General features: G+C 48.1%; 1 protein-coding gene across 3 annotated transcripts; it reads left to right on the top strand.

The window, feature by feature from the left end:
* The first annotated feature begins 26,753 nt into the window (after nucleotides 1-26,753).
* ZNF516 (zinc finger protein 516) lies at nucleotides 26,754-140,160 on the top strand. Of its 3 annotated transcripts, XM_082668002.1 has the most exons (6): nucleotides 26,754-26,845; nucleotides 72,422-74,354; nucleotides 119,153-120,559; nucleotides 126,388-126,492; nucleotides 127,341-127,408; nucleotides 136,034-140,160. In XM_082668002.1, exons 2-6 carry the CDS (start codon nucleotides 72,596-72,598, stop codon nucleotides 136,091-136,093), a joined length of 3,399 nt encoding a protein of 1,132 aa, XP_082524128.1. In that variant the 5' UTR covers nucleotides 26,754-26,845; nucleotides 72,422-72,595; the 3' UTR covers nucleotides 136,094-140,160. The 3 variants fall into 3 exon arrangements, with proteins under 3 accessions (XP_082524128.1, XP_082524129.1, XP_082524130.1); XM_082668003.1 differs by lacking the exons at nucleotides 26,754-26,845; nucleotides 127,341-127,408 and adding an exon at nucleotides 29,969-30,025; XM_082668004.1 differs by lacking the exons at nucleotides 26,754-26,845; nucleotides 126,388-126,492; nucleotides 127,341-127,408 and adding an exon at nucleotides 29,969-30,025.
* Nucleotides 140,161-142,834: the final 2,674 nt, after the last annotated feature.

Genomic DNA, 142,834 nt, shown 5'->3' with positions numbered 1-142,834 from the left:
CGTGGGACTTTCAAGGTTTCAGTTTCTCTCCTTGGACACATTTGTATTTATATTAAACACAATAAATATCTCCCATTCCAACAGCCCCCTTTTGACCTCCTTTGATCTCTGAATCCCAACACCCCTAAACGTGACATATAAATTAGCCCAGCCCCTCCCGCGAGGCGGGGAGCTGAGGGCAGGGTTTCATGGGCTCTGGGCCCTCTCTGTCTCTCCAGCATCGTGTTTTTCCATTGCCATGGAGATGCAGTTCTGTGGATGGAGCACAGCAAGCCCAGAGAAGGGAAAAGTCCCTGCTAGGTAGAATTACTAACTAAACAAACGATCATGGTGCCAGGGTGCCGGGGAGGGGTGCCCAGGTTTTCCTTTCCTCCCCACAATCAGATTACAGGTAAAAGTGCAAACACTAGAGAGGAGAGGACGCAGCTGCTCTTTTAAAGACACAGCAGACACGTTGCTCTGCAGAAGACACCGCAGCTGGTGGTGAAAACGTGGAGGGTTTAAGGCTCCTTTTGTGAAGATATGGCTGTCCCAAAGCCCATGTCGAGGTCTTCCCGGTGCATGAAGAAATAGAGCCCAGCAGTGGGGACTCCAGGAGAAGCCTGCTCGAACAGACGATCCATATTGTCCTGTGTGGGTGATATTGTCCTGTGTGGGTGTCCTGTGTGTGTGAATAATACCCTGCTCTCACCAACACCGCAAGCAGGCACTCGCGCGGGCAGTTTCTTTCCAGAATTAACAAACTAATGAATAGATGGTTCTTTACTATGGTTTCTAAAATCAGAAAACTGCCTGTGCCACCATCTGAGGAGCAGATAAACAGCCTCCTAACATCTGCTTTTCTCAACAGTATTTGTTTCTTTTATTTGCATTTCTTTTTAATGATAGATTGGATTTTGGTGGAAGCATCACTGATCAGTCTCTAAGGGACGTGAAAAAAACTGGAAGACATAAATCTATGATGAGGAAGTAAATGGCCATTTCCATTTAAAGGCATCCGTGATTTTTTTTTTTTTTTTTAGGTTGGCAATCTGCAAAGATTTTCTAAATGCAAAAAATATACAGTAGCATCTAAGGATCAATTATTTATTCTGTTACTTTGGTAAATATAAACTGATCACAGTCTGACATGGGAACTCTGACGGTAGTTGGGAAATTCTCTCTTCCTCATCCAACTTTTGTGACATGTCTCGGTCACTTTTCTTGCAAAATGTAATTGAATTCTGTGTGCACTGTCACTTTTATATCGTGTGTGCACATTGCTGTGCTCTTACCAACTTTTCATTTCTATTTGATTTAAGGTGTGCAAACCCTAAGTTGTCTCCAGCGATCTCAAGTCAGCAAGACACGGGGGCCGAGGTCCTGGTGTCTTATATCAGGCCTTCCAATGCCTTTTAAAAGTGATATTAATTGGCCTGTTAGTCTTAACAATCACTGAGTATTTTTTGGTATTTATTCAATATAATTCTAGATATTGGATTTTTTTTTAAGACAGCAGTTTTTCTCATGCCCAAAGACTGTTTTTTACCCTCATTTTTGACTTTCATTTTAAAGAACTAAAGTGACTTTAACATCCCTTAGAACTTGTTTCCGGGTAACAGAGATCACAGTAAAAAAAACATGCTAAAGTCCACTTAATTTTCCTTTTCTAAATGCAACATAGTTCATTCTTTCACGTTAAGTCTTTCCCCTTTGGTATGAAGACCAGGCTTCTCCTGATAAAATCCTCCTCCCGATGTCAAACCTGGTTCTTTTAAATGGGCTTTTAAAATATCGACTTCCCCGAAATCATTTCAGGGCTTTTGACAGTGCAAAACTGACATGCTTGGAGATCTATTTATAAAAGAAAGGAAGCCTCAGTAGAAACTTCTCTCTGCACGGTCTTGGCGACCTATCATAATATTAGTGCAGGCGCTCATCAGTGGGGATTTTGGGGAGACGAGAGATGCAGAAAGGGTGGTGCAAATTACTGATATTCGACAAATACTCATCTTAAACACCTGTTTCCTAGCAAACAGGAAAGTCCCATCTCTACTCTTGGTGGGGGTTTTTTGGTAAGATATGCATTACAGAAAATAAGAATATAGATTAAGAAAATGGATATGCCATAATCCTTGCCGTTTTCTGTCATCATGGCCCTCGTGAAACAATTATTTTCATTACTGTCAATAATGTAATTTTTAAATGATCTCTATAACATTCATGAGGGTTTCTGATAAGCATTTTATGTACGTATGACGTGGCCTCCTGGATTCGGCCTATCCCACCAGCGTTCCCAGACGCCATATTCTAGGAATTTGCTTGCTTTCAAAACAAATGGGGGGAAAAAACCTCCTGAGTACTGACCAGGAGCTCTTACCTGCTGCCGCGCTGAATGCAATTTCCACTTAGCTCAGAAGCAGCTCTGTGAGCGGAAAGGCCTCCGATTCAGCATGAAAGGCCGTGGACCCCGAAACGCTCAAAAGGCTGCCTCTTTTGCACCCCAGGATCACCCAAACCTCTACTTTCTCCCACTCCCCCCAGACCCATCAGCACAGAGAGAACTCTGGCTGAATGTTCACTAAAAGCAGACTTGTCTTTGTTCAAACACTTCCGAGCGTTTTACTGGTGAAAATCAAGGGTGAGGTCTGAAGGTTCGTGTGTGTGTCTCCGGGTTGATAACCTGGTGTCACTTGGTGAAGGCTTCCACGAAAACTTGGCCTCTGTGGCCGTGTATCTCAAGGCCCCGAGAAGAGACTCCGTGAGGTCAGCTTATAAGTGGCTGATGTTTCTCAAAGGCTATTAAGGAGAAATGGCTTCGGATTCTTAGAAATCGGTGGTACGCTTTGAAATTGGCATTGTTATTGAAGTAACAAAAGAAATCCCCTGGGAGCCTTTTAGAAACAGTTTGTTATGACCAAAATTCCCGGTAGTTTAATTGTACTTTTCCTGTGAGCCTGTACACTGTGATGTAAAGAATGACCCAAACACTGTGCTGGGTGCGAGAGTGTGCGGTGTGTGCATGATACAGTGTGTGTCTCATGTTACTGCCGTCCTGCCACTGCCAGCGGTGTGTGCACCCTGCCTCACGGTGTGCAGTTCAGGGGACCCCCTCGAGTGCCCTTGTTCCGGGACAGAGGTGCCCAATAAAGCCATGGTGCCATTTGAGACAATAAGCAATTAAAAATTAAGCTTTAGGGATCAACTGTGTACGTTATAGCCAAGAAATGGGCCAAAGAAGCCTAAAACCCACCAAAATGGCAGGAAGGAGGTGGTTCGAACGTAGCAAATCGCCTTTGTCCAGTCAAAAAGGGACTTTATTTTGTAGGAGAAAAGTCAGCTGTGAAACTTGTCTTTTGCAATGCAAAGACCTCTTGCAAAAGAAACGTCCCCTCTTGTGGCAGAGACAATAGACACACAGCTCTTTTTAGCCTTAGAGTTTAAAATGCTTTTTCCAGTTACAAAAGTACATGGCAGTGTTTAACCGTATAATTTGGTGTGTATACAAGTAGCCTCTTAATAGGTTGCCACGAGTGAGAACTATTATATAATTGTGAAGAGCTACTGACAGAGAATGTTATTAAGCATTTAAAGAAAGCAGGCAACCACGCTGAGGTTTTCAGGAAAAATCATCTTTTCCAGTTTTACTCAGAACAAAGGGAAGATGATCTCTTTTTCCTGGGATGTGGAGGCCATAGATTTCCCCTCTGCTCTCATTTTAGAGGCTGGGGCCCAACAGCAAGGAGGGATTCAGATTTGGGCCTTGCAGTTCTTAAAGTTAATCATTAACTTCTCTGAAGTCTTGTGGTGTTTCAGTGGAACTACAAATATGCTACTTTTCCAAGTAGCCTTCCTTGTAATTTCCCATTTTACCCCCAAAGTCTAGTTAGAAGCACCGTCCTAATGTGACTCCCATCGAGTGAGGGAAAGACTCAACCTGCCCTTCTAATTTTAATGGAGAATTTGAGTTAAATAAGATGGGTAAAAGGACCACCGAATACTCACTCTTATACTGAATACTTAATTTGCATGTTAAAAGCTGATCATTAATCCTATATTTTAACTCTGCAAATGTCAGGAGGTATTATTTTCTGACGAGTCTGACAGTTCTAGGGATAAACTAGACTGTTCTGTTGCAAAGCCCATGAATGGATGTAAGAGTTTCTGTATCAAAACTAAAGACCATTAACTAATTCATGGAGAATAAGTTTGTTATCACATTAAGACTAAGGGTAGGAATCCTAGAACGAATTGTAACCAGAGTAGAATCATAACTGGAAGACGGTGTTTATTAAAATCCAATTATCAACGTAATACCTATACATCAATACTCCCCTTCACATGCTCTAGTGTTGCAGGGTCTGTCTGCAGCTTCATGTTACTGAAGTGAAATAAAGATTAAGATTTCAAGTGGCCAAAGGACCATTGATTTGTTTTTTTCAATGTTCGAGAAAACCCAGAAACAGAGATCCAGCTAAGGTGCCTGGAACGCAGCTAGCCAAACGATGTTTTCAAGTGATTCTAACATGAAATCAATACGACCGGCAACAGCTTACGTAATTCTGAGAAATCAGCAAATCAAATAAATAAAAAAGCTGTCTTTGGACCAAATTGTAGTTTCTAACAAGGCTGCCTACTGTGGGTTACGGGCCCGCTCATTAAGCTTTTAAAGCTGGGCTTCACTAATGCCACTTGAAGCGGGGGTGGGCCGCTCCCAGGCCAAATACGGAACAATGCTCTCCTTAAGCTTATTAAGTTTACGTTTCATACAAATGGCTGTTTGAAATGATTTGCTCATAGACGTGCACACGGCTTTCAAAATAACAGTCTTCATACCCTGTAACACAAAAAGGAAAGGAAAAGGGCAGTGGAACCAGTGACAAGGAATTAGGCTGCAGATTTTGTTTTGAAATAGAACATTTGGATCTGTTCCTCAAATCTTAAAATGACTTTTAAAAGATAGTAGGTCTTAAATAAAGCTTGTTGACAAACTAATTATTGGCTGAATGCAAATGGTCGGCCTGAACTCAGGGCAGCAAAATGTAGCCAATTCCCTCCACCTCCAACACTGGATTTTACATTCTTTTAAATCTCAACAGAATTTTCTGATCTTTCTAAGAGACACTTGAAAGGAAACAGGTTATTTGTTTAAGCTTAAGTTACATTCGCTGTGTGAAAGCCAGGGACACACGGTTATCCATCACTGAGCTGGCTGCAGAGATGAAGCTTAGGGTGTAACGAGGCTCCAGCATTTTAGCAGCAGAAAATGGGCCCTATCTCCTTACCCCATGGAAGAAGGGGGTGGGAGTGGGAGAGCTCACTCAGAAACTACGGGAAACGCCTAAAAACTCTCCTTCTAAATCCTCTCCTCAAGCCCAAGTTTTCATCTGGGACAAGGCGAAGAGCTGCTTTCGTACCTTGTAAATTAAGAGCACCGTTTCCATGTTGTGTGTTAACAAAATCAATCACATCTCGAACCCCGCCAAAGCGCCCTTTCACTATATTTCGTCCAGTTTATCCTATAAAGACGAGAGTCGAGAAGCTCAATTCTGTAGGTGTTTCTAACTTGTGCTCTCAACCAAAATTATTTTACACTCCTCCACATCAGAAAAGGTATAGCTTTCTAAAATCTGAAATTCAAGATGCCACCCAGGACATTTAAATGGGAAAAACAAACAAACAAAAAAAGACTCAGATGGGGGCTATTCTGATTCTGACTCTAAAAGAGGAAGGAGCTTTTCTCAACAATTCTCTCTAAGTTGAGGGTTCCGTGCACCAGAGGAAACGCTCCCACACCAGCGGCCGTTTTTGGCAGGAAAGCCAGCAGTGGTGGGTGGACCACGTAAGAGGATCTCTCCCCTCCTGTCCGCCCAGAGATTCTGATCAGCATGAAAACCCAGCAGAGCCGTGGCAGAAACAATACGCAGTGTATTTCGTGTCGCTCATTTATTCCACCTCTTTCTCTCTCTCACCGTTGAAGACAAGATTTTAGTGTTTTCCAAAGAAACACAAAGCAGAAGCTAAATAATTAAAGTCTGCTGTTACAGGCCCAAGCGGCAATTATTAACTAGAGAATATTTATGCAGGACCGTCAAAGCTTCTTTTGAAATATTGAAAATGTTCCCAGAGAAAATGGAGTACTTTTTAGCGTTTTCGAAAAACGAAATATATATCAGCTTCCCAAACACTAGGCACATCTGCTCATCTGAAACTCAATACTGCTGTCGTTGTAAGGTTTTGTATAACTCACTTCCTGTCTACATACTTACACAACAGGATATTTAAATAACAAAGACAATGAAGAAGCCAGGCAAAACTACGGCACCCCTGACATCACATGTGCGCTTCTTCCTTTCCTAATCCCAGCTCTACGTGTTCTGAGTTGCAGAAATAATTAGCACGCACAAGGACATCTTTAGACTAGTGATTGCCTATAACTGCACACAGTAGTGGGCAAGGAACCAGTGTTTATCTGGGCCTGTTTACGTTGCAGGGGGCTTTTTGCCTCCCAGAGGAAAAGCCACTTGTGGCCCCATTGCTCACGTGCTTCTGAGGTCCACTATGACTTCCAGATCAGTTTTCCCATCATAATGAACAAGCACATGGAGGCACATGTGGGCAGATGTTTCATGTCCCTCCCAAATCCACCAAGACTCTTGCCGTATTTAACAAATTTTAGACCTTCAACCATATTTTCATTCACTTCTTGAAATACGTGACTTTTTTTTTTTGCAAGTCAGTTGGTCTTTAATTAGGAAAACATTGGTTATTTCGACATGTCTTTTTCCTCTTTTCTACCTGAGGTTAAAATACATGACTTTTGTTTCAAGCTCGCAGAGATATAATGTCATTTCAAATGTACACACTAAAAATACTTCAGTTAAAGGAAACCTTTTCCATGACATTAAAGTGCTCTCTGCCTCGTGTAGATCCCAGTTTCCTGGTTTGGAAATCTAAGCTAAAAGGAATCTTCATTGTTTTACTACTTCCTTCATTGGAACATTACTGAACATATATTATACATTATTTTACACGGCTTTCATCTTGTCATTAGCGCGGGTCTATTGTATGTAATCAAGTTTTGCATATGAAAGTGTAGGATTAAGTATCTTGCTGATTCCTGTGTTCCCTTTTATTGGAAAAGATGCACTAAGGGCCCCCTCTTTCCCTCAGCGTCTGTGTGAATTAAGTCAGCACAAGCACATACATTATGAGAATCAAAGCTGTATGCCAAAGACTATATTCAATCTGAAAACCAAGAACACATTTAAACAAAGAAAACAATTCTGTATAGAAGAATTCCAACTTTAAAAACTCCCAGGGGTTGTAATATCTCCACTCATCACTGGAAAATTACAAATGTCTTGCATCTGTATTTATAGATTTAACAGACTTGTATTTCAATGAAGTTATCACATTTTAACATATGCAATACAACACTTAAAAGATTTTTTTCAAATATAAAATTAAATATGCTTGTGTTATGGAAGAATTGAGACACATATGAGGGTAAAACACTAATCACCCGTCATACAAGACAACCACTGATTCACATTTTGTTACATATTAAAAAACAAATACAATATGTTTTCATAATTATGTTAATATTTACATATGCCATTTTAAATCTGAATCACAGAATTCTAAAGTGGGAGAATTTATTTAGTTCTGACTTCTCATTTTTCAGATGAGCTAAGGCCCAGAGAAGTTAAGTGACTTGACAAAGGTCACACAGGTAATCACGGCAAAGTCAGGGCAAGAAGCCATTCCTTCCATCTCTGTCCTTCAGATGCCAAGCTGTCACTCTTCACACTGGCCCTTCTCTAAATGACCAGAAGCCCAGGGAAGTAGGGCATACTTGAGAAAAAATAACTTGTCATATAACATAATACCTAGGAAGACGCACTGTCTTTCAGGCTATTAAATCCCCTTTTTGTGCAGAACAGACCAAGACCATTGGTAATGACCCCGCCATTTTTTAATAGCAGCTCTCTTGAGATACAATTCACATATCACGTACCTCACTTACTCCATCTGTACATTCAGTGGCTTCTGTAATATACAGAGCAGTGTGCAGTCATCACCTCAATCTAGGACCCCAACCCTTCCATCACCCCACATCCATCAGCAGTCCCTCCCCGTTTTCCCCCAAGTCCCCCACCCCCGGAAACCACTCGTCTACTTTCTGTCTCTATTGATTTGCCTCTTTTGGACATGTAAGAGTGGCATCTTACAATATGTGGCCTTTTGTGCCTGGATTCCTTCTCTCAGCATACTCTTCTCAGGATCATCCAGGCTGTAGCATGTACAACTTCATTCCTTTTTTATGGCTGAATAGTTATTCTTTGTGTGCTTATACCACATACTGGTTTTTTTTTTTTTTTAAATTCTTTTGGCCACACTGCCCAGTATTCGGTATCTTAGTTCCCTGACCAGGGATCAAACTCACGCCCCCTGCAGTGGGAGCGCAGAGTCCTAACCACTGGGCAACCAGGGAATTCCCATATATCACATACTGTTTATCCATTCATCGGGGGTACACATTTGGCTGTTTCCGCTTTTTGGCTGTTATGAGCAATGTCTCTAGGAACATCCATGTATACGTGGTTGTGTGGGCGTGTGTCTTCATTCTTCTTGGTTATATACCTGAGAGTGGAATGTCTGGGTCACATGGTAACTCTGTGCTTAACCTTTTGAGGGACTGCCTGACTGTTTCTGAAGCAACTGCCTCATTTTACATTCCCACCAGCATTGTATACGGATTTCACCACATCCTTACCCACACTTGTCATTATCTATCTTTTGATTCTCACCATCCTCGTGGGAATGACGTGGTATCTTGCTGTGGCTTTGAGTTGCATTTCCCTAATGTCTAATGATGTTGAGCATCTTTTCTTATGTTTATTGGCCATTTGCATATTTTCTTTGGAGAAATATCTAGTCAGATCCTTTGCCCATTTTTAAATTGGGTTATTGGTCTTTGAATTATTGAATTGTCAGTGTTCTTTATATATACCAGATACAGGTCCCTTATCAGTAGGATATAAGATTTGCAAATATTGTCTCCCATCCTGCGAGTTCTTTCCACTTTCTTGATGGTGTCCTTTGTCAGTTTGATTGCGTCTGATTTATCTGCTTTCTTTTTTGCACGTGGTGTCATATCTAAGAAGACTTTGCGCGTATTCAAGTTCACGATGATTTAATATATATTTCCTTCTGAGAGTTTTATAGTTTTAGCACTTACATTTAGGTCTATGATCCATTTTGAGTTAATTTTTGGGTGTGTTGTGAGGAAGAGGTCTAATTCTTTTGAATTAGACCTTTTCATTCTTTTGAATGTGTGTGTCTAATTGTCCTACCACCATTTGTTGAAAAGACCCCGGAATTTTTAATATGAAGCAGGGAAGCATGACTTTTAGATGATTTCAATAAAATGTTTGTGTGTGTGTGTGTGTGTGCGCGCAGGGAGTTTTGTGGTTTTGTTTTTTTGTGTTTTTTTTTTTTTTTTTGGCCATGCTTTGTGGCTTGCAGCATCTTAGTTCCCTGACCAGGAATTGAACCCAGCCCAGGCAGTGAAAACTCCAAGTCTTAACCATTGGACCACCAGGGAATTCCCTCCAATAAAATGTTAAAGGAAGAGAATGTAGATCTGAAGTAGGAACAATACTACAGTTGTCACACACTATTTATATCCCTTTAAAAAATCTGGGGTATTGTAAAAACAATGTAAAAACTTTACACTAACTAACTGATCTCTTAACTGGTCCTAATCTTAGCTTTTCTGCAGCCTATGACTGTGATTCATGAGCTCCCGTAGATAGCCTGACAGAATCCTGGCAGTTTAAGTAGGGTGACCTTGGACTTATTCTCACTTTCCATTTTTGATATCTTTCTTTTCCACATTGTGTCCTTCCAGGAAATGGTCTCATTCTTTCCAGTTCTCAGCCCACAGCCTCAGAAAGGGATAACGGCTCATCAAGATTTGGATGGACACTCTGTAGGTATTTTCTTTTTCTTTCTTTCTTTCTTTTCCTTTAGTTATTTATTTTTGGCTGTGTTCAGTCTTCATTGCTGTCATCGTGCTGCGTGGGCTTCTCATTGCGGTGGCTTCTCTTGTTGTGGAGCATGGGCTCTAGGCGCACGGGCTTCAGTAGTTGCAGCACGCAGGCTCAGTAGTTGAGGCGCACGGGCTTAGTTGCTTCACGGCATGTGGGATCTTCCTGGACCAGGGCTTGAACCAGTGTCCCCTGCAGTGGTAGGCGGATTCTTAACCACCGTGCCACCAGGGAAGTCCTGTAGGTATTTTCACTTCGGTGAATTACTCGGGGGAAATGAACACGCAGAAGGACTAAATGAGCCTTTGGAGCATCATGGTAGATGCTCGAGGGAGAAAACTTGCTTAATTCCTCCCGACAGGAAGTGCAGGTCGTTCCTGACCTGAAGGAGAAACATGATTAGCAATTCTTTTTACTGAAAAAAAGGTGGGTTTTTTGGGATATGCATATAGTTTTTAAATGGTCAGGCTAATCTGGAAAGTTTTTGCTTTGGTTTTCATTATTATTCTGTCACACTAGAACTGATCATTTCCTCAGTGCTGGTGGGAAGCTAGCAGAAGTAACTTGTTCTCTTGTTTCATTTGAAGACTTTTCCCCAGTGGTCTGGCGGAAGGGATTTTTGCAGGTTCTTAAAAGGTTGTCTGTGGGTGTTTATTTCTCTGAAGCCAGGGAAGATTGAACCTAAGTATCCTACGATCTACTGTGGTACATCCGTACAAATGAATTCTGTGCATCTGTCATGTTAGTCACGTGGAATGACATCATGATATGTGGCTGAAGTTAAAAAGTAAGTGTAGAACAATGTACGCTGCAAGATCTCTTTTTTGTAAATATATATGTGTATATACAGGTATATTTGCCCGTTTGTAGTTAAGAGGGTTAATCCCAGGCATTGGAGCTTGGATAAAGGAGGGGGTGGGGAGATAATCTTTTTACTGTATACACCTACATATGTTTGAATATTTCATTTAAAATGAGCATGTATTACTTCTGTAATTTAAAAATTAAAAAATTTTAAATAACCCAACTCCATAAACCATTTAATCTGGTTCTGGTGCCTTTAAAAAAAATATGCAACTTTATTTTCAAATTTTTCTGAGATTATGTTGTTTATTTAAGGATGCTACTTATCCTTTAAGTCAAATTTGGTAACTTATATTCCTTAAAAAATTTTAGAAAGTTTGCTTCTTTTGGATTATTAAAGTTATTGATATACACACATTGATATAATTACTCTTTTTAAATTAAAAAATATTTTCATATCTTTTATTCCTAATGGTTGATTATGTGTATTTTCTTTCTGTCTCTTGATTAGACTTGGCAATGTTTATCTGACTACTGATTTTTTTTTTTTAGTGTTACTGTTCAACTCAATTATTATTATTATTTTTATTTATTTCATTAAGTTGTTTGACTTTTACCGATTTTTTCTCTTCTACTTTTTTTAGGTGGATTTTATTTCATTTTTTTGGACAACTTTCTGAGTTGAAATCTTACTTCATGTAGTTTATAATAAATGTATTCTTATTTAAGACTTTGATATGTAGAGCTGTCTCTTCTTTTTTCCTCTAAGTAGTAATTTCCAATTGGTTTTTCTCTTTAAAATCTTTAAATTTATATTATATTACTTATATATGGTATTTAAAATTTTTGTTTTATTATTAATTACCTTTTTTTTCTAACAGGTGGTTGGCTATTTCTGTATTGTTAATTTCAAGTTGTTTGCATAGTGGCTCAGAAGAATGCCTTTATGATTTCTGCACTTTGGAATTTATCCGTAGTTCCTTGTGGCTTTTTTTTTTTTTTCTTTATAATGACTATTTCCTAACTATTTGCAGAGAGGGTATATTCTCTCTTCATTAGCTAGAGTATTCCATATTTTATTAGCTCAACCTTATTGATTGTGTTATTCTCAACTACTTTTGTTTCTTTAACCTGTGATGTCTGTTAGATGTGTGTTGAGTCCCTTAACAAAGTGGACGATTTATCTATTTTCTTGACATTTTTTAGTGCTTGCTTTATATGAAGCTCTTGTGTTAGGTATTTAAATGTCCATGACTTTAATCTTCTTATAACTTTTACCAGTTTGAACTATCCCTTTTATTTCTTTTCATCATGAATTCTATTTCATCTGTGGCATCTATTATTACATTTAATTTATTTTTATTAATACTTGCCTGATGTCCGTCCTTTTATACTGAACCTTATTGTTTTGTTTATGGTTGTCTCTCATGAATAGCATATAACTAGATTTTAAGACCAATCTTGGAGTCTCACGTCTCATTTATTTTAATTCTTAATACATTTTAACTCATTTTACACTGTGTATTTTCGATTTACCATGATTTCTCCACGTTAGTTAGTTTTTAACAAATTTTCCTCCTTCTGATTTCTTTTCTAGTTGTTACTCATAAATTTTGAACACATATACTGAACCTTTCTTTTTTCCACCCAACACAAACAAAAATCTTATCATGTTTTTCTTTTTTCTTTTTTGGCCGAGCTGCGTGGCTTGCAGGATCTTATTTCCCGGACCAGGGATTGAACCTGGGCCCCCAGCAGCGAGAGCACCGAGTCCTAACCACTGGACCTCCAGGGAAATCCCACTATGCTTTTTTTTTTTCTACCTCCTGTGGTCTTGAGATTTGGGGCAATTATTATTCCAGATAGTTATTTTTATATTTCTTATAATCAACACTTACTTAAATGCAGCAACATGGTTTTTTTTTTTCTTTTCTTCTGATTTCTTCACTCACCCCTGCTTCTTCTGTCCCTTGTCTTCTTTTAAATTTATTTTTTATTTGCAATTTCCTTTAGTCTGCAGTTCAGAAGAAGAATCCAGGCCCTGAGGTTGGCCAAAACTTGCAGAGGGAAAAACATAAAGTTCCAATTCTACTTGTTGAGGGGATTTTCATAAGGGAGGCAGCAGATACAGAATGAGACGTCGTGTCTAGAATTAGCATTGAGACGGGCCTTGGGCCTGAAGGACAGGAGGGCAGCTGCTGGGGTAGGTGCCCTGACAACCAAGACGTGCAGGGCCTCAGCAGAAGCCTGTCGAGAAGAGGTCCAGGAGGCGTTCCTGCTCCCAGCGGGGCAGCCGGCCTGCACAGACCTGGGCTGGTGCTCCCCGACACACGCCAAGCAGCCCCTGTTTATAGGCTGTGGCCAGTCAAGGGGCCCCACCGGCTGGGAACCGAGGGTCATGTCCCAGACGCCTGGGGCCACATTGTGTTTCCCAGCTTCCAGAATCCGTGCCTTCACTTACGACACATTGGCATCCCATCCAACACTCTCACCTCTGTCCTGCCGTCCGATGAACCACAGTGATAGAAAGGCCTCTGCCTTGACCCCAAGACCCTTCCAAGTAGGGGCTGAAGCCGGCTGGTCTCACGGCCAGCCTCTCCCCATGGTAGCATCCGCAAGGTTCCCGAACCTGACGGGGGTGCAGCGGTGTCTCACACCCTTGGCCCTTCTCTCTTCCATCAGATGGCCTCTTCACCTCCAGGACAGAGGGGTACCTGCTGGGGACTCCAGCGGCCTTTCTTTGTCCTTCTCAACCTCCATCCAGGACCCCCGTCTTCTGCCCAGTGTAAGAGGCCTTGGGATTTTGATCTTCAAGTTCAGTGAGACCTTACCTCTTAACTGATTTCTCAGCCACCAAACCTTCCTCCTCACTGCAGTCAGAGCCACCTTTAAAAACAAATCTGGGGGCTTCCCTGATGGTGCAGTGGTTAGGAATCTGCCTGCCAATGCAGGGGACACGGGTTAGAGCCTTGGTCCAGGAAGATCCCACATGCCACGGGGCAACTAAGCCCGTGCGCCACAACTACTGAGCCTGCGCTCTAGAGCCCATGAGCCACAACTACTGAGCCCACATGCCTCAACCACTGAGCCTGCGCTCTAGAGCCGGTGAGCCACAACAAGAGAAGCCACTGCAATGAGAAGCCCGCGCACCGCAAAGAAGAGCAGCCCCCGCTCGCCCCAACTAGAGAAAGTCCGCAGCCAAAAATAAAATAACAAATTAATTAATTTAAAAAACCATATCTGATCGTGTCCTTCTCCTGGTTCAAGTGCTCTGGTGGCCACCACGCGCCTTCAGTGAAGTCCGCCTTCCTTTGCTCGGCCCGGGTAAGTCCTCGGCCACTCTGGGCTCACAGACCAGGGAGGGGCTCGCAAAACGAACAGCCAGTTCAAAATCAGATTCAGGCTGCTTTCAACTAAGAGCAACAGAAATCCCTGGCTCAAGGCTGAAACCAAAAGGCAACTCATTTGTTAAAGTCCAGGATAGGGTGTCTGCTCCAAGCCTGGTGGAATCAGGCTGCCCACTCCTCCAGGGTGGGAGGTGGCCCAAGGCACCCCCGCTCCAGGTGACCGCCTTGAGGGGCAAGGAGGAGAGCTCTCCTCCACCTCTGCGATCCCTTTCATCCACGAGAAGGCCCTTGGCTAGAAGCCCCTCCACCCCCACCCCAGGCAACTCCCCATCACGCCCCTGGCCAGCAGTGGCATCATCTGGACATATGGAAACCAAACCCCAGCCGGGGGAGTAGGGCCACTGTGTCGGCTTAGACCAAACCGTCTTCCCAGGCAGCATTGCCCGAGCGTGGGCTGGACAGCACTCAGGGTAGAGGAAGGGGCTGGAGTGATTGCTGGTGGGGAACCAGCGGAGTCTGCAACAAATATGGGAACCAGCAGGAGGGCGGCGAGGACAGAGCGCGCCGTGGGAACATGTGCGTGGGTGTCTCCCGAGAGCGAAGGCTCCCAGGCTCCATCCCGGTGCAACATCTCTGTCGAAACCCCTGAGCAACTTGCAGCCCGAGAAGTGTCCTCACAGCTGGAGACTCAAGGCCGAACGCAGTTCCTCACCGCGAACGTGAATTCAATACATATGAGTTGAGTGAATGACGCCTCTGTCTCTGCTCATCTTCTGTGTTTAATATGTTATTATCATTGTGATAATGTCAAGGGCCGTGACGGAAATCACAACGGACATTTTAGGCTTTATGACTTGCGTGTGGTTTTACTGATACTGTGTACATTTAAAGTCAGATGTTCCTTGTATTCCTTTAGCCTCTTAAATTTTGTTTAACATCATTCATTTTTTTCTTTTTTTTGAAGACTGTTAAGGTTATCATCATATGTGCAGTTGACTTTGGCGGATAGAGTTGAGTCTATCCAGGAATTATCCCAAATTTGTGGCACCCCACTGACTGCTACATTTTGCGAGAAAATCTTGGCTAGAGAAAGAATCACCATTCTTATTAAAATTTCTCGGCGTCCGTATACCAGGGAGTGTAGAAATTATACAGAATAGAACAAGGGCATTGTTCCAACTTCAACTATCATAACAGGGCAGAGTGACCCTCACACAACAAGGAGGAAAGTCCTTCCTGTAGTACGTGGGACAAGTGGATTTTAAGAGCTGCACCCTTAGACACATAATTCTTAAAAACATCATATGAATTCAAAACAATTCGGCTTCTAAGTGACTGCACCACAAAGGAAACACAACCACTTTGAGTTTTCAAGTTTTAAAGGAGTTAATAATTTTGAGCCATTTCACTTTGCTGTGGTGAGCAGAATTAAACTAAATGACATAAACTACACAAAATGTAGTATGTGTAGCTATTATGATTCCATAGGACAAACCCTTTACTTCCATTTCAGAAGGAATATAATGGTCATCTGTTCTGATCACAGCTGGTGTAGGGACACAGAGACTCACAAAAACAACAGTGCCTCCGTCTCTGGAAGATTAGACATTCCACAATTAACGCACTCTTTTTTTTCACTTGTAAGGAATCAGGTATAATTCTTAGTTCCTGCCTTCATATCTGTGGCGTTCTCTAGCTGTTAATTTTGAGTCAGAAAATAGGTATCTCCACACACAAAAGAGAAAAGTAGTTGTGTGGCTTTTATGACTTCACACTAACGTGTACAAGACCAATACATACGAAACTCCCATCACATTTTGGAAATAAGTGTTCCGTGCAGTGTTCATTGAACAAAATTTGTTTTTTACTTGGTTTCTATATTTTTTCTCAGAGCGTGAGACAACCAAACTTTTTACGGTCCCTTGTATAGGTGTTCAGTATTTATTCCCTTTGGTTAATCAAGACTAAAATGGTACCGAAATGAGTAAGTAGGGTATTTGCACCATTATCGTCCCTGTAATTTTGCACAGCAAGGGAGGGTGAAGTAAGACTGCACGATGATGTGTGATGGGGGACAGAAAGACATCAGTCAACGGAAATAATATCATTATAGCTTCTTCTAGAGCAGAGTTTAATTTTTGGAATCCTTTTGTGTTGTTGGTGATTGAAAGAAAGTTTCATCAAATTTTCAATTGGGGGTACGTGTGAGCACGTCACCGCGTTTGAAAATAAGATTAAAAAAAAGATGAAATTTCCCGGCTTTGAAAGGGTAAGAGTAGTTGAACAGTTATCTACGTAATACTTCACGAATACAGTTTTGGGTTTTTTTTTTTTTTTCCCATTAGGCTTTTTTGTATTTTCTAAAGAAATGTTCTTTACCATGAGAAATATTTGTAAAATCATGTTTTAGTAATGTGTCCTGAAGAACGCAAGCTCTAGGATGGGAGTTTATGATCAGTTTGTCTAAAAGTTACTTCTGTGCTTCAGTCTAGGAAGTCCCAATATAAACTGGATAACCTCAACTGCAAAAAAAGAAAAAAAAAGTGGTGTTGGGGAGAGGTTGGAAAGTGGAATATTGTTTTCCAGCCAATAAGTATGGGGTAATTTATTTGCTAAAAAAAAAAAAAAGACATATAGAAAAATCAGTCCATTTTTAAGGATTGCTTTATTTTTACCCATACCCTACTTTAACTGAGTTATGATAACTCAGAAGGAAACTAGAGAGAGAAAGAGAAAAGCCACCAGCCGCTCCTTCTGTAGGCCCACTTTGCCTGCACGACGGGGAGACCCCGGGTTGAGTGGCAGCCCCTCCTCTTTGAATTTCCTCGCTTTTGTAAATTTGTCAGTCTGTCCATGAACTTTGTTTGAACAGAGTTTGGCACTTAATGGATGATTGTATTGTATTGTAACTCACAGTGTAACACATCTTTTCTGTATTTATTTTAAATAAAGGCTTTCTAGAAGCCGAAGGGCTTAAGCTGTAGGAAATAAAGAAGTAAGTGTGTGTCCAGACCTGCCAGAGTGCTGCATGTTTCTCAAATGCCCTGACGTCCACACCCCAGAAGTTTCAGCAAACCCAGGGCAGCCGGGAGGCCTCGCTTGTCGCGGGAGGTGAGGGCCGGTTAGCTCGTTTTTGCCGGGGAGAAGCCAAGAGCTGACAGGTTCTGGGTCTGTGGCCCCAGGGAATCCGATCTTTCTCTGCCCTGGGGAGTGGGCACGGTGCCTGGCGGGGGAGGAACCTACGTTTCCCATCATACTGGAGAACATCTAGATCAGATATTGAATGGAAACAGTTCTTAAACATCTGCAGTTTGGGGTGTGAATCCCAGATTCGCTTAGGTTTGACCATACCAGTGGCATTTTATGAAAACAAACAAGAGTTTGAAAATCAGTGAGGATGGGGTTAGTAGATGCAAACCATTATCAACACATGCAGAATGGATAAACAACAAGGTCCTACTGCATAGCACAGGGAACTATATCCAATATCCTGGGATAAGCCATAATGGAAAAGGATATAAAAAAGAATATGTCTATGTTTAACTGAGTCACTTTGCTGTACAGCAGAAATTCACACAACTTTGTAAATCAACTATGCTTCAACAACAACAAAAATAAAGTGACTTACACAATTGAAAGAAAAAGAAAATCAATAAGGAAAAATCAAATGGTTCTAGAAATGATCCCCATTTCAAGAGTACGAATACAATTTGGGATAACATTTCTGATGCCTTCAGCTGTTTTAAAACAACATATTAAATGAACATATAATTTTATAATATTGATTACATCCCTATAGGTAAGGGAGAACCTGAATATTCAGAAAGGATCTCACATTTGTCCACATAAATACACTATTAAAACAATGTCAGGTGATTGCACATTTTCACTTTTCTTGTTCCTAATAACTCGAAGTGCAATTCCCATTTTGCAGATAAGGTAATCAATGTAAACTGTTACTAAATTGTAGGTTGATAGTTTCACCTCCAAACTACAGTGAGGAACACTGTCTGGATTTTGTTTGTTTGTTTGTTTGGTAAAAATATCATTGCAAATGCAGTCCGTTACAGACTACAATCGTTTCTTTTGGAGAAATTGTAGGAGAAATTTCACTTAGATACCAGTATTAGGACATAATGTTTTTTGGTGGAAAAATGGACTTCTCATTTTTCAGATAGTGCAAATCTTGTAAAGAATAGTACTTCCCTCTTTGTTTTGGACGCTAGGAAGCTCAGAGGAAGATCCTGCTACCTCTGACAGCATGTGGGATCAACGTGTGCTTATCTTAAGCCTGGTGAGCTGACCTCGACCCTGATTTCATTGTTTTTCTACTCTTGTTTTTCCTAACCCAATTCTCCCACTGCTGACGCTTTCCTTTTGTATTTTATATGTCTCATAAAACCAATTCAAATCCTTTGAGAAACTAAAGATTTTTTCATAGAGGTTCTCTATCCACCAGTGAGCACGTTTTCCCACACAAATATGTAGCACACGTCAGGTGTCCAGAACACAACAGTGCTTCGAGGTGAGTGACGAATGCCGACCGGGGTGACACACATGGTGTGAGTGCAGAGGATGTGATATAACTTATGCACGTGCAAACACCAATACACAGAGCTGGAAGTGGGTACTGGAGCTCATGACAAGTTCCTAAAGCTATTATGAGGAGACACAGATTTGGTTTCGTCCACCTTAGAATCATCTTTAAAGCAGCCGAGGCCATGTGCTCTGGCTGGTGGATGGGTTGGCGTAAGGGTTAGTGACGCGCTGCAGGGCGGCTGCCTTCCCACCCCCTCCCTGGCACTTGCCAGCTCTGCCCGCTGGACGGGGCCATGGACGCTGAACTTGAGCATCTGTAAAATGGGACGATAGTGACGCCTACCTCGTGGGATTATTGGGAGGATTAGATGACATAAAATGTAAGCTCTTATGTAATAAATATTCTTTGTTAAATGAGCGCTTAATCCAGTGCCTGGCTAAGGAGTAGTAAATGTGGAATGAATGAACGAAGGAATGCACAGTTGTGAAAAATTAGGATTTAAAAATATTTTGAACTTTCGTCATCGTCTGCTTTAAATGATGACTGCCTACTTGAAGTATTTTTTAAATTGTTCATTGTACTACATGTTTCAGCGATCTAATGTGACTCCCTCACATTCCCAACTCAGCTTGGCCACCGTGACGCTGGCCACCGTGACGCTGACAAGAAGAACGAAAGCTTTTCGGTGACTCAATTAGTACAATTTAGTGACTCAATTGTAGAGACCCAGCCGTTTGTCTCTTTCAAAAATTCCATCTTGGCCCCCAGGTTAAATTGCATGCCATGGGTTCACTATCTGTTGCGGGCACACCAAAACACCTCCGCGTGCCCTAGAATGGAACGTCTGCTCACTGTACGCCAGTGAGGCCCCAGAGACACACACGCACCCTGGTTCCATCCCGAGAAAGATGGACCCTCTTAACCAAAGGCTTTCCTTGGGGCCAGAAGCCTGGGGTTGCCTTAGTGCCTGGATACATTCGTGAACACATCTCAGGTGCCGGTAGGTCAACTTCACTGTTCCTTTTTACTGATTTTAATTTTTAATTTTCTGATTTTTAATATGCTTCCTCCACTTTGGGGGGATGTAGTTTGGTTATAAGTCATCAATCAGCCGTGAAACTACTAACCAGAGTAGTTAACTCAAGTTCAACGTTAGGTTTGCTCTGTGTAGTTTCAGCTGCACTGGCTTCCATTTGCGAAGAAGATGGGGCGTTTCTCATATTTCTCCTGAAACTTAGAAGGAGGCCAAGACAAGCAAAGACAGCCAGATAAGATCATCATAAGAGAAGATAAATTCTTGAGAATTGTTTTTATTGAGATTGTAGTCACTTGTTAATCAGTTTATTTGGCAAAGTTCTTGCCTGCCTGTATAACTGCTACATCTTTGGTTTTTTTTTTTGTTTGTTTTTTGCGGTACGCGGGCCTCTCACTGTTGTGGCCTCTCCCGTTGCGGAGCAACAGGCTCCGGACGCGCAGGCTCAGCGGCCATGGCTCACGGGCCCAGCCGCTCCGCGGCATGTGGGATCTTCCCGGACTGGGGCACGAACCCGTGTCCCCTGCATCAGCAGGCGGACTCTCAACCACTGCGCCACCAGGGAAGCCCACTGCTACATCTTTTATAAAGAAGGCAAAATCGTACCTAGTTACATGCTACAGCGTGGATGGACCTTTGGGACGTTATGCTCAGTGAAATAAGCCTGACACAAAAAAACAAATATTCTGAGATCCCACTTAGATGAGGTTCCCTCGAGTAGTCGAATTCACAGTCACAGAAAGTAGAACGGTGGTAGTCCGGGGCTGCGGGGTGGAGGAGATGGGGAGTTGTTGATGGGGACAGAGTTCCCCTTTTATAAGATGAAGAGAGTTCTGCAGATGGACAGTGGCGATGGTTGTACAACATTGTGAATGTACTTACCGCCATTGTACCGTACACCTAAAAATAGTTAAAATGGTAAATTTTGTGTTATGTCTCTTTTACTGCAATAAAAAGTCACTAAAAAAATTGTACCCGGGCTTCCCTGGTGGCGCAGTGGTTGAGAGTCCGCCTGCCGTTGCAGGGGACACGGGTTCGTGCCCCGGTCCGGGAAGATCCCACATGCCGCGGAGCGGCTGGGCCCGTGAGCCATGGCCGCTGGGCCTACGGGTCCGGAGCCTGTGCTCCACAACGGGAGAGGCCACAACAGTGAGAGGCCCGCGTACCGCAAAAAAAAAAAAAAAAAAAAAAAATGGTACCCAATCTTATTCAGCCATAAAAAGGAACGAAATTGTGCAATTTGCAGAGATGTGGATGGATCTGGAGACTGTCATACAGAGTGAAGTAGGTCAGAAAGAGGAAAACAAATATCGTATCATATCATTCACATGTGGAATCTAGAAAAATGATACAGATGAATTTATTTGCAAAGCAGGAATAGAGACACAGATGTAGAGAACGGACATATGGATACCAGGAGGATGGGGGGAGAGGGATGAACTGGGAGACTGGGACTGACATATATACACTACTATGTATAAAATAGATAACTAATGAGAACCTACACAGTTCCCTGTGTATAGCACAGGGAACTCCACTCAGTGCTCTGTGGTCATCTAAATGGGAAGGAAATCCCAAAAAGAGGGGATATATGTGTACGTAGAGCTGATTCACTTTACCGTACAGTAGAAACTAACACAACATTGTAAAGCAACTATACTGCGATAAAAATTAATAAAAAAAATTGTACCCAGCCTTCCTCATCAACGAAATGTCTTGACTCCATAATTATGACGACTCACCCGTATCCTGACCACTTCTTTTCTTATTGTTCTGATTCTAATATCATCAAACCACCTAAATGCCAAATTCTGCTTTCCTTCAAACTGTCTTCTGTGATGTGTCAAATGAGATCTCACGCGAAGGTTTCTGAGCATTTATTCCCTCCTCTGTTTCATTACAAGTATATCTGCCTACCCACAGTGAAAGAGATGTTGCCGGTTCCCTTATTTTATTTTCAGTTCTCTTAGAAAAGTTTGCATCAACACGCACATGTAATCAGTTATGCATGGGGAAACATAATGAGATTTGGGGGCAGAAAAAGTCATTGGTTTTGCTGTTGTAAGAAGTATGGTGTTAGTAACAACCTATCTGTTAAGTAATTAACATACTGTGGGATCCTGTGATAAGAAAAACACTCCCTCCCTTCCCGAACATGGGAAATCTTTCCAAAGAAGAATCCTTCCTGAATTTGTCTTTCCTTAAATGAATTCTGCTCTGCGGCCTACTTCCTTTTATTCTTCCAGCCATTAGGAACCGCATCTGTGGAATTCCGTATCAGCTGTCCCGCAGCCAGCTGCTGCAGAGACTCTTTCACTTAAGTTGATATTAAGAACAGATTTGAGGGCCCTCTACCTGCTGTGAGGTTCTGACGTAGTTACCCCAAACTGCAAATGGTGAGAAAACGTGCCTGCAAATCCCTGGGACTGTTAGTCCCATGATGCTTTTGCCTCAATTCTGAATCGGCACGAACGCTCTGACCGAAAGTTATTAAAGATATCTTTGTCATTAACCAAAATCGGTGCACAAGAGTAAAAGAGAAGCCGTGCTGCGTTGAGAACAGGAGTAGGGGTCATCATGGAATTTTCCTCTGAGCAGAAAACCAGGACAGATTGTTAAAACGGCTGATTCCCTGGGAAGGTTAGAGTTTCTGCCGTGGGGAAAAATGAGGAAACCATTCTCTGTGTCGCGCATATGGGTCCATTTTGCACAGATCTGGAAGAGACGCTTTGCTGATTATTAAACTATTGAAAAATTCAGGTATGGCTTTTAAGGTGTATTCAGACTCGGACGCCACGGAGAGGTGAAGAAATCGTCACGGAAGTCTTTCAAACAACACGCAGGTTTCCACCATGACTGACTAAGCCTAAAGCCCAGACAGATTGACCCAAATTGTCAAATTTACACAAAAGACGGCACCAGAGAAAGCTGCTCGGTGAGAAGCTAGGAGAATCTGGACATGGATCACATTAGAGGTAATGGGGTGTGTGTGTGTGTGTGTGTGTGTGTGTGTTTAGAAGAAACGTATAGTGTCTATTTCACTACTACAGTATTCATCACCTTCCATAAGAATTAAAATTTAAGAAACAACTGAGATAGTTTCCTACACCACGATTAAAAATATTCTGTTGGTTAACTTCAGATTCAAGCAGCCTGAAACCATTTTGTAAAGACTATTTAAAATATAATCACAACTTTGCCTCTCATCAGGGCAGGGGGTCACCATATGTTAAATTCCATACTGAATCGCTCACGCTGATGGGCTGTTTTCCCTTCCTCCGTAATCTAAATACAGCGGATTCTCTGAGTCTCCAGGCTCTAAGGAAGGGAAAGAGTTTAGGAAAGAACGGCAAGTTAGGACTGCGGTAACGTTTTTGAAACCATCAGTGACTAAATAAATAGCCAATTTCCATTTATACGTGAGATTGCCACCTACTCCAGACAGTATAAATGCAGCAGCAGCTGTGATGCTCTTAAAACAGCCTTTACCTAGGGATACTGGTTGACAATTTAAATCAAATGTATCCCCAATCCACTCTGAAATCTCTAAATTTAAGTTAGTACAGAGAGCTAAATATTTTATACCTGGACTTAGGTATATGATGTCATTCTCCTTTCTCAGATATAATTTAGAAAATCCTAAGAAATTCACACAAAGACTTAACATTAAATATTTACTAATAAGTAGTGCACTTAAAATTTTGAGCATGCATATTTAATAAATATTTTTAGTTTGTCTTAGATTTCACACTATAGTTTAGAGAGTTTCACTTCCAGCTTTCAGACGGACAAGGCCTTTTAGGAGGTTCTTGTTTTTTTTGGTATCTGTTTTTCACTTCTAACTATTCTTTAATGGAATCTCTTAGGAATCTTTCTGATCTAAATGCCCAATAATCACACACCATTGCCTGACTTATGCAGACAAGCCATTCAACACTGTTTCATTAAAATGCCATTTTCCTTAGCTTGAAGGGACAGAGTCCCAAATCCTGAACAGATAATTCATTAGACCATAACAAGGGAAAATAAGTATTTTTTTCTCCAACTATTTCATTAACCAGAATTCTTTTCTGTTATAAAATTATAAATACCCAATGTATATCCAACCATTAATCCATCAGTCTTGCTGATTTCTCTCCACCCAAATATTGTAATTTACCTAAACATTTCAAAATAGGAGGACTTCTTTTGGGGGATTTCAGGGATGTATATTTTGTGCAGAAGCAGTGTCCTTAAACTCTAATGGGGACTTTAAATGTCTGAAGATATTAAACAGTTGAAATTTTGACCATGCTGAATATATTGTAGGAGTAGTACGAGAACTCATATATTTTGTTTTGATACCATTTTTAAAATAGTGTGTTGACAAACGAACAGTAATGTAAACACATCCGGCTCACGAAGGGTGCTCTCACCAGTAACAAAACCGAGCTGGTCCTCAAGCTGCCATTCCCCAGGATGTAACTCTTACGGCCTCTCAAGTTACATTCTCAGATTCTGCATGCATTGTAGAGAAACAGGGAAGAAAAGCACACTATTATTGTAGAACCCGCGTGGCCCTGAGTGAAATCACATGTGGGTGATAAGCAGGCTGGAGAAAGAAGGCAAGTCATGAAGCTCACAGTTTTATGTGGAGGAGTGTGGAAGCTTTGCTCACCGATTGTTGGTCTAACTTGTCAATTTTCCACACATGGAAGTTATTAGTGCAATCCTGTAGTCTTAAATAGACCTAAGAACTTTTACCATGGACTCAAATCCATTCCAAAATACTACAAAAAGTATTAAAGTTTCAGTAGGCAAATTTTAATCTCTTTGGGGGCGCATACCTATATATGTGATAGTGCGTCTCTATATGACATTTATATCCATGTAATCAGTTGCAACAGGGGCGTACTTTTATTTGTGCATTTTTACTCTGCATTGTAAAGAATTGTGGGCACTTCAATACTTTTCTGTGAATCGGGCTTAAATTTGATTGTTCAAGAATACATCGCACTCAGGCATTCAGGCTGAAACCAGCAACAATCGTCAACGACCTTTACCATGCCTGCTCTCCGAGTTAGTGCAGATCATTAATCATATTTTATGACCAGGAATCCTTCTCGCAGAGGTTCTCGGCCGTCTTGCTCCCTCCCTGTCTCTCTACCCCCCACTCCCTTGCTTCGTGGAAACGCACGCACATGCACACACACGCACACACATCACACACCCTGCACTCACGTTGCACACATGCAGAATGGCCCACTGGCTGAGAGTCCAGCTTTGCAGGCACAACTCCCTTCCTGGGTGCTGGTCCGTAGTGGTTTCTGTTGTAAATGCCCTGAGCTGGAGCGGGCCCCCGAGCTGCTGCAGCAGCCGTGAATATTAGCGAACGTTAGGCTCCGAGAGAAATGCCACCGCGGAAGGTAAGGCCTGGATCGTAGCGCGGCCTCCACAGCAGAGCCACGGCCGTGTCTTGGGTGGAATCCATCTCCACTGCAGATCGTCACGAGGTGAGCAGAACACGGCCAGGAGCCTGGTGGGAGAGGGCAGCATTACTCCGCGCAGGCCACCGCTCCCTGGGTCTACGTCAGCCCCGGCTCGAGCGTGCGGGGGGGGGGGGGCTCCCGCTCCCACAGCCTCGCCCCTTCACCTCTCCTCCTTCCCCTCCATCTGCCCCCTCCCGCCCCTTCTCCTCTGCAGTCACCCACTCCCCGTGAAAGATTTCTGGAGTCAAATTGGGATTTCCATTCTCAGACTCGACTTAGTGCAACTAACTACGGCCCACGGAGAGTAGTAATTGGGGTGAGAAAGTGGAGTTTGAAAAACAAAAATTAAAGTGGAACTTTTCAAGGATAAAAATAAAAAACAACAGGGATTTTTAAATTGCCAGACAGCAGAATCTTGTTCTGAAGTCTTTCCAGTGGGACCCCATCTTGATTCCGGACTTCATCTGCAGATACCCTGTGTCTGAATACCCCCGGCACCTTTATCAGGAAGTTAGGTGAAACGCACACCCTAAGCGGCTTGTAAACCACGCGCGGCTGGGACCACCGGAAGGATACCCGCCTGTGAATCTGGATTCCAGGCTTAGGGCTCAGGTGCCCGAGCCGGCTGAACATGCATTCCCGGCACGCTTGCACGTATGGATGCGTGCCTGTGTGTGTATCCGTGTGTGCGCGTAAACAGCTTCCCGTAACTGGATCTGCGGCAGCGCTAGTCCTTGGGAATAAGGGGCGACAACTAGCCGCTGGGATCGGGATTCAGTGCTATTAGGGGAAGAATTATCAGTGTCTGAGTCATCGCGAGCCTCCAGACTTTCCCCGCAGTGTGGCAGAACTTTGTGCTGATGAGACAATAGTGGAGCGTGTGCGTTTCCTACAGGGCAGACCATTCCGGGGCTGGGGGAAGCCTCGGGCCTGCGCCGGGCCGCTGGGGCCCGGTCCCCTCCCCGCGCCGCGCAACCCCCGGAGCCCGGCCGGCGCCGGGGTCCCCGCGGGGCGGGCGCGTCCAGGGCGCGCGCGGGCGGCGCGGGGAGGGGGCCGGGCGCGTGGTGGGCCCCGCGCGCCCTCGCGCGTCCCCCGCGCCCGGGCGCAGCTGGCGCGGTCGGTCTAGTGCAGCGCTCGGCTCCGCGCCTCGGGCGCTCGGCTTCACCTTCAGAGGCGCGGGGCGTGCGCGTCCTCCTCCCCGGGCCGCCCGCCTCCCCGCCAAGGTAGGGGCCGGGGTGTAGGCGCGGCGGGGCCCGCGGGAGGGCGGGGGTCGCTGGGACCAGGCCTCGACGTGTGGGGGACCCGGCATGCGCCGCGGGGGTCGGGGCTCCGGGAAAGGACTCCGGGGCGCGGGGAGGGCGGTTCGCTTTCCCGGTGGCTAGTTGCTCCGCTCCGCAATTCCGGGAGAGGGAAGATGCAACTTCGGGCGGCCCAGCGAGCGCCCGGGAGGTGGCTTTTACCGCAGTGGAGGGGCGGGGTGGGAGCGCGGAGGAGGCTCCGGCTTTGTACACTTCGTCAAAGGCGACGCGGGAGGAGGGGAGCTCGGATGCGCTCTCCATCCATTAGGAGACAAAGAGCAAATTGCCTTACTTTAAAGTAAACCGCTCCGGCTAATGAAGGTGGGTGCTGGGGCCTCGGGGCCCGAGGAGCCGCTTCAGTTATTAAGGGTTTGGTGGATGGGGTCGATGCCAGTGGGCACCGAGCGCTGCTGCCTCGGGGACGTGCTTGCGGGGAGGGGCGTTGTTTCCCCCCTTCCCTGGCTGCGTGCCCATCAGCTGGGAGCGCATAAGTGACCCTAACATTAAAGGAGTGAGAGCCCGGAAGGGAAGTTAGGGCCGGAGTGGGGTTGGGGACGAGGGTTCTCGCAGTGACTGAGGCGGGGTGGGGAGACGGGGTCTGCGTGGCAGGGGCTCCTCGGAGATGCACCCAGCCTGGCGTGGCTGGGGGCGGAGGAGGTATTGATCGCGCTGTATACCCGCGTATATACTAGAAAAGAATACTTGGGGTGTGTGTTTGGGGGGGTGGTGGTGGTGGAGAAGCGCCTCGTCTGCCATTTCCAGGGGGAGCTAACCTACTGGAGTGTTAAGATCAGTATTTAGATCGAACCGCCTCGTCGAGTTTTAAAGAAACTTTGTATGAATAAGTTTGTTAAAAGACAGCCGAGTTGGGCATTTAAAACAGTGGTTCATGAAGGAAGGTTGGTGTGCGGTGACAATCAGCCGTGGTGGGCTGGGGAGCCGGTGGAGCTTTGCTATTAGGGACCCGAGAGACCGAGCCTTGGATCCGAAAAATGTGGGTCTGTAAGTCAGCCTCGCTTATTATCAGCGTTAATAAGCTCCCCGCAGCAGACCGGGATGTGACCAGGGGCTTCTGGGGTTGTGTGTCTGTGTTTTACTCATTCCGCTGGGCTTACTGATAAAGAATTACTTGGTCTCCGGGTGTGCAAAGATCAACTTGCTCAGCCCTCTTTTAAAATATATTCATTCTGTGCCTTGTTTAATCCAGATGCACAGAAAGCCATTTGCTGCTTCATTGTTGGTTTACATTTTTTGAAAAGGCGACTGGTGTAACCTGTGGAATTTGAAATGCAAATAAAAGCCTGTGGGAGTCGAGGCAGAACAAATCAGCGTTTATAAAGTGGAAAAGATTTAATGTCTTTGAGATCATTGCGGAGGAAAAAAACTGGAGAGGGGGAGTGATTTTTCAGGGAGTGAATTGTGACGTCAGGTCTTTTTGGAAAAGATGTTATTTTTAAGGTCTGAAACCCGGGTATGTAAAGTGCTTACAGGAAAAACAGATTACAAGATTAACATCTGTTAACATGATCGTTTATCTCCAGCCAAAAATAGGTCAGTTCTTTCTTAAGGAAACACGATTGCTGGCGCATGCTTAAATAATAAAATTAAAATAATGAGTTCATAAATTAGGACCAGCGTTTGTTCTAATCTGACCTGTGAAGAACATTTTTTAATTTCGAGATCAATGAAAGGTCAGAGTCCCTTTTGGGTGTTGAGAACAGCTTCACCCTGCGTCCATCCCCTCCCGGATGACCCCCTCCTTTTCACCGCGCTCTCCCTGTCCTCCCCCACCCCGATTGCTAATTTCCCCTTTCATCCATTGAGGAAGTACAAAACATATTTAAACGGATATTGTCTGACGCCCCCCCTCGTTAACGAAGGCAAACTCTCTCTCGGCGCAGATGGCTAACTTTCAGACCTCTGCTGTTGTTTTACCAATAAATGAAACGGTAGGGAAGGGGAAAAAAAGGAAACAGCCTTGCGAAGTCTCCCTGCCCCCTGGGTGTGAGTGACGGCTCTCCCGGCCAATCCGCAGCGGCTTTCTCCATCCCGGAGGTAATTTGGGGTGTGAGTGTGTACGCGCGCGCGCGTGCATGCGCCCATGTGTCTGCACACTGTTAAATCCGACCAGCCCCACGCGTCCTCAGGCTCCTGATTTGCACAGTTGAGAGCTGTAGACGTGGACACACTTTTTTCTGAGTCTTTGAAGCTAGGTGGGCACGCGGCAGTCCAAATGGAGACCCTCCATCCTCCGAGTGTCCCCCCGTAAAGAATGGGCGTAAGAAGTGCTTTCGGATTCCAGTCGAAACCTGCAGACGGGGAAGAAAAGGAGTGATGCGATTGTGCTTCTCAGAGACTGGGGAATCGAAATGTGTGGTTCCTTCCGTCACGTTCCCACGCGGCAGGCGCGCCCTGCGCTCTTGGGGTCGGAGGGAGGGAGCCCACTCGCCGGGCGCTAAGCGTAGCCAGGTCGAGGATTGTTGAAACTGGTGTTAACTGTAAAAGTGAAGGGCAGCGTGGACCTTTCAACTTCACATTTTATTTTCTCACTGGCAGTTGATCCTTAGTCCATGGCAAAGGCTAGAATGTGACCTGCTTATGGTCAGAGTTCTGCTGCCCACCCGACTTATGAATGCGAAGGGCTGGCCGTGGCTCCCGCGCACAATGGGCACATTCACGGGCGGAGCGCGTCACGGGCCGCCACACGTTTCCTACGGGTTTAACCCGGCACCAACTTCCCTAGGAATACTGGTAGTGTTGTGTGTGGACACATGCTACTAGCCATGTAGCATCTCTGTTCCGTATTGGAGTGGCTGTGCTGCTTCGCTCTGGGATGGATGGTAATGCTGTAGGGAACGGGTTAAGGACCCACATGTGTCCCCTGCTTCCCCGAGACCCCTGGGAGGCACCCTGCTACCCGACCTGGTCCACGCACGGTGTGTCCGGCTGCAGAGCCGCGCGGAGGTCTGCCGGAGGGTCCACGGGCGACCCCGGGCGACCTTCGTCCTCTCCATCAAGATCCTAACTCGGTTACAAGGTGGTGTCCAGAGCCCCGCGCCTCCCGCCCGGGCCATTTCCGCCCCCTAAATCCGAGTACGACTCGATTCTCTTCCCCCCGCCCCCCAATCTCTGTGAGCTCGCGGATTGAGGAATGGGCAGAAGGGGGAGGCGTCGCTAGATTAAATCATTCCTATTTCTGTTTCTCCCGCTGGTGCGGCGCTGGGCCTGGGGCGCCTGGGGAGGCGGGGGCCCGGCAGGGGCGGGGGCATTTACCTGCCCGCCCCGGGGGCGGCGGCCTCTCGCGGCCCGGCTAACTGGGGGAGGGCCGTGGGCGGGGCGGGCGGGGCGGGGAGGTGGGGGAGGGCCCGGCCCGCCCCCTCCCCCCGGCGCCCGCCCCCCGCCCCCGTCATGTGGAGCGGACGTCACACGCCTGCACTGTAACCCAAGAAGTGAAAGAGACGGGGACCCACGGCCCAACTTCGCACCGTAACAAAGGCGGGGGTCCGTGCGGGCCGGAGAGGGTCTAACTGGGGAGGGATCGGGCCGGCGGGAGGGGGCGGGGATGAGGTTGGGGGTGGGGAGTGCAGGGCCCGGGGCTGCCTTGGGGCGGGAGACTGGGGGGCCCGGCCGGGGGGTGAGGGCCTGGTCTGGGGCGGGGTCGGCGCGGGGCGGGGGAGTTCGGGCCGGGCCGGGCCGGGGCGGGGGGCGGGCTGCGCTGGGCCCCGGCTGGGGCGGGGGTGTGCGCGGCGGCGCGGACCGCGCTCCGGGGGCCGAGGCGCGGCGGAGGCCAGGTAATTGGTTTCTATTTTAAACTTCACTTTGTCCTGGCGGAGGTGGGGCGGTGGGAGAGGCGTGGCCCCCGGGCGATTACATAAGTGTTCATACCTGACCTGGTGCCGGGCCGCGGGCAGCGCGCGGATTTGTGCGCGAGGGGCTGGTGGGCACCGGGCCCGGGCGTCCCCGTGTGGGGCGTCCGCGCGTGGAGTTGCTGCGTCCTGCTCGTGGGACCTGGTGCGCGTCGGCCGTGGGGACCCCGCATGCCCTCTGGGCTGCGGCTGGAAGCCCTGGGGTGTCCGTGGTTGGGGGCCAGGCCTGCCGGCGGGGTCCACCGCGTAACAAAGGGCAGGGCTGCGGGACCCTGGGCCGCGCACCGCGCCGACCTAACGGCAGGTCGCAAAAGTCTTCATTAAACGTGCAACAGACCTGCATCTCCCCCATGAACCTGCCCGTAGGTCTCCAGCCTTGATTAAAGATGACTTAAACATTGAGGTGCTCCCACCCCGTGGCGGTGTGATAAATACCATTAAAGGTCTGACCGGAGGAGAAGCAAGGCTGGTTATTCCCCCAACAGGATCTTCGCCAGATTATCTTTCGTGCCTTCCTGTTAGTATGATCGGAGTATTTTGGTTTAGGAATGTAAGTGCTACTTTAAGGAACTAGGCATGCATGCTATTCGGTAGGATCTTTCTTCTGCCGCGCAAAAAAAAAGAGCTCGTTTTATCATTTGTTTGTTCCTCCTTCATTTTCTCTTGCATTCTTTGATTGTGGCGTCAAAATAGCTGTGTTATTTATATTGACACAGACTGGCCGGAATTAACTATCCCACATACCACTGCCGCGCAGTTTCCCCGCCTGTGTGCGAAATTGGAGGGTGCGGAGCTGGCCGGCCGTGCCTGGGTCTGGGAGTTCGGGTCTTGGAGAAGGACAGACAGTTTCACGAGAGCAATTCCCATGCCGTCTTGAATGGACCCTGGGAGACCCTGAGCTCTGAGCGAGACTCCAGTATTTTGGTAATGGAATTAGAATTTTGATGTGTTAAGATACAAGTATATTATGTCTGGTATTTTTCTTAGTTCATTAGTAAGGCTTTATTTTGTTAAATTTGCTAATTTGAATAAAATGAAACGTTTAGAGCACATTAACATTCTAAAAAAATAACAAGCCCCAGGGATGCGCCAGAAAGCTCACTGAGAAGAATGCGAACGTCTGTAAAATGAAACAGAACAGCCAAGGAGCATAGTGGGTAGGCGCAGGATTCAGCAGTGGAAGAAGAGAGAGGAGTTTTGCTTCGTTTCATTTCCGAAAGCTTTTGTTGTCAGCGTAATCTTTCCAAATGGCTTAGTATACTGAAACTTGCTCCATCAAGGACTTTTAACTTTTGGACGTGTAACTGATACTAGTCAGTGATGATTTGAGAATAGTTTTCATCACTGGTCTTAATCCCATTGTTATTTGTAGAGGACCTTGAAAGTTGACTGACTCATTTAGAGACTAAAGTTTCCTTGGGGCTCCGAAGTCCCCACATTTCTAACTTGATGAGACATCTCAGAGACCAACGCAGAGTGAATAGAATGGGAGATGTCTGTGAAAACAGGTCGATGCTGAAATCACCTTGTCTCCACTTCCGTGAATTAAACTTTAACTTCATTTACCTTACTTGCTCCTACGTGGAGATATTTGAGTCTTACAGGTGGAGCGTTCAATGGGGAGATTAAGTTTAGCAACAATTATGTGAAAAAGAAAAGGAGACTTCTTTAAAGAAGAACTCAAAGTGGGGTCAACTCGAACAGATGGTTTTCAGCGTTACTAAACAGGGAAAAATGATAATGTGACCTAGGAATTTAAGTAGAGTTTAGTCATGGATGGTTCTTGAAAAACCAGTGCTCAGTTTATTGGGTTGCTGTGGAGTTTTATTTATTCCTTTTCCAGGATACGTATTGGTCTTATTCATAATTTACCAGAAGGACTCTTATAAAGAATTTTGTGGGAGTGGCTCTAAGTCTGGCTGGAGATTGTGTTTAGAGTTTCAGCTGCATTATACCTTAATGGCATAGAAATAGGAAACTGAAATAGAAGCTGACTCTCTTCAGCGGGAAGGAGCTTGTCCAGACGTGTGTACTTTCCTTTCATAATATATTTGTTTGCAGTGTGCAAGAGACTGCACTCTTTTGGTTTTTATTCCATGTTCGACATTGCTTTCAGTTATATCATTAAAAGTGGTATTTTGCTTATAATGTAGCTGAATAAAGCAACTCTGTTGTGCAGGAAACAAATAACTTTTTCATTGGCGTTTGATGGCCAAATTTAGCTGGAGACAGCTAACCTTTCTCGGTGATAAGGCATAGATTTCAGCTGAAGGCATAGAGCTAATGGTAGAAAGCAGAAGAAAGTGAAATGTATTTGATCAGATATCTGCAGTTATAAATATTTGAACGTAACATTCCTTCTTCAAAAGCAGACATCTTACATGCTGTAAATGTTTATACCTTTTAGCACTTGGATGGACTTATTCTGACACAGTCAATTCTTTCAAAAAATGCATCTCTTTGCTGCCCTAACCCCTCCCCCTCAAAAGCTCTAGAGGCTGTGGGGAAAGTTCCATTAACTCTCTTCTTACTGAACGCCGTCCAGAGGATACTAGTGGGCCTGTGTGCTGCATTGCCCTGGCCCCGCTGCCTGTGTCCCCCTCGCCGTACTTACACCGGCAGAACTGGCACCCAGCACGTGGACCTGCCTTGGCTTGCTTAGCGCTGGGCACCTTTGAGCTTTTCTTCCGGAATTATTAATGTCTAAACAGGAAGAATTCATTGCATCACTGTCTTTAGCTCCCAGACCCTTATGCTCTTGGTAGGAAGCCTCATCTCATTTGGATTTGCTTTTTTCAATGAATAGCGCCGTGTCAGGAGGTGGATTTGTTCTGAAGTCTGATCAGGTGGTGTTTGGAATACATCTCCATGTGTGGTGGTGTAGAGGCAGGCTAGCAGGATGGAGCTCTGAGAAGGCAGATGTGAATGTGGAGTGTGGGTGTGCATCCCTGGGCTGCCATTCTGTCTGCTCTGGAGTTTGGGTACCAGCAATTTTTCGACTCTTGTTCTGCACTGGGCTTGGTGCTAACTGGCGGCATGAGTCACACAGGTGACGGTGGCTCTCTTCTCCTTCCTGTCTTCTCCTTGGGGATGTCACCCCCAACCTTTTCTGTCTGATGACCAGCAGTATGTTGGCAGCAGCCTGTTAGGGTTTGAATGTGCCTTGGGACCACAAGAGTGACAGCATTTTTTAGATTCATGCCTTCGCTGCCATCCTCTCTGGACCCAGGAACAAGTGAATTGTGTGTGTGGGGGGGCGGTGGGGAGGTGGGACATTTCTCTTTGATGGAGGGGTGACCTCTGCCCTGAGGGAGCTGAGATCCCGCCCTACCTCTCTCACCAGAGGGGGGAGTGACTTATGGGAGGGCATATCCTCTTCATCCTCTGACTCTAGCTATGAATACCTTACAGTTTTCAGAAATGTCGACAAATTGTCACGAGCCCATTTTAAGAAAGGGGTCACATCAAATGTTTATTTAAGAAGAATTTCTTAATACAACAAACCTTATGGGAAAAATAAAGAAAAACTTTCACTATAAGTTTAAAATGTCTCATCCAGTTCTTTTAAAAGCATCTTTATTTTAAAATTAATTTTCTTCAAGAGAGGACTGTGAGGGTTATGACTTAAATAGTCATAGGGAGGATACATATATAGGCACTGTAAACGCATTGCTTGTATTTGAAATTTACACTATCTGCTAAGGTATATCAAGTATATTTCAGACGGACTGGTAACAATTAGCAGTTGCAACTGTCTGTTTTGTGTATTCTTTATCCCTTGCGTCTGGCTACACGTGATTTGAACAGCTGAAGCTTTTCTTTCCAAAGCTAGTGCTGGTTGGAATATTTATGTCCGGAATGAAATGTTTTCCAGTAGCATACATCGGAATCGTAACGAAGTATAATTCTTTGGCTTTCAATATTCCTTAAAAGTAGTTTCCCGAAAAAGAGTTGGCATGTAGTCTTCAGTGCCAATGGCACTGAAAGTTACAAAGCGGAAATCATTAGAAACGCAACTATTTTTAGAACCCAAACATGTAAATATGTGTAAAATGATGAGTAAAACACCACACCGGTGAGTCGAAAAGATAAACTTAAAAAGCAGCTCCCTTGGGTTTAGATACGTTTTGCAAATATATTTCAAATATACGTTTTACAAACATATTTTACAAGTGTATTTCAACTATGTGTTCATTCGGTAGATTTTCTTTCTTTTTCTCTGTGTTCTTTTGTTGTTGTTGATGATGCTTTGCTGTCAGGAATGTAATCAAGTCATCGCATTCCAAAAACTGACTTTAAGAGACATGTATTTTATGTGATCGTGAGGTTCAGACACCTCCTCAATGGAGTGTTGAAAGTCGGTTGAGATATTAATGTATTTTATTTTCAAGACTAAAGTAAGCTGGTGTTTTATTCCTTCAAAAGCAGGTAGGCTTCTCTCTCACCGTTTCTGGCACCCGGAGGATCGCTGTTGTCCGCTCAGCCCTCGGGTGCAGCTGTCTTGTTACTTCTTGCTCATTTAGGGTATGGGGAGCTAGGCTAACTTGTGGTGTTAGCTTTCAGGATGTAGTTGAAGGGAGACTCTGAAAAACTGAGGTTCTCTGGTAAAACTCTAGTTTTTTTCTTAGGCTCTAAGAATTAAAGAAAAAGCTTTTTTCGGCATTATTTGGTCTCACTTGAAAAACCCTCCCCTCGTCACCTCCTCCCATGTGAAAAGAAAGGATATTTGTTTAGGAATTTTTGTCCTTTGTCTCAGAAAAGGGCAGCATGCGCCCCTGTTTGCCATATGGCACTGTTTAACCTATGTTGCTCGGGCTGACTTGGGCTGCATGAGGTACTGATTCATTTCAGCATTCCAGAATGTTCTTCGAAAGTGAGGGCAGTGAAGGATGCAACCAGAGATGTGCCGAGAGGCTGTTCCTGTCTCTAGCAGCTTCTCATTCTGTTGATATTTGAGGGCTGTGAGCAAGTGTCACTTTTTTTTCCTGAAATAATTTTTGTGGAAAAGAGTTTGACATTAAATGTTGGCTGACTGTGTTGGTTCAGGAAGACACACAGCCCAAAGTGAGCAGTTAAAACTTCTGCTGGTTGTAAATAGGCAGAAAGTTGGGCTAGTGAGACAGGACTTTCACTGTTTCGTTCCTGATTATTCTGGTGACTTTAACCTAGAGCTAAAAAAAAATGTGTTTTTTTTTTTTTTCCCCTTAAAGAATTAGCTATTCTTTTTTAAATGGATGGATGAACCAATGGACAGATGGGTGATCCTGTTGTATAATTTAAACTTTTGTGGTGCTGTTTGGGATTATCTAGATGTTTTCACCTTGTTTAGTTTACATGTGTTATTTTGAATTTTCAGATAAATGTGGATTTAATCACAAGGGTAGCTCCTCTGCTAGATGCCACGTCTCAGGAAGCTGTGGACGTGGAGAATCACGATTTCTGCCTCCATTTTTAAGGTCCCGTATGGCTGTTGCCCACCAAAGCTCACGTGTGTCCAGACAGTCTCCTGCTGAATCTGTCTCATTCGTTTTAACCATACAGTGTTTCCTGTTTTAAGGAGAGGAGTAAACACATTCATACTCATGCATGTGTGTTGCCTGTAAAGCGTATGTGGGCATATGTGGATGGGAAGGTACCTCTCAGAGAATCTGAGTGGTGTGAATGAAGGCTGCTTTGGGTGACATCATGTATATTGACACCGTCAGTGACCCGGGGCGATTTTTGTGCCAGTTGGAGAAAATCATTCATATTGATAACCATAGCCCCACCAGATGGAGATTCATCATACCGGAGCTTTTTGTGTCTTTAGCATGACCGTTAGCAAAACGGTGATAATTTGTTCCTTTGAGTAACACCACGCGTAATTTAAATTAGTGTTACTGTGATGACCCAGCCACGTGCTCAGATGGCTTCCTTAGTTCAGACGTGGCTTTTTATGTTTTAAAACAAGAGGCAAGGACGATGATCTCATTTCTAAAACCAACTTGAAAAACACAACTATGAGTAAATAACTGAATTCCTGATGTAAGAATGCTTGCCATAGCAATGTAAACTTGGGACAGTTCTGCAGAGTCATGGGATTAGTGGTTTAGTGGTAGGATTAAAATTGGCCTCAGTAAATTACCCTGGTGACAGAAAAGCAGAATCTGTTCAGGGTTTTACAGGAAGATTGGCTTATCAGTTATTTTCTAGGTTGATGAAAGATTATGGGCTGCTTAAAATTTGAACTTTACAAAGGAAGGTTAATTTTCAAGTATCTGTAGGGATTGGTTAAAAAAAGAGGTTACAGCAGTTCGAATTTGGGATTTTTTGTGCGTGTGGGCGTCCATTGACCATCCGTGTTCATTTAGCTACAGACGTTCAGAGGGCAGTTGAGAGTGTGCATTTCAGCCAGCGGTTAAATTAGGTCTTTCCAGTGTCCATGGAAATAGTAGACTATTCTGGAAAGTGCATTAGATCTTTGGGGCCACAAAGGCACCATTTAGACGCTTACTGAGCTGTACCTTCGTGGCCCGAGCAGGTTACGGGGGTGCATCGCTCCAGGGTAGGGTTTTCATGTCTGTCGGGAGTTTTCAATTGATACTACAGGATGACCATGAAGGGAAAAATTCACTTTGCTGGTTATTTACCTTTCTTTGTACGTTTATGTTATTTCTATTTGGACTTGTTTAAAAAGGCTCATACTGAGAGTTATATGTGTGTTATTTGCAGCTGACTTAGAGATGATTTGGGGGTGAATCTGGGCATTTTACAGCTACTGAACGGCAGAAGGACTTAGTGATTCGCTGAGGCCACAGTGATGGAGCTGAGCTCAAACCCAGGTTTCCTGAGTCACAGTCTGGTCTCTTCCTGGTACCCCGTGCTGAGCGCACAGAAGAAAGTGCGGTCGCAGTCTGAGGTCAAGAGGAGCTTGTTGAGAAGGTGCAGGGCTGATCGAGCTCTGCGAATGTAGACCCAGCAAAGTGGTGGGTTATTTAGGACAGGAGGGAGAGGGCTCCACTTCAGTTTCACTTTCTGATGCTTAAATCTGTCTCCAGAGAGAAGAAAAAATGTTGACTAAATTTTTGCAGCTCTCCATGGGGATATCGTGTTAGTGGGAGAACTGGATAAACCATCCTACTTCAAGGCCACCCAGCATCACCGAACTCAGACTGGGAGGAAACGGGGAAGCCCCATCGTCACCCAAGACCTGGCAGCTGTGGGCACCCGTTCCCAGCTCAGCACGGGGCCCAGGTACAGATTTTCTTGGGAAACCCAATGGTAACACCCTACTCTCATCACTTTTTATAAGAGAGTAAATATAGAAAGCAAATCACCAGCAGGGGATAGAAAGTCCTAGAAGAAAAGAGCCAGCAAAGCATGCAGGGAAAGGGGTCCTCGAGGACCAGCGGTGGCTGAGATAGACCCGCAGTCTCTGGTGGGCCTCCTGTCTGAGGCCGCGGCAGAGGTGAAGCGCACGCTGGTGCAGAGCAGGGCACGTGCAGGGCCAGGCTCTCATCGCGATGGAGTGGGTGACTGCCAGGTGGGCTGGGGAGAGCCACAGGGGAGACCAGAGCAGGTGGGCACCTTCCCTTGTGCACATCTTTGGTGCAGGTGGACAAGATGGCAAGGAAGAGGAAGACAGGTGGGGGAGAGGGGCAAGCCGACCTCGGTGAGACCACACTTCCCTTTTCCCTGTTGGCGATGGCAGCTCAGACAGGTGGCCACGGCACCCATGGGACGGGCTGGCGGGGTCTTGCTCTGCTCCTGGATGCTGTATAGGGGATCCGTTCCCTCTGCCTGCTCCGGCAAATTTGGGAGCTGGGCCAGGGTGCAGTGAATTTGTCTTCATCATGCAAGAGCCGCTTAGAAAACCTGTCTCCTTTGCGTTCTCCACGTGGGCAAACATAGCCAACATTCTAGGTTTTCTCTTAAGGGGAAAAATCAGTAAACTGAGACCCAGATTTTGCATTCTGTTTTCCATTCTCTGAAGAAGTTAGTGCTGAGTACTTCTTCATTATCTTCCTGACACTATGCCCTAGGTAGTTTGCTACCTTTCTAGACATTTCTCAAAATACGTAACGGCCCATGTAAACTTGGATTGTAGAGGTTTATTTAATCGGTGTATGGACATCACCCTCCTTCTGTGAGGATATTGGCAGAGGCACGTGGAGAATCTGGTGATTGAAATCCTGTTATTCGTCTGTTGATAGGAAGAGTTTGCTTGTTTATCCCCATTCCATAAAGGGTGTGAGGTACACACTTGAGGTCTACATTAAATATAGAGTAAAACTTAAATAAAAGTCAAGAACAAGGAAATGGGATCATAGGTCCTGACAAGGGGAAAATAGGATTCCATATCCAGATCGTTGTGTTCCCTCCGGTGGGTATACTTGGACCAAAATTTATAATCTGAGCTTCCTGGTCACTAAAACAAGAGTGAAACAGGGCCATTTACATGTCGAATTGACAATACAGGCAAAACTCACCGGTTCTGTGAAAAAGAAGCCTTTTCTAGCCTGGAACCCTAAAGGAGACTGCTCACGTTGATTTGTGTGTTGACCTCGTTCACAGGCCACGTGTTTTCATGTAGACGGTCTTCAGTGATGCTCTTAGGGTGGGTTTGCGGTGGCTTTCCAAAGGTGGTTCCTTGGAGCTGCCCTGGTACAAGGAGCCGAGGGCATCAGAACGCAGTACCCTGCACTGAGAGCTATTTTTTGAATCACCATGACAATATGATCCCAGGTATTGAGCATTAACAGGTTCTCGCTGTATTAGAAATTGAAGTTTTACTACCAAGGACTTATAGACGTGAATCAAATTGGGCGAATGCCTGAAAAACCAGCCCCCCCAAATGAATAGCTCATAAATGCTCTACCAAGGCTCACTGCCTTTCCACAAACATCCCTCTCACACCCACTGTGAGCAAGGCTCGCACATTCTGTGTATATTTTGTTTAGTATTCATAACAGTTAGGAAGTCATTCTGGTCCCCTTCCCCCCACTTCCTTAACCACTGAGACTCTCGCGGGTAAGGAACTGGGGTTATCTGAGCAGAGCATCTTCTGGGCAGTCACCTTGAGTTTGACCTTCCTCATGCTCCTTGAAGCCTAGAGACTTTGAGTCTTGGTCTGCGCCCTCCGGAGTTGTGTCACTGTGGAGATCATGTCGTGGAAGGCCAGTGTTCCTCTTCCCGGCCCCTCCCCCTTTCTAGGCGGCCGGGGTTACTGATGGATCCCCAGGAGGAGCTGGGAGCCAGTGTCAAGGGTGCCCTGAGCTGGGGCCGGCCACCTGAGCGTGTGGGCCCCCGCTCAGCACATGGCCATGTCTGCTGTGAAGGTGAGCGGAGGCTTCGAGTAATCAATCCATCAAGAAAGAGAGTGGGGCTTCCCTGGTGGCGCAGTGGTTGAGAGTCCGCCTGCCAATGCAGGGGACACGGGTTCGTGCCCCGGTCCGGGAAGATCCCACATGCCGCGGAGCAGCTGGGCCCGTGAGCCATGGCCGCTGAGCCTGCGCGTCCGGAGCCTGTGCTCCGCAACGGGAGAGGCCGCAGCAGTGAGAGGCCCGCGTACCGCAAAAATAAAAAATAAAAAAAAAAGGAAGAGGGTGGTCTGGGGATTTGAAGCAGGGAAACTCCTGCATCAGCATCCAGCCGTCCAGCCAGCTAGCGGGGCTTGGCCCACCTCAGCTGCCTTCTCTCCTGGTCGGCTTAGCGAGCCTGCACCAGAGCCCAGAGGGGCCTGAGCTTGGGAAACAGGGGTCTGTATTTGCAAATCTCTAGGGCAGGCGTCGGCAGCCTTTTTCTTCCTCCCTCCTTTCCTCCCTCCCTCCCTTCCTTCCTTTCTTTCTTTTTTAAAATTTTTATTAGAGTCTAGTTGATGTACAATGTTGTGTTCGTTTCAGGTGTATAGCAGAGTGAATCAGTTATACGTATATACATATCTCCACTCTTTTTTCTTTTTTTAGCTTCTTTTCCCGTATAGGCCATTACAGAGTATTGAGCAGAGTTCCCTGTGCTGTACAGCAGGTTCTTATTAGTTATCTATTTTCTACATGGTAGTGTGTATATGTCAGTCCCAATCTCCCAATTTATCCCTCCCCACTGGCAGCCTTTTTTTTTGTAAAGGGCCAGATAATAAATATTTTGGGCTCTGTGGGCCAGAACTTCTTGTTAGAGCTAATTCACTCTGCCTTGTAGCAGTTATAGAAGCAGCCACAGACAGCACGTCAGTGAGGAAACAAGCTTCCTTTGTGGACACCGAAACTTGAATTTCATGTCATTTCATGTGTCGCAAAATACTGTTCTCCCTTTGATTCTTTTCCAGCTACTTAAGAAAGTAAAAACCATCCTCAGCTCACCAGCCACACAAAACAGGTGGCGGGCAGGCTGGCTTTGGCCTTGGGGCCACCGTAGGCTGACCAGCACGTGAAGATAGTGCTGCCTGGTAGATAGAATGCTGCTGTCGTTTGCAATTTTCCAGTTACCCCATGGAAAATGGTTAAAGAAGTGGGTAAAATGAGTAATGTGTTTATTTAACCCAGTAGGTCCAAAATGTTCCTTGAACACGTAGATGACATAAAAGTTACTGCTGAGTTAGTCTTTGCTCTTTATTTCACACTAAGCTTCGGACATCTGGCGTGGATCTTACACTAGGGCTCAGCCCGATGTGGACTCGCCCCTTCAGCCCCCGTGGAGATGCGCGGCTGCGGGGCTGGAGGTGCTGCCTGTGCAGGCGCCCCTGCCGTCAGCCAGGGCCTGCTGCTGAGGTCCACGAGGAACCTCCACTCCTCCAGTTCAGCTGTTTGTAGACAAGGACTCTAAGGGGAGATACGATACTTTGGAAATATCTCAGTCGAATCCGAGCAGCTTAATTAAGGGAGAAAAGTTCTTTTTTACCACTCTCAAGCCAGGAGCCGGGGTCGGGGGGCGCTGGGCGCTGAAGGGAGGCTGGGGCCTGACGCCGCATTGTGTCCGTCCCTTGGCGAGTCCCTGGTAACTTGGCCCAGCACGCTGGGAATCAGGAGCCTTCCTGTCTCCCTGTTCCCTGCTGCCGAGCCCCGCCTCTGCTGTAGCATCCAGAAACTCAGAAGTGTTAATCCCGGCTTGCAGGTGTGTGGGAAGGAATTGTAGTAAGAGGCAGCCTCTGGCTTCCAATCCAACATCCAGTCGTGGTGCCTTTTGGCCAGTTCTGGAGCCGGTATGCCTTTACTTGTTCATCTGTGAAATGGGGTGAGATGCTGGCCTCCTCCGAGGGCCAGTTAAAGGACGATGTGCCTTGTACCCGAAAGAAAGGGAGCGGAAAGCAGACTAAATTACAGATGAAGGTCACTTACCCGAGAATTTCAGAGCACGGAAGGATGGTTCCAGTTTATTCTCTGTCACATCTAGTGGTAATATGTAAACGTATAAACTTTACATCCAGCATAAAAAAGCATTTGGTTCTTCCTACTTTTTGCACATTAAAAAAAAAATCACCTGTTTATGTTACAAAGGAGGTGAGAATTGTGGTCTCATTCAATTAGATCGATGTACCTTATATGGAGCATATTAAACCTTAAACCTGTTTTATCCTCATTTGCCACCTTTTTGCTTTGTTAGCCTCACAATATAAAAAGCAACTTTATAAAATATAGAAACTGTTAACTTCGCTTGGGGGCTTAAAGTGTATCTGGAGTGAAAACCCTGGGCAGAGTTCATTGATTATTTTGTACATCGTTGTTGCAATGACGGTAGGACACCAACAAAATGCTCTTTGTTGGAGGAACAGAATATTTTCCTGAGATTATGCTTTTGCAGGGCCTCTCCCTGCATTCTTCATGGATGAACTCGTGCCGATCTCATTTCTGCTCCCAGGTCCTGGGGATGTGAAATACGGTTGTTGGATGAGAGCTCAGTACACTTTGAGCTCTGTATCAAAGCTCGTGAAAGTGCTGACGTAGGGGGTTTTCACTTAGGAGGGCCGTGTGGATGGAGAGGCCAAACTTCTTTTCCTCAAAATGGATCTGGAACCAGCGTGTTTCATCAGTCTTTTTAAAGTAGGTCATTTCCATGTAATACTATTAATAATAAGAAAAATGAAGATTCTTTCCCCCCAAATGGGTAACAATAATGTTCAGAAAAGGTGTTTCTCAGAGGGAAGAATAAAGTAAGTAACTCAAAGCAAATGATCTCCTTTAAAAGATGCTTCTGGGCTTCCCTGGTGGCGCAGTGGTTGAGAGTCCACCTGCCAATGCAGGAGACACGGGTTCGTGCCCCGGTCTGGAAAGATCCCACATGCCGCGGAGCGGCTGGGCCCGTGAGCCATGGCCGCTGAGCCTGCGTGTCCGGAGCCTGTGCTCCGCACCGGGAGAGGCCACAACAGTGAGAGGCCCGCGTACCGCAAAAAAAAAAAAAAAAAAAAAAAAAAGATGCTTCTTTCAAGGAGCTGAGGGTTAAATACAGTGTCATGAATTTGTGTTCCTTCATGTCAGCAGTATTTTTGACTATGATTTGTATATTATTCATGTGCTGTTAGGTCCTGCCCTGGAGGACTTTACAGTGGGCCATTTTGTGAGTGTTGCAGAGTACGCTTGGGGATGGTTTGCCAGCCAGCTGGAAGGGGATTTCTAGGTATAAAATTGCAAGGGAGTCACATTGTGTTGGGATATTTATTACCTGCCACAGGTAGGCACAAAACCCTGCCGTTTTAGAAGACGGCGCAAAGCTAGTCTGTATCCCCATGTGTCTCAAGACTGCTGTTCCGTGTGGTTATTAAGTTTTGTCACGTTTTGAGGGTGAGACCTGGTGGAATTGCTTCCTCATCCTGGGGCTGGCCCTGTTCTTTGCCATGGTGCTGCGGTTTACCTGCTATTCCTGCCTGTAAATCCAGGTTCAGGTCAGCAAGTTTTTTATTTAGAGTGAAGGTCACGTTCCATATCTTGCCCTATCCATCACTGAAATGCTTCTTTGGATAGTTAAATGGTGTTGAGACAGGCTAGAATTCTGTTTACTCTCTTGCTTGTGGACTCGTAGTATCAGTGTTCAGGAAACTTACCGGACTTTAAAAAAAAAAAGAAGATCGACTAGCGTTCAGGTAGGATAACAAAGTCCAGATCGACATTGTTCAGCTCTGATAAAAAGCACTGTTTCTCTTTTTCTGTTTCACTGGCCCAACAGAACAGTGCTTTGGAGACGTGTGCACGTTTAGGCAAAGGGATGCTTGCACTCCAAGGAGAAGTGAGAACTTCCTAGGGTCACCGTTCTTTAGTGTGTGGGCCTGACATTCTTCGCAGAGTTTTCTAAATTCACATGCATCTCGAGTTGGATTTCGTAAGTCGGCTCTTATCTAGGGAATGATTGAAGGCCCCAGAGCCAGTCACCCCAAGTTGGCTGTACAGCTGGGGCACTCAAGAGCTTAGGCAGTTTCTACCCAGGCACGTGACATTTATGGGTATTCAGCTGCCTGGGGATCCGCTAGTCAGATGGACTTCAGTATGACAATAAATGCAAGTGTTCTGATTAAAGCATCCCTTTCTTAGACAAACCATGGCTGGGTTTGGAGGTTAGTGGAAAACAGACACAGGACTGCAGGCTTACATTGAATCACTCAGGGCAGAATTTCTTTCCTGTTCACTTGCAAGTCACTTTGTTTAATTCACTTTAAGATGTCTGAAGTTGGAACTACGAATATGAGCTCTGTCTTATTTTTTTTTAATAAATTTATTTATTTATTTTTGGCTGTGTTGGGTCTTGGTTGCTGCGTGAGGGCTTTCTCTACCTGCGGCGAGCGGGGGCTACTCTTCGTTGAGGTGCGTGGGCTTCTCATTGAGGTGGTTTCTCTTGTTGCGGAGCACAGGCTCTAGGCACACGGGCTTCAGTAGTTGTGGTTCTCGGGCTCAGTAGCTGTGGCTCGCGGGTTTAGTAGGTGTGGTGCACAGGCTTAGTTGCTCCGTGGCATGTGGGATCTTCCCGGACCAGGGCTCGAACCCGTGTCCCCTGCATTGGCAGGAGGATTCTTCACCACTGCGCCACCAGGGAAGCCCTGTCCTATTTTTAACTGAGAGGAATTGTAGCAGCTGAGCACAAGTGGGGTTCCTTTCCCGTTACCCCTTAACTTTGTTTCTTGTGTACCATCCCATTTGCTGGAAGGGAGTTGATCTGAATGTCATTATTCCAGGGAATTAATATGAAGCTATACATTTAAATTATTGAACCAGAATTAAATGTGGACAGCTGGGACCCGAGGTCCTATACTGTATTTCTCTTGCATAAGGGGGTAAAGACACACAGTACTTCACTTTGAAGACATAGAGATTTTCAGAAATAAATTATGTAGAAGTTCACAAAATGCTACGAAGACACAGCACTTTTCCGTTAGGGGTGGGTGGTGTGGAATTCACGGCAGATAACACGTTAATTGATTTTCAACCACATAGTTGAGTAATTGAGTTATAGCCAAATACTTAGGGTAGCGTTCCACTTGCCTAAGTTAAACTATTCCTTTTCAGATACGTATACAAAATGCAAAGTTCGTAGACTGCAAAGACTCCATCATCTTTGCCGGCAAGATATTTACCATCCAAAGAGGAAATTGCATTTTGAGAAAAAAGAACGTGTGAGAGATTTCACAACATGAATGTAATTTTATTTTATGCAGGCTACGATTTGTTGAATGCCTTCTAGATGCCAGTTGCTGCATTAGGCGTTTAAATCCAATAATAGCTTAATCAATATATATAGATTTTTAATATACAGATATAAACTTTAACTTAAAAATTAAAATCTGACCATGTTATGTGAGTTTTCCTGCAACTTAAAAAAAAATCATTTTCCCAAATTAGTCCTTTTTTAAAAAGTGTTTTATTTTGTAATCTTTATTTATTATTTTTGCCCACGCTGCACGGCATGCGGGACCTTAGTGCCCCGACTAGGGATTGAACGTGTGCCCCCTGCAGTGGAAGCACAGCGTCCTAACCACTGGACCGCCAGGGAAGTCCCTGCAACTTATTTTTTTTTAACATAACCTCACAACTTACTCTTTAAGGGATGGGTGGAGTACAGATGTTTGCACACGCCGTCTGTGGTTTCCAAATGCCCAGTACCCAGTGTGGTCCAGTCTGACCCATCAGAAGGGAATTTGGGGTGAGCATCGGCCAGTGGGAGCGGGCCAGCTCCCGCCAGGTGGATGTCGCCCCGGGGAAGCTGAGCTGTGTTTGTCCCCGTGGGGGACTTTGTGTTGCTACCCATTTCCTAGTGTGCAGTATACCTCTGCGATACACAGTTTTGTGCGCGTGTGAGAATGTTTCTTTGGGCTTAGTTCCCTGAAACGGAATTTTTGGCAGGAAGGGGCATTTTCATGGATGGATGTGGACGCATTTCCCAACAGGATATCAAAATGCCATTTCACAGCCCCGGCAGCAGTCAGGGACCTGTGGCTTTCTCTTTGTCAGCACTTGGTGTTATCAGTCTAAGTCTTGGGCAACTTGATAGGGAAAACACCGCATTGTGTTTTAAAAATTTAAAGCCACATTTAGCGTTTCTTAACGTTTGTTGACTATTATTTCTCTTGTGAACCACCTGTTCACTTACTCGGTCGGTTTTTCCACTGAGTTATTCATGATTTGCTGCTTTGTAGGAACGTTTTGTTTATTAGGACAGTAGCTTTGTGCTTTGTTGTTGCTCCCCAAACATTCAAATCGCCTACATCTGAGTTGTTTCCCAAAAGGTGTGTGACTGAAACTGATTTTTTTTTTTTTTGCATTTGAGTGGGTGAAGGAGTGTGTAACAATTGTTTTGATTTCTTACCTGATTATTGTAATGGTTACTTTTTCTCTTGATTCCTGGATAGATTTGGGGCATTTATATTTTATTAAAAAATTAGTAATTTCTTTCAATATTATCACACTTGTTAATGTTTTGAAGAACATTGTATTCTTTTAATTTTCCTTCCTTTGGTGGTCAGTAGACCTAATTTTCCCCAGCCCCTGCCTTTTTTTCTTTTGACTAGGCCAGCTTGTCATTTTTCTCCTTCATTGGGCTTATCAAAGAGCCAGTTATGGACTTCATTTATCAGTTTTGCTGTTTTTTTCTGATTTGTGGTTACCTTTTAAAATTCAAATTTAAGGATTTTAATTTTTCTTTGTTACTTTTTGATTTGAATATTTCACTGACGTATGTTCTTTATTTTTAAATCCTGCAGCTGGTTATACTTTCAGCTTTCTGTGTGTCCCATAAATTTTGACACAGAGGAGTTTCAGGAGCATTTTGCAATTGCCCCGTGATCTCGTCCTGCCCCAGGAGTTGTTACAGAGAGTTTAAAATTTTCCAAATGGGTGGACTTTCGTTAGCGTTGTTTTTGCTTTCGCTTGTTAGTTTTTGGTATCACAGTACTATGTATGGAGCCTGGGAGATCTGTGCTGTTTCTGATTTAAGGAACTGTTAGAGCCCATCTTTGTGGTAAGCATGCAGCCACCTTACCTCCTATTGTCACTTTAGCAAAGTGGCTGGTGTGGGGTTTGATACTTACATACTAGATTGAACTCTACTTTTTAATTCAAGTCTTCTATTGTTTTTACCTCTTTAATCTGCCAGGTTTAAGAGAGATCTGTTAATTCTCCCAGATCCATTTTCTCTCTTTTGATCTTTCCATGTATTCACTGGGGTGTTTGCTTTGTGTATTTTGTTCTCTGTTATTTGACTTTAAAGGTGTAGGACAATTTTATTCTTTGTGATTTCTTTTTTTTTTTTTACCCTTAATCATTATAGTATGACTTTTGTGCAATTGAATGCCTTTTGTGCAAGTGAATGCCTTTTGAACCATGAATTAAACTTTTCGTGATATTTCTGTCTTCACTGTTGTTTTTGTTTGCATTTTTCTGGTATATTTTGTCTGTGTGTCCAGATTTTCTGAGTTCCTTCATTTTGGGTGTCTTCTGCACAGGGCATATAGTTGGATTTAGTTTTTAACCCTTTCATTGAGTCTTTTAAATAAGTAGATTCATTTATATTTTTTGCTGAAACAGATTTCTTAGGTGTTCTTTCCTAATTTTTTAAAAAAACTTTTACCTTGTTTTACGCTTTCTTTCTTTGTTTTCTGTTTCTAGGTGTATGAATTATGCTTCCTCTCCTTTAATCCTTGAAATCAGAAGGTAGATAGAAAGTCCAATGTTTTCAGTTTTACTAGTGGTTATATTTATAACTTTTGCCTAAACCCCTGTTTCTCAATTATCCACTTCAGTAACAATATAATTCGACTTCCTCTTTGGGAAGGGTGAAGAAATGAGTACTTCTGTTACCTTCCTCCCTTTCTTTATCTCTTCCCCTCTCCCCACACGGTATTGTAATTCCTTTTTTGGATGTTGTTTTAGTCTATTGTTAATTTATTATTTTACATTGTATATGCTGTCTTGCAAGCAATGTAATAATGACACGTTTATATGTGTGTCACAGTTACTTAGACTTGATTCTATTTACACTTATTTCTTTGCTTATTGGGTTTAGTGATCATTACCAGATATTTTTCGTTTTTATTTTTTCGCCTGTGAGTTCTTTGAATGTTCTTTTGTTTGGCCGGATTCCCTTTCCAAGTAGATGGGAAAGGATGGTTCTGGGGAGGACAGGCGTCCTTGCTGGAGTTAGCTTCCTGAGCAGGAGAGGGTGCTGGGGAAGGAGGGAGCCTCGAGGTGCTCGTGTGTGTGTGCGCGCGCGTGCGCACGTGTGTGAGCACGGCAGGTGACGTCTGAGAGGTTGTTAGGGGCTGTGGGTGACCTTGAGGGTGCTAGGCTCTGTCCACAGGGTAGTGGGCGTCCTGAGGGCTCTCACCAGCGGTGAGGTGATGGGTTCTGGGTGACCCCTCAGTGGTCTTCAGCAGGGGGCTCGCCGGCGGGGGGACTGAAGAGGGGGCTGTTTAGGGAAGACGGTGCAGGGCAGTGCAGAGGGAGGGTGGTGCTTGGGGCCAGACCCGTGGCTGTGAGACTGGAGAAGGGGGACCCGAGAGGGGCATTGGAGGGTGTGGTCCTGGAGACGTGGTGACGGATTGGGCCAGTGGGAGATGGAAGGAGGCCCAGTGTAGATGTGGTGAGTGCGGGACCCGGGCTTCCAGGTCTGGCCCTGGTAGAGGCTGCACCCAGACAGTGTGGTCCAGCTTCCTAAGACTGGCAGTGTCTCCTGCGCTGGGCCAGGATCTCTGTCCAGTTACATCATACAATCTGTGAGGGCATCAAATGTTCGGGAAGAGGCCTGACTGCTCCTGCGGGAATGTTTCGACAGCAGTGGCCTGGGCCTCCCGGATCCCAGAGATACTTGTGTTCCCTGCTGCCCCGACAAAAGTGGGCAGGTGACAAAGCACTCAGTCCACACACGGGCACAGTAAGGGCCAGAGAAATAATGCAGAGGCCACACATCCCGGTACAGAGAAGGGGGCTGAGGCCCAGGAAAGCTGCCTGCGAGGGGTTGCTTCTGTCTCATGCCAGGTGGCGGAGGGGATGCAGACCAGCCTTCTCCCCTGTCCCACCAGGATGCTGGTGGCAGAGCACGCCTGCCTTCTGAGTTCAGGAGGTTGAGGGTTTGACGGCTGTCATAACCTCTGAACTGATGATACATTGCGCATGCTTGTAGAATTATTCTTTAAAAGTTCTTAATAGCAATAGTGTTTTTATCTGATTCTAATTTCTTCTGGCCAGCAGGTTGGTGAGGGAGACTGTAGGTCATGTCTTTGATGTGGGTAGAATAAAGCATCTGAAAGTTGTCTTTTAATTAATCAGCTTGCAAGAATACTTTTAAGAAAATTACTTGGGAAGGAGAAAGGAATATAGAAGGAATTTTAAAAATCAGGTTTATTGAACTTTATGGAAACACTGTCAAGGGAAGGGTAAGCCGTTGCAGCGTGTAGGATTTACATAAAATCGCAGAGAAGAAGTTCTTAATGTGAATTAGGTCAGAGCTTCAGTGCTTTCGGCCGAGGATGGTTGTAAAATATTTGTTACCAAAAAATGAAGTGGATTAAAATTCTCAGAATAAACCAGAGAGCACAGAAGAGGATTCGTATGGAATTTCCAGCCCAGGAAGAAGTGGGACATTCCAAAGCTGACTTATAAAAGGGCCCCTTGGATCAGAACACTGCACAGTGTCAGTTAAATGCCGCATCTAAAATAACCTGAACTTGGAATTTCTCAAGCCATTAGTGCAAAAAAGAGTCACTGTGGGAAGCATATTGTGCTGGATAGAAATATACCCTTTATGGGGTCCTTCTTTCCATATTCGAATTAGAATTGTATTCTGAAAACTTCTCATTTGCTCCAGAGCTAAGTTAAAATTGGGGGGGGGGGAAGAAAGGGACTCTTTTCTGTAAGTTTTTGGCCCAGACAACTCAGCAGAGAGCATGAAGTGTAACAGGGAGTTTAAGGCTGTCCCAGATTCAGCCCATGAAAACTGGCTGCCTCGTCTAGAAAAAAAATTTGTAAGCAGTTGGTGGATTCTAGTGATGACCTCAGACATCTAGAGGTCTAATCCTCATTTGAGATAATACTGTTTCCGGAGCAACGTATTTTAAGTAATTTTAACAATGGATTATTGACCTCATAAGGCCTGTAAATATTATTCACTTATGTCTTGTCTTACGATCTTTAAGGGAGTACAATAGTCAAGCATTTTAAGTGATTTTAAGCATTTAAAATCCACATTGTTTTGGCTTTTTACTGTGGTAAAATATATATAAGGTAACATTTGCCATTGTAACGATTTTTAGATGTACAGTTAGTGCCTACGTTGGTTTTTTAAATTAGTGAATATTAGTTGAAAGGAACATAAGACAACACCGTGATGTTTCTAGGTACAGTGTGACTTAACCTTTCAGATTCCAGGGCTTGAGAATAAAAGAAGATAAAAATAGACAGTGAAGTCTCTGTTTAGTCCCAACATTAAAATTATATTTCTTTAAATATTAAAGTTTCTGGCCAGGAGACTAAAGTTACCAAAATCCCTTTTATCTGAAAAGCGAATCTCCTCCCTTGGCCCAACTCAGTAATTTTATTTAATTTCTTTTCACGTTGAAAGAAAGCACTTTGACCCTGAATGCAGTCGTGGAAACCGTTACTAGGTTTTTGGTTATTTCAGTGTGGACGGGAAAATATGTAACCTGAAATCGTGAGTACTTTCTTTTAACTGTCCGCTCTGTACAATACACACATTCATAGACCTGTACTAAAACTTATTTTTAAAGAGCCCTCCAACTAGAAGGAGGTAATGAGTGTAGCTTTCTTAGTAACATAAAAACAGGACAGCAGATCCCTAATAATAATAAGTTTGGGTGTCGTTTTGGGCCGGTGGCCTCACTGTGCTGCACAGTTCACTAATTTTACATTCCGCAGGGAGAAGGTAAAGGCTTTCTCCAGGGCAAGGGAACCTCAGCACAGCCTGACTTGACTCCATCAGCTATTTATTCAGGCAGACGGAGCTAAACCTGTGGAAAGACTATAACTTCATTTAAGAAAAACTATTCAGGAATGAACTTTAAATGCCTCTAAAATCGATATGGGAGGTTGGAGGCGTGAGACCTGGACGTTTTCTTTCAGCGCTGTGTCCCTCCTCGGCGGTGCTATACTCTGATGGTAAAGGATCTTTCGTGGTTGGGGAAGCATAGAAAACGTGAAGCAGTGCTGAATGCAATCTGTGCACCCCAGGCCCTTTGCTGAGGTCGAAACAGGGTAGGTAACAGGGGAGTGTGGATCGACGTTTCCATTTATTCCCCCGAGTGAGAGTTTCTGTCTCACAAATACCTAGTGTGGTGGGTTTTCTTACTAAGTGGACGTGGGCCTGTCCCCAGTCCCAGACGCTGAAGGACGCCGCCAGTCTTAATTCTGCCGTCTCTAATTTCAGATAAATGAACACATTTCTGCGAAAGTGGGAAGCGGAGATCGATGGCCCGTTTCTCGACCTTTCTGGTCCACAAGAGCAAGTCTCAGTGTCGTCACATATGCACCAGGAGACCTCCTCCAGCTGCCTGTCAGCATGTCTGGAAGTGGCGCTGAGGCCTCTATGTGCAGATGGGCACGGGCTGGGCTGCGCGTACGGCCGTCCAGGGTTACTCAAGGTGTCCCCTTGTTCTCAAGCTCAGGTCTGGAAGAGGCTATGGTGCCTCTTGGGGAGAGGCTATCCGGCAGGACAGAGGGAGCTAGAGATGACCTGGCAGTGGCCAGAAGCACTCAGACCGCCCTGCATCTGTTCTTACTTTTCTGTCGTTGCCCTGAGGGTCTGTGATGCATGTGGTTACCTTATCCAGGGAAATGCATTTCTCTGGTAACAGAAAAATCAGGAATTGAAGGTACTTACAGTTTGAACATGTCTGCAGATGCAGGAAGTTACTAAACTTCTGCTTTGAAAACGAGGCTGCCCATCAGATTGCAAAAGACTTTTGAGGCTCAGACTCCAAATTGATTTGACGTGTCGTGTCTTTCTGAAGATCACAGCCAGCCCCGGGGCCAGGACCTGGCTTCACGTCCCCTGGCCAGCACCCTCTCTGAGCCAGTTGTAGCTTGCAGTCCCTGGCGGAGAGGGGTCACTTCTGCCCCCGGTGCTCAGAGGGGTGGGCCTGGGCAGAGAGACTGGTGGGAGATGTTTGCTTTCACCGAAGTTGTTTGTTCTCTGAGGCGAGAGAAGCGGGAGCAGCGGTCCTTCCATTCCTCCCGGCCCCAGGTTCCAGGTGACGCTCCCCGAGACCCAAGGTTGCTTCTCATGGACTCTACATCCCGGACCCCAAGGCCTCACGTCTGAGCCTCGGGCAGGCCCTGAACTGGCCTCTGTTTTAGTTTCTCCTTGGAAATCCAGTCCTCGGGCCCTGCCCCGTCTGCCCAATTGGCGTGTCGCTGCAGGGTCCACGGGCCGGGCTCTGCAGGTTCCCTGGTCCTCCTCCCATGGCCGCAGCACATGGTAGCCTCCTGTGTCCCCGAGAGTCTGACCTCAGGTCCTGCCGGCAGTGAGGGCCTTCATCACCTTTGCCTTGTTTGCCCACTTGCCCCCTGTTCCCCATCATGGTCCCCTCCCCCGGGGGCCGCTTCCCTGCCAGGGCCGCCTTGCCAACTCCGTTCCCCAGATTCGGGGTGCTCACCCCGAATGTCTCCCGCGGCCTCTGGCTCTGCCGCAGCATCTCCTTCTGGGCGTCTGCGGGAGCCCCTCCTCCATCCCTGCCGCCATGGTCTTGATTTCCCTGGAACCGACCGCATGCACGGCCCCGCCTCCGCCCTCCCGTGCGCTGAGCACCTGAGCATGCAGGTCACCGGGCGGGGTTCTCTTTCGGGTCGTCCTCACGCTGCCCGGGGCTCTTAGGGTGAAGCCCGTGTGAGGGGGAGGGTCCACTTGTGGACGGTGGCCGTCGTGCAGGAGACTGGGTGGTCTGGGCTGGGCGGGGGCCAGCTGCGCCCTGGAGCCGCAGGGCAGGAGTGTCCCCCGGGTGATGTCACCGTCCCTGAGTCAGCTGAGAGGCAGCAGGGCCCCGGCGGGGGCGGGGGGGGGGCAGCCACACAAACGTGCACTGTGCCTGTCTTTCAGCAGGACCCTAATAGCAATTAATGTAATCAGTGTCACACATCAAGGATATGGAAGGAGGGCTCCCCTGATGGCGCAGTGGTTGGGAGTCCGCCTGCCGATGAAGGGGACACGGGTTCGTGCCCCGGTCCGGGAGGATCCCACGTGCCGCGGAGCGGCTGGGCCCGTGAGCCATGGCTGCTGAGCCTGCGCGTCCGGAGCCTGTGCTCTGCAACAGGAGAGGCCACAACAGTGAGAGGCCCGCGTACTGCAAAAAACAGCAAACAAACAAACAAACAAAAAGGATATGGAAGGAGCTTGAATTAATATTCGCTCCCAAGGGACCTCGGCAATTTTCAGCAAGGCTTAGACGAGTCACAGGGGACAGGGAAAGTCCGAGAAGCAGCGGTTGGAAGCCCGGGTCTGTTTTGAATCCAAAAAGCCTCTGCGCTTCTAAAGCTTGAATCCAGGGTGCAGTGAGCACAGGAAAGTATAGGCAGAACCGGGTCTCTGCAGCCCTCCCCGCTGCTCAAGCTTGTCATGTGCCTCCAGCTGTGGAAGCCTCTCCCCGCCTGGTCCTCCGTGGGCCTTCGCCCTCCCACCCACACCTGTCTTCTCCGTTTCATCTTCTCTGTTCTGCCGTCTTTATTTCCAAGGTGTCCTCTTCAATATCCCAGTGTGGAGCTCCACCCTCTGCCTCTCCCCAGTGAGAGCGAGACCCCCAGCTTCCCTGCCCGCCCAGCCCTTGCCTGGCCACCTCCGTGCTGTGTGACGTTAGCAATGTGCTTGCCTTCTCTGTGCCCTACTTGCCTTATTTGTAAAGTGGGGAGAATGACCATAATTACAGGGGAGATGGAATATGTGCTGAGCTCATGCCTGGTACCTGGCAAGCCCTCAAAACATGTTAGCTGTTGTTGTCTCTCCACTGAGTGGCAGCCTCCGTGGGGTGGTGTTCAGGTGCCTGCAGGGAGATCTCGGAAAGAAGCCACAGGGGCCCTCATGTTGCTCCGTGGAGGCGGGTCCATCGTGTGGTTGGCTGGACCACACCAGGGGTGCTCGCATCTTCCTTTGTTTGGAGGGACCTGTGTCTTCCGCCTCTCACATGCTGGCCTTCTCTTTACTCTCTCTCTGTTTCAGTTATTTATTTTTTTTGCAGATAGACAACATTTCATTTAAATGAGACAGCCTTTGTAAAAGCATATGCTCTCTACTAAAATGTTTTATTTTGATTTTCATGGGTGATTAAATGGTTTTCTGCACAGCATGCAAGGCAGTGTAATTTTATTTTAAATTTTGGACTAATTCTAGATTTGCAGAAGGTTGCGACAATAGTTCAGAGCGTCCCATCTCCCCTTCAGCCAGCTTCCCCTGACGCAACACCTTAGACAACATCAGTGCTTTTGTCAGGAGGGCAGGACCTGCGGTGGTGTGTCACTAGGGGCTGACTTCCGGGCCCTGTTGGGATTCACAGTTCCGTGAGTGTCCGCCTTCTGCCCCAGCCGGGTTCCCTACCGCATCTGGTGGTCACTTTTCTCCGGTTGTGACGGTTCCTTGGTCCTCCTCCGTTTCTCCTGGCGTTGGCAGTTTCCAGGAGGACCCGTCCGCTGTCTCGTCGTTTGTGCCTCTGATTGGGTTTCTCTGATCTCCTCCTCCCCGTTAGAGCCGGGGAGGCGTTAACATCACAGCACGTCAGGGGTCAGTCTTTCAAAAATCGACTCATGCTTCACGGTCTTCCCGGCTCTGCTTCCTTTGTCTTTTATTGCTTAATGGATCTACAGCTGAGGGTGCAAAGCGCCTGCCGTCAGGGCGCCGGCCCTGAGATTCTCCCCTCTGACCGTGTGTTCAGCCGAATCTGGAACTTTCCTCCCAGGTGCCACGGGGCATCACAGTCTCAGAGCCGTCCTCGATGTGGACTGGCTCCCTTGGCCCAAGGGAGACGGTAAATAGAGTTTTTAAACGGCCTCTTTCTTCTTTGAGTTTCCTTGACTAATGAATTACAGCCAAAGAGTAAAATCTTTTCTGTTTCCTCTCCCTGTTCACCTGCTGTGTCCAGGAACAGGGAGTTGTCTCTGAACACATGTGACTTTGAGATATTCAGTCAAGGAAAAACTGTCAGAAAAAAGTTCATGCTTAGTTTTAAAAACTCAAACGTTGAAGACAAGTCATCCAGCTGGTGTGAGATAATGAAGAGCCTCTGGGCACCTAGAGAGCCTGGTCCTGGCCGGGGCGTCTGGGAGATCCCCTGATGGTGAGGCAGCAGTGAATTCACCACCGGATGTCGTTCGTACACCCCGTGCTGCTTCTCTGCATTGCTGATGCTGCTTAGATGATATCATCCTTTCTCACTGGCCCTGCTGCATCGTCCTGAGGGGCCCAAGATACATCTCAGGTCTTAAAAGATACGTCCACTAAGTAATTTCTTTAAAAGGGGAGAAAGGAAGGGAAACGTCTCAACCTCTTCATGAGTGAAATGACCAGGTCTGGGTGCAGGAGCGGCCTTGCAGGCCCCCCATCACCTACCCTGCTGCAGGGCTCTGCACTCCTGGACCCCCGGGACCCTGGTGCCTCCCAGCAGCCCTTCCTGGACGCCAGCCGCTAGCTCAGGGAGCCGCTAGCTCCCCTGAGCCCGGAGATGCCAACATGTTACGTGATCATGTAAAGAAAGGGAAATTACCAGGAGCTCTTATTTCCAGGGATCCTCGCCTGCCTTTTTTCATTGATAAAATAGTACGTTTAATTTATGGTTAAGAAGATCGACTTGCATGCACTGCTTGTAGCTCATGCAGCAGAAATACCTCATTTTAGACGTTAAAAGGTGTCTGCGAGTGCTGTTTTTAAAGCTCGCTGTCAGCCACCTACTGCAGAGGTCTTTTGAATGCAGTGAGGACAGTAGCACACCCCAGTCAGACTCCCGATCCGATGCTCTGCCTCATCAGCACAGACAAGCAGGATGAGGTATGGAGATGCCCTGAGACCCGAGGTCCAGGACAGGCAGCCCCCCGGGTGCGGTGTTTCTGGTGGGGCTCGACCTGCAGGGAAGCACAGTGTCGCCCAGGAAAGCACGTCCTCGGGTCTTTGTTGGTGATGTGTGACAGCCTGCATCGGCGGACAGTCAAGGTTAGGAAACGAAAGGCCTTGTGCATTTGCAGCAGTTTATTTCTTTCTTAAAACCAATAGCAAACTTTTCTTAAAAAGGTAATTATCGATACTGTAATACCAACCGTTGATCATTTCAGACTCTGAGAGGCCGGGAGAGTCCTGTCTCTTCCCCAGAGCACCAGCGTTAGATGAGGGGGCTTATTACTTCATTTAACACGTTCAGGGCAAGTCAAATTTGGTTCAATTAGAATTCCTTCCTATTTAATCCGTCGGACTTCCGTTTTGCAGACCTGGGATTGAGGGCAGGCTAAGCACCGAGTTGTTGCTTTGACCTTGGTGTGGGACCGCTTTTCCCGGCTTAGCTGGAAACGTGTTAAAAGGAGTTTGATGGTAAATAGAAAAGTAACCGAGCATGAACACCTGATTGCGAAGCCCTTTTATCACCTCCTTTTTATTAGGACCAATTCAAGAGCAAAACTCTTCAAGACGCTTTCCCTGAGAGGCAGCTGTGTAAGCAGATCTGCAGAGCGTATGAGGACTTTCACTTTTATTATCTGGGAAGGCGTTGCTGAAGGACGTTAGTTTGCATATGAGTAAGATTTTTTTTTTGCCCACATTTCCACAGCTTGCTGCTCCTGGGACGGTATTTTTGGGCAGAGCGCTTCCAAGATGCAGAGAGCTGACCTTTCCCTGCTGGGAGGAGCCATCTCAGTGCGGAAAGCAAGAATGCGATCATTTGTAGACTTTGGGGTGTTCCTGTTTCCATCTTTGGTTTTTCGGGTGGTCTTTAACGAGAGGAGCTGTAGGTCTTTCTCTGCACCCTGTGTGCCCCGACATGCGTGGACTCGTGCCTTTGTGGCTTCGGTGTTTCCACCTAAACAGACATTCTAGACACTTAAGTGTGTTGAGCCTGCGGTTCCTGATAAGGAGATGTGCGGTGGTGACACTCTTTTTCCTCTTTCTCCAGTAATCGTGTGGATTGTCCTTTGATGAAAGTCATGAAATGGTTTGATTTGAATTTGTACGAAGGAGTCTCTGGGTTTGAAGAACGGAAACCTCAGGTGACGTTCCTCCCCCAGGAGGATCCCACGCGGTGCCTGGCGTGGCGATGGGCACGTGACTCCGTGTGGCCACGGCAGGCTCACCGGGGAAGCTTGGGTGGCGCTGCTATAAGTTTAGAAGCCCGAAGGAAAATACTAAATGTGATTTTAATATGAAAGATATTACGATGCAAAATAGGAAAGGGAGAGCTCATACGGTTTCTTTCTGGATTTGGGGGAAATCACTGCATTTTCGGTGTCAGAGAAGGAGGGAGCAGACGTGGGATTTGCACGTGGAGCCCTTGGGGGCGGGGCGGGAGGAGGTTCCTTCTGGCGTCTGCGTGCCTGGGGTGAGGGTGTGGGCCCGGAGCGGGGAGCCGGTGAAAGCACCTGAGCCCCTGAGAAAACTGTGGACCCTTGTAACTCAACACAACGCAGATTCTCTTTTTGAAAGTTTCTTTCGGCGTGGCTTTTCCGTAAGTGCTTGTGACATCAGGAATCAGAGCTACAAGGGATAATTCGCTAAATGATCTATGATTGAAGCATCTGGAGAAGGCGGTCCTGCGCACGTGGAGAAGTGCAGGGTGCACACGTGCTGGGTGAAACTGACCCAACATCAGTGGGTATCCTTTCAAACAAATAGCTGTGCTGAACGTCGGGACTTGAAGGTGAGTGAGAGGTTTACCTCCTCAGAAGAGAAGTGAGATTTCCTGTTTGTTTCCTAGCGGAGCCGTGTTTTCAGAGCGTGACGTGGGGAGGAATTATCCTGATTGATTGCAGGACAGGATGAGCTGTTCTTAGGAAAGGAGCCTCCTTGTGTTAAAACAAAAAACATTATTATTCTTCTGCACATCCCTCCTTAAAGAGAGCATCATGGTCTTATTCTCGGTTCTAATTTTGAAGGGTCTCCTGTCACTTACTTAGCTTATTTAGTATAGTTTCCCTTGAGAGACTGAAGAACTAGTTTGAGAAAACGCCCATTAACTGAGAAAGCAGTTAGGGTTTGCTTCTCTAAAATGCGGGCAGGTTCAGTTTAAGGAGAAAAAGCTTAAGTGTTTACAAATCCTGCAGCTCCTTACTGAGACCTTCCCAAGGAGAAAGTTCTAACGTACGAGGAACTTATGCAGATTTTTCTTGGCCCCGCCCCTCCCATGGTGTAATATGCACTTACCTATGAATTCTCAAATATAAGCATCTTTTGTTGCGTGTGTGGCACCTTGCCGGCAGGTCTCCGTAACCTTCCCGTGAGCCCTGCCGGCTTAATTCAGCGGAAGGACAAGTCTAAGGCCCGAGTGTGGTGGCTTTACCTCCCCATGGCCTTTGCAGCCCCTGTAACTGGGCACCCTTAGAGCGGCAAAGCCGCTTTGGAAAAAAATAAAAGACAAAACTCAGAGTAAATGTAAAGCAAACCGAAAGCAGTTTTATGGTGTACATCTGTACGAATCACTTGCTCATATGATTTTAAGTGTAGAGCTGAGAAGCCAGCAGTACTGTAGACTCAGAAGTCACAGCCCACGACTTCCCTGGTGGCACAGTGGTTAAGAATCCACCTGCCAATGCAGGGGACACGGGTTTGAGCCCTGGTCCGGGAAGACCCCACATGCCACGGAACAGCTAAGCCCGTGCGCCACAACTACTGAGCCCTCGCGCCTAGAGCCCGTGCTCTGCAACAAGAGAAGCCACTGCACTGAGAAGCCAACACACCGCAACGAAGAGTAGTCCACGCTCACTGCAACTAGAGAAAAGCCCGCGCAGAGGCAACGAAGACCCAACACGGCCAAATAAATAAAAACTAAACAGAAAAGAAGTCACAGCCCGTATCCACCCCGCAGTGAGTCAGTGAGTGGTGACCGCGTGGGGGTGTGTAACTAGGGTATAACTGGTCCATGGTTCTGAGGGTCCCAGTGAAGATGCTTGCACATCCCGGGGCACCCCTGGCTGACGTCACGATATGCCTCTGTGTGTCTGAGGGCCTCGAGGCCCCGGGCTGGTCCCTCGTTCAGGGGAGCGGTGGTGCCTGGGGCGGCAGCTGAGGAACCTGGCAGTTTACGTGACTCGCCACCAGACATCTAATCGTCCTTCGATTTTGCAGCTGACCAGCTTGCACTCGGCTATTTATGGATAGAAAGAGGCTCGAGCTTTGGGCCTGTAGTTGAACGAGACCCCAAATGTGTTTTGTTCCTCTTGCCTATGAGTCCCATGCGATGGTCCAGACCTGGCTTTGGAGCGCGGTCCCTGAAATGGTACAGCTGCTCGTCGCGGGTCCAGAAGGGTGGAAGGGTGTTTTTTTTTGTTTGTTTTTTTTGTTTTTTTTGCGGTACGTGGGCCTCTCACCGTTGTGGCCTCTCCCGTGGCGGAGCACAGGCTCCGGACGCACAGGCTCAGCGGCCATGGCTCACGGGCCCATCTGCTCCGCGGCATGTGGGATCTTCCTGGACCGGGGCACGAACCCGCGTCCCCTGCATTGGCAGGCGGACTCTCGACCACTGCGCCACCAGAGAAGCCCCTGGCGGAAGGGTTTTGCTAGATGGAGGCTGGCGAGGCTGGCTCAGAGCGGGAGTTAAGGGAGTCGTGCTGTTGGCTGTGAGCCCGCTCCGGAGGGGAGGGGAGCCAGAGCATCTTCCTCCAGGAACGAGGGCCTGTGACTGGCATCTCAGGTCACTGGGACCTGCGTCCTCCTCGAGTGAGGCAGGAGCGGACTTCAGTGACCCGCGTGCCCGGTCTCTGGTCGGGAGACGGGAGGTCAGGGCGGCCTCTGATCATCAGCCGTATTTGTCTGGTGACATAACAGAAGCTCCTTCAGACGACTGAGCTGGAAACGCGTACTTCAGAGCAATTGCATTTTGTTTCGTTTCATGTGAATTCTGTGGGCAGGCCATGCATGTCCCGTCGTTTTCTCCCCCAGGTCTGTGCTCACGGGACACCTGTGTATAGTCACGTGGCCCTGTTGTGCGACAGACTTGTGTTGACCTGTGTCCTGGGTAAACGACACGAAGTTTATGGGTAACTGTCTCTTTCACCAAACAGGTGTTGGCAGGGTTTGTCCCTAACCTGGATGTCACAGCCCCTGAGAACACGAGAGCCGCCGCCCTGGCTTTTGGGTCACCTGCCTTCACCCCGCCACCTGTGCCCACGCGGCCCCTCACCTTGTCTGTTGCCGCGATGCCTGCAGGGCTGCTCACAGCACCTGGTGGAACGGGGCAAGAAGGGCTTCTGGGGTTGGATGTGTAGCAGCCCGTGGAGGTGGGGGAGTGAAGGGAGGGAGGGGGCACCGGTGTGACGGAGAGGGCGTCCCCAGCACCCTCTAGTACGGCCCTGGTTCCGGGCCGTAACCAGACACATGATCCAGCTGTGGTCGCCGAAGCGGGGTCCTGGTCTCTGGGTTCCTGGAAAATGTGCCCACTGTTCCCTCTCCATTCACCGCAGGCCCGCCCTGGGCTCATAAAGCGCGACACTTCCCAAATAATCCAGGCTGGGCTGCCGGTGGAGAAATTCGATTTCAAGTTCGATATCTTTTCTCTCCAGGGACGGAGGGGCCAGGAGCTAGGAGCTTTGGAATTCAGAAATGTGCCTGGTTTTATTTTATATTTACTGTTTCCAAAAGCTGTTTCTGGGTAAGATGCTGTGGCTTAGAAAGAGCCCGTCCTCTTTTCTTGCAAGATCATTTAGGATCACTTCAGGTGCAGAATTTTCTTAGCTTTAGTAGCTGAATCACACAATAATGTTATTATGGGGAATGAAAGTGGAATTTTGCTTGTTTATTCTTTTATCTTTGCAAGGAAAGTATAGATAGTCTTTTATCTTCAGAAATTAGAACTTGCAGTGATGTGTCATTAACTGTGCTTGAAAATATATTTTTAGACAAGCAAGGCAGAATAAATCCTACAGCCATGTGCTATCACGTTCTTGTCAAGAATTGCTCTTGGTAAACACTCTCTGATAGATCACTCTCCTTAAGAGGCTGAACTACCCAGCTGCTTTCAAAGGCGCTGCTTGGGTTAGTGATAAACCAGGTCATGTTACAGTAGTTATTGCTAGTCAGGGATCTGGAAAATTTAAACTGATTATGGTGTGTGCGCTTTATCTAGTAAAGCATTTGGGGAAGAATTTGTCCTTTTATAATTTTGATCCTCTTACAGTATTGATTGGTGTTCGTACAATGGCAAACAAAGTCTTAAATAACTTCTTGCATGATATACCTTTCTGCTGTCCTACCAGAATGGATTCAATTCAGTCAATCCCTGTATTCTTACCGGAAATGTTTGGGAAACTGCTGCTTAGCATTTATTAAAATTGATTCTTGAAGTATTTATCTGCTGTGTCCTCTTCATGAAGGGATTTCTGGGGCCTGAGTTCTCTGCTAAACAGAACTACCTTGGAGGGTAATGTTTAACAGAACGGTTTATGGTTTACTGCACATAATTACCTCCTTCTGTATTCCTGGACACAATTCTTTCTTTCACTTGGTGGTGGGGACTTCTAGGTGCTTTCACAAAAAGCACAGAAGAAAGAGATACTATTGAATAGGTGTTAATTGCGATCTGTTTTCTTATACTGGGAGAGAAATGTTGGTTTTAGGTAAGAGGCTGGAAAAACAGGTCGGTGATGCATGTTGGAGGTGAATATTGCCCTTTGCTGTAGATTTACGTGAAATAAAATACAGCTTATTTCTAGAAACAGATTTCAGTTAAAATATATTTACCATCAGCTAACACACATTTCAAGGAGGTGTTCCATAGGAAATGCAATGCAATGTTTCTGCCCGTGACTCTTTTGTTTTCACTGCTGGTAATTTCTAAACAACCAAAAAAATTAAAAACAATTTAAATTGGACCCCGAATTGGTGGCAGTTTCTACACGTTTGAGGTTAGGCTGAGTAAAAACCTATAAGCCACTTTCAAACGGGATTGCTCCCTGCCGTTTATCTAAGGCCTTCTGGTGTTCCATGTTTGTTTTAAAAAAGAAATTGATGAGTCTTCATTTTCTCTGGCGTTCCCGAGTTTTCAGTGTTTCTGAATGAGTGGAAACGTTGGCTTTCATCATCTTCGTGCAGGATGGAAAAAGAGTGAAAGTAAAAACTTGTGCTTTTGTGGTTCCCGTACTGAATAGCAAGTGATTTTCTTCTAGTTTTGTAAAGCCCCTTGGTGACGACAGATTTCATGGAGCCGCCCAGTTTGGGGGAGATGCAGTTCTGAGCTTCTGGAAATGCGGCTCTTAATGGAAATGTTGACAAGATCATTAACTACGCCGGCAGTGCTGGCCCCTCCAGGAAGCTGGATTTACTGCCAGATCTCAGCTCTTTGTGGTGGACCCAGGGCTCCAGCAGGACACCTATCTGCAGAAAATTACAGAGCAAGCCCCTGTTCCTGTGATTTTTCTTTTTTTCAGAGCAAGCCCCTGCTCCTGTGACTCTTTTTCCCGGCTTTGTGAAGTTTCCTTTTGTAAGGACAAACAGATTGATAAGGCCACTACTTAATATGAGACTTAGGAACTAGTAAATAACAAGTGTCAGTAATGTATTCATTTTGGAGAGCCCGAGAAAACGCAAGTAAACGCAAGTAAAAAAAAATCTTCTTTTGAGGTTCAACAAAATCCATTGCCTGTATTTTCACGTGGATGCCTCTTCATTAAGTCTCCATCCTTGGGTTTTCCAGGATATGGAGTCGCACGCCCCCCGTTTGTTCTTGGCCTTTTCTGAATGTGAGCAAGAATTCTATTTGTGTGCTTTCCTTGTCCCCTGTAAGGTCGGATTTGACTACGAGGTTTTGTATTTTAGTAGGGACGTGTGGGCAGCTTATATATTAACGTTAATTTATATTTTCTTGAGCAAGTATCTCGGTATACTGCCCAGTGAATACATACGGGTTACTGTTTATACCGTGAGGAAATGTGCTTCTCTCTGGAGCTGAAGATGCCCTCTCTCTCTGCTCAACCAGGAATTTACTGGGTTTTTGACACATTGTGGTAAACAACTTCATCAAAGATAACCAACTTGTGGAATAACGGTTAGGTCCTCTCTGCATGTCTGCTATGTACGGAGCAATGATTCCAAAGCTGTGGTCTGAGGCACAGAATGGAAGCGAGTCTTGCTTTTAAATGATCGCGGAGTTTGCGCAATAAACCCTTATCATGGACGGCTAGTTACATTTGGGGACTCATGTTGGCACTCGCATTGATTTATCTGGGGGGCTAAATGATTGAAAGGAAACCTTTGTTTCGGAAGATGGACGTTTGTCACCACTGTGTCCGTGCTTTGTTCACATCACCTTGTGTCCTGAACGAAGCCTTTTTGAGGTTTACCTTTAAAATGAGTGCCTCTGGCAGAAAAGTCCAAGCACACTGTTCTCCGGCTGCTGGGAAACAGGTTTGCCGGGTCCACTTGAGCTTCCCCCATACTCTGGGACAGCGGGTTTGTGTCCTTCTGCCCAAGCGAGGGAGGCGGGGCGGACTCCCCCGTGAACGTTGCGATTCTGGTCGCTCGCGTTCGTTTCTCCTTATGAGATGGAAACGGGGTCTGCGCTATAATGGATTATTGATTGGCGCTGCCATCAGCGCCCTGGCTCTCCAGGCAGTGAATGCACCACTTCATGGGGCGGCTCGGACCCCGTCTGGGGACTATAAGCCTGGGACTGTTAATCTGGGGCAGATTGGCGAGTGGGGAGAGGAACTCCTCATTGTTGTGGAATTTCTCCCCATTTGTTCACAGAATGGGCTTTTTGTCTCCGCAGTAGATAAGCTTGTGCAGGATGTTAATGGTGCATTTTAATTCATGGCTCATAAGACCACAGTGTCACTGGGAAGGCCCGTTGCATTGTCTGCTGGAGGACAGACGGGCAGTATGTGAAACTGACGGCAGCACCCACGGGCCCTGCAGCCTCACTGCCTCACGGCCGCCCTCAGGAGGTCACTTCTTAAATTTTATGACCTGCCTTCTGGGGCCAGAATATCCTGTAAATATCTTGCGCCTTCCGCCTGCCCTGAGCTGTTTTCTTTGTAAGGGCGTCTTCCCCACAGCACCGATTCCCCACATTTCCCGAATTCTCCTGTTTCCCCCCCACCCGGGACAGTGGCCCCCCTGTGGGCTCAGCTCAGCTCCCATCCCTCTGACTCCCGGAAGCCCCCCTCTCCCCCGGTGACCAAGGGAGAGAGAAGGAGAGAGACCACAGGGCGTCAGGGAAGCCGAACTATCTCTTAGTATCGTGACGTGGTTAATTAATGAGCTAGAATTGAAGAGACATATTTGACAAACAGCACGCGCATCAGGCTTTGCTTCTGTCGACAGAAGGGCAGCAGACCCAGTGCGGGAAACGCCCCTTCCAGCTTTCCTGCAGCCCCTCGTGCCCCGCTGAGGTCTGCAGTCTCATCTGGGTGCCTTTAAAGAAACTTGCACAGTTGTTTTGTTATGCAGATTACTCTAAATATTAGAGGTTATTTCAAAAAAAATCAGCCTTCTGATTCCCTTTCCAGGATATGACTTCGACAGAACTGAATTCGATGGTTTTGAGGGAATCAGTACAAAACCGTTTGGCTTTTGCTTTGTGTTGGTTTACTCTACAGAGCAGAAAATGCCAAGATTTCCTGTACAGTCAGAGCGATGCTTACTGTGTAAAAATACAGGATGCTACCTTTTCCCCCTGACAACGCCACATTTAGTTGGTCAGAAAATGATCGTTTAAACTGGGGAAGATAAACGCTGGCAGCCTTACTGGAGTTTTGCCCTGGGACGCGATGGGGGGATCTCCCCGAGCACCCACATCTTCATGGCTGCTTCATTTTGGCTGTGATGGCTGACTTTGCACTGTCTGCACCAAGGCTGGGCCCCATGGAGCTCTGGGGAGATCCCTTGAATGTCCCCGGGGCAAGCCTCTGAAACACCAGCAAGCAACCTCTTAAAATACTGCTTTAATGTGGACCTTTTCATATTATTCAGATGATTTTTCTTTCTTTGACTTTCAAATACTAGAATTTAACAAAAGGTAATTTTCCCAAAGTGCATTCCTTAGAGACTTTTGAGCTTCCTGGGGGCCTGGAGAGGGGGAGGGGAGGGGAGGGATGGGGATGGGGGAGGGCCAACCGGGCTGCCCCAGAGCAGCTCTGCTTCCCATCGTGCTACTTACTGGAATTGCAAGTGGGAGTTATTTTTTAACTTCTGTGAAAAACATTCCAAACCCATAAAAATGGAAAGAGTAACTAATGAACGTCTATACACCCACCATCTAGCCCTAGCAGTTGTTAGCATTATGATATATCTGCCTTCTCCTCTCTTTTGTAAACCACCTCTAAAATATTTCATTACACATCTCCAAAAACTAAGAAAGTCTCCTGTGTTACAGACCTAACGAAAGTAATAGTAATTCTCAAATATGGTCTAATACCCAGTCTATATTAAAGCTGACTTTGTATGGAGTCTTGAGCTGGGACAGGTTTGAACTTGTGTGCTGTTCGTGGAATACTTTGTCATTGTATTAGACAACTTCTGTGGTGAACCTTTAGGGCCCAGTGAATACATACGGGTTACTATTTAGCCATTTCTAACATAGCTTCCTAAACTCTTATTTCCTCCTTTTGAGTTTATTAAACCAAACAGTGTCACTGCGAGTGACTAGGTATCTTTGGGTACTGCACTGACATCTCATTCATTTATTTAGCAATTATTAATTTATAAAAATACCTACCATATATTGGCCATTTGCTGTGTGCTCAACATTGCACCTTGCATGCATTACTTTAAATCTCACAAAAATACTGTAATATAGTTCTCATTACCATCATTTACATTTTTTTTTTAATTTATTATTATTTTTTGTGGTACGCGGCCTTCTCACTGCTGTGGCCTCTCCCGTTGTGGAGCACAGGCTCCGGACGCGCAGGCTCAGCGGCCATGGCTCACGGGCCCAGCCGCTCCGCGGCACGTGGGATCCTCCCGGACCGGGGCACGGACCCACGACCCCTGCATCGGCAGGCGGACTCTCAAACACTGTGCCACCAGGGAGGTCCCATCATTTACATTTTTAAAATGAAGAAATGGACTGGGAAACTGAGAGGTTGAGACACTTGCTCCCAGTCACACAGCTGATCCCAGGGAGTGGCAGAACCGAGTTTGGATCTCGGGTAGCCTGACCTCGGAGCTCACGGTCTGGACCACCTCTCCTGGTGCCGCTCCCTGCTTGGCCCTGCGCTGGTGTCAGGACTCAGTGGTACTTGGTGGGTCTGCCTTCACAGAGTAGGATGCCTCACACACGAGTGACCAGTTAAAGAAGCGGTAATAGAAGCATGTCCAGGCATGAGCTGGGATAGGGCCAAGGCTGGGGCATGGGGACCGTGCCTGACCCGGTCACAGGGCGAAGGGGGTCAGGAAGGGTCTCTTAGAAAGGCCACACCTGAGAAGGTGGACGGCGGGTGGGACCCGCATACCTGAGGGTTCCAAGGTGGGAGTGAACGCACATCCAGCTGGGGTGCGGGGCAGGTGCACAGCCATTGGCTGGGGGCCCAGGGACCCCAGCAGTACAGGGGTTCAGGGCCTTAGAAGCCCCCTCGGAGGAGTTCGGGCCTCATCTTCAGGGTGTGCAAAGCCTCTGAAAGGTTGAAGCCTCAAAGAGGTCGCCCAGCTCTGCATTTGGGAAGATGATCTTGGTTTGAGATGAAGGGGAGCGTGTGGATTCAAGTGTGAATCGGAGGTCCAGCCCACAGGATGATGGGGTTACCCCTGGGTGTGGGTGAAAGGGCTGGGGGTTGCTTTAAAGGCTAGTTGGGCCCACACCCACCTGGGTTTCCCTGGGGAGACCCGGCCACCCTTGGCCAGGGCAGGTCATCGCTTCCCTCCGTGCTCTGCTGCTGTCCTCTGTGTGGTTACGTGTTTCTTTCTGACGCCTGGGTCCCTCGAAGCCAAGACTGTTGCTTAGTTATCCGAGCCCTTAGGCCTCATGAGTGGCCTGGCGTCCAGTAGCTCTCAGAGATTGTGATGAAACCCTCGTTAACTCGCCCCACGACCGTGCCCTGGGGCTTCCACCGTGGGAGCCGTCACGGGAGGGCGTGCGGGACAATGATGGACTGTGGTCCCACGTGGGTTCTTACAGATCTGACAGCTTCGTCACAGGGCTTTTCCTTCTGGTGTGTGTCCTGGATCCCAGCCCTGCAGGGCTTGTTCTGAAAGGAGTTACTGTCGGCAGGTGGAGTTAACCGGGTCCTTGGAGCTGTTTCACAAGGTCACCAGGGATGCTGCAGGAAGTGACTTTTCTGCCTTCTGTTAGGTCCAAGACTCAGTTCCCAGGTCCTCACTTACAGAAGTGATTTATTTGTTGAAACCTTTACCCACAGATTAAATGTATCCCAAATCCAGTGAGTGTCAGCAGTCTTGAGAAAGTCAACTTTTTTCATTTGTGCTGTGCAGGCATGAAAACAAAGAATCAAAAAGGAAGAATCTCTCTAGGTATGGCAGTGCCCTTCCATATATGCATTTAGACCTGGTGCTTTATTTATTTATGCCCTCACGTGTTGATGTCTTAAAGTTTAGCTGCATATTTTATTTTCAAAAAGTTTATATTTTGCCCTCTTAAACCCCTCCCCCATCTCCATGATAATGCATTTTATGTTATGAATGCGGATTTATATTTTCTGTAATAAACATTTTACTTTTTCCTGTTGTTATAATTATTATCGTAAAATGATATAGGCAATATATATAAATATGTAATATGAAATTACCTAAATTTTTCAAAAAGAAACTTATTTCCAAAATTATGGAAGGCATTTTACAAAAGTAGCTTCAAACTGTTTGTCACGTCCCTGTGAGAGACACACACACACACACACACACACACACACACACACACAGGGAGAGATGCATTGGAAATCTATTTTAAAACCCTAATCCACAAGCCATTTTTATGCCTAAACAATTAAATTACAGGCTTGTCTGGCAAGTTCCCAATTACAGCCTTGGAAAAAGTTTGTAATATAATAACAACAAAACTGTGGTTCATTATGGGCAAGATATGATTCAAATGGGGCTGTGTTCTATGTGTGTATACACATGGGTCGTATGCCAGCTGAAACACACGTGTGGATTTTCTCTCCCCTCTACTTCCTAATATTTGTGTTGCCAGAAGACTTTCTTTAGTCGCTCTGGTCTAAGTAAAACGCTAGCATTTACTTACACGTTTTGTAAGGCTAGTTATCTTTAGGTTAACGTGTTTCAGGAGAAGTTGGAACACCAAGTCTCACTCGACGTGCGTCTGCCTGTGAGAATAAAATGGGGACAGCTCGGTACCGGAATGTATTTGGCTCAAACCAGGTAGTGTGACACTTTATCGCGGGGCAGTGTTTGGATGACCACCTCTCGCCACCAGAGACCCCAATCGATGTTGACAAACCGTCTGAGACCCCCCTGGCTCACAGAGGCTGGTGGGCTTTTTTTTTTTTTTTTGAAGGATAGCAGAGTCAGTGCTGTGGGTTATGGGGCTAATAAGGTTCCCCTAAGTCTTCTAACTGGGGCGGCTGCCCTGCTGCATTTTCACATTGGAAGTTCTGAGGACACCATCCTTGTTCTTTTGGGGAAAAGAATTTTTGTCTGCAGCTGAAAAGAATGATCACGAAGATCTGTTGATTTGGCCACTGACTAAGGAAAGCCAGTTGTGGGGAATTCCTTTTTGACTGTTTCTCTAAAGGTTTGCAAGAAACTTTGCCAGTCGACTGTGGGCTTCAGGAAGGGGGCCACTTAGTGGCCTCTTTCAAGTGGAGCCGGTTGTGTTGATGTTATGATTTCCTTCAGATAATGGTGTTTTGAGTTTAAGTGGTCATTACCCTTATGGTATTGTTCCATTTTCCCCCTCCAAATATTTTTAAGTTCTTTAAAAAGACATCTCCTGTCATCCTCACAGAGATTGACAGCAGAGCTCAGTGTTGAAAGATGGGGGTGGGCAGAGAAGCGGAGAAAAAAAGAGAAAGAAGAGCTGGTTGTGCTGATTCGTGGGCACCCTGAAGGCCGTTGCTTGAGAATTTTCCTGTAAATTGCAGGGCTCTGCTGCCTTTGTGAACTTTTAAGCAAGTTTTGCAGGAAGCCCGAATAAGAAATGAAAAGTATATTCTCTAGTGTTTGGGTTTCTTGAGGGGAAGTGTCTAGGCTTTGGCTGGGGGTTTGGGGGTGTTGGGGAATCAGAAATTTTACACATCAAGGCTGTCATGAGGATATGGGATGTGGATTTCTCTGGTAGCAAAGATGGCAGCGCTAAGCCTTTTTAAATGTGCAGAAGAGACTGAGGTCCCCCACGGGAAGAAGGGGGGCTGTGCTCACATCTGATCCTCTTTGCACTTTGCTCTGGCCTCGTTCAGCCGGGCTGCTACCTGGTAGTAGAAGCGAGGCCCCGTTGGGCAGGTGTTTTATTGTCCGTGGACTGTTCGCTCTGCACTGTGACTGGGGGTCTGAGTGGCACTCGGAGGAGGTGCCTTGCAAGGGGTTTTGGTGTCACACGGCTCCCTCATGTCCTTTCCTGACTCTCGGCACCTGACAGGTGAGGGCACGCCTGGGTGTGAAGGACACCTTCTGAAATTCACACGCTGGCAAAAGGGGGACGGGACTCCCGGGCTGGGCTCTGCGCCACACCTGGACGGCACGCAGGTGGGGTCTCTGTGCGGATCCCCAGCGCAGCTTCTTGGCTTCCAGAGCCCTTAACTTTCTACGGCTCCCAGCAGCACACCACATGGCAGGGAGAGTAGCAGAGAAGGAAGGGAAACCCACACAGAGTGCCTGCGGTTTTGTGATTTGAACAACTCTTCTCTCTTGACAATTTCATTTTATTTCCAGGAGCAATTTGTAGGTTGCCTTTTATGAACCTTAGCTAGCTGAGCATTCATGCTCCGGGAATCTTGTCTTCTTGGCGGGGTTTCCGATGTTTAATTCCCGTGAACTGGAGAAGTTCTGACATTTAACATCCTTTATGAACCAAGTTAGTGGTCCAGTGAAGTCTGTCACATTACTTAAGAGACACCAATTTCTGGTGTTGTAGTTGTTTTTTCCTCTGTAAATGTATTCTAGACGGTTCTTTAAACTCGGCAGATTTTTGTACCTAGATGAGGTCACTACGTTAAATGTAAATAGTATATTTCATTTATATTTTTATATATCAACTTCAACATTTGGGGGACTGAAATAAGCCCTGGGATGGCCCGGGAAGCATGCAAATCATTTGTCTTATAAAATCATCATGAATAATATGCAGGTCGTCTAAGACCAAAACAGCTTGAAAAAACAAATTAGCTTAAATTGTCATGAAGAAGCCTTCTTGTTCACCTCATTTGTTTATCCAAGTTTAGGGGAGATTTTGTTTATTTATTTTACTGGGAGTTTCCCGTCTCACTTCTCTCTCTCTCTCTCCTGGGGTGTGGGAGTGGCTCTGTACCCGTCGGTGTAAAGAGTAAGGAATATCTGAGCAGCTGTGCTTCCTGCTGCTTTCCAGAGTTTGTTGCTCAGACTGAGTTGGTTTCTTTAGGTGCCTGGGAAACTTGCTAGCATGAGGCTTTCTCGAAAGAAGTTTGAGAATACATCATCTAAATGAGATTTCTGCCTCTGGCGTGGGTCTCTGGGAGGAGGCATTTGGAGAACAGGAGTTGTGTTGTTTTTTCAGAAGGCGTCTGTCCCTCGTGGTGAGTGGAGGAATAGAGTGTCATCTATTGGAACCCCTGGGGATGTTTGGGTGACACCCTCCCGCCCCCTGCCTTCCACCGTCAGCATTCTTCTCTGAGTCTGCTCCGGGGAAAACACGGCAGGTCGGACCACCCAGAGCAAACAGCGCGTTGCTGCCTGGCTTCCTCTCTGAATAAACGATGTGCGTTGTACACTGTCTGCTTGACAACCAGAAACACATAGCTTCTTCACATTTTGTTGATTTTCAAACATGAGTTCTTAGTGTGCATGAGGTTGAAACTTTGTAAAAAATGTGGCTTCCTTTCTACATGTTATAGCTTTTTTAAAAAAGAACATCTGTCCATCTGGGTGCCTCTCTGTGCAAGTCTGGAGCCCCCAGGAGGGAGACCCTCAGAATCATTAACTCAGTTACTTCTGTTTAGAGATAAGAAGGATAAACAGACCGGGCCCCAGGGGCCTGTGTGCGCGGCTGTTCTCCCCAATGCCCCACCCCCGCTTGTTTTTTAAAAAAATTTTTCACTGAAGTATAGTTGAATTACAGTGTTGTGTTAATCACTGCTGTACAGCAAAGTGACTCAGTTATACATAAATATACCCATCAAAATACAGTTCAGAAAGACACTCTACCTCTCACATCCCTTCTGGACTGTTTTCTTTATTCTCCGTATCGCTGAGTCAGATGGAAAGTCCTGAGATAGCTGCTTGTCAGTGTGTACTGTCTTGGGCCTGTTTGGCGTTTACAGGCATCTGGGCTGGCTTCCCTGCAGCCCAGATCGTGGCCCTACCCGTGCCCGGCACAGCGCTGGGCAACCCCGTCCACTTCCCCTTCGCCTGTGCACAGGTGAGGGAGGCGCCCAGGTGTCTGGAGGAGCAGCCCCGGCCCCTCATTCTCCAGAGGGTGGATAAGCATAAGAGCGACAGTGACCCCACAGTGTGACCCCTGCTCCTGCTGGGCTCAGACCCCGCCTCCCATGTGAGGACCTGCCGGGGTCGGGAGGGTGTCTGCACTGGGGTGGGACTCGGCCCTGCGGCCAGTGCAGGAGAGAAGGGACAGGACCAGGTCGGGAAGGGCACGGTGAGGCCAGCCGACGGGTTTGGGCTTTATGTCGTGGTGGCAACGGCCCGGTGGTCACACACCCCTGGGAGTGGTGTCCGTCGGGGCGGCCACCGTGGGCCGCCAGGTGCTGGAGCAGCAGCTCAGGCCCAGCTCTGGAAGGACCGCAGGGTTCTGCTCCTGTCCTTCGTTGCCTCTCTTTCACTAAATCATCTGTGCTTCACCAAGATACAAAGATGCATTTGTAAAGCGCCTTTTCCGGCTGTGAACGCCCTCCTCGCAGCTCACGTGTCCTGCACGTGCCCCCGCGTTTTGCCATCCTCCGCCTGGCCTGGGTCTCTGTCCTTCATTCTCAGACGCGCTCCTGTCCCGTCGCCCATGTTCCGCACACTCCCACGAAGTCCCTCACCACAGTCTTTCCTTAAACACTGGATATCTTTGATAAAAAATTATTCTAGTGTGCAGTCATTTACAATGATTTATTTTAATGATTTAGCACACAATTATTATCAGTCATTAATTGTTTAATTACTGATTTTTTAAAGGGAAGCAGCTGCTCGTACGTCTGTTTAAACTTTCGTGGGTGCTTCCTTCCTTTAATTTGGACGGGATTGGTTTTCTGAAGGAGGAGCGTGCAGATCGCGGTCCGAGGATGTTACCGGGCCCCTATTTATGCGGTGAAACCTGGTTCCTAAGATCTCCGTGTCTTTTCTGTTCCAGGTGCTTGCTGCCCTCTGCCATGCTCTCCAGGTAAGACATGCCCCTCCGCGGGGCAGGCGGACTTCTGCAGCCGGCAAGCGGGAGGCTCGCCTGAACATGGAGAGATAAGACGCAGGCCCACGTGACCGAGCGCCGTGCCCCGCCCCCCCGGCCGGGCGAGCCCTCGTCGTCGAGATGGACCGCCCCCGAGAGGCCGAGACGGAGCTGAGAAGGGGCCCCAGCCCACCCAGGGCCAGCAGGAGCCCCGAGGCGGACGGCGACAAGGCGCTGAGCCACAGCTGCTGCATCTGCGGCAAGAGCTTCCCCTTCCAGAGCTCCTTGTCCCAGCACATGCGCAAGCATACAGGCGAGAAGCCCTACAAGTGTCCCTACTGCGACCACCGGGCTTCCCAGAAGGGCAACCTGAAGATCCACATCCGCGGCCACCGCACGGGGACTCTGATCCAGGGCCACGAGCCCGAGGCGGGCGAGACGCGCGTGTCCGAGGGCCTGGACGGCTGCGCCAGCCCCACGAAGAGCACCTCGGCCTGCAACAGGATCCTGAACGGCGCCACCCAGATGGACAGCGGCAAGATCCTGCTGAGGAGCAGCAAGAAGGAGGCGGAGGGGGCGGCGTGCGCGGCGGAGGAGGCCAAGGCGGCGGGGGCGGGGCAGTGCTCCTTCTGCAAGAGCAAGTTCGAGCGCAGGAAGGACCTGGAGCAGCACGTGCACCAGGCGCACAAGCCCTTCAAGTGCCGGCTGTGCAGCTACGTGACCCTGCGGGAGGAGTCCCTGCTCAGCCACATTGAGAAGGACCACATCACGGCCCAGGGGCCCCGCGGCGACGCCTTCGCAGAGAACGGCAAGCCTGAGCTGCCCCCTGGCGAGTTCCCCTGCGAGGTGTGCGGCCAGGCCTTCAGCCAGACCTGGTTCCTGAAGGCACACATGAAGAAGCACAGGGGCTCCTTCGACCATGGCTGCCACATCTGCGGCCGGAGATTCAAGGAGCCGTGGTTCCTGAAAAACCACATGAAGGCGCACGGCCCGAAGGCGGGAAGCAAGAACAGGCCCCGCGGCGAGCTGGACCCCATCGCCACCATCAACAACGTGGTGCAGGAGGAGGGGATTGTGGCCGGCCTGAGCCTCTACGAAGTCTGCACCAAGTGCGGGAACCTGTTTACGAACCTGGACAGCTTGAACGCGCACAACGCCATCCACCGCCGGGTGGAGGCCGGCCGGCCGCGGGCCCCGGTCGGGGAGGGCCCGGCGCCCGGCCCCGCCGACTCCCAGCAGCTCTTCCTTCAGTGCCTGAACCTGCGTCCGGCGGCCGGCGCGCCCGCCCGCGGGCAGGCCGGGCGGCGCGTGGCCGAGCTGGACCCGGTCAACAGCTACCAGGCCTGGCAGCTGGCCACGCGGGGCAGGGTGGCCGAGCCGGCCGAGTACCTCAAGTACGCGGCGTGGGACGAGGCGCTGGCTGGGGACGTGGCCTTCGACAAGGAGCGGCGCGAGTTCATCCTGGTGAGCCAGGAGAAGCGCAAGCGCGAGCCCGAGCCCGGCGCGCAGGGGCCCCCGCGCAAGAGGGCGGGAGCGCCCGGGGACCCCGCGCCCGGGCCCCCGGACCCCCGGCCGGCCGCGCGCCCCAGCCGCCGCGCCGCCGCCCCCGCCGGCCACGGCAAGTCGTCGGAGTGCTTCGAGTGCGGCAAGATCTTCCGCACGTACCACCAGATGGTGTTGCACTCGCGGGTGCACCGCCGCGCGCGCCGCGACCGTGACCGCGACGGCCCCGGGGACCGCGCGCCCCGCGCCCGCTGCGGCTCGCTCAGCGAGGGCGACTCGGCCTCGCAGCCCAGCAGCCCCGGCTCGGCCTGCGCCGCCGCCGACTCCCCGGGCTCCGGCCTGGCCGACGAGGCCGCCTACGAGAGCGGAGAGGAGGGGGCGGCCCACCCTGCACCAGGTGAGCGCGTGCGCCTGGGTGGTCCAGGCGCGGGTAAGGTGGGCTCGGGTGGTCCCGGTCCCGGTAGCCCTGTGCCTGGGTCGCCTTTGCCCGGGTATCCCACGTCCAGCTGGCTTGGGCTCAGGTAGCCCTGTGTTTGTGGTCGCCCCGTAGCTACGTGGCCCAGGTCCAGGAAGCCCTTGCCCGGGTAGCTCACGCTCAGGTGGTCCAGGCTCAGGGAGCTCTGTGCCCGATGGCTCTGAGCCGGGGAAGTCCAGGCCCAGTAGACCGCTGCCGGGTGGCCCAGGCCAGGTGGTCCTGGTTCGCCCATCAGCCATGCCCAGGTAGTTGAGGCTCAGGTAGCCCTGTCCCCGGGTGACCCAGGTCCAGCTAACCCTTGCTCAGGATCTCATGGTCAGGGAATCTGGGCTCAATTAGCCCTGCCGCCAGGTGACCCGACTCCCTGGTTTCCCAGGCCCACATAGTCTTGGTGCTCAGGTAGCCTCCTATGTAGGTGGCCCTACAGCCAGGTAACCCTGTGCTTGGTGCCTTTTCCCAGGCGTCCCAGGCTCTGGTAGACTTGTACTCAGGAAGTCTGCGCCCAGTGTCAGTTCCACTTGAGGCTCCCGTTTGATGACTGCCCATAGTGTTTGCATAAATTCACACCTTTGGCTATGTAGGTGATGGTCTCTCTGGGGCATCAGACATTTCTGAACAAAGAACAGGTGATGGACCCCCTCCAAGATGTGCCCTTCTTTCCTCGCCGTCAGCTGGGCACACGTGCTTTCCTTGCCGCTCTCCTTGCACCAGACAGCCGAGTGAAAGAGGAACTTGGGATTGTGTGCAGTCATAATTAATCTTCTCAGCTTCGAGTAACCCTGTGGGTTTAGAGATGGCTAATTGGAACCAGATTACGTTCCAAACTGCAGCTATGTAAATATTTAAAGATGCTTGGCCAACTTTATTTTCATCATTTTCCTATTTTTTAAAAGAAAATTTTAAACATTTTGATATTTTCTTCATAATTTTTTTGTTTTGGGTAATTCTTTTAAGTGTAAGGTGATGTTTCAGTTACAGACTTGTAACTTTCTCTGTCTAGCCAGGAATGGTTTTCTCTTCTCCCTGAAAATTGGTTAATGGATGTTGCTTTTACTGAAAGGTCAGAGGCAATAGCTATCCGAGTGCTTCAGCTGGGCTTTTTATATTCTGTAGTGAGGAAGACTGCCCCTGTGCATGTCTTAAAAAACTCCACAAACATATGTCATCTTTCCCTTATTAAAGATTTAGCCAGTTGTCCTGAACAGAGTTTAATTATTCCAGGTCTATACAACGTTTTGTGTGAGCATCTGATACACTTAAGTATATGTGGAGTCAGTAAAAGTGTAGAGAAAAGTTGTTTCTTTGCTTCTATAAGGGCAATCGATCTATGCTGAATCTGCACATGTGTGTATGTAGGCAAATGAAAATAACACGTTTTTAAAAATAATTTTAATTTATTTTTGGCTACGTTGGGTCTTCGCTGCTGCTCACGGGCTTTCTCTAGTTGTGGCTCGCGGGCTCTAGCGCGCAGGCTCAGTAGCTGTGGCGCACGGGCTTAGTTGCTCCGCGGCATGTGGATCTTCCTGGATCAGGGCTTGAATCTCTGTCCCCTGCATTGGCAGGTGGATTCTTAACCACTGCACCACCCTTTTTTTATTAATTTATTTATTTTTGGCTGCGTTGGGTCTTCGTTGCTGCTCACGGGCTTTCTCTAGTTGCGGCGAGCGGGGGCTCGTATCTTGCATTTCGTTTCTTAGTCGTTTACCTGTGGGAAAGGAGCAGTGCAATATACCGTTCTCTGCAAATGCGGTGCTAGTTCTGTGAGCTTTTTTGGGTTCTTCTAGCAGCTTGTCACGTAAGATGTGGGGAACCCAATTGTGACCCCCTGGGTGGCATTTTGGAAGATTAATTTTTGTTTTTCCTTTTAAAAAATGTTGACAACTATGGATTTTACTGGTCACATTCCAGTTGTACTATGGCTACTTTTTGGAGGACATTGGAAATATTAAAGCTGCCAATGATTGTTTTCCTACTTTGAGGACAAATATTTTTAATATTTGGAAAAGCTGTCCTTGCCCGCATCTATCATGATGGCAGGTAAATGGTTAGTAATAAGCTAATTCAGTAGTGCTTCTAATGTCACTGTGTGGGAAAGATCAAATTACGTTCACCGTAAGTTGGCATTTACTCTTTCTGTTCCTTCTCAGGTTCATTAAATTTTAGAGATTATCATTTACTTTTTAATGAGATTGTATCTCTTTTCTCTGTATTAATCAACTTTTTGAGAAATGTGAGATCTCAGGTGATTCCATAACAAGATTATATATGGTGTGGATGTAACGAGTTGACAACAGAATATCGTAGCTTATTGAGAGACTAGAAAAAGAAATTTATGGCATGACAGTGGCGTAAAATGTTGAAGCACATTGTAGGTCTGCACGGGTCACTTTTTGTAGCCCCAAAGGACAGTAGCTTTCCTCCTGAAAACACAAACGTTATATCATGGCAGGCCTTTAGCTCTAGCTGGCATTAAATCGCTGCTTCATGGATGCCCCGTAAGGTGAGAGATGTGTTATATGGATTTAATACTCACAGAGCAGTCTCGTTAGCAGGGATGGGCGAGGCCTTGGAAGCAGTTACTTTGCAAGAGCAAATGGGTACGTTGAATCCTCTATTTTGATCTGCAGTGAGCCTTGCTCTCGTTAAAAAATGCATTCAGCTTTGGAAAATACTTGCCTTTCTTGTCACTAAAAGATGATTTAGATCTTTAAACAGTGACATGACTCTAATAAATTCTCAGAACCTTGGTGGGATGACCGGTTAAAATGACGAGAGGAAACATGTAGAAATTGAGGGACGGAAGAGCATACTCATTCTCAGAGGAATGAATCCCGCTACTTCTAGTAGCAAAGTTGACATTAGAGTTCAGATCGTTGTGCCCCTTCCAGTAAATCCCCCATTGTGCCATAGTTTCCCCACAGATTTTTGACGTCCAGGCGTGGGTTTGAATGCCGCTCCTGGATCTAGAGACCATTTGCATTATCAGGTTAATTGAAAGAAACTTGCTTTTTCATGAAATAGTCTTTGTCGAGTGTTGCGTCTACTCCTTTCGAAAGCTCTGATCGTCCCATTACCTTTATTTCCACGTAAGACCGGCTCCCAGCAGCCCTCATTACAGACTTAAAATAGTCTAAGAGCAAAGTTATGAATAAAATCCAATAATTTACAATGTGTTACGGAGCTAGATTTCAATCTTTATTGAGAAAGTGACGTGGCACTGATAGAAAGGACCCTTTTGGAGTTCACAAAAATTAATCCTTTTAATTAAGAGGAGCACTGAAAGGGCATTTAGTTGAAATTTAGAAAAATTAACATTTTCAAACAAAGCAGGGTCATGGTGCTCAGAATTTATTACTGAAGACGGGTCAACGGGCCAAAGCGCAATTCTGCTTATAAAGCGTTAGGATGACTTAGGAGTGGTAGAAGCCGGCTGACTGTGTCTCAGAGGACTCTCTGCATCAAGTCCCTGTACTCTAAGACGTGGTGCCCTTGGGAGAAGCCCTGCCTGGTGCTGGGGGCCTTGCCTTGACGCAGAACCCATTCCTACTGTTTATCTGCATATATGCTGTTTCGGCTAAAAGTTAGGTGACTACCCCGGGTATTTTTTTAATTGAAGTATAATCGTTTTACAATGTTATATTAGTTTTAGGTGTACGACACAGTGATTCAGTGTTTTTATAGATTATACTTCATTTAAAGTTGTTACAGAATAATGGCTGTTTCCCTGTGTTGTATAGTATATCCTTGGTTTTGACTATTTTTTGTTATTCTGATTTCTATCGCATCAAGCGTATTGTCTGTTGAGCCCACCCTCTCTCTATATCTTTGGATACTGATTGTAACTTAATTGATAGTAAAACCCCAAGTTTTGAAATTGCAATATTTGACTTTTTTTTTTTTTTTGCGGTACGCGGGCCTCTCACCGCTGTGGCCTCTCCCGTTGCGGAGCACAGGCTCCGGACGCGCAGGCTCAGCGGCCATGGCTCACGGGCCCAGCCGCTCCGCGGCATGTGGGATCTTCCCGGACCGGGGCACGAACCCGTGTCCCCTGCATCGGCAGGCGGACTCTCAACCACTGCGCCACCAGGGAAGCCCTGTTTTATTGTTTTTGACTGACAAACCCTATGGCTCAACCTAATAGAATAAAACGTTCTTAGAGCAAGCGCTGTAGTGTTGCGTGTAGTTGGAAGAAGTAAGGAGAGAGTTTTCGTAATTTAAAAATATAGTCAAGGGAAGAAAAGACAGTTAGAAGGAAGACATGGATTTATTTCAGAAAGCCTCCACTTTCTCATATCTCTCCACTTGCTGCCACCAGGCCACAGTCTCGGACGTTAGAGCTCATCTTCTTTCTGTCGTCATTGCAAGAAGAGCCACAGTGTTTTGATTATATAAAATATTAGTTGAGCACGTGCTCTGAGACTGACCGACAGTCCACGTTTGTGTGCGGCGGGTCAGGCTGTGGTCATGCAGCTCTCCAAAAGGTTAACCGGCCAATCTTATTATTTTTTTTTTGATAGGCCGTGGACGGTCATCAGAACAGCTTAGGGAGGAAATGTTACACGTCCTCCCATTGAAGCAGGATTTAGGGGGAATCAGGGACAAAGGTCAGAGTGTGGAGTGTGAGGTGGGCCTGGGAGGGGTGTTCGCAGTGGCGGCCGGGCCTGCTGGGACGGGAGGCTTTTATTGTTGCTTATTCTTAGCGTTTACTTTGCGATCGAGCAGGAGCTCCAAGGGGACGGATTCTTCCCACCGTCCTTTTGGTGCAGGGCGAGCATGTTCTGAGCAGGGAAGCTGGGACCTGTTTGCAGCCCCGCCTGGTTCCCATCTCCAATGCTCAGTGATGGGGAAGGACTTTTATCTTAACACAGGGCTTCATCCATGCCTCCCCCCCCCCCCCACCGCCCGAGAGGCTAAAAATGACACCACAAAGAACGAGGAGTAGGAGACCAAGGAGGAGAGAACATGAATAAAGTGAGAGGATGGGAAATAGAATCCGTGTAACTGGGGGAAAGCAGCAGGCACATCTGGGAACAACCCTGTACAATTACAAACCCTGTGATCCTGAGCGGTGTCAGTCCTACGTGGTACCGGGGCCCCCCACTGAACAGGAGCCTTCGGAATTGGTACAGGTGAAATCAGGCGGTCAGCTCTCCTCGGACACCGTTCAGTCCAGCTCGCCGGGCCCAGTTTCCTAATCACACAGGCATCTTGAGCGATACCTAATAAATATCCGTACGCAGGCTGGTCGGCCACTCTGGAAGTGCCCCGGCCGTGGTGATGCTGGCGCAGGTGCCAGGCCACAGAGCTTGGGATGCTCTCTGCCATGTGCCAGCCAGCGGCTGGAGCACAGCACCAGGGTGGGGACCGGTGACAAGGAGAATCCGGACAGCAGAGGTGGAGATCAAGGAAGAGCTGGTTGATTCCAGATTACAGAAGAGGGACCGTAAACGGCAGACGGATGCCTTTCAGCCAGATGTGAGGGTGACACCACCCTTAGTGTTTTCTACTGTCCTGAACATCGAGGAGTTGACTTAGTTGGGAATAAAGTGAGACTTGAAAACCCTCCTATTAAATTCTTATTCAGTAGGAAAGTGCAGTGGATTCTTTACGAAAAGTATCCAGGTGCACTTGACAGCCGACGGCAGAGCGCCCTGTGGTTTAGTCAGCATCTTAGTAACCGGAAGCGTCTCCGTCAGCACGCGCACGGAGACGACGGTAATTATTCACTGGCCCCGTGGTCCCCTGATATGCCTCCGAATTATCCAGGGAGATTGCGTTATGATGAGAATAGTGCCTTAGAGGTGTGCTTACTACATTCTGGTTCTTCAGACGTTGGTCGTCTGTGCCTGGCGTGCACGTTCAAATTTGCTGGAACACAGCGCTGCATCCCCGACCTTCCAGAAGGAACTTATTATGCTGTGAAACGCGTGAGACTCTGGAGATTATATTCCGGATTTTCTTCCTGACGCTGAGACAGACACGTGGGATGCACGGTCCTCAGCGTCGTTAAGCAGACACCACGCAGACCCTTTTGTTTGTTAGCAAAGTTCCAACGCTTGATTCGTTGTCTCTCTGTCTCCATCTCTCTCTTTCACACAAGGTAGAATCGTAGAATTTTAGAGCTGGGAATGGTCTGCCCCCCCATTTTAACAGAGAGGAAACCAAGGCATAGGGGGAGTCACTGTAATTTGCCCAGAGCCTCCAGGTGTGTCTGTTGCCCGAGGACAGCATGGTGGTGGGAGGCACGTGAGCGGGGTCGCCTAGGTTACGGTTCTCCTTTCGCACGAAGTAGCTGTGTGTCTTCAGTCCTCAACCCCTGGGTGTCTGGCTTCCTGGGTGGCACTATGGGGGCTGGGATCGCCACCAGCAGGGCTGTTGCCACCGTGTCCCTGTTAGGTGCCCGGCATGGCCTGGACATCCTGTCCACGCGGCTCTTGTTGGTACAAGAGTTAGAACCAGAATCAGGGTCCACAGGGTCCGTCTCCCAGCCTAGGAGAGGGTGTGTGTCCTGGCTGGTCACTTGAGGGGCAGAAGCGTGTGGTCCCAGGATGGCTCAGGCCCCGTCCAGGGCTCCAGATCCCCAGTCTCCACTCCCACCCACCCTGGGGGCGACGGAGATGGAGGTAGCCCTGCCGAGCTCTGTGGAAGCCCGTGCTTGGCAGTGTGGGGTGCCGGCTTCACCCTGTCACCAGGAGGCTGCCTGCCTGCGGTAAATATCGAGTGGGTGCTGTCTGAAGGCAAAATTCACGATGTTCCTGGAGTCCAGGAAAAATGCCTGCACTGTGTTTACAGAGTTTTATTTGATGTGCCTGCTTTTCAGTCTTTTCCATCTCTGCTTCACATCCTAAATTCTGTTATTTCTGTCCTGTTGCCCCGCTGGACTTAGTTTTCCCCAGTCTGCGGTATGGGTGATGCTGGCTACGATTTTCCGCTCTTTCCCTGTGGTTCACATGTCAGGAAGAGGAGCTTGGTCTCCTCTAGTTCAGACAGGCGTTTGTGACCTCTCGTGTGAAGCATGAGAGCCCTCTTGGTAGATGTGACCCATCAGTGGTGAGTAGAAACAACGGAATTTGGGTCTCTCACCCCAGTCCCCTGAGGTGTGGCCTTCCATGTGGAGAGGTGGGTTGAACTGATTTTGCTTCTGAACCATCAGGTGCTGATCAGTGGGGGTGTGTCCCGGGCAGCTCTGCAGGGGGATGACCTGGGCTTTGGAAGTGAGGTTCACACCTGCTGAGCCGGGGTGTCACCCCCGAGACGGTGCCTTGTCCCTGCTGTTGTAGACACGTCATTCTAGCCAGCACTGACGCCCCTGCCCGTGTTTGTGATCAGAAGCGTGATCATAATGTTTGTCTGGACCTGTGGTGGGGCACACCTGACGGCACCCCTGCTTCCTGCCGTTGGTTGAAAGTGCACAGGTGGCTGATCTGCTCAGCCCTTTGATGCTGTCATTGCAAGCAGAGGAGTTCCCGCTCGTGACACTGGCTTCCTGGGACCACAGCCGTGGCCCTGACCTTCCTCCCCGTCTCCCCCGCTGCACCTTCTCTGCGCCCCGAATGCCCTGCCCAGAGCTCCCCACTCACCCTCTGGGGGCCCGAGCAGCCCGTTTCCCCGGCGAGCACATTGGAGGCTGGAAGTCCCTCCCGCCCGGACTCTCACTTCCAACCCTGAGCCACTGTGTTCCTGGAATTGCCGCGTCTCTGCAGTCTCGTGGCGTCGGCCTCGTGCCTCACACGGTGGGCACGTCCCTCTCCTGGAACTGTGCTCTCGGTGGGCAGGGCCCAGGTGTTCGTCCTGGCGCCCCGCAGTGATCTTGACTGCGCAGTGGCCCGCAGCCCCACCGGGAGGGGTCGGTTAGGTCCATCCTCCGTCCGCGGTGAACTCCCAGGAGAGGTATGGTGTGTTCCGGGGAGGGGCTGAGCCCTGGGGCAGCGGGGATGCTCACCAAGTTGTCTAGTCGCCACGTGTCCGTAACAGTGGCAACGACTAGTAATAGTAGCCATGGATTAACCAACAGTATTTAACATGAACTTCTTGTGATCCTGCAAAGTTTTTAAGTTGAAAGAGCCGCTTCAACATGAAATAATATCGTGGCCTTTTTGGATGGGCTGGAGCTAGTTATGTTTGGGGTGATTTTTGGCGAGTTTGGTATTCTGCAAGGAGCCTTTCTCACGACTTCTGATCCTGCGTGTTTCCTGTGGGCGCCGTGATTGGGGTCTGCGTCCCGGGCTCTTTGTGAACCTTTATCACCGGAGGAGCAGAAGCGGGCTCAGCGTTTGCAATGCTGGACGGCCGAGTGCGCGGCAGCTGGTGTGCGTGCGGTCAGCTCTGACCCCGCTCGCGGTCATGGCTGGCTTCCCAGGATGTGGTGACTCAGGTCCCCGAGGGTTTCCCACCTCACTGCCAGGGTCCCCGTGCCTGGTGGCCGTATAAGGATCGGGAGCTGGACGCCTCGCCCACCCGACCGCCCTGGGGCTCAGGGTCCGCGTGCCACACGTGCGCTTGGGCTGATCCCTGACCCGGGCTGGGGCTGTGACTGGAGGGTGGGCCTGGTGCGCAGTCAGTGGCGGACACAGCTTTGGCGCTCGAGGGCCCAAGACCGAGGCAGAGCGGGGACCTGCGGACTGTCTAGGGATGGTGTGGGGCGCTGGGACTTGGAGCCCTTGGGCGAGTCCTTGGTGTCTTTCCAGGGGAGTCCTCGGTGTGCAGATACTGAGAAGCTGCAGAGGCCCTGTGCCCTCGCCCCCAGCCCTGGGGTCTTTCCTGCTGAGACAAGCATCCCTTTCCTGCTCCTGCCTTGGCCCAGCCCACGGGGAGTCTGAAGTTCACAGTCAGTGCCCGTGACCTCGGAAGCAGCCCCGCCCAGAGCTCAGGCGGCCTCTTCTTTCAGGATGTACCGTCCTTCCCGTGGCACATTCCGGCTCAGCCAGCTCTGTACCGTGGGCGCTATCCATTTGTATCATCCGTGGTCTGCGTGTTCATTGTGGGTACAGTGAATCATTTAGTTAGCTGAGATTCTCTTTTCTCAAGCATTTAGGTTTTATTCGGTAAGTGTTTTTGTTGTGTACGTGTCTCTGGCACACGTTCTTAATTTTTTCGTTTGTAAGTTTGTTTTTTTTTAAGTTCTTAATTTCCTGTGTGCCTGACCTATTCTGAGGCTGGTTTTTCATGAAACCTTCGTAGGCTACTGATCTGATCCAGTATTTGCCTACACGGTTTGTCTAAGCCTTTGCGTATTAAAACAGATTGTGGTTTCAGATCTATATTTTACTAGAATTGAAAAAGCTGGGGATAGTCTTCTCTGGATTAAAGATTAGAAGGTCCCACCTTCATTACTGGAATTTTACCGGTCTGTGTGTGCGGTCAGTGTAGTCGCATCCGCTTAAAGGATGCCTTGTCTTCTGTTTTATTTACAAAGGCAGCCACTGATTTGAGAGAAGTTTTTTCACAGATTAGTAAGACATTTGGGCTGACTCTGGCTGCCAAATATGTTCCCCTAACAATGTGTGAGATCTGAGTATTACTCATGTTCTTTTTGAGAACTCCAGAATAATTACTTTCAGCACTGTGACTAAACTGTATTCCGGTTTTACTATGACTACTCTGTTCACGTAATAACCTGATTGGTTACTGAAGTATATCATTTAAAATGATAACCCAGCGGTACCCTCTGATGCCCGGTTGGTCATCCTATAGAAAATGCCGCGTGTGCCTAAACCTGATCTCTGAAACCTGCTGGGGAATGGCAGCTTCCTCCAAAATCACGAAGTCGTGTTGTTCCTGCAGACAGTAATCCAGTGATTGAAGAGTCTGTCAGTGGACTGGCCCGTTGGAGAACACCATTTTTGACGTTGGAAAGATGGTCAGTTTCCCAGTCTGACTCCTAGGTACCGTAATTGCTTTGATTGAAAACTTGTCTATGATGTTCTTGGTTTTTTAAAATTGATTTCTGTAGAATTCATGAGATATGATTGATACAGATTAATCCAGTATTGGACTTGAAATGCATAGTAATGGGGTGGAGTGAACATTTTCATCTTTAAGAAATACGATTTGGGGCTGTTTTCTCAGAAATGATGAAATTTGGTAGGGCATGGCCATGAGGTTGAAAACAGGCATTAAACCCTTAAAAGCTGTTTTTCTTGTAAAGCTCCTTGGCTGACAGAGGAGTGTCATTACTAGCCTTACAGTGCAGTTAAAATGTGGCACTGGGGAGGTGACTTACAGAGTTCCTGAATTCCAGGTGTGAAGAAAGGGATTGCAAAGTCCTGACTTGGGAAATTTTGGAAACTCTGAACACGAGGTTCTGGACAGGTTGTGTGTCAACACCAACGAGAGAAAAGAGTCTCTGCAGTTTCCATGGTGACAGCCTGCTCACAAGTCAGAAACCAATTCTTGATATGTTTTGAAACCCCGGTTACAAAAGGGCATCGTGCTTGAAAGTTAGCTGGGAAGAGATGAAATCGCTTACACGGAGCTGCCCGGTGAGCTGGACAGCACTGGGCAGACGTGATTCTTGGATCCCTTTTAAATGTCCACATTTCTTTTCTGTTCTGGGTCCGAATTTCTTGGGTTTTCCTTCTTGTGTTGAAGATCTTTTCCTCTGAGTTTAAAGGTCTGGTGTATGGGGGGTGTAGTACAAGTTCGTAGAAGTTTTTGGAGCAGTGCCGCATCTGGGAGCCTCCCAGAGCAGGTGCACAGGGCAGGTGAGGGGCCTTCTTTCCTTCCCGCCATCTGTTGGTCCAGCGTCAGCCGCGCCCACCCAGGTGGCCACTGGTCAGCTTCATCCTGTTCAGGCTCCTCCCCCTCGCTCCTCTTCCTATCAGATGGGCAAAGGGGAGTAAGGAAGTGGGAGGAAACAGGACATCCGCTCGCACCCAGTGCTCAGCATGCACGACCAGACTTGATGTAGGGCAGCAGTGGGCACACGTGGCAGTCTGTCCAGTCTCCCAGGATCCTGTGCTTGTTGTCTTGGCTGTGTCCCAAGGCCAGAGACAGAATCCCAGACTGTGACCAGTGCGCCCGGAACAGATCGCCGTGACCCTGCCCTTGTCATTCCCACAGGCCTCCTCCTGGGAACCTCCACTGCTGCCATCCCCACCCCCAACTCTGTCCCTCTGTCCTGGCTGCAGGGGGCGTGTCACTTCGCAGCTCCCTCGGATGCCCTTGGTGGGGGGAGGCCTTCCAGGGCAAGGTTAGGGTCCCCCAGACCTGGTCTTCTTGCCTGAGGACTGATCCTACCGCTACCCCAGCTCTCCTGCCCCCCAGTGAGGAGGGGAGAGGCCAAGGCTACCTTTGTCCAGCCCCGTGCCCAGGCTGACGACTGACTCTTCTCTGCTTCTTTCCTCCAGAGCCTGTGTCCCCGGCCCCCATGGGTCACGGGGGCAGTGATGGAGGTGGACAAGCAAGGGCTAACATTTCACGGGCCGGATCCCGGCTGGCACGTGCAACTGATGTTAGAATTCTGTTCATTCTTTGCAAAACGGACAAGTCTTTGGTGAACACGTGGCGAACAGTCCACATTCTGCAGCCGTGCTTCCCCACCTCAGCCACTCAGGAGATGTTTATTTTGTACCCTCAGGTCTTTAAAGAATATTTACGTACACAGTGTATACACGTGCGCCATTGTTTTTCTCGTTTTGATACTTAATAAGATCGTTTTACTTGTTTTGTTGCGTGATTTGCTTTTCTAGCCAACAGCATGTCTTGGGAGTCGGCCACATCCATGGAGTGTCTCCTGACCTGCGTCAGACGGAACGTGCTCGTAATTTATTTGCCTGTGGATGGACATGGAAGTTTTTTCCCAGTTTTCATTACAAGTAGAGCCTGCAGTAAATGTGCTGATAACACTTAGGAGAATTTCGTGATCGGTTTCTTTAATGAAATTGCTGGTTTGAGGGGTTTGCACATTTCATATTTCAGAAGATTTTGCCAGATAGGTTGTAACATCCTCACATCCACCAGCAGTTTATGAGTTGGGCCCATTGTCCCAGACCTTCAACAATTCTGGGTGTTATAAAGGTACTACAGTTGCTGCCCCAAAGGAAAAATGTTACACATTTATTGCTTTGATCTCTGTTTTCATAGTTTCTGTGAGAATAAGCATGTTTTCATGTTTGTTGGTCATTTGTATTTCTTGTGTGATATACCTGTTCACGCACTTTGCCCATTTTTATAATGTGTTGTTTGTCTTTTTCTTATTATGTTATGGGAGCGCTTCGTATATTGTGGATATGAACCTTTGTTTGCTTTAAATACTGTCTCCTAGTTTAATAAAAGACTTTTTTATGAAGTCTTTTACTGCAGACGTTCTACAGCTGCCAGGATTGGCAGTTTTTTCCTTTACGGTTCTTCAGTTTTACACACCACTTAGAAAGGCACCCCCTACCCTACTGTTAAAATATTTTCATTGAATAAAGCTAGTTTGCCTTATGACATTTACCTTATTACACATTGCGCTCATCACGTGGGACTTGTGACGTATTCTGTGAGACGTTTGCACATTTTTTCCATATTGCTCTCCAGTTTTTCCAACATAATTTATTCTGTCATCAGTCTTTCCTCCACTGGCTTGAAATATCCTATTACACATGAATGTCCACGTGCTAGCTTCTTCACCCAGCATCTGGAGGCTTGGTAAACCATCCTAACCCAGTGGGGTGTGGGTGTTAGCGGGGAATCTGAGGTGGAGGTTCAAGGACGCTTTCTCCGGATCGTGACAGTTATAAGCGTTGAAGCCAAGTGACTCCAGACGTCAGGAGCTTGTTCTGTTACGCTGCTTGCACTGGCTGGGCAGAGGCAGGTAGGAGGGACCAAGGAGGAGGCGGTGGGAGGCTACCTTGCACCTGCTAGAGCCGTGCCTGTTCTCTCTTTCGCTCTTGGACAGTCCTGAACCTCCCCTTCCCAGCCATGCTCTGCCCCAAAGCCCAGCCCAACAGCAGGGCCTCGGGCCGGGGACTGGGGGTGGGATGTCTTGGCAACCTGCCCAGAGAAGGTGCAGGAATGAGGGGCTGCAGGTAGGCCCTCGCTTGCACGGGAGGGACCTTTGGAGTCACTGAGGCTCCGAGAGGCCCCATCACAGTCATTAGTTAAGTGCCTGCCCTGTGGTTTGGGTCCTTTGAAGGTAGTACTGGCTTCTCCTCTGTGTTCCATGCATACATTCAGCTCTTCTCAGTAAATGAGCGATACTGCATCTAGATGAGAAGTAATTTTCTTCGTGATACATAACGTTGGTGTCTCCATCAGCGTTCACACGTTGTTTTTGGACCGTGCGTCTAATTCACACAAGTGTTTCCTTTGAAGTCATTCATGTAAATAAAGTATTTGTTTAGTTGAGAACACGTTAGAGGTTTAGTAAATAAAAAATCTAAAAAATTTCAGATAAACATCGAATACTTTTTTTTTTTTTTTTTTTTTTTTTTAGTATAGGCACATCCCACGTAATGTTTGAGACATATGCTAAAAGCTACTTGTCCTCGGTGTGAAATTCAGACTACCTGGCTAGCCTGTGTGTCACCTGGTGCCCGTCTCTGGGTGAATCTTCCGGCAGGTGGTTATTTCAGGGCACCCGGGAAACATCTAGTCTTGTTTCCTGACCTGCTCGTTGGCCGACCAAGGCCTGTTTAGCAGCTCTGTTTACTACTAGATGGAGATGCTGGGACCTCAGGCTGTGAATGTTCGAAGGATAATTAGCTGAGGGAGAAAAGGGGAGGGCCTTCTGGTAGAGATACCTCTCTTTCTATTGTTTACGCGCGTTAATACTTTAAACACACACGTGCATTAGCCATGTTGAGGGTCAAAACAATGCTGGTGGAAAAAGAGATTCAAGAGAAAACAACAATTGCCTTTAGTCTCTTTGTGTGATGAAAAAAATCTTAGCATTTTCTAACACAAAATGTTCAACAAAGCACCTGGAGCCAGAATGACGTGACACATTGGAGTGCACCACACAGCACGGGGAACCGTGATGCTGAAAGCTACTGAAACGCGTCCTAGAGAAGAAGAATACTGCAGGGGTTGCTTCTCTGGCACAGACGTCAGTCATCAGGACGGGAAGTTCCGTTCTGTTTGGAATTTGGTAGCTTCTGGGCTGAAGCTGGCTGTTGTCTCTTGGGTCAGTTCTGTTCCGTGGTGGGGTGTCACTGCTCCGTGTTGGGTGTAGTATTGGGGTCACAGCTTTGCCCTGACTTTGTGGGACCCTTGCAGATGCCCCAAAGAATCTGCTAAGAGTCAAGGTGTAAAAATAGAAGACTCCAACCTTAACCGCTGAAACTGAGCTCACACACACGGGCCTATCTCCTTAATTCAAAATAAAAAGAGACCCAAGACTCCTTTAGATCCTGCTCTAGACCTGGGCTCTCCAGATGTAGAGATGTGTCTTGTAATCTCAGTGGTCTGTGATCTGTAGCCTGTGATTTTCACAAATAATAGTCAATAATGACCGATGACTGACTACCCCTCCCCCAGAGCAGCATAAGGAATTCGGTTCTAGTCCTGAAGTGGTTTATTTACTGGATGTATTTCTTCTGATTCTGAATTGATTTTGCCTGTGTGTGATCTACCCTTATTTAGTTTTGGTTAAGAGAATATTCCGTAAATATGTGAAGCAAAATCTGGCAGATCACCACTGCCTTGAGAGTCCTTTGTCCCGGGTTTGAACTGTGGAAGAATTACTGACTTATCAGTTGTAGATTCCACGATGCACATGGAAACGTCCCCAAAGCAGTGGGTTCCTCCCATCCCTCTGACGTCACAGAGTATACAGAGAGCTCTGGAGTTCATTTTAAAAGATTGGTCTGTAATTGAAATGGAAGGTTCTGGAGTCTGATGTCACCTTGAGATGAGGCCTTCCTGAGTCAGCGGAAGGTCCTGACTCACCTGAATGCGGTTCAGAGGTGAGCATCCAGACATCTGCCAACAGATGTCTCGTCCTGTCGTGTCGCTTACCTGGTGTTTGAGGCGAGGTCCTTCCAGGTCACATCAGGGGAGCATTTGTGGGAACGTGCAGGAAGGACGGGGCTGCATCTCTCTCCCGGAGGGACTTGAGAACTGCAGTGTTTGATCCCTGTAACCTCTCCTTTTCCAGCCCGTAAAAGGGCTTGTGGGTGTTTTCCTCCTGGGGATTCTTCCCTCGGAAAGAGCGCACGTGAGCCCTGGTGTGGAAACGTGTTTTCGCTGACCTTTTCGGAAGGGGACTCCTGGCATCTCTGAGTGTATCCCAGTCTAAGCCTTGAGATGCGCTCAGCGCAGGGTTTCCATGCCGACACCAGTCTGCAAGATGATGCAACATTTGGTTGCAGGACTGCGTACGAGTTTGAGAGGACCGCTTGTGTTCTTTCATTAGGTAAAACTCCACCAGCCAATTACAAACGTGAATTATCTCTGCGAATCTTCAAGATTTGTGCAGAGGAGAATTACGTTAGATGGTTTTATTTTTCCGGTTTGATGTATTTTATAATCTGAGATTTCCTTCTCGCCTTTACTGCCTGCAATTTAAACTCTTTGGCTTGTCCTTTTCTTGGCAGAATTGGAAACACACCTTCTCTTCCTAAGGTCACCCTCCTCACTGTGTTCTGTTTGCGCAGGTGTGTCTGGTCCACGACTCCTTTCCGTTTAGTCGCTGTCTGGGTGTCTCCTGTCCTCACCTCGCCATAAACATGGAGACACTTCTCCTGTAGTCTTAGAACTGCCTCGTACTTAGTCCTTTCAATTCGAGACCATACTTGTTTCGACTGTTGCATTGACCTCCACTTCTGATTCCTCGGTTTCCAGAAAGTTGGTCCCCAGTCTCACGGTCTCAGGGACAGCCCTGCTTGTGTCTGATCCCCAGTGTCTGCCTGGGTCCACAGCCGGGCCCTGAGGGCTGAGCGGCGGTGGCGGGGGGAGGCGCGCACGTGCTTCACCCTTGACTCCTGAAGGGGAGGATGCTGAGACCTGCCACCTGGAGCCGCAGCCCTTTGGGTGGACAGACACCACCTAGGGGGTCGGGATGGCATCATCCCCTGGCTTCTGTCCACGAAGTGTCTGCCTCGGCCTCACTTGGGCCGTATCCCCCACACCCGCAGCTGACAGCAGTGACTTACTGGGTTCCGATCAACGCCACCAAAGACCAGGTTGGCATGATTAGCATGTATAACAGCTCGGCTGAAGTTGGCTGGGATTTACTTTATCTTATTTTTTTTAATTTTAAAATTCTGTGGTTTATGAGTTTTTCTCTTACGAAGAAAGAAAGGTATTCATTCAATGATCAATTTGACAGGGTTATTCCATAGGAGGTCAGGACACTGGCAGTCTTGTCACAGATGCCCAAAGAAATGCATGTCCTTGCTTCCCTATGGCCGATGGCTTTTTCTTTCTCTTGAAAGAGCATGTTCTTCATGCATTTCTGTTTTTTTAAATTAATTTTTATTGGAGTATAGTTGCTTTCCAATGTTGTGTTAGTTTCTGCTGTGCAGCAAAGTGAATCAGCTCTGTGTACACATATATGCCCTCTTTTTTGGATTTCCTTCCCATGTAGGTCACCACAGGGCACTGAGTGGAGTTCCCTGTGCTGTACAGCAGGTTCTCATGAGTTATCTATTTTATACATAGCAGTGTGTATATGTCAGTCTGGTTGGGATTTACTTTAAATTGCTCAAGTAGCCGTACTTTTACTTAAAATAGCAGTAAGCAATGATAATCATTGATTTTCTGGTGCATTAATCAGTTAAGAGGAAAAAAAAAAAACAACCCTGCCTTCAAAAGGCCAAAGTGATCCAGATTGATCCATGCATGAGACAGAAAGACCCATGATGGCTTGGGTGCCAGACCTGCCTGGTGACTAAGACCTATGGAAATGTCTTCAAAAACTTCTTTTTCTCTTGAAAATACATGTTCTGTGGCACATTGTATATACTTTTTTACTGTAAGTAAGACAAAGAAAGGTGAAGTGTTGCCAAAATAGAGGCATCCCTCTGTAGTTTAGAGTAGTTCTTATATAGTAACTCCATCGGGGGCTTGGGAAAGTTTCATCGGATTTATTTTAGGATGATGTCACCCATCGGTCCTGCTCGGGTGTTTTGAAAAGACACTGGCTGTTTGGAGAGTAGGGAACTCCAGTGCCCCGTGTGTCCTTCAAGCCAGCCCTTGCCTTGAGCTATCCGGCAGGTTTCCGTGAGGGCAGAGGGAGGGACGAGGTGGCAGCTTCGCCAGCACAGACCTCACCAGGGGCTCTGGCTGGATTCTGTTCTGCTCTGAGACGGGGTGGAGCCCGAGGGCTCAGGGCGTGCCCCACCCCGGACGTGTGACCTGTCCCTTAAATCAGGAAGCCTTGACCTGGGACCTGCCAGGGTTGTGTCCATCCCTCCACTTTCTGCTCCTGTGCAGCCGGCACGTGGGCCAGGCCCTCTGACCGGGCGGCCAGGAAAGCAGTGGCAGCTGGGCCAGAGCTGTGCTCTTCGGGGGTTTGGCCCTTCCTTTGTCTCAGGGCTTATGGCAGCCTGAACGTCACCTCAGGCTACGTCTCCGTCCCCCTTTCCGACATGCCCCAGCCTAAACTCAGGGTGACTCCTAAGCTGTCACCACTTTTGAACATTTCTGAGTCCGTGGTCTCCCTTGACGGTGGGAAATATCCGTGAGAATAGTGTTTCACTGACCTTGGTAGTGTTTCACTTGACCTTCAGAATTCGGAGGTCTCCTGCCTCTTTGTTCTCTTCTATTTATCCTTTTTCTTGTGGGGGGCAGGGAATCACCAAAATTTTGGGGGTCTGTTATTAGCGTCTTCAAAAGATCGCCGTAATCTATGGAAGTTTAGTAACCTTCAGCGATTGTCAGGTCAAGTACCCGTTTGGGGGAGACTCTGGGAATTAACTGCCCCACATAAAACTTTTTGAGAAAAAATGCAATTTTATTTTTGAACAACCGGTTTATATGTACTTTGTTTTTTAGAATGTAACACTTTCAGGGGGTGTACCCCCCAGCATTTTAAGACGCATAAAGGCATGTGAAGCGTAAACTTTTATAGCTACAGGAATTGCTTTTGTGTCCAGGCTCTTTTGATCATCTCTCAGATTTAGAAATTACTTTCTTTAGGTATCTGCTGTTTTCCATAAAATAGTGTAACCCTTGCCCCTGCCTCCACCTTCCCCACATGTAAATAGTTCCCCAAACAGTGTGTATGCCCTTAAAATGAGAAATCTACATGACCATAGCTTCAGCTGGTTGGGTTTCTCCCATGTCTAGTATTTTACCGATTCTAGCAGTTTGACAGGTTACTTTTCTGGGACTCGGGTATGTGGTAAGGTGCCCTGTACCTAGATGAGGGGGTGGAATGGTGATAGGAGGGGGGCCGTAGGTGAGAGGTGCTTTGAAGGGCTTCACAGCGTCAGACAGTTGAGCAGTTGTGGTTGGAGATGGGATGCGCAGCTTCCTTAAATCTCAAGCCCAGCAGAGATCTTCAGGAAATGAGAGCAGCAGTAAGTGACTCCTAAGAATGAAAAACTACAGAAACGCAGGTATTAGACAAATATTAAACAAAAAGCATCCTCGCCCCTGGAGCTGTTGGCGGTGTCAGAGCCACTGCGGTACCTGGCTGCCATCGTGCTGACCTGGCCGGGGTTGTTGTTGTCTCTGCCAGGCTTGAGCACCAGGTTACCGGGCTGTTGGTCCACGGGGCCTCGCACAGCCCCGATTCCTTGGCATTTGGGCACAAACGAATGTAAAAAGACTATGGTTACGAGATGATTTGTATTTTTAGTACGTATATTCTGATGAACATTCCTGGATTGTTACGTTACGCACAGTGTAATCATTGTAGAAAATGCAGATAAGGAAAAAGGAAAAAACAGTGCCATCCTTACTCAGAGGCAACTATGGTTGAGTTTTTGGTCCAGCTGTGCCTTCCTGTGCATCTCCTTTGGCTACACTCTTTATACACGAACACGTTTATATCTTACAGGAGTGCGTATACGCATACACTTGCACGCGTCTGACAAATAATAGTTCTGTTACCCGTTTTTAAAAACTTGATCTATTATTAGCTTTTGTTTACAGTTTGATGTACAATTCTGGACAGTTGGTGCCCGCGGGGTCTTGGAAGCTGGAGATGTAACTCATTCGTGGCATTCAGAGACAGAGGGGACAGCCTGTGACTTAACGGGTCTTCTCCCAGCTGACGGGCTCTGTTTGTGAGACTGCGTGAGATACCCAGGAGCTCTGTTGAAACGGGGTTCCAGCCCCTCCTGGACACCGGCTCTCCACAGACTTTTTGTGTCTCTTTTCTTACCTGGGAAACGAGGCCTCGGGTCCCATCCAGACCCCCTCTCCGCAGCCCCTGCTTCTTCTGTGTGACATTTCTGTAGTTGCCTCAAGCAGAAAGACATTTGTATCTTCACTTAGTAGCAAACTGGGTCTGTCATCCTTTGTTCAGTTTTTGACACACAACTAAATTCTTTATATTTTTAAAGCGATTGTTCCTTTTTCTCTTGCTTAGCACTATATTACAGGTTTTCAAGAGAAAATAGAGATTACTTACTTTTTCTTTTTTTCTTTTTGCGGTACGCGGGCGTCTCACTGTTGTGGCCTCTCCCGTTGTGGAGCACAGGCTCCGGACGCGCAGGCTCAGCGGCCATGGCTCACGGGCCCAGCCGCTCCGCGGCATGTGGGATCTTCCCGGACCGGGGCACGAACCTGTGTCCCCTGCATCGGCAGGCGGACTTTAAACCACTGTGCCACCAGGGAAGCCCTAATTACATTTTGAATGAAATTTTTGCTAAAGCGTTGTTGTTTTCACCTTAACTCTCACATGTAAGGCTAGTCCAAGAAACACAATCTTCTTTTTCCTTTTTTTTTTTCCCACATATGAGGCCAGTTTATTTCAGGCGGGGATCTGAGTGAGTTACTGTTGATGGAGGATGTCCTTCTCAGCGGTGAAACCATGCATTGGGGACCCCAAAAGCATTGGGAAAGAGAAATTCTAAAAGACTGTATTTTACTGACATACTTATTTTATTGATACCAACAGACTGCTTATAATTTACTTTAAAAAATTCACAGTTGTATTTGACCCCTAAGTGGAGAAACTTACAACTTGAAAACTAGCAAAATTGTAGGATTTCACATTTAATAGGTGAGCACCGTTTTGTCCTTTGAGTGTTTAAATAGCATTTCTCTTTAGAGATGTAAATATTGACCTAGGAGCTTCTGAAGCATATGCAGAAACTCAGTGACAGCAGTAATTCCATAAAAGGAACTATGCATTTCTTTCCTTTTTAGGAATCATAAAATCTCCTATGCAGTATTTTCTCTCATTGAAAGCTACCAAGTTAATATAATTAATTACATCCAAAAAAGGGATTAAAAAATTCCTTCAAGTTTTATTACTTCTTGGCTTTAAATAGCAGAAAAGTGTCAGATGTGAATTCTGAGATAACAGGTTTTCACTGAGGATTACTTACTGGGATAGGTTAAAGTCATAAAGAATTGTCCTTGGAGTATGCACTTATTTAAATATTTAACAGAGCGTGAGTTAGAGAAATGGAGACACCGCTTGCAGATATCTCGGTAAAGACAAAAAGTCATGAATGTTTTCAAATTGGGTGAAGGCAGAAAAGTTTTCAGGTCTTGAACGTTCCGGATTCCTGGAGTCGTCCTGACGGCTTTGGTTTCCACGTGTTCATGGGTTAATAAAATGCTGAAAGAGCTGGGAGCGTCGTGAAGTGAAACATTGAAACTGTGCTCCCAGATCTCTGCCCTTGCCGGGGACAGCGCGAGCCTGTTCTTTGAAGTCAGGAATCAGGGACCAGATGAACCACTGGGTAAGTTGTTACAGAGTGGAAGCATTCAGAGTTCAAAGGCATCTCGCGGAGACCCCGTGCCAAGTTTCATTTCAGAACTTTACAGCAGCCATCGGATGGTGGCAAGCTGTGAAGCATTGTGGAAATCTGTTCATTTCTCAGTAGCCCAGGCCGTCCTGACCCTGTGCTCTCCAGGTTCTTTATGGAGGTCTCTGGGGCTGTGTTGGCCAAGCGTGGGGATGGCTGGGTGGACATCCCTGCCTGCATACTTCTTCCCTCTTTGCTTGCTGATGGGAAACTGGAGATAAATTTGGAGGAAGGAGAGTGGAGAAATGGAGTACACGTTTTTTTATCTAGACTCAACTTGGGAAGGAGGCAGTATGTAAGACGGAGGGAAACATGTATCTTCAGAAATACTTTTTGCCAAAGATGAAGACTTTCCCCAAGTTTTCCTTCCTATGGCTCTGTAAGCCTTGGTCTCCACTACTGTGGAGGTTCCGTGTGTAGTTACTTCCCATCAAAGATGGCTCTACATTGACTGTTCAGAGATGTTTCAGATGAAATCTCAGGGTAAGTCGTCTAGGAACCGTTGCCTTCTGTTTCTTAAGGGCTATAGAGAATATGAATCGCAATTTCCTAATCTGATACTTGGGCTTGGGTTACATCTTATGATTTGAAACAGGGTTATATATTTGACTAAAGACCAAAAAGCCCCAAACAGTAAGTTTGGAAAACTTGCAGATCTTGGCTTTGGTCACTCATGGGCAAATTCAGGGCCGTTGACGTGGTCTGAAGCATGTGCCACCTTCCCAGACCGACTGTCCAGGTGCCCACGGAGCTGGGCCCGGGGGGCTTCCCAGCTCCGCCTGAAAGAGAGAAGGCCGTGCGTCTCCTGCGCTGTGTGGGACACACAGGGGGCCTCTCTCGCTGTGGAGCTGGCCTCCTCCGGACGGACTGAAGTGTGTTCCAACTATGAAGCTTTCACACCTTTCATAAAATGTCTTAGTGCCCTGTGGTTTCCATCCTTCAAGTTTTGTCTGTCTTTCCTGTGGGCCTGGCCTTCCCTCTCCGTGAGATGCAGTGATTCAGCACAAGGTGTGGGAAGTCAGTCTTTCCTTCACAGTGTCCGTGTGTCTGGTATGGAGGGATTCTTGCTGGCACAGCTCGCGCTGTTCGTGGAAGTTAGCAAGGAATTTCCAGGTGTTGGGGAAGGTTGCTAACGGCGCATTTACTCCTTTGCAAACCGAGCTCCTTGCTGGTTGGAACTGAAACGGCTGCGAAGACCTTACCTTTTACAGTCGGGCTGACGCTGACTCTCCCAGCATGCTTTGTTGAGGGACCGGAGCGAGAAGCTCCGAAACAAGCCGTGTCTTCAGGATGCGCTCACGCGGTGCGTGTGTGGGGTGTGTAATGTGTGCATTTGTGAGCGTGACTGGTGTGTGTCTGTGTGTGAGTGTTTGTGTGCGTGTACATCTGTGTGTGTGTATGTGTATCGCTTCTTTTGAGAAAAGGATTCAAGGCCGGACTCTCTGTGTGTTTAGTGTCAAATGTTTCGTGGGAACAGGAACGGACACGCACGTTTATATCATCCTTCTCATGACCCGCCATTAAAAAAATTAAGACCGTTACTTAGGAACAAAACTAGAATTTACTGACTTATTTTACCTTTCACATAATTAAATGATTCTAAGGCAGTTTGGCAAGACGAAGAGCACTTTAACAAGCTTCGGAGCTCATGTAGTAGCTAAGCCTTACTTTTGGTGAAGACAATCTAAGAAAACCTAAGAAAAGGTAACTTTGACTAACAGTTCTCAGTAGGTCGGAATATAGGTTGGGGCTCAAACACTGAGCTTTAAAAAAGTCACCAGACCCAGGAAGGCTGTTGGGTGCCCACCTTGCGCCATCCCCTGCCAGGGTACCTGCCGCTGATCAGCTGACTTTTTTATTTTTTATTTTTTTAACATCTTTATTGGAGTATAATTGCTTTACAATGGTATGTCAGTTTCAGCTTCACAACAAAATGAATCAGTTATACATATACATATGTTCCCATATCTCTTCCCGCTTGCGTCTCCCTCCCTCCCACCCTCCCTATCCCACCCCTCCAGGCGGTCACAAAGCACCGAGCTGATCTCCCTGTGCTATGCGGCTGCTTCCCACTAGCTATCTACCTTACGTTTGGTAGTGTATATATGTCCATGCCTCTCTCTCGCTTTGTCACAGCTTACCCTTCCCCCTCCCCATAGCCTCAAGTCCATTCTCTAGTAAGTCTGTGTCTTTATTCCTGTTTCACCCCTAGGTTTTTCATGACTTTTTTTTTTTTCTTAAATTCCATATATATGTGTTAGCATACGGTATTTGTCTCTCTCTTTCTGACTTACTTCACTCTGTATGACGGACTCTAGGTCTATCCACCTCATTACAAATAGTTCAATTTCATCTCTTTTTATGGCTGAGTAATATTCCATTGTATATACGTGCCACATCTTCTTTATCCATTCATCCGATGATGGACACTTAGGTTGTTTCCATCTCTGGGCTATTGTAAATAGAGCTGCAATGAACATTTTGGTACATGACTTTTTTTGAATTTTGGTTTTCTCAGCTGACTCTTAAAACCTCACATTAAACTTGAGGGGTGCAGACTTTTAAAAAACTCCCTGAATGAAGAAAATCAAAGCTGGTATGCCAACTTTACCTAAGATTATTTTTTTCAATGAAATCTTACTTAAGTACATGCTAGCGTGCTATTCATGAATAAAAAGGGAAATGCCTCGTTTCAGAAGAAACAGGGTTTTTATCCCACAGCGGGATTGTGAGCAATGAGTAGTGCCAAAAGCCAAGCAGCCATAAATGATATAGTTTATTTAAGTACTTAGGAATGTATGTGTGTATATGTACGTGGAAGTCTTTCAGATTCTAATAGAAGTACAGTTTTAAAGTGAATTGGTTCAGAGTAAGGGCAGAGGATAATGTGGTTTTGGTGATATCAGTTTCTTCAGAAAACCTTTTTGTTCAAATATTTAATTTTTTTAAATATAAAAGTTAAATAAAATTCCTTAAGTTACTTGGTAGTTATATAAGCTGTTTAAATAGTGTATCAATTTGAGAAAACATTTGACAAAACCTTTTAAGGGAACAGATGTTCACTAATTTCGCATACATAAATGTTGTGTTGGAACATTTTTGTCCATGGGATTTCATGAAGATTTTTAACTCGTTCACTAATATTACATCATTCTTTAAATACCCGTTTCAGTTTTAGTTTGATCCAGTCACACTTAACCCATGCCAGAAGTGGGTTAGATTGAGAAAACATTTTATATCTTAGCATAAAATCAGTTTCTGTGGGGTGGAACCATGGGGGGGGCCAAAGGGGGGGCGTTTGGGGGCCTGATTATTTGAGAGAGTAAAATCAGATCGTGGTCGTATGATAGAATAAACAACGTAGGAACGCCTCAAAAATAGTAGAAAATAAGAGGAAAAAGCTAAGCAATTAGAAATTCCAGTATTGTACCATTTAATTTTTTTTAGAAATTTGCAGTTTATCTTATTCATACAATTCTTTTTTTTTTCAAAATTTGGCTAGAGAATATTTTATTTAGAATATCAAAATCATGCTATAATCCATACCAAGCATGTAGCATTTTTTCTTTTTTTTTTTTCTAACATCTTTATTGGAGTATAATTGCTTTACAATGGTGTTTTACTTTCTGCCGTATAACAAAGTGAATCAGTTATACATATACATATGTTCCCATATCTCTTCCCTCTTGCATCTCCCTCCCTCCCACCCTCCCTATCCCACCCCTCTAGATGGTCACAGAGCACCGAGCTGATCTCCCTGTGCCATGCGGCTGCTTCCCACTAGCTATCTACCTTACGTTCGGTAGTGTATATACGTCCATGCCACTCTCTCGCTTTGTCCCAGCTTCCCCCTCCCCCTTTATTCATACAATTCTAAAAAATGGGCTTAGTTGGTTGATTCCTATGTGGTTGCATAGAAAACATGGGTCCTTTTATTTCTGTAGTCCTGCTATCTGTCTTTCGATTGATGTATTCATTCAACAAACGTTTATTGGCTGTGGGGCTGCAAGGAATTAAAGACCAATAACATGGGATGCTTATTGTTAAGGAGTTTAATGGTCTTGCAGAGAAGGATATGTAGTATATTTCTATTCAGCATGTTCAGAATTTAGGGATATGTCAGTACTTATCCGCAAATTTTACACACAGACACACACATGCGTGTGCGTCCAGACATAAATACGCAACGTATGTTACGTACATCTGGTATGTGTATGTGTATATATAATTTTGAAGTCCTGGACTAGTAAGATTTAGGTACTAAATTCCACTTCAGGTGCTCCAGAAACAACTTTACATTTTTTCGGCCAGGTTTGGGTGCTTGGGGTTGGGGGAGGGCGGAGAACGGAGCCAACTTCAGAGACAGAAAAGCTTTCCTTCTGAGTCTGAACCTGCCTTGTTCGTGGTCATTTACACAGCACGTCATGTTTCCAAACCACAGCACTTGGCTTCTGCCTTCAGTTCTTCACGGACGAAGACTGGGTTTCCAGGTTCTTTCTTCCCAGATGTGGAATCTGGTGTCAGAGGAGGGACTCTGCAAGGAGGGGTACACGGCGGGGGCCACCGGGCTTGACCGCTGGTGTCATTGGTGGGATGGCGCTCCGGGCTGGGGGCGCGTGGGGATAAGGAAGGGTGGACTCGGGGTTTTTAAGACACCATGAGAAAGAAGACTGAGAAAGAAACCCAGGTTCTTGAAATACGAGTGAACTGAGTGTGCTTTAGGCCTCCAACTTGCCTGCAACTATGTTCAGAAGACTGAGGTGGAAGGGTCTAGAGCGACCAAGGTGCCACGGGTCACCTCTGTCATTGCGGCCGCATCTTGGCAGTGGGCTGGCCTCTCGCCTTCTCCTCAGGGGCCACGCCCTCCCTGTTCTCGGCTGGTCCCCCTCTTTCATCCCCTTACTAATCCCGCATACAGCAGCTCCGGCAACAGCCCGGGCTGACCCTGTGGGTCACCAGATCAGATTGCAGAGTCCAGTTCTCCTGAAGATTGAGGCAGGGTTACCAGGCCACACACGTGCCGTGGACGGTGGGGTGACAGTCCAGGAGTGCAGGCAGTGGCTGGGCACAGTGGCCCTCCTCCTGTCCCGTTGGGGTGTCCCTCGAGGCCCCCTGCCCCTCCCCCTCCCCCCATGTCTTCCACCCACCACGTGGAGCTAGAGTTCCCTGCCCTGCAGGCACTGAGAGCAATAAGTGTGAGGACCCTGGCTCCCTTTTCCTGCTCTCAGGAATGGGGCCCCATCAGGAGACAGTGAACCTCGGTGTCACTCACTCTGAAAACGATTGAGGACACCACTGCAACGGTGCCCATCCGCCACTCCGCCTGGCACCTCTGGGCTACAGTGTGTTTTGTTGTCTCCGACCCGCTTGGGTTTGACTTCCTTGGGTCTCAGACACTTTCATCTTAAGGGATTTTTCAGGTTCTTTTAAGGTTAAGATGACCTACCTGCTTTGCTAGCTTCGTTATCTAAGTACCTGATAATACAAAGTGATACGTAACATATTTTTAAAAACATTTTATGCTGGAGGTGGCACAGGTGTGCAGATGGGTTTCCACTTTGCCTGAGTGCAGAAGATGCCTGGATATTACAGGAGGGCCACCGCCTCGCATCCTCAGAGCAGACAGGAGATTCAGAGCTCTGGAGCTGTCTTCTCCTTTTATGGACGGAAGGTTAACACTGGGTTTCAGGCCTCCCGAGTCCAGAGCGGCCCTTTCTTTGTGACTAAGGTACAATTTTAGAACTTGCTGAGTTTGGTGCTTTTGGCTTTTGTATTTTGTCATTACTTTTGGAGTTCCTAACACTTCTGATTTCCATCGTGTCCAGGGGTTAACGGTGCATGACACGTGTTCAACAGTGATGATTCTGCCTTACCTCCTTACTTTTGCTGCCGGTCTCCTAATGTCGGGGAGCACGGTCTTGTTTCTAAACTCTGATATCATGATCCTAAATGAAGAGATGAATTTAGAATGAGTCTTTCGATTAAGGAATATTTAGTTTAAGCTGCGTCCCACTTGCTTAACTCTTTGGAAGTTTTCTTGCCTGAAATAAGAGGTGTTTGATGCAAGTCTGTTGAATTCGGATTTGGGGGGGGATTTGTCTAGAATAAGGCAGCAAAGAGGCCCAGGCCGCGACCAGTGTGCTGGGGGGTGTCTGCCTTGGGCGTATTAGGAAGGTGGCTGAGCTTGAGGTTTTCTCCTTAGGGCGCGTGACCCCTAAGGCTGCTTGGTCCCCTACGCTGATCCCCGAGCCACGTGAGGCTGCCGTGCGGGACGGGAAGACGGGTCGGGCCTTTGCATCATTGGAGAAGTTCTGTTGGATGGTGCTGGCCTGAGGGATTCCACGTGCTTCTCAATTGTCCCGGGGACACGGCCTCTAAAATCCAGAAACTGTCTTGGAATTCCAGCTGCTATTATCTCTCGTTTGACCCCTGAAAGTTTTCTCTCCTTTTAGGATCCCAAGTTTGCGTCACTGGAGGTAAGATGAGCACGCTGCAGCCGTGTAGTCGCTAGAGGGTCGGGTGGATGGATGTTTGCTCTGTGATGTATTTAAATGGATACAAGCTGAACTTGTGATCCGCTCCTCTGGGGGGTGTTTGCTGATGGGGTGTGAGCTGCATGCCCTGAGACATGGTGAACTGGGGGAGAGGAAGCCTGTGTGAGAATCTGAGTTGAGGATTTCTTCTCCTCCTCTGTCCTGACTCACAGACGGCTGCCTACAGGTGGATGATGGTATCTTTGACTGCAGAAATTCATGTGCACGAGAAAAGTTTCCCTTGTGTCAAAATGACTTGAAGTCTTCAGAGTCACAGGTTCCTCCCTCCCCCAACAAAGCAAGGCAGTCTTACCTGTTAGGGCTCAGTGCAGGACATAGAAACGGCACCAGATATTTCAAGCAGGAAGGCATCCAGTACAGGGAGTCCCAGGATCCTTGGGTGGGCTGAGGGGCTGGTCTAGGCCTCCTGCAATGGCACCCAGACATTCCAGGATTGTCTCTGCTGGAAGAAAGATGCCCCCTGCCCCGGGGGCCCGAGACTGGCTCCAGATCGCCGGGGCCTCTCATTTGGGAACCTGGAGCATCAAACGCGGCTGCAGGGCCGTGTGGCTCTTGGAGACTGGCCCTTGGGGGTGTTTTTGGTGTCATATTGGGTGTGATTCACTCTGGTGTGAATGTACTGTTGCTACCGGAAAAATAATTTCTCCTCAGGTGGTATTCAAGTGCCTGCCTTTTTTTTCCCCCTCAAAATACTGTTAACTTCAAAATTATCTTCTTAGAGTTTTTTCCTTTTTCATTTCCGTTGGCGAACGAGTTGTGCCAGTGGTGGCATTTACTATAGTCTTCTGAGGGCAAGGTTAAGAGAGAGAATTTTATTCATTTTGATTATACATTTTAATTAATTTTGATAATGAAATTTTTGTCATTAAATTCGGTCATGAAAATTTGGTCATCGGAGCTCTCCTCTAGTATCCTTGATCTACAAAGCATAGAATTTTTACACAGTGCACACCCATGCAGAGGAAACGGGTGAACTGCCCCATTAAGGAGAGTTTCAGCCTAATTGTCCTGAAATCTTTTCTCTCGGTACTCTCCTCTTCAGGCTGTGTATTTGTTTTTATTTGCTTAAATTGGAAGTAGACATAGGTATATATATCTCTACTCATTTGCTGTCTATTCCTCTGAAATCACAACTTTTATGAATTAAAAAAAATTTTTTTTAATGGTCACAGTAATGTTTGCCAACTGATTGTGAAAAGATATAACTACAGAATATGGGAAATTGTAAGACACCGGGTCTGTGGCCAAAAAAATTCTCACTTAATGTGTCATGATTTTTTGTAATTTTAATTTTTTTAGTGAAGTATAGTTGATTTACAGTGTTTCAGGCGTACAGCAAATTGATTGTCGTGTGTGTGTTTGTGTATATATAGATAGAGGTATATATGTACATCTTCTTCTTCCGATTCTTTTCCATTATAGGTTATTACAAGATACTGAATAGAGTTCCCTGTGCCGTACAGTAGGACCTTGTTGTTTATGTTTTATGTATAGTAGTGTGTGTTTGTTAATCTCAGGTTCCACATTGGGATTCGAATTGAATTTTAGTATTCCGTAGCTCTCTCTTGTCTGAAGGTTAGGCAGATAAGGGTCTCTGTCCCTGTTCATGCATTTTACCTTGGCTTGCGAATGGGTGGCTGGGCCTTGTTTAGCGGAGCTACTCTCAATGCATTGGGAACCAGTGTTCATGGTGACCTTATTTCCAGGTGTTAAGGAGATAGATTATCAAACGCTGTTGCTAAATCTTTCATAGGAAAACCTGTCTGCCGAGGTGGCCCCTTACAGGGCTACCCAGGACAGCTCTTTAGAGATTGTTTTATAGCGATGAGAGAACAGAGACGGTCAGCCTGGAAGCACGCACAGCTGTCAGCTTTGAAGCCTCTTCTCAGACTTCTCTTGTGCCCTGCCCGGCTGCCCTGGTCCCTCTGGGTTTTGGGGGATGACGTTGATGCAGCCTTGTGACCAGTGCCCTGTGGGCGTCCTCGTGGTGACGGCAGCCGTCCGCACCTCCCATCGTGAGGCGTTTTCCACTTCACGGGTTCTTTGACGCCACCCCTTAAATCTCAGGGTGAGCTGAGTCACCCTCGGTCCTGGGTCCACCCAGTTCCCTGGGGGCGGGTCGCACAGGGCTGAGGGTCCCGGTCACCGGCTCACAGCCTTGCCAGGATCCGCCATCCGCTTCGGACAGCAGCGTGTGGTTAGGGACGCACATCCTGACGATGACAGCAAGGTCATCTTGACGTGTGATGCGAAACGGAACGCGTTTTCCCCTCCTACCAGTTTTGTCCCCCAGGACCCAGACGACTCCTCACCCCCCGGAACACGAGGCCTCGTCTCAGTTCTGGTGACACGCCTCCGTCCTCGTCACCCCGTGAATTCGTGGGAGAGGCGGCCAGGCCAACTTGGCACCCACGCCGAGGACGGGAGAGCCGCCCGCAGGGCAGGGGTGTCCCGGTAGAAACCGGGGTAGGAGGAGGGCGGGGTGGGGACAGCTGGGGGCCAGAGGGCCCGACCTGCAGAGGCACGTGGTGGCGCGGGAGCGAGCGCCGCAGAGCCCGGGGCGGAGGCTCCGTGCGTGTGTGCAGGGGGCACGGTCGGGGCTTTGGGGGGTGGCAGCGCCTGCTTCTTGACCTGGGTGCGGTTACGAGAGCGATCGCCTTAGAGTAACTTATTGAACCGTGAACTGGTTTTGTGTATTTTCGGAATCTCTGATTTATTTTACCATAAAAAGGCTCAAAGAGTTCGGGGGGCATGGCGGTGTTGCCTGGGACGGCACGGTAGACAGGGGGCTCGGCTGGTGTCCGCTGCCCTGTGAGGGGACGGCCGTCAGGGGCTCGTGTCCTGCTGATTTGGGGCTCAGCCCCTCACAACGGAGGCGTCAGCGCATTTGATAGGGGGGCGGCGCAACTCTGAGTTCACACCTGAGCGCCCTTGCTCGGAACCAAGAGAGCCTGGGTTCCAACAGGTGGGTCTCACTGCCGGGGGGGCCCTCCCAGGTTTGGGTGTCAGAGGCTGCCCAGGTCGGGGCAGGGAGGCGGCCGGGCTGCAGTCTCACCTGCACACTTAGAGCTCCACGTCTGACTCTGAGAAAGAGACACCCTGTCTGTTTCAGGATCGTCCGTGGGTTCGGGTGGGACCCGCCGCTGATGGTGAAAAACAGGGTGTTCCTGACACCTGGGCATTTGTACGTCTCTTGGGTTGACAAAAAAGTTTCAGCAGAAGCCCAGAAATCCTCACCCATTTCGACAGGTTAGCAAAACCGTGAAGGGTTAGCCTGGAAAGGGAAGGCCTTGGTGAGACGTGAAAGCTGCTTTCACAGGCTCTGCTGTTTGTTTTAAGAAGAAGAATTCGATTAACAGAAAGGCCTCAGGTGCAGAAGCAGGCAGGAGGTACCCAGTGGTGAAGGAGTCCGGTGTCCACGGGCAGGGATGCTTGCTCACGATGACCGAGATCGGGACGTAGCGGCCGCGAATGTGGGCCCTGAAGGAGAAGCTGGCTTAGAGGTCCCAGAGGCCGTGCTGCCGCCGAGGACGCTGCTGTCCCGTGGCCTGCTCCGCCGATGTCAGCGCGCCTCCTCTGTGGACGTTCCGTGGCAGGGCGTGGCGTGGCACTGGGATGACATGTCAGAGCGTGGCGCTGTGCCTGCTGGCCGGCGTGGAAGCCGGTCATCCTGATGGAGCCCTGGCGGTCAGCAGACCCCTGGCCTGGTGCAGTACTAGGCTCGATGTGTGCCCACCGCCCCAGGGGACTGCAGGTGGGATTCCAAGCCACGGGGAACGGTCTTTCGACCCCAGGGACGTGACAGGCCTTTTCCTCTGTGAACCCAGTAATGAGTCTCTGCAGTTAAAGTGACACGTGTTCCTCATGTGCCGTGTGGGTGAGTCACAGACTAACAGACAGATATGTAAAAATACGGAAGGATTTATGACTGGGGTTGTCCGTAGTGGGTGGACGCTTCATTGTGGTTTTTAAATGAACCGTGAGGACACAACAGCCTCGAGTGTCCGGAAGGTAAAGGGGACGAGAGGCTGTCCTCGTCACCCCCCCACGACATCTCCCACCCCTCCGGCGGCGTCCCACCCCTCCTTATCTCCAGACCCATCCGTGTCGTACCTCTGAGTCTTTCCTGGGTTTCCTGCCCTGCACACAGGGCTGCAGCGGCTCCACATGCGGCCGGGGTCAAGTCTGAGCTGGGGCCGGGGCCCCTCAGCCTCTGTGTGTGACGCTGGCCGCATCGCTTCGTGGCCAGGCTGTCCTGGGCGCTGGGGGTGCGTTGCAGCCTCTGGGCTGCTGATCCGTGGGACGTAGCGTGAGCGTCCGAGGGGGGTCCAGCATGAGGGACCGCGGGGGGCTGCCTTTGATTGTGGTGCCTGTGCAGACCCTGCTCCTGGGGGCGACTGCGTCCCCTGTTGCCTAATGGATTGCGCCGTTGCTGTGGCGCTGGGAAGCCATTTCACCAGGCGCTTCCAAGGAAAGTTCGTATCCGCTGACCCTGTTCCCGCCTGAGCTGTGGCTTCGGAAGATTCGCAAGGAGCAGGGGGCAGGTGTGTATCGCAGAGTTTGCTGCCGGGGGCTGTGAGGGTGGCTGCACCGTCTCCTATGGCTTAACGGATTCTACGGTCTCCTTGGGACCATGGTGCACACGCATGTACCCAGGGGCACACAACATGCACGAGCACATGCACATGGGGGTGATCACGGGGTCACTGGGGTTTGAGGGGGTAGTAGGGACGGTGACCGAGGGTCCCCTGGAGCGGCGGTGAGGCCGTACACGGAGCATCCCCCATGCCCAGCGGGCAGTCAGGTAGAAGTGGTTGGCCTCCGAGGTCCCTGCTTCGCTCACGGCATTTGCTGAGCTGTGTTGCCATCCAGCTCAGGCCCAGAAGTCGGTCCGTGCCTGCTGGGTGCTTTGCAGAAGCTGCTGGGCGGGAGAGGAAGGCCGAGGTTCTCGCCCTGGCCACCTGCCCCTGCGCAGAGCGGAAGTGGGGCGATTTCGGCCCCAGGGCTGGTGCCCCGGCTGCGTCCAGGGGACTCGTGGCACACAGGCCGAGCGGTAGCCTTGACTGGTGCCCAGAGACCCGAGGTGACCTGTGTGGATGTGTCGCCATGGAGCTGTGGTTCCGAAGACACAGCGACCAGGACGAGTGGCTGTGTAATTGTTTCCCAGATTCTAAAGATAATAGCCATTTCGTGTTTTGCAGTTACGTGTCTTAGGTTTGGTGAATGTGTTTTCTAGAAATCGAGACGTCGATCGAAGTCTGAGTGGAGGAAAGAAGCGGGGACCCTGGGTTCCTGCTTGTGCGGCTCGTGGTGGTGCTGAGCTTGGCCACTTGAAGGTTTTCAGGGTGTGGATTGATGCGCTCAGCTTTTAAACTTAGCCCCAACGCACACACACGTTTTCTCCTTTTAAAGAATGGTGTATGCATTGGGTTTTGAATTCTGGACTTTGTAATTGTCTGGCTGTGGGAAAGGGAGCGAGTTCTCAGGACTCGGGGTCACGTGGGCAATTATCTGGTTGGACAGTAGCTGCCCCCGGCGGCCCTCCAGCCCAGATACACTGCCGTTCTCTTGTGGGAAACCGTGTGTGTGCGTGAGCCTGCGTACATGCCTGTGGCTGGGCGTGCCTCTGCGCACACGTGACTGTGTGTGGCCACGTGACTGTCTGCACGTGCGTCCCCTTTGTGCCTGTAAGAAGCGAAGGCTCAGGACGGACGGACACAGACAGGAGAGGGTGCCGGCTGGGCCTGGTGATTCCCAGTGCAGCCCCGGGATGACCTGGCAGCTCTGCAGATACATCACATTCATGAACACGCTACATCTTTTTTTTTTTTTTTTTTTGGTACGCGGGCCTCTCACTGTCGTGGCCTCTCGCGTTGCGGAGCACAGGCTCCGGACGCGCAGGCTCAGCGGCCATGGCTCACGGGCCCGGCCGCTCCGTGGCATGTGGGATCCTCCCGGACCGGGGCATGAACCCGCGTCCCGTGCATCGGCAGGCGGACTCTCAACCACTGCGCCACCAGGGAAGCCGCACGCTGCATCTTTGAATGTGCTTTATTATGGCTTCAGCTCTGCCGCCAGGATCAGTACATCTTTTCAGTCCCGTATAAAACTGTAAGCTGCCGGCATCTGGAGAGACGTGGAGGTTATAGATGAAGGGGGCTAGAACCCCAGCAGCCTGTTGAGAGTGTTTTTTAGGTCAGAGAGAAGAGAGAGCGTCAGTGGCTGCCGTTCTTAAAAAGTGGGTTTAGGTCACAGAATCTAGACGTTCAGACCAGTGGTGACTTTGCAGATCACTTCCCATCTTACGTCTTGCTGTTGTCCAGTCCAAACTCAGTGTTCTGGGGAGGATCCGGGTCCCTGTCCCCAAGGGGCCTCGGGAGGTGGGTGCAGAGGGAGAACGCAGGTCCCAGGCACGGTAGGGCGGGCAGAGCAGAGGACGTGGGGGAGCCTTCCGGACCCTGGCGCGTGGCCGGGCCGCTGCGTTCATCACCGCGAGTCCGCTTGTTCACTGGCGGTTTGATGAGCAGCAGCCTGTCGCCGGGGGAGGCTCTCGTGAGGGCCACGTGTGTGCTCAGCTCACTACTGAGTCCAGCGAGAAGCATCGCAGTCACGCCTGGGTTTTATACAAAGAGCGAACAAGTTAATTAGTATTGACCGAGACGGCACCTTTAGCGAGTGGAAGACATGGGGCTGAGACGTGACTTGTGTCCTCAGAGTATGTCCTCCGAGAGCCATCCCCCACCCCTGGAGTGGCCATCGCCCCCTCCCACGCGTGCACACATGCACAGGCACATGTGCACACACGCAAGTGCACACCTCACTGTCAAGGAGCTGCCCACACTCAGCCGGTGCCCAGAGAATGCTGAGCACGCCTGAGTTCAGCAGGGCCTGTCGTGGGCTGAGTGACAGTGGTGACCAGTGTGTTTGCTGATTCCCCCCACTCCCCCCCCCCCAGATATCTCTCCAGGCGGGTGGGCGGGAGGGATCCCACAGCGGCAGTTCCCCTTAGACGGCCTCGGATGGGATGCCAAGCCCGTGGAAGCAGAGGGGCCGGGTCGAGGGCCTTCCCTTTTGAGTTCAGCTGATAGAATTTGACGGAAAACCCTCTACTTAGCTTTAAACAGTTTTAATTCATAGATTCACAGCTCCCACTTAGCCAACGAGCTCCTGGAAAACAGTCACAGAAATACGATATTGCAACTGCTTCTCAAAATAGAAATATGACTAAAGGACTGAGAAAATAAACGTTCGTAATTGGGGCTTTCCTGCGATTTTTCTGTGCGGCATTGCTCCATCGGGGTTGTAATTCTTTGTCTAGACTTTTAAAAAGCTGGATAAATTGAAGGTGAGCTATCAGTCAGGAGAAAACCCAAAGATATGCAAGAAAGAGGAATACAGGTATTTCCTCTTTATTAAAAAAAAGGGGGGGGGGGGAGAAAGTGAAAACCAGAGAGTGAAGAAGTGCGTGAAGAAGAAATGTATGTATGCTTTGTTTTTGCATTTTAATGGAAAACAGTATAACTACAACCCCTTGTTCAGCAGCAGGCCTGGGCAGCCTGCCGAAGAGTCAAACAGTTTAGTGACGTGATTTGGGACTATTTGCTTAAATTATTAAGTAAAATATAAAATAATTCTTGCCACTAAATGTCTCTGGGGGAGTGAAACATCTGAGATTTGATATTTATAAAATAGTTTGAACTCTTTGTGTGAGCGATACAGAAAATCTCTGTATTTTATACTCACTTATACATTTATAACCATAAAAGGCTAGAGAAGCAGCTTCTGGTGGGGATGAGATGACTAGGCAACAAGCTGGTGCTGCTTAGTTAACATTCTCCGTGGTTCCTGCCCAGGCTCACGGCTTCCTAGTTCACAGTTAACTCCGTGTGAGGTCAGGACCATCCTTGTTGCACATCAGCTGGCGCCGTAGGAGGAGGGATGCTGGACCAGGCAAGATGGGACGCTTACTGTATACGGTCAGCTTCGTGAAATAATAAAGGGTTAACTTTGCGGGCGTGTAGATGCCAAGTGCTCAGAAATCGTGTCCCCAGAACATGTTGCCCACCCTCAGTCTGAAGGCACATACGACAGTGCCCCACGAATGAAAAGAATTTTGGTTTTCATGTAGACAGAGTTCTGTGTGGAAGGACATCAGGCCATGTCGTGCCTGTCTTGGGCCGGTTCCCCTTTGAAGCACCCCGGTTTTCTGTCCCAAAATTGGACCTTTGTAGGTGCTGCCTGTAATCGAACCCTCGCGGTCTGATGGCATAGACAGATCATTTCACCTGAGTTAGCCAGATCATCCAAGTATATCACTAGCTTACAGCTCTCCACATGTTAACCTCTGAAAATGCTCATGAACAGACACATCAAGAGCTTTTGATGAACGACTCTTACCCATTTCAGATACATTCGGTACTTGCGAAGCCCTTTCAACGGAAATATGCACAACTGTACTGATGCACACCTAAAGCAAGTTGTCGGTGTACCTCTTTGGCTGACACGTACCTGTTGTTCAAAAGTCATGCCTCCTCGGTCCGTTTCTGAAACCCGGGACGCCACGCGGAGCGCAGGCGCCGGCAGCGGGGTCTCGCGTTGGGAGCGGGCGCCATCTAGTGGTGATGTCCGCACACGGCGCCGGAAGCCGCGGTTCCAGGGACAGCCCGGCCAGCACTGTGCCCCAGAGTGGCCTTTGTTCTGCAGGTCAGCACGTGCTTGGTTTTACATGTGAAAGATTGTCCTGATAAAGAGTCCCAGTTTCTTTAAAAAGGGTCATTATAATTTGTTTGTAAATACACAGAACTCGGGTTTTGTATCTCGGGATAATTAAGCAGCAAACTTTCCAACCACGTGAAAGCTAGTTTGTGTCTGTTGTAATTGTTTTTACGTTGGAGATTTACAGGGTGACTTCTCTGCCGAAGTCTTGCTCCGAGCTTGGTCTCTTAAAAGGCAGCTTGTGGAAGAAAAAACGAAGACGGTTTAAGGGACGTGCGTTTTTTGTAGCGGTTGAGGAGCTGGTGTACCCGTCCTGCCCGTTAGGAAGCAACAGGGCTGGAGGGTGACGCAAAAGAAGCATCGTGTGCTAAGCTTCCCTGGGCTGTTCCTTGCTGCACCTTTTAAAGACATTTTAAAATCTAAAAGCTATATAAATGCCTTCTTTCAACAATTAATTCGGCTTCAACATACTTCTATTTACTTTCTCTTTGCCTTAGTAAAGTGGAAATGTTCATTACTCTTCAGAGCGTGGTTTGTAAAGTTTTGTTTAATGGTTCCTTTTCATTTTTACATTTGTTTGAATTTTGTCACGTGGACAAGTTTATACTTTCTGTTAGGATTTGGGGAGTGAAGGAGGGTGTATAAAATGGACAGTAGCTGTGAAAATAGACCTGAATTCTGTTCACTTCAGCATGGATTCGATTTTAAAAAACACACACAAATGACCCGAGTGACACATTTTTATGGTTGTATCAGTGAGGAAGCAGTAAGTTCTAGATTTCTAGAATGTGATTATGTTTTATGGCAGGACGGACTACCCTCTAGTTACTGGAAGCTTGAGTGGAAACGCGAGGTATTTGATTAACCTTTAAAATGTTGGTTTTGTACTCTCTGAATAGGAATGTTCTTGAAAACATTATTCCCCAGATTTCAAGCTTTAAGTGTCCTTGTGGAACGGTGGTTACACTGTTTAGTCAGAAGTCCTGTATTTAATCTGTAAGTGTTTTTCTTCAGAAATCAAAATCCGGCTTCCAGAGTGCTAAGATATTTACATATTTTTCTATTAACGCAAATAAATTACAGTTTTGTGAGTTATTTATGTGAACAGATTAATTACTTAAAATGAAAACTCCTATACTGTATTCAGACAGACAGAAAAACAAGCAGGAACGATTTAGGGAATAAAATATTGGTTCATTTATACAAATTTTAAAACATGATTATTCAGTTGTCACTCATTGTTCTAGTTCTGTCTGGTTTCCTTACTGAAACTTTGTTATTATTAATTATTATAGTTCATATTATATGTGTAATGAGTGAGAGAGCTTTGAAACACTTCTTTTAAAGAGATTTTTCTGACCATAGAGCTGAATAGTCCTTGATAGATACTGGGCCATTAGAAGCAGTTTCTGTATTATTCTCTATGGAAACAAAGCCTGTCCTTTTTACAAAGGGTGAAGTGGGGCAGAGCTGGGACTTTCACTTTGGTACTGGTGTTGTTCCTGGGCCTGGAAGCCCTGGTGATTTCCTTGTTTGCTGTAACCCCTCCTAAAGCATCCTCGCAAGTAGGTCACTTGGTCACGTGCTTTTCTGGGTGTCCCTCTGTATACGACCAATAATAAGAGCGTCTTTTGCCCCTTGGTTATTTTCCTTTATTCTCCCAGAAGGAGAACTTCCACATTGAACCAGCCCGGGGCAGTGCTTTTCAGCGTTTCCTTTGCTTCACTTGCACAGAAAGCTTATTAAACTGTGTTTGCTAATTGAAAAGCCCCATGGATATTGCAGCTAAAACGTTTTCTTAAGTCATTTCTACATTGTATCCAAGACATCCTATGATAATAATAATCCTCTTCATCACGTTTCATTGAGGTTCAGTGTTTCTGAGATTCTTTTAGCTGAAATATCTTTCCAGGGACTCTTTCCACCCCCAGACACCTATGCAGTTTTCTCTTTGTTAATTTCTTGTGTTTTAATTGTCTCAGTTAACTCTCAAGTTTCAGCTAAATCTCGATGCATAATGGCTCTCATTTCTGTTAAAACATCATACCTTTTATTCTGCCCTGTATCTTTTTTTGTTACCAGTTTTCCCTTTTCTTTCATTTTTTTATTTTTTAAATTTTTAAGTTTGGCTGCGTTGGGTCTTCGTTGCTGTGCGCGGGCTTTCTCTGGTTGCGGTGAGCGGGGGCTACTCTTTGTTGCGGTGCACGGGCTTCTCATTGCGGTGGCTTCTCTTGTTGCAGAGCACAGGCTCTAGGCGCGCGGGATTCAGTAGTGTGGCTCATGGGCTCAGTAGTTGTGGCTCGCGGGCTCTAGAGCGCAGGCTCAGTAGTTGTGGCGCATGGGCTTAGTTGCTCCGTGACATGTGCGATCTTCCCGGACCAGGGCTCGAACCCGTGTCCCCTGCATTGGCAGGTGGATTCTTAACCACTGCGCCACTAGGGAAGTGCCCCAGCTGTCCCTTTTTAAGACAGGGTAAAATAAAAATCAGAAAAGAAGGGTCTTGTGAGAAACATTATTTAAAAACGGATGTTCTTGCTGTCACACAAGTTTTCGGTAACTGATAATATTTGTTATAAAAGTTACTAGGAACTCACAAATATTAAAAATAACCGCTGAAGTCTCAAAATTACTTTTAATCTGGGAGTTCTTAATGGTGAGAATTCTTCAGGCTTACAGTACTTGGGATATTGTATCTTTGGGGAGAGAGTTACTGTTTGTCCCATATAAGGCTCAAATCACGAGAATAATTTGGGTTCAGGCTATTTTCTGTCTCGAGAACCTCCTTAACCCCACTCCCCGTTCATACACTCGTGTGTGGAATTAGTTTGGTGGGTCTTTTCAACGAAGAGGAACAGCTAGGAAGGGGCAGGAAGAGACGATCTCATGGTCACAGCCGCTGGGGTTGGGAGAACCAATGACCTGAACGCGCAGATTGCTCTCAGCCTTGAGCGCCAGCTGCCGTTTGCGGTCATCACTACAGATGTTATTACATCCGGGTTTTAATTCAGGGACGGGGCTGCTGATGGAGCCTCATACTCAGGTCATTCCCGGATCCCTTCCTAGGGCAGGAGGAGGGGCCGCAGGGGAGAGCATCTCTTCCTGTTTCCTCTGCAGCTCGCACACTTCCTGGGGCCACGCGCTGGTCCTGTGGCCGTGGGGCATGAGGCGCTGGGGGCGGGGAGGCCCTGCGAGGCGGCCAGGCGGCCTCTCCAGCGGGACCAGGGTCCGTCAGTACTTCGCGAACTGCCTTACCTGGCCGTCGTTTTGAGTTTTCCTGCATTACCGAGTTCTTGTGCATCCTCTTTGGAGAGAAGGTTCGTCTTCTAGAATTGCAGGACCTGAAGGCATCTGGGGTCCAATATGCAAAGTTCTAGAAACTTGCTGCACACGTGAGGCTCAGTACTTCACCTTACGAGCACCCAGCCCAAATATGGGTAAGCTTTTGGAAAAGTCAAGTTAGGTTTCCACCACAGCATCTGATTCTTCCCCAGCAGTTACTGGACAGGGTCACCTCCATCCCTGCGGACCCTCCCCAGCCGTGGACGCGGCGGGCGGGCGACGGCTGGATGGCCAGGTAGGGCTCGGGCTCCACCAGCCACAGCGAGACCTTGTGGAAGCTGTTCTCTGCCCCAGTTTCCTTACCTGCAACGCGGGGGAGAGCAGCCTCACCTCCTGGGTGTGTTGAGAGAGGTGATGGCGGGTGTAGCTGGCTCCGCTGGGCTGCTGGCTCCTGGGGAAGGGGGAGTCCTCATCCCAGCCCCGCGCTGGGTGTTCCCGGCTGGACGGCAGCTCACCGGCGGGAGCCAAGACGCCTCCTTCCCCTTAAGGGCAACAGCCTTTCATCTTGTGCCCAAGACCGTCAGGAGACACCAGGTCCATGTGTCCTTCTGTCCCCTAAATGACCAGTGTGGTGAGCCTCTCAAAAGAGGGAATCATGGGCTTTTACGGTGCTATTGCTTTTTACCTGTGTGGTTCCTGCTGCGAGCCAGGCCCTTGCTGCCTGGGGACCCCATCAGGGCCACGCCACCCCTAGACGAGGCCGGACGATGCTGGCCAGATGGTGAGGTCAGCCATGACTGGGGCACCGCGGCCGGTGTCTGGCATCACATCCCGCTCGCCTACGGGAACCAGGCTGGCGGGCGCCGGGGACCAAGCCTGGCCAGCAGCGGTGGACCCTCCCTGGTGACGTAGAGCCGCGTCTCGCAGGCGGGACTGGTGACCCACATTCCTCCTGCTTCCTCTCGATCCCATTATAGATGTTAGTAGCTGATAACATCCTCTGAGATTTGCTTAGGTTCCTGTCAGAACGAGTCATCTGTGTTCACAGCGTAACTAACTGGGTGAGAAACTGGGGAGACTGGTCAGGAATCAGTTGACGGCGGGGACAAGTCAGTCTGTAAAGCTTCTCCCTCCATACCCAGGAAACAGCTGCCTGCCGTGACCGTAGGTTTACTGAAGGGTCCGTCGGGACACGCGTGCCAGGGGAAGGCCCACCGTAAGGCATGCAGGGTTTTGTGCTGCGTTAGTTTCTGTTTTGTTTTTGTTTCTGTTTTGAGAGTGTCTGTGTTTTTTGTTTTGTTTTGTTTTAACCAAGGGTGGGAAGTGAAGAAATTATAATAAACATAAAAAGAGAGGCAAAGAGCCACAGTCATACAGTAAGTGGACAGACTAAACCAAGATGAGCTGATGAGGTGACATATGATCACCGAGGATTTAGAAATGAGGCTCTTCTTGTGAAAGCGCCTTCAGTCCCCAAACTTGAAGCCGTTCCCTGCTGGCCCAGCCCACGTTCATGTGTGATGCCTGAACATGCGCTCCCCAGAGTGAAGTGCTAACTTGCTACTTTGAAAGTTATACGTGAAGCCACGACAGAGCGTTTTCTAAAAAAAGAAGCGTGTTTCCCCTTTACATCACTCAGACATACCTGTGCAGAATCCACCACATCTGAGTCCACTGAATGGAAAGGAAAGCAGTGAGGCCACTGAGGTGCCTGTGAAGCCAACGGTTCATTTCTGGTGGTCGCTGGTCCCTTGTGCATAATCCTCCCCACCCGGGAGTTGAAGGGAGAGAGAGGCAGCCTGTGGACCCCGGAAGGCCGGCCCCTCCCCGCCTGCTGGGGGCTGACCTCCAGCCCCACGGCAGCTCGTCTGTCTCTGCCTCTCCTGAAATCCGGTTCTCCGTGACTCCCGGTGATTTGTCCTCTGTCGACCCCAGCGCGCCTTGATCGTGGCCACAGTTAGAATCACCCAAAGATTTTTTCAAAAAACGTGCAGACCCTTCTTCCCAAAAGGCTGGTTTTCGGTCTAGGCACTGGCCTTGGGTCTTTCTTCCAGCGACGGTTCACGTCCTTTGCAGATGATTCCAGGGGGCAGCTAGAATGCTGCTGGATGAACTAGCCCTCCCTCCCTCCCTTCAGGACACAGGGACTGAATGTCAGCGTTTGTGGTGGTCCAGCCAGCAGCCCTCTGTTTTAGGTGGCACAGTGCAAGTTCCTGCAGTCATTCTCCACATTACTTGGTTTCCAGAGACCTCCCTCCATGAGCCTGTCCTGGACATGCTTTTGACTCTTCTTAGTATGGGGCTCAGAGCTGAGACTGGGCTCCTCCAGCTAGGTGCGCACTGCTGGTGCCCTTGCCTCCCTGGCTGTGGCTGTGGCTTTACCTTGATATATCAATAAAACCCTGGGCCGTGGAGACTCACGCTGAGCTTGTGGTTCCCTAGGAGCCTGGACTCTCACAGCACAGCCCTTAAGCCAGACCTTTCACTTCCTGCACCTTGTTTCTTCTTGTTAGTTTTGAGCCTTTGTTCCATCCTGTTGAAAACTTTTGAATCTGTCTTTTTTTTTTTTTTTTTTTTTTTTTGGTGAAGGTTTTGGCTCTCCCTCCTGGCTGAGTGTCAGTCCTGGGTCTGATACCTTTGTCCAGTCCCATTTCTTCATCTAGGCCGCCAATAAATGATGGTGGGGCTGTGGGAGGACCGATGCTGTAGCATCCTTAGGAGACCTTCCTCCCTGTGGATTCTGGGCAGGGGTGTCGGGTCAGCTCCCAGTGCGCCCTGTCCAGCCACATTTCATCTTGTGCCCAAGACCGTCAGGAGACACCAGACCCGTGTGTCCTTCTGTCCCCTAAATGACCAGTGTGGTGAGCCTCTCAAAAGAGGGAATCATGGGCTTTTACGGTGCTATTGCTTTTTACCCCCTAAACCAGAGATAAAATTTTGAAACGGTACCTGTTTTATAAACCAGAATACCGAAGCTCACAGCATTGATCTAATCTGCTTTCTCAGCAGGTCAGTTGAAAAGTGTGTTTTGATCTGCGTTAACATGGCTACAAACTGCTTCCTTTGCTACTTGGTGCAATTTAAGACCCATGCACAGAGGTGAGGAGCTAGGGAAGGCGTTTCAGAACCCTCACGCAGGTGTGCCGGCCCGCTGTGTGGTGCGGGGGTCCTAAGAGCCGTGTCTCTCAGTTCCGGTACTGTGACGGAGGGCCTGCCGTAATTTTTCACTTGGTGTCTTGGTCAGAGGTACTGGAGGTTCTCGTGATGTTTGAAATCCTTTGTGGGAGCATAACCTCTGGGGGCTCTGACAGATGTGCTCTGAACACCTGCAGATGTGTAGTGTCAGGTACAGTGGCCCTGTTGTTTCAACTAATAGGCTTTGGTGTGTGTTCTCATAAATCCATATGCCTTTAATGCAGGAAAAACTAGGTCCCCCAAGCCGCCGTCCTGACTCTCTTTGAAAATGTAAAAGTGACTTTGATAGACTGAGCCTCAGCCTGAATTAAACAAAGGCCAGGACAATCCCCTGCATTTAATTCCAGGTCAAATGCCCTTTTTATCCTCGAGCTTTCCAGGGCCGCCTGGTTTGCTTTCTGAGTGACGCTAGGTACCCACGTGACAGGCAGGTATATCTAACTTTATTTAAATGTTACCTTTTCAGAGCCTATAGGATCAGAAAATGTATTCCTCTTTTGTCTTGTTTCCTGAGCAATTCTGCCGATCACTACATACTGGTAACATTTCTTATGTGGACGTAATCCTTTAAAGTTGCTTATAAGTGGCTGTCTACCTACTAATTGAAAATGAATATTTGTTACTGTGTTCCTTCAGATCTCTGGTAAATGCCTTCTGTGAAGGACACTTTCCTGCTTTCCTGAAGATCCCTTTGGAATACACTTTTTTTTCTTCCTTTTTTACCAATTTGATGTGATTACTGTCTTAACTCCAAAAATATACTTAGAAAAATTTTGTTTTATTTTATTTTTTGTTTTTGATTGAAGTATAGTTGATTTACAATATCGTGTTAGTTTCAGGTATACAGCACAGTGATTCAGTTATGTGTGTGTGTGTGTGTGTGTGTGTGTATTTTCAGATTCTTTTCTCTTATAGGTTATTACAAAATATTGAGTATAGTAAAATACTAAGTTTAGAAATACAGTAAAACGTTGAGTATAGAAAAATTTTAACATTCTGTGTAAACAGATCCCTACATTCCATGAGAATGTTAAAATCTCTAAAAAATTCTTATTTAAAAACCAACAGTATTGGGCTTTCTCATAAAAGAAAACCTAAGATTTTAGTCCATCCCCGCTATGATACCTGTAATGAGAAAAAACACCTCTGAGCTCGTACTGATGGGAAGAATCCACGCTCTGTAGTTCGGAAAGGTTTAAGACATCCAGAAACGTTTGTGCACCTTCTAATTGAAATAAACCCAAGGTCGTCAGGGCAGACTTCAAGTGGGTTTTTTGTTAAATCGTGTCGAATCCACTTGCAGTGCAGTCTGGTCGGGGAGAAGCTTTGCAGCCTCGGTGCCCAAGCTCAGGGAGCCTGGCTGCACTTGGGGTGATGTCGCTGGCACTCACCCGGGAGGGTGCGAGGCCACCCCGTGGCAGGGAACCCGTGCCCAGCCAGCTCCCCTGTAGAAGGCTCCAGGCAGACGCCACAGGAGCGGCAGTGGGCGTCCCACCCAGGGAGCACCGTTTCTCCCGGGCATACCCCCTGGGAGGCGTGGGCATGAGGAGTGGGACTCACCCCCTTCCCTCTCATGCCTCCAGAGGAAACTGTTGGTGTCCAGGTTTTGAAGCTGAATGTTGGACTTTACTAGACAGTCACGGGGGCCCATCCTGAATCGGCCCGTAGTTTCTGAGGCAGCTGCAGGATCCCTGCGGGGAGAGCACACTGTTTTCCAGCCCTGCCTCTCTGTGACCATGGGCTGAGGGGTTCTTTGAAAGCCATGGAAAGCCTTATGCTGTTATAAAGAATTAAGTTTTTTTTCTAGTTTTTGATAGAACTAGTCCCCCTCTGTTGACTAGCAACAGTGTAGTTATATGTCACTAGATAGGCAGCTATGTTATTTTCCCCTGTAGGCTACTGAGTCGTCTAATTGGAAAAGAAGCCCCACCCCAAATAGCGCCATTTTGCCCTCAAGGTTGATCCGCTCTTCACAGGGCTTGTTGATCCAGGTCCTGGATCGCACCGTTCCTGAGACCCACACGCTTCCCTCCACACGTGCACGTGGCGGTTTGGGTGTGCTTCTCTGTCTTCTGTTCTGAAGAGAAATGGTAATGTCACGTTTTCCATTTCGATCCTCCAGGGACAAAGCCACACCGCTGCTGCTTTCCTGAAGAAGTAGCCTCCGCTGCGCTCTCCAACGGAGACCAAAGTCACACACTTGGAAATAACCCATCGGGAAGAGCTGCCCGGGAGCCCAGCGCGGGGATCACGGCTGCTGTGTCCGTACTTGAAAGCAGTAGCAGAGACACTTCCAAGAGAGCAGAGCAGCCTAGGTTTTCTGTGGACTTAAAGATGCCAGCATTTCACCCCAAGCAAGAAGGCCCCGGCTCCAGGAATGCTGCGGACTTCCCTTCGCATCCCACTCAGACTGCAGACGTGCAGCTCCCCTCTGAGAGCCAAGCCACCCACCCGAAAGAGAAGCTGTCTGATTTGCACAATAAAGAGCATTCCGGGGGAGGGAGACGGGCGCCGGCCCCAGACCTGGTCCCGCTGGACCTGAGCGAGCGGTCGACGCGGGATGACCCCAGCCGCAAGGAGGGGGCCTCCTCCCTGCAGGCAGCTCTGGCCGTCCACCCGTGTCCTTACTGCAGCCACAAGACCTACTACCCCGAGGTTCTGTGGATGCACAAGCGCATCTGGCACAGGGTCAGCTGCCACTCCATGGCCCCCCAGTGGATTCAGCCCAACGGCTACAAAAGCATCAGGAACAACTTGGTTTTCCTCACCCGGAGCGGACGCACGGGCCCCCCGCCTGCCCTCGGGGGCAAAGAGTGCCAGCCTCTGCCCATCTCCCGGTTCACCCGCACTCAGGTGCCGGGCGGGGCGCCGGGCCCCAAAGGGAGCCCCTCGCCCCTGGGGGTGCCCACGAAAGCCGCCGGCTTGCCCAGGAGCAAGGAGAGCCACCCCGGGGGGCCCTGCGCGCTCTGGGCGGCCGGCCCCGACGGGCATCGGCAGACCAAGCCCGGCCCCGGCCCCGAGCAGCCCGGGGCTCCGCCGCCCCCGTCCAAGCCCAAGCAGGAGGCCGGCCCGAGACCCGGGCCCGCGGCGGGCAGCGGGGGCTTCAGCAGAACTGCCACACCGACGCCCACCGTCATCGCCCGGGCGGCTCCCCAGCCCCCGGCCAGCAGCAGGCAGGGCGACAAGTATGGCCTCCCCCCGGCGGGCGCCGGCCTCGGTCCCCCAAATAAGCACAGTGCCCTGGACCCGCCCAAAGCCAAATTCAGCCCTCAGCCTCAGGGTCAAGCACACGGGAAAGGTGACGGGGGCCCCCCTCTACCTCCCCGAGAGCCCCCCGCCAAGGTCGGCTCCAGAGGGACTGCGGCCTCGCAGGCCCAGCCCGTCTTACACAACATCAAGCAGGAGCCTGCGTCCGAGGGCCCCGAGAAGCGCCTGGACATCCTCAGTATCTTTAAGACGCACATTCCAAAGGACTTTGCTTCTCTCTACCAGAGCTGGGGCGGCAACGGCCCTGCGCTCGAGCACAGAGGTAAGGGCTGCGGGCCCTCTCCCCGCCCGCCCTGGGGGCTGTGGGACCTCACGGGGGCGCCCCTCCTTAGAGGGGCGCAGTGCTGCCCACTGGCTGTGTCTGAGCCCCGGCGCAGTGCGCCCTGGCTGCTGTGCCCGGCCTCCTGCTGACGTCCCCGGCACAGCCAGCCACGCCCCCTCCGCGCCTAGCAGGCGGCCTCCGTGGCACTTAACCCACTTGGCCATTTTATCTTATTTTTGTTCTTAGTATTTTTGTGGCCGCACCCACAGCTTGCGGGATCTTAGTTCCCCGACTAGGGGTCAAACCCAGGCCCTCTGCAGTGAAAGCGCTGAGTCCTAACCACTGGGCCGCCAGGGAAGTCCCTCCATTTGGTTATTTTAAACAAGGATCTGTAGATGTTCATTGTCTCATGCCTCTATAAAGTAACCACTTCAAATGCATTTGAAGTGGTTACTTAAGTTTTATCTTTACACGTATATAATTTTAAAAGCGCACATCAGTACTCCAGCATTCGTTAGCAGGGCCTTTGCGGAATGTGAATGTCCCTTACCAGCTTTGGGGAATTGACTCATGTTTAAAGTTCTGGAAAAAATTATACCTCAGATCATTATCTTCCTTTCCTCCCAGCACCTCGGTATTAATACCTAATAGGAATAATAATTAGGAATTGTCAGCGAATTTCCACAGGCTCCGTTGAATGCCTGCATGGGATATGATGCCCTTGTTCTTGATTATCAATTGAAGGTAGCTCTCAGTTAACATCCAGAACCCTGGGAAGTCTCAGTATTTCCAGTAAAAAATAAATAGACAAAAACCCCTGTGGGGCTCCGGCTCTCAGTTACCTTACCTGGGTGGTCCTAACCCTTTTTTGCATACAGCCGTACGTCAAGCATCTGTAATTTATTAAAGTAGGGTACCATTTCAGATGAATTGTGAGATCCAGTCCCTCAAATTCCAGGAGCTCAGAAGCACCTTTGGGGGCAAAGTTCAGATCGGGGGAGTCACGAGCACAGAGGCACCCGATCCGCTGTGTGGGATGCCTGGTGGCCGTGGTTCCCGGCAGACGGATGTGCGTCTCTCAGTTCCCGGTTTCCTCCTATGACTCGGAACCTGCCCAGCTCCATCACTGGTGCCACGCTGGTGTGGCGAGGAGGCCTTTGGTCCATGTTGACCCTTAGAGAAAAACGGAGGTGTTTTTCGACTAGCAGAAAACTCAGGCGTTCCACAGGCTTAGAGATTTTGCCAGTGGGGTCCTTACCCCAGGTGGTTCTGGGGCTGTGGCTCAGAGACAGAGCTTCTTGAGAATTTCTAGAATGAAGCGGAGGCCTGGCTGCCTGGAGGTGGTGGAGGCTTTCATTAAGATGCGGTGCACAGGGCGTGTCCTGGTTAAGGCTCCATCCCCTGCCCTGTGCTTCAGGTGCTCTGGGCGCACGGCCCTTGGTAGGTGGGGAAAGGCTGCTACCACGTAGCTTAGTGTTTCCGCCTTTTTGGATGTCGTTGAGTTTAGTGAGCTTTCCATGTTCTCAGCAGTGTTTCCCAGTCTTGCAGATTATTTTCTCTGAGATGGAATAAACATATATTGGTTGGCCTTTCGGGATCTCACGCCAACCTCAGTTCTCTAGATGCAGGTTTTCGTGGACCCTAAAACAGAGAGGACTTAGATGTAGATGATGGTGAGTTTCGTGGGCGCCGTGCTCCTGGTCACCTTCTCCCCTCCGTCCAGTGCTTCCTGGAGTCTCTGCCCGGCTGCAGAGTGAGTGGAGTCTGCACCAGTGTTTGGATGACTTCCACTTAGTAAACCAGACTTGAACGTCCTTTGTTACAACCCACAGCCTGCCCGATCACAGCTCTAAACATGCCAGTTCCCACCTAGTAAGCGGCCCACATGCCCACTTCCTAAAGGCTCTTTGTGCTGCGTGTGGACCTGCCTTGTTGTTGCTTTTTTTCCCAAAAAAGTAGAAGTGAGTTTTAAGTTAAGGTTTAGAGAATTTCAGACGACAGACTTTGAAGTACAGGTAACCTGAAATGTTTTCCTTTTCTTTAAGATTTTTTAAACACATGGTTCTAAGGCTCCCCCCTCCCCGCAAACAGAGGTTAGATATTTATCTTCTAAATGTGAAAAATGCTAAATCGTCCTCAAAGCGTGTGTGCTGTTCTTGGATGATTTACTCTTCTCGTGTCAGGTGTAAGTGTGCAGATTTATGGTGTTTTCCCTCACCCTGGTTTGGGCTTCTTAGGGGAAGTGCTTAAAATTTTTTGGCCTTGGTGTGTGAGTTCATAGGTGTGTTCTGAGAACCGAAGCTCTTGGGTTTAGGGAAGAACTGAGGTCAGCTGTGTAAATCCTGGTTGGCCTGCCTCAGTTTACCTTGAATGCCCCGCCAGGAGGGACTTGCTCTCCCCCGGTGGCCCTTCTCTCCCTCATGGACTCGGTTTGGCTCCTGGTCTGGACTTGGGGGTAGTTCAGAGCAAGCCCAGAGCTCTTCTCATCCCCGGACCATTGCGTCTTCAAACCCTGTCCTTTGCCTCTCCTGCATCCCTTTCCTGGTCCAGCGGCGGACGGGTATCGGTCCCTGCTTGGCCTACGGGGGGCCTTCGCGGGTTCCTTTCTCCCTTGAGTGTTTGTTTATGATGCTTTGAAAGTGTCCTGGCTGCAGGGAAACCCAGCAGGTGTGGTGAGGTCTATTTGAGGGGTGAACAGAGAAGTGATGTTTCCTGTTACGGAGACTCTATGTCTACTGTTGCAGCCTAGAAACTATGTGCAGCCGCTCCCAAAAATTACATTCCCGGCACGTTACTGAATTTGCAGTAACTAAACTCTCAAGGTTTTGGTTTCTACTCCTCGCTGAGCACCCATTTTTTTCTTGAGTACATACGTGGTTGACTTTGGCATCAGGAATTGAGAGTCTAGAATCTGAGCGAATTCATCTCCACTCCACGAGTCTGTCAGCAGTTTGGGGACTCACGCTGTCCTCTGATGCAGTCTCGCTGTGTTTCCCCGAGAGGTGTCGTCTGCGAGTGAAGATCGCAGCCTCCCCACGCGGGCCGTGGGTGACACGTATCGCGGTAGGAAGGCAGAAACGTGCAGAAGGGAATCTTGTAAAGGAAGAGGCACTCACCTGTTGTGGACACGACATCCTTGTGGTGCTGGAGGTGTGATCCTGTGAGTCTCGAGGGAGGTCCTGTCTTGAGACAGAGAACGGTGCTCTCGGGCGATGCCTCTGAGACATCAAGGTTTTATGAGGTTAAGAGAGGGAATCCTCAGAGAGCTTTTCCCCACCTGTGTTTTGACCAAATGATGTTTGTGTAGAAATGAATAGTCTGGAAACTCTGCCAAAAGAGAAAAGACATTACCTGGAAACGATCATCGTCACTTCCCTTAGGGGCTTGAAGCCTAATCCTTTAAGGATTAAAAAAAGCTACGTTTCCTGTGATCATTCTGCTGTGTAGATCGCAAGTCTGGAAACAGGTATGAGTGTAACGTGAGTGGTTTGTTGATAGAACGGTCATAAAATAGTAAATTATCTGTGTTTCCAGAATTTGTGTCCAGCCTGTGGTAGAGGATGATTTGGATTTTAGAATTTAAAAAATCGAAAATAAAAGAACAGGATAATTCTGGATAGGATAACATATAAGGTTTTTCTTGTTGAGACTTTAAAAAAGTCTTGTATGCCCAAGACATATTAATAGGATGATGACAGAAGGTTTGTACTTCCTTTGTGTGAATCTCGGAAGCATCTTTGCGGGATCCTTCAGTTTCCTCCCTCCCCTGGCGGGGGCAGCGTAACGAAGTTGAGTGCATGTTGGCAGGGCTTTGGAGGAGAGTCTGCAGGTGCCCCCAAAGACCCGTCAAGGCCTCTTCCTTTCCTTTTTGAGCCCACTTTCTATACACAACTTTACTTTTGAGGTCAGAGTGGCAGAGCTGTTTGCTCACCAGGTAGCCTTCAATTCAAATGAAGTTTGTAACCTTTCTCACTAGCTCAGAATTTTGAAGTAGCTTGGGCATAATATTATTGACCATAAAGGGCAAGGGTCTTTTCTTTAAAAAGTAGGGAGACAATGATATGATAGAATGCATGGGAAGACGATGTGTGTGTGTGTGTGTGTGTGCACGTGTGTGTGTGTGCATGTGTGCTGATGCATACCTAATGAATGGGGAGTGGGTGCAAGGGCTGTGCTTTCTCTGCTGCTAGTTTGGGTGGGAATTACCTAGAAAAAAAAGTATGATAATGGCTTGGTTTTGACCATTAGATGCAGAGGCCACATGGGGGAGTCGTCATCATCGGTGGGTGTCCTGGGGGCATCCTTAGGACCTGCACTTAGATGCAGCCCCATTATTCTTGGGAAAATCCAGGCAACCACAGCGGCTGTCAGAGAGGGTCTTCTTAGGAGCCCAGCTGGAGGGTGCTCACAGTGAAAAGGAGGGAGCAGCAAAAGCGAGGATAAAGTTGAGATTTTCCTGGACCAGAATCAGAGGAGGGAGGGACCGCCCTGAACGGCTGAGTATGTTAGCTGTTGATAGAAGCCGTCTTCACGCTGGCTGCCTGTGGTCAGAAGAACTGGGGTGTCCGGCGCACTCAGGAGTCCCGGCCCCCCCTCTTGGGCCCATCGGTCAGGCATCCAGGGACGCCCTCCTCAGCTTTTCCTCCCCCCGACTTGGCCTGGTCAGAACTCCAGGAAAGAGGAGGCGGGTGGTCTCAGCACATGAGCCCGCGGCTCCTGGGGTCGCGTGGCCAGGTGACACTTTCCGTGTTTTACTGGGAAGCTGACACCCTGATCTTTTACTAATGACAGGGCATGAGTGGGTTAAAATGTGTCGTCATTCTCCTCGCATCCCTGAAGGAGGTGGTGAAGAAGCTGAGAACTTTGTGGGCAAATTCTTCTCTTTCTCGGAGACTCACATTCATGACTTGTCCAACGAGAAATCCACCATCTGCCCTACAATTCGTGCATTTCTTTGACTGTTATCTCCATAAACAGTACCTGTAATGTAAAAACAATTTTATATCATTTGTATGTGTTGTGGCTTCTGAATGAGGACAAGAGAATGATACGGTCTCAGCTGTTTGGCTAAGACCCTTGGTCGTCCTTTCACTCAACTTTTACATTCAAATGTCAGACTTCAGGTGTGTAAACACTCAGCTCAGGGAGCGTCATCTAAAAACATTTGTTGTTAGAGGCATACCTTTTTCTAGTTAGTATTTTTGTTTTCCCGTTGAGTTGAGCTACCGTTGAGCCTGATGGGAAGGTTAGGCTCAGGGAGGTCATTTCAGAGCTACTGTTACATGAAAAATGAGGCTTTTCTTCAGAGAGATGCCCTCATCCAGAAAAGGCAGACAGACAGGTGTGAGTCTTCTGCGTCCCTTTTCTAGCAAAAGCCGGACATCTTTTAGGGTCAGGAGGGAACAGGAGGTCGGCACTCTAAGACCGGCCTCCTTCCTAGGTGTCCCGTCTGTGCTCTGCCCGGGATGCGCAGGACACACAGGTAAGGGGCCGGCAGGGGGGGTAGGTGGGGATGGCGCAGCTCCCAGGCGTGTGGCCCAGCGTCGCCTTGGGGGCAGGGCCCAGCCCTGCTTTCCTAGTCCCTCACTTGGTCTGGCCACATCACTCCATCGGCCGGATGCGGGCCACCAGCTGCCTGGGTCCCACACACCTGAGGGCGCGTCATGAGAGTGGAATTTAATCCTCTCTAATCTGTGCTCCCTCGCGGTCCTGCGTGTGCGGGCTGTCCGGGGGCCTGGAGGTGCCTGCCATCAGGACACAGCGGAGGGGCTGACGATGTTTTCCTCTCGCCCCCTTCCTCCCTCCCCCGCCCCTGCACCGCTGCCCAGGGACACTCCGGACGCCGGCCCACCAGGGAGACTTGGTCTGCGTGGAGTGTGGAAAGTGCTTCCACCAGTCTAGCCATCTCCGGGCCCACACGCGGGCTCACACAGGTACCTGCCCGGGGGGCCCTGGGGGGAGGCAGTCTCTGTTTTCCACAGTTGGTGACAGGTTTAGATTTCGCCCGGGTGAGGTGAGGGGTCAGGCCTTGTCTCCTGGGATGACACTCTAGGCTGTCCTATCCGGCACCTGCACCTGAAATGATTTTTCCTTTGCATCCAAGTGCTGTGTGGTTTCATCTGAGATAAGCCTGTCTTGCAAATGCTCCACTTTAAGTAGAGTGGACTTCTCAGAAGTGCACGGGGTAATGAGTTACGCTGCCACCAGGACGCACTGAAACCCACGTCCCCCATCGGCATGACACCCGGCTGCCTGCTTTCCTCCTCGGCACCAGCTGGCCTCTGTGGACCGGTGGGTGCCGAGTGGCAGAATTCCTCGGCCTGTTTGTCAAGAGCTTGCCTGAGATGGAATCGGGGGAAGCAACGTGTGTGTGGTGGGCGCACCACACAGCCAGGGCGAGGCGGGGCCGGGGGTGCTTTATCCCAAGCGTGAAGGACGCATCCGTACCCGGGTCGGGTCTGATGCAAAGTGACAGGGGCCAAACGGTAAGTGGCGCAGAAGGAGGGGCCCTCTGCACGCGCCCGGCTAATTAATGTTGTCACTGATGGGTCTCTTTGGCGACGAAGCCTGAATTAAAAAGGGCACCGGCCCCAGGCAGCGTTTTCAGTTTCTTACAGTAAGTGTTATGGTAAACTGGTATTTTCCGGCCACAGGCTGGGCGCTGGGTCTTTTTTTCGTTGTTTTTTTTTTTTTGCGCAAGTGCTTAACCTGTAAGGGATGCGTGTCGCGGGGCGTCGGGAAGCTAGCGTCCCCCTGCTAACGCACGTACTTGCTCTCACAGTGCTGTTTGAGTCTAACGGCCTCCGAGGTGCTGAAGCCCACGCCACCTCCGCAGATGCCCCCAAACAAGTAGGTCTCCCGACTCACGGGTGTGTGGGTTTTCATGTCGCGTAGCTGGGAAAAGGGGTGTCACGATGGTCGTCACAAGGGTACCACGTGGTGTTTTACCAGATGTGTAAGTAGCTTTTCGTTGCTGTGAATGAGAGCCCAGTCTTGCGGGACAGTCTGTGGGTGCCTGATAATCACTGAAGGTGGCTCAGGCCGTGAATGACACGGTCGGGGTCGATGCAGCCGCGTTGGGTCTTGTTGTGGGTGATGGAATTGGTAGAGACCGCTGGTGACAGAAAACACCAGAAAGTCATACTTTTCCACTCAAGATGTTTTGCTTGGAGGTTAGCTTGAGAACAAGTTAGGCTTTGTCTCTTGTCTTCAGAACCGTATTTTTTTTTTTTTTTTTTTGCGGTACGCGGGCCTCTCACTGTTGTGGCCTCTCCCACTGTGGAGCACAGGCTCCGGACGCGCAGGCTCAGCGGCCATGGCTCACGGGCCCAGCCGCTCCGCGGCATGTGGGATCCTCCCGGACCGGGGCACGAACCCGTGTCCCCTGCATCGGCAGGCGGACTCTCAACCTCTGCGCCACCAGGGAAGCCCTTCAGAACCGTATTTTTTAAAAATTTTATTGGAGTAGAGTTGATTTACAATGTTGTGTTGGTTTCACGTGTACGGCAGAGTGTATCAGTTATACATATATCCACTCTTTGTTTAGCTTCTTTTCCCATATAGGCCATTACAGAGATTTGAGTGGAGTTCCCTGTGCTGTGCAGTAGGTTCTTATTAGTTGTCTGTTTTATATCTAGCAGTGTGCGTATGTCAGTCCCAATCACACAGTTTGTCCCTCCCCCCGCCTCCCCTTGGTGTCCATAAGTCGGTTCTCTACATCTGTGACTCTGTTACCACTTTGCAAATAAGTTCATCTCTACCATTTTCCTAGATTCCACATCTAAGCGACATTATACGATTAATATTTATCTTTCTCTGTCTGACTTACTTCCCTCTGTATGACAGTCTTTAGGTCCATCCATGTCGCTGCACATGGCATTATTTCAGAACCGTATTTTTGAATCACTCCATAAGAGGCGTTCTGCTGAGTTGGGTGTCTCAGGGCCTCATCTTTGTCCTGATTTGACTCTCTGTCTAATGCACGCCACCGGCTCGGCCATAATGCGTAAGATACCCGTATGCGTGTACATAGAACGTGGGTCACCGTAGACGTGTGGCCTTAGTGCATTCAATCTACAAAAGGTGGCCAGCTTCTGGGCACGAGTGACTGTGGGATGCGGTCTGTAGCTCTGAAGTAAGGGGGTACATGCCGTCCTAAGTGGTCTGTGCCGTCATCCCGGGCTAAGAGCATGTGGTTGCAGAGCTTTTCTTCCTCTCTGCCCCTGACAGGATGTCACACCCGTCCTCGTTCTCCCACAAGCATTTTCTCCATAACCTTCTTGCTTTCTGATTGGTTGCCGTAGAATGTTCTGTAACTGCAACCTCTCCCCCTTGTAAATGAAGAGGGGAAAGTTTCCTTGCTGCCAGAACAAACGTCCGGGATCCGGTCCAGGTGGTCAGATCCAGGTAGCACACCCTGCCTGGACACGTGTGGGATTCACGGTCGTTGACAGTGACGACGGTGACATAGATGACAGAAGAACCTCCAGAAATTCCAGTCCGTTTCTCTAGAAGAGAATAGTGAGCGATAAAAACACTGCCCAGAGCCTGCTGCTAATTCACGGTTGAGCTGCCCTTAGGATGGACGGTACCTGATCAGAGGCTCTGGTTTTGTTTTTTATCGAATTTTCAGAATCCCTGTTTTTTTGTTAAAAGCCTTTTCTTCATATGTCATGGACAGAATGCCTTTCCCTTTGTTATAGTTTTTTAGTAAGTGACTTCTCTCTTAATAAAACCCATGGTTTTAGAACGACAGCTGTTATTTCACGATGCTGTGACAATTGATGAAAAAAAATAACATCTCACTGAACGCAGAATTAAAAGATTTCTGGATGCATGTGACCTTAGCTCGAATTAGGCAACACTCTCCTTTTAAACAGAAGTAAAACCCCCTTTCGACAAGGCGCACACGGTGACGTGTCTGTGGGTTGTAGCAGCGGCAAGGTCGTGCCGTAATTGGAGAATTACGTACTGACGGTACAAGTGAAGTCAGTCCAGAGCATTCCTGCAGACACAGCGGCCCGTTCAATCCGCCTAAGATTCGGCTTTTCCAGAGGAGCGTTTGACGGGGCCGGGAAGCACCAGGCAGGTCTCTGAATAACACAGTGAGATTCCTCAGGAGCACACGTCAGTTTACCTGGTGCACAGGGACTCTACCTAAGCCTCTTCAAAAGGCTCCTGGTACAGGGAGAAATAGATCAACAAAGCAAGTCACTAAGACTCTATTTTAAATTAGTTCTTTGTTACTTATAGTTATGCTGGGAATTCATCACAGTCGTTACCCATTCTTGGGGATGAAAGAGAAAAGATGTATCTGTATTTTCGTCTTTGTCTCTGTAAACCCAAGTTCTGCAGTTTTGTACTTATGACCAGCCCACCTCTTAGTGTCACGTGTACAGTGACTCAATACTGTGGTCTTAGGAGCTATTTACTCCTGTGGCGAGGCCTCCGTGGGTCAGCTGTCCTGCTCTTCAGTCTCCTGACCGTGGTCGTCAGGCCCGTGACACCAAAACTGGGCTGGATGTATACACCTCTCGTGCTCGCATATTCGAGAGACGGCCTCTGGAAGTACTTTTTGTCCTCTTGTCGCATTAAAAGGAGCTTTTGTTGATCAATCGCTGAACATGTTGGTTCTTGAAGGAAATTCTGTTTTCTTTAACGTATTTTGGAATTTAAGAATTCTCATAGAGATGTGTCTGCCAGGATAAGTGCACAACATAACAGTAGTAGCTGTCGGCTTATATCTTACTGTTCTCTCTTATTCTGGAGTTCTCACTGTTTACAAAAATCACAACTGCTGTCTTAGATTCAGAATACGATCTAGATTCATAGGACAATTCTGTGGTTATTTTTGTCTAGAACGGGACTCATTATACTTACCAGCCATGTTCTTTTTCATGTTTAGTGTGCTTTACAAACATCAACTAATTAATATTTAAATCATTCTTTTCCTGTGGGCTTTAGAAGCTGTGGATCAGGGGAGTTTTTAAAATCACACAACACTGTATTCACGCATAAATTACTTGATGTAACACTAACAGTTGATGGACTTTTATAGATACACATAATAGATGTTAAATTATCTAACGGAAACAGTATTTGGGAATTCAGTTTCACAATAATCATTTATTCACTCGTTAACAGTATTTATTGCGCACCTCCTGTGTGCCAGGCTCTGTCATATTGGTGGAGATAACGAGGATGTTGGGAGACAAGGTAAATACTTTTCCTGCTTTCATGGTTCCTGAGGTCCAGTGGGTGGTTTAGATAAGAAAACAGGGCAGAGAGGTGCAGCGCTGTGATAGGGTGAGGGCCCTGGAACCAGGCTTGGGGCGTCGAGAAGACTGTGCCAGGGTGCGGGTAGCCGGCAGATGCCCCCGCCAATACCCCCCCGACCCCAACCCCAGAGGTGGAAGAGATGTCTCGTTGGAGGAATCGTATGGGGGGAGAGCTGGGCGGGTGGCCAGGCGCTCAGGACATGAGCCTGGGGAGACACACCGCCGTTGGGTACCAGCGCTGAGATGTGGGAATTCCATCCCGAGGGCAGTGGGAACCCTGAGCCGGGGATGACGTCACCAGTGTGTCTGTAGGAGAGTCGGGTTAGTCTGGGTCGGGGATGGATTGCGGAGGTTCCGGACGGTGAGCTGAGCCCTGCTCTGGAGGTGCTTGGGGTCATCCCAGCGAGACCCAGAGGCGGCCCGAGCTGGGGTGGGACTGCGGAGAGCAGATGGGTGTGGGGATGTTTGGCGGCAGGAAGAACTTGGGGGTTGGATGCAGGATGGGAGGGAGGGGAAGGGGATGGAGTGGACCCGGGTGCTGGCTTCAGGCTCCAGCTCTCTGGAGGAGCCATTCCTGGAGCCTGGAACGTGGCAGGAGGAGCCGGACAAAACCAGTTCCAGCTGACCTTCAAGTCAAGTTTGTGATGCCTCTTGGCGGGCGAATATGTGGGTTTGAAGTGGGTTTGATCCTGGTGGAGAACATATAAATATTTAATAGCTCTCAACGTTGAAGATCAGCCAGTTCTACTCCGAGGGACTCAATAGCCTGAATTGTTAAGATGTTGGGTTATTGAGTAGGAGACTCTAACCTAGACCTCAGCTCAGGCAGGTGAACTTCACCTGAGTTTCCTCATTTGTAAAATGATGACCACAGCAGCACATACTCCTGTACTTGCTGAGAAGATTAACGAGGACGGTGGACTGAGCCTGGCAGAGACCAGACGTCCAGCACGTTAGCTGTTGTCAGTTATTCCAAGAGTGAGCAGTTGTCCTGAGCAGCTGGGGAGACACGGGCGCCGTGTATATGTACGGTGCACATGCGTGTAAACATGCAGATGCACGTGTTGATGCCTGTGTGCACGTGCCCATCGTGGACCGTTGTGCTCAGTCGTCACGGCCACTCCCTCTTCTCAGCATCTCCCTGCTTTGTCAGAACCTGGTCGTGTGCTTGTAAACACCCTGGTTTTGTCTTGTTTTGTTTTACAGTCTAGCTGCTAGTCGTGCCTTAAAGGGAAGATGGGAGAGCTCTTAGCTTGAGAAAAGTGTTGTCAACATAAATGTAATTCCCTGGTTTGCTGCCTTGTGTTCAGACAACATCACGCTGGCGGGCAGACGCCATGTCTGTACCCACAGCCATACAGCAGCTGCCCTTACTTTGCTGTATTAATATCTGAATTTCCTATGTGGGGTAATCCTAATGTCATAATATACATACGTTGGAGTGGATTAAATTCAGTTAATTTAGTTACTTGAGGAGGAATAAAAGTTTCCTTTTTTGTTTTTGTGTTTACAAGGTCATACATGCAGTTTATTTCTTTCTTCTTTTCTATTATGGTTTATTACAGGATATTGACTATAGTACCCTGTGCTGTACGTTAGGACCTTGTTGTTTATCCGTCCTATATATACTAGTTTGCATCTGCTAATCCCAACCTCCCAACCCATCTCTCTCCCACACCCCTCCGCCAGAGAGTTTCCTTTTGATGTGTTTTTGGTCGTGGTCTCTTTTCTGCACGCACACTGGCTAAGCCCCTTCTGTGTTACAGGCTTGCACTTGAACTCGGAGATCCCAGAGCAGTTTCTTTATCAGCACATTCCTCTGTTGGGTGGGGTGGAAAGGATTACCGACTCCTTGGAAGTTAAAGGTCTGGATTGGGTAATAGGGTATCGGATAGTTTGTTCCTGGGCACAGTATCTATTCTGTGGGCATCCCGTTCCTTTGCATTTGTTGTAAAGGGTTTGAGCCCTGGCAGCCAGGAGCCCTCTTCATTAGTGGAGCTTCCCTAGCTGTGGGGATGAATCTTCCAGCCCTGGGGAATAAAGGCACCCGCTACTGGCGCCTGTTGTATTTTGTAAGAGAAGCTTATGTCCCAAGCAAAACTCTACGTAAGAGGAGGAATTCACGTATAGCATCATTTTCAAGATGCTTTGCCATAGATTTAACACAACTGAACATTTAATTTCTAGTAGTCATCAAAATTCATCATTAGAAAGAACATTTTTTGAAAATAATATGCTTTTTAAAATATTGGTATCACTGCGCTATGGATGTTAGAGAAAAGAGTAGGGGGGGTTTCTTTAATGTTGTGGAGAAATTTATTTTTCCAATTGTATTGGTCGTTAAATGTTAGAAATTAAATAATGGTCTTTCTAAAACCAAGAAAAATTAACCCTCTCTCCCTCCATTCCCCTGGTTTTGGGACTTAAAAGACCAGACCGTCTTTTGCTGAAATATGAAATCTGGTGTTACGACTTGTTTGAATTCCTTGCCAAAATTTATAGACTATGATTAATAGTTTATTTATTATTCTAAATGCTATTTTAAAATAGTTAAGCTGGAGAAATAATTCCATTAATCAAAATAAAGAGAACTGAGGAGAAAAATGGCAACCTAATTTGTCTCATTTTTAGCTACGGAGATTAGAATGCAAACGATGGAGAAATCCCATAGGCTGGTATATTTGAATCTATGTATGATCTGTTTTCAGTGTCACTTTTAGATTCTCAGTATCACAGATCGCATTTCAAAATTCAGCTGGTTTGTCTCAGTAATTTTCTTACTCATGTAAACCAAATGTCTTGAAACACAGTATCCGTTTTCCCACTCAGTGTAACATAAGGTGAAAAGTCGTGAATATAACTAGTGATTTATCCAAAATGACGTGTAATAACGCGAGTCCCAGCTAACTAACTGTTGGCTTGTTGGGAAAGGTCCTTGCCAGTAAGATGTTCCCTGTACATTGTTAAGCGTTTAGCATCACCACGCATGTCTAATGCAGGCCTTGGTCCACGGAGGCCGAGAGACTCACCTGTGTCCCAGAGGATATAGGCTTTTGTGTGTGTGGGTCACTTCCACGCATGAGCACATATGCATTCCTTTACCTTATAAGACAAAAGGGGAAGAAAAAGTAGGCCTCGTCAAGTTCCATAAGTCACTATTCATCCCTGGAACGCTGAAACGCCTTAAAGAAAGATAATATTTATTTCTGAATAAATATTGTTCAGTTTTACTGAAGAGTCCACAATTCACACAGCTGCAATAAAGAAAAGCCAAGTTTTCTGAAAGCGTGCTTCTCATTTTCTGATGCCTCTTTCTTTGTGGGAGAATAAAAGCAACTTGTTTGCGCTCAGATATCATGTGTCCACTTAATTTAAGTATTTCTGTGACTCCTTTCTTCCATGGCTGCATTTTCCCCTGGGCCTCATTTCTCAGATGAATTTCAGTCATTTCTTAAAAACCCTATATAGGACTGCTGTATTGAGGAATAAGGTGTTGGTCCCAACGAATCGAAAGTGAAAACAACTCTCTTAAAAGTGAGATGCTGTTTGAACACATCCCCTCACTTATAAAGAGAAACTTGGCATCTGTGCCTCTAGATCTGTGGACTGAATTAAACAACCTGGTTATTCGGGTTAGCCAGATTTTGCAGTCCCTCTAAAATACAAAGCTTTAAAACTTTCTGAGCCTGCAGTGTAAAACTTCAGTCCTTTACGGACAGAGGGCCATCTTCATGCTTCTTCTCTAACCATCCTTTTTCCTTCTTCCAATGCAAGTCTGTGTATTCTGGTCCAAAGGAAGGGAAATCCAAGGAGGTGCCTGGATTGTGTATACAGAATCTGGACACACACAACACACGTGTTCATATACATTCCTTGCCCATTTATGGACTCCCCAGCAAGTCTGTTTGCTACACACTTCCTCAAAACGTTCAAGGCCAGCCACCTAACAGCTAACAATAACTCCTGTTTTTCTGTCCGTAAACACAAAGGCCATTTTCCGTCCTCGAATGTATCTGGAACCAGTTCCAAATGAGCCCTGTCGATGATGGATCTCCCCACGGCATGATGTCGCTGTGCAAAAATGCAAAACATCCTTCTCAGTTTACTGCAGGAAATTCACCATCTACTTAAGGAAGTTTTATCACCTCTCTCATTCCGTTACCGTTTCCTACATTTCAAATAAACTACTGTCCGTACCACTGTGCCCACTCCCCCCAGCCCCCCATAAAATTTTGTTGAGTATCTTTCTGACTGCCGCTAGATGTCGACTGGTAGGTGTCGTGAATGCAGAGCTAGTTTTACGTAGGAGTTTTCTGAAACTATTAACTAAAGAGAGGCACTTAATTCATTATGTCAACCAGACCCCCCCCAACACACACTTATTTCTAGGGTTCCTGCAGGCATAGCTGGAAACCAGTTGGAATTTCACACGAGCGCTGCATTTTATGTGTGCATGTTAATTTCAAGCTGTCGGTTTTACTTCATCGGGACTTTAGCTGAAGGTTAATGCAGTTAAGTAAGATTCATCTTGCCCTGTCGTGTCCTCAGATTGTAAACTCCACTGTTCAAACAGCGATGCTGCACGTGTCGTGCGAGAGCCTCCTCTGAAAGCATCGGCTTTCCTTCATTCTCGTTTTCATCTTGCAGTTCCCTTGACTGTAGAATAACCCTTTCTATTTTTCCAACGTGGTAATTATTTACGGAAATGGGTGGACGCTCCCTCGGGTGCTGACAGACCTGTGGGAGTGCTGTACTTCTGGTTCGTATGGCCCCCAAATCCAACCTTGTTCTGGCGCCGTCGTTCACCTGTGAACCCCGCTTTGTATTACTCACGGTGCACTGCTGTTTTGAGTCCTCCGGCCCCATCTGGCCATCTTTGTAACCTTTCCTCCGGAGCTGGTTCAGGCACTATGATTTGCTGTTCTTGCATGCGGAACAGAGACGGCTAATGAACCTCTGTAGATCACTGGGGGTGATTTTCTCAAGCTGCCTTGGAAGGCAGGAAGGCACAGTGCAAACATAGCCTGCTCGTGTGCAGTGAGTTAAAGCTGAAGCCAGGGGTCTCTGCCGACCTGACTCAGTGGCTCTGTGAAGGTTGCTGTTGGTGCTTTGGGCGTTGCTAAGAAAATTAATAGGAAAAATGCACTTGGAAACCAAAGGCAGAAATGAGCTTTTCTCTTGTCTCTTTTTTCCCCAGGGGAGAGACCATTCTAATGCAGATACTGTCCAAACAGTGCCTCTCAGAAAGGGAACCTAGAGACACGCTTTCACCATCCCCGGTGCCCCGGGACAGCGTCCGCAGTTCCCTTGTGGATGTCCCGACCGTGACCCTGACCGCCCCGTGGAAGAACTCCCAACCGGACACCTCAGATCCTGCAGCCGCTGGGCGGAGCGGAAGCTGAAGGGAGGGCTTCTCCTTGTTACACGTTAAACATCAACAAAGATGCTCGACTTAGAATTACGTGTAGATATTCTATATGCATATATGTGCTCACCGACCATAGTCCGTATTTTCTTATAATAAACGGTGGAGGTGGGAGCCACGGTAGGAGCGCAAAGCATCGATATTGTTCAAGACAGGTTTGAGACACTGGAAGAAAGATGCTCGTGTGTGTCGGACAGAGTGAAGCAGCCAAGCACTGAAACAGGAGCCGCTGCCGCTGCTCAGAGGCCTGTTGGAGGTGACGTCAGAACAGACGGCGGAGGGGTCCAGGTTGACGGAGTTTTGACGCTCTGGTCTCTCCTTGTCTCAGTGGGTATTTAAAATAGTGAATAAAAGAGGAAGGATGGGCCTTGAGGTGCTGTGGAAACAGGCTCGATGGGGGGCGGGCGGGTGACAAGGTCCTCCTTCCTCAGTGGTCCCATCGCATCCCCTTGGGGGCCCTCTGCGTTTCCCAGGTGTGTCCCTCTCTCCCATCTGTGCTCAGTGAATCCGGCAGAGGAAACACATCCGTGGGAAGGCTTTTGCTGTGCTTGGGAGAAGAGAGCTGGTTGAGCACTAAGCAAAGCAGGCTTCTTTGTTTATTCTCAGGACCTTTTGGTAACAGGGCTACATTCTGCAAACTGCTTACAACGGAAGACTGCCTGTCTTAACAAATGATCTAGCCACTGAACCCCCCTCGATTTGGACCCTTTTAGTCCTAGCGGGAGGATCCCCTGAGCCCAGGGGGGGCCCAGGTCGCCGGGGTCCTGGTGCTCTGGGGCCTCCTGCGCCCCCCTCACTCCCTGCCTTCCTGTCCATCTGTCCCAGCAAGTAGGCGTCTTTTCTTCTTGGGCCGGGGGGCCTCCATGGGACGAGTCCCTTCATTCCCAGAGCGTGGAGGCCCCCCCGGCCCGTGGGTCGGGCAGCTTATATACCTCTTCCTCAGTCGCGCAGATGCCAGTTTTAGCGGTGGGGAGTTAAGGGCCGTAACAAAGGGTCTTAAACCTTGCAGTGTACGCAGTTGAAATTGTATTCCACAGATATAGATATTTTCTTTTCCGATTACCATGACACCGTGTGTGATGGTGACGTTTCTGAGAGTGTCAGACTTTTGCACATAATGATCTTATGCATTATCAAAAGTTACTGCTGCCTTGAATGAAAATGTTCTGTGAAATTTTTTGCAAAAGCTTTACTAGGTTTTTTTTAATTGTGAAATTTTGTAAAGGCAGGAAATGGATTAAAACGAGCATATGCTAAATATATTTTTCAAAAAAGCAATAATTTTACATGTACAGAAATTATCCTAATCTTTAATACTGGTGAGAGCGACAGTTTACCTAATACAGTAATGGATTAGTGCAGTTTTTGTAGAAAATGGGCTTCTGATACAAAGACTTGTTGAAACACACACACACACACACACACACACACACACACACACACACCCCCTAAAGTGTGGTTTTCCTGTTCTAATGATTCGTTGAATTTTATTATTGTTGTTGTTGTTGTTGTTGTTGTTCTTAGTTAATGTTTGGGTGTGGATTCTCCTTGTTACTGAATTTAAATTACTTGACCGTTCAGGTTACTTTGCAACATTTGCAAACAATGCAATGTAACTGGCTAGCTTATATCTATAAATGTATATATACATGTATATACACACGCATATAGCTGCATGTATGTGTGTGTATATATGTATAACTTTTTTACTTATTTTTTCCTGATATTCTTACACCGGATATGTACCAGAATGATCTGTCGTGTTGGTGTCATTAGGAATGTCCTTGCAGATACGATTCAGTGACTGTCCTCTAAAGTTATTTTGAGCAAAGTTTCAGAGCTACATTCCTCTGTTCACCCTAGAAATCGACATGCCTTTCTGTTGACTTACGTTTGATCACTTCCGTAGTCTCCCCACAGTGATGGTTTCTGCATTTTCTAGCTTTTATTTTCTTGGCTGACAGCGAAGGGTGACAGTTCAGGAACGCACAGGGGCTCGTGATTCGGTCTGTTTCTCTGTGTTTTAGTTATTCAGAGGAATTCTGTACCCAGAGTGACACGATCATGTACGTTCTTACCGTTTCAGAGGCGGCCTTCAGAGCCACAGGTGTCATCCCGGGAGACCCCTTTGCGGGGAGCATGGTGGAGAGGGGCGCGTCCCGGGGTCCCGTTGGCCGTACACGCGGCCCGAGCCAGTTGGAATACTTGTTTCCACCTGGAGCACAGAAATAAGGTTTTCCCTGAATTCAGCAGACGGGGGTCCGGGGTGGGGGGGCGGCGTCCAAGAACACCACCCTCCAAGACAAGCCGTCTGGGGGCCCGACTGTGCTTCCCTTCTTCCACTGAGCATCAGTATTGTATTGGTTTGTCCATGTGTTTATGTCAGTTTGACCATAGTATTTAATACGATATGTGTTTTTCTTATTTATTTAGCCAATGTGTTTTGATTCACTTTTTCTCGATGGATAATTTCCGCATGGTCTCTCTTGTAAGTCACCCTCCGACTGTTACAGACTTTCTACTACCTCTACCAATCTGCTGTTTCCTTGTTTCTTAACAGGATTTGACAGTGTTGGCGTCAATGTAACTTAGACAATAAAGGGTTTGGTTGTCTACACTGCAGCTTCTCCGTGTGTCTCCCCGCCCCCGCCTGCACACTCCTGCTGCTGGTCTCACTCCTCCCCCTCCCCTGCTCGCCCTGTTCCTCGTTGTTGTAACACAAATAATGAGCTTAGAGACTCTTTCAGGTTATTCACTCATATTCCTTAACTTGAAGAATGAACATTTAAATTCTCTGAAAACTCAGCTGTTGAAGCATCTTCTCCGGGCGTTGGTCAGCCGTTCTGTCGCTTTTCTCCCCTGGTTCCTGGAAGGCCCTGGGACCATCTCAGATGGAGGCGTTTCACCTCGGTTATGGTACAGTACAGATTTTCAGGCCAAGTGGATTTTGCCTTTTTGGTTTTGAAAAGTATTCAGTGCTTTAAGAGATGCTTCCCAATATTTACTTTTATTTATTTTGTAAACCAAGAAAGACACTAGTTCCTTGAAATGAAGGTGCTCCAGGAAATGGCCCCGGGGATGACATATGCCACTTTGGCAAGCTTACGGAGCATTGGTTTTGCCCAGGATGTCGAGAACCATCTTCAGATCTGGCCGCTGAGTCACAGGTTGTGTACAGTGTCAGGCAGACAGTACACGGAGGCACGTGCACACGCAGGGTCATTGTTTGGCAGGCCTCTGGGATGTGGTCTCGGGCCCAGCAGGTCGCAGGTGACACCTCCCTGCTGTTTCCCAGGCACCTGGCTCAGGTAGCTTTTCCAGCGGGAGATAGAGTGTAGCCCACAGGGTCACAGAAGGTGAATGGCAGTTCTCAGTCTGTGCCTGGAACGCAACGCACCTCCTGGGTGTTCACGGCCAGATTCTCTTTACCCACGTGCCGTCTTGAAAACAGGCAAATCACCCCCTGGGGGGTGTGATCGACGCACAAAACAACGAATGCGTTTGTACAACTTTACTTTTCCACTTTCAGAATGTCTCCGTGTCTGAAGCAGCGTATGCTGTTTCACTGCTTTTAACTCGGGTGTGTTCTCATCGCAGGACATTTTATACACTGAGCAAAAAGAAAGAGAATAAAAAAATCACAGGCCAGGACTTCAAGTGATGGTTTAGGTGCCCCGTAGTGTGTCTGTGTGGAGTGACTGAGGGGAAAATGTTCATTCTTCAACTTTGCTAATTATGCTTTGAGGCAGTAAAATGCAAAAGACCATAGAGTTTGTATTTCTTTTTTAAAATACAAGTTATAACATTATATTTTGTACTCTTTATATTAGAATTTGTAACTAGATTGTTGTATTTAACTCTGTTTCTGAAAAAATAATTCAATGTTTCAGTTGTGTGATAAAAAATATTTAGAGAAAACATATTCATTCTATTGGAAACTGAAATCAATAAAAACATCTTGGAGTTCTTGAGATCTGTAAGACCTTTTTCCCCTGTTTCAGGAGGTGGCTTAAATCCTTGGACAGCCCGTCCGGATCTGTGGTTTGAAAATTTCTGTTGTCTGAACACAAACCCAAGTGTTAGTGCGCTGTATGTATATAAGCAGAAGAGTTTTGGGATGATTTACAAGATGGTTCATCTAAAAAGATGCCAAGATGGCCGCAGTATTTTTTTCAAGTCTTCTGTGGACTCCAGGACACGCACAGTTTTTTTCTTTTTTAAAGGTGACTCTGCATTTCTCATTTTCCCCGGGCACCTCTCATTTCCTGACGCCAAATACACACACTGTTCTAAGACTTGCAGTAGATTTACTGCTTAGATGGCAGAAACAGGACTTGGGGGCCTCAGATGCACTAACAGAATTTTAATGTAAAAAGATAACACGTGTTTTGAAGTTAAAAGATCTGCGTCCCAATTGGCAGGAAAAGGAAGGGATGGGGTGAGGACCTGAATGTGGCTTTCACATTGTGTCGGTGCAGAAAATAGAGCGTCCAGGCCTGGGTCACTGGTGGCCCCTTCATGCCCCTCCATTCTTGGATGAAAACGCCGATTTGAGGAGTTTGTGGAGGGCCTTGTGAGTTTTGTAAACTGCAGAACCAACCCGGCACGGGGGAGGTTTATGACTCAGTTTATCTAGAACCTCTCTCTTCCCGGGCGGCGGGTTCTGAGCAGAAGGGTGCTGATTCTAAATGAGGAAGGGGCAGCGCCAGCCTGGTAGCACTCTTGGTGTGCGACACAACCAGAATAGGCCCAGATCTCTGTGTGTGTCACCAGGTGTGGGGAATTCCCTCCAGGGAACACAGGCGTGGGATGTTCGTGGAGTCAAAGCCAAGATAGACACTTCCCCCGGTTCTGGGGTGTCCTACCGTGACCGTGCCCCTTCAGGAAAGCGGCTGTCCTTTCTCTCTGTCCGTCCACTGGTCACCAAAGAGCGGTGTAGATATCCTGCCACATGCCCATGTGATGTCATCCTTGGCGGTGGGATTTGGGTGAACGTTCAGACGGCGCCTGAACGTTCGCCGTGGCTGTAACCTACCCCTTGCCCTGCTGGAGGCGATCTGGCCGAGCTGCGCACACAAAACAAATCACTCCACTTGTGGTGTCACCTCTCTTTCCCCCTCGCTGTCTTGCTGTTTGAAAACAACAGTGGTGCATTCCTGATCTGTGCTGCTCATGTTCTCAGTCTTACCTTTTTAAAAGGCGAGAGATCAGCAAGATTATTGAAACAAAATGTGAAATGCGCTGGTTGTTGCCTCTGTGACGAGTTCTTGGAATGTCTGACTTCCTTTCTGCCAACTGATGCACCAGCCCTGGCAGGCTGCAAGGTCGGGGAAGTCCTGCAGGAATCTGGAAGCCTGTGATGGTCACACACCCCTCTCCGGTCAGTTTCCTTTATGGGAAAAGGAAAGATGCAGTGAAATGAAGATTGCACTGAGAATATTTCCTTCCTTCCTTCCTTCCTTCCTCTTTTTCTTTCCCTTCCTTCCCCCCTCTTCCCTCCCTCCCCTTCCTCTTTCCCTTCCTTCCGCCCCTCCTCCCTCCCTCCCTTCCTTCCTTCCTTCCTTCCTTTTTTCCTTCCTGTTTCTTTCATTCTCCCTCTCTCTCTCTTTTTTCAACTAAAGAAGACATAATGGAGAGACCCATTCCAAGCCCCCTCTCCTAACGGGATGTCAGATCTGCTAAGAGAAGGGCATCAGAGTGAACCCTTAGCTTTGCTGCCAACAGTTCCAGTCTTGTAAGGGCAAGAGGAAGCTGACCTTTTAGCGTCCTGGGATTTGTCAACAGAAGAGCAGTATTCAGGTCACGAGAAGGGTCATTCCCACTTGACTGTGCTCCACGAGTCTCCTTGTGTCATGTTCTGTTCAGTGCTGGGCATGACATCTAGAGAGTGGTTAAGACAAACTAGAAACATTTCCAGGACGGGGTAACAGAAACCAGAAGAGGGGGTTTCTTTCAGAGAAGACAGGTGTCACACGAGACAGGTGAGCAGTTCCGAGGTGATCGGAGGTCTGCCCTGAGAAATAGCTCAGGTCAGAACTTGGGGATGTTTTGCATTGCAGACCTGGGACTAGTGGGCGGAAGGTACAGGCTGACTTTGACTTAACAGACAGGATGACCTGAGGGTCAGGCCATTCAGCAGTAGGACAACAGACTCCCTGACCCTGGAGAGGTCAAACAGAAGCTCCATGTTCACGTGGGAGGGGATCAGTACCGGGGCCGCTGCTCGGAGAGGGCAGCTGGAACCAGATGAACACGCAAGTCTCATCTGATCAAAATACTTCAGGCTTCTCTGAAATTGTGCAGAAACTTTGACATTATACGTTCATTCAACAAATTCTGGGTGCCCGCTGTGGCCAAGTACAGGCAGGCCTGGATACCAGGATAGAGAGAGGAACAAAATAGCACATGCTCTCGGCGCTCTCCCAGTCGGGGGACGGGGGGAGGCAGACGTCAACATGAGTTCTGAGTCAGAGGGCTACAAGCTCTGGGGGTGTAGATGGAAGAGGGATGGGGTCCACCTGGGGAGAGAGGTCAAGGAGCTCGGAAAATCAACCAGATGCCCACGTGTCCCCA

This window comes from Grampus griseus (assembly GCF_964374135.1).
Source record: "Grampus griseus genome assembly, chromosome: 12".
NCBI classification, from domain to species: Eukaryota; Metazoa; Chordata; class Mammalia; order Artiodactyla; family Delphinidae; genus Grampus; species Grampus griseus.
The sequence above is the reverse complement of the archived record's forward strand: the minus strand, read 5'-3'. Positions and strand labels throughout refer to the sequence as shown.

What these genes read in the sequence shown, in the direction of transcription:
- ZNF516 (XM_082668002.1), top strand. Translation starts at nt 72,596, where the DNA reads ATGGACCGCCCCCGAGAGGCCGAGACGGAGCTGAGAAGGGGCCCCAGC. An exon ending in CCCTGCGCTCGAGCACAGAG is followed by an intron (nt 120,560 to 126,387) that starts GTAAGGGCTGCG and finishes ACCGCTGCCCAG; the next exon opens with GGACACTCCGGACGCCGGCC. An exon ending in CCGCAGATGCCCCCAAACAA is followed by an intron (nt 127,409 to 136,033) that starts GTAGGTCTCCCG and finishes TTTTTTCCCCAG; the next exon opens with GGGAGAGACCATTCTAATGC.